At 40.1% G+C, this 119,670-nt stretch overlaps 1 protein-coding gene across 5 annotated transcripts; it reads right to left on the bottom strand.

Annotated features, from left to right (window-relative positions):
• Positions 1-7,319: 7,319 nt before the first annotated feature.
• On the bottom strand, positions 7,320-119,058 carry PTPN13 (protein tyrosine phosphatase non-receptor type 13). Of its 5 annotated transcripts, none has more exons than XM_064711190.1 (48): positions 118,947-119,058; positions 93,723-93,842; positions 85,967-86,136; positions 82,195-82,260; positions 79,359-79,544; positions 76,319-76,412; positions 64,407-64,970; positions 54,821-54,916; positions 53,058-53,157; positions 46,624-46,843; positions 45,580-45,654; positions 45,296-45,470; positions 44,934-45,087; positions 44,662-44,800; positions 44,081-44,233; positions 42,576-42,758; positions 41,416-41,578; positions 37,794-38,217; positions 37,529-37,626; positions 35,651-35,707; positions 34,250-34,342; positions 32,858-32,965; positions 32,036-32,167; positions 31,355-31,809; positions 30,223-30,366; positions 28,416-28,509; positions 27,551-27,636; positions 26,858-27,020; positions 25,159-25,373; positions 24,979-25,077; positions 23,058-23,419; positions 22,685-22,859; positions 21,251-21,409; positions 20,832-21,003; positions 20,519-20,729; positions 19,399-19,469; positions 18,302-18,363; positions 17,467-17,623; positions 16,964-17,140; positions 15,634-15,716; positions 14,370-14,425; positions 13,160-13,263; positions 11,917-12,065; positions 11,255-11,345; positions 10,262-10,599; positions 9,530-9,745; positions 8,712-8,774; positions 7,320-7,691 (listed from the first exon to the last, which is right to left on the bottom strand). In XM_064711190.1, the coding sequence occupies exons 2-48, from the start codon at positions 93,835-93,837 to the stop codon at positions 7,611-7,613; spliced, it is 7,548 nt and encodes a 2,515-aa protein (XP_064567260.1). In that variant the 5' UTR covers positions 93,838-93,842; positions 118,947-119,058; the 3' UTR covers positions 7,320-7,610. The 5 variants fall into 5 exon arrangements, with proteins under 5 accessions (XP_064567260.1, XP_064567263.1, XP_064567264.1 ...); XM_064711193.1 differs by having other exon boundaries at positions 15,634-15,713; XM_064711194.1 differs by having other exon boundaries at positions 30,238-30,366.
• Between the last annotated feature and the right edge of the window lie 612 nt (positions 119,059-119,670).

Below are 119,670 nucleotides of genomic sequence, written 5' to 3'. Positions count from 1 at the left end.
GCACACATGACTGAACAGGGTGTGGGAAAGCCTGTTCTGCTGCCAACTCATCTTAACACAGCTAGGAAGCATGTGAAAGCCAGCAGTGAAATCTAGATTTCACCAAACAGTCTACAAGTTTGACAAATGCTTTTGACAGAGTCAGGTTTTCCACCACACTGATGCCCCATGGATTTGTTGTTGTGTGGGCATTAGTAACCTGACATATTTCCCCAAGTTACAAATGCTTTTCCCACCAAGTTATGTTTCAATTCCTGGGAGAGTTACTGAGAAGTCCTCCTGAGGCTACCACAAGGAAAATTAGGCAGGTGATTGGGAAAAGCCAGGATGCATTCACCAAGGGCAAATCATGCTTGACAGAGCTGATCACCTTCTATGGCAGAGGAACTGCTCAGTCCAAGTGGGGCTGGTGGTTGGATTGTTTACCTGGATTTCTGCAGGGATTTCCAAATGGTTTTCCACAGCCTTGTCCTGCACAGACAGACACATTATGGTCTAGACAAGTGGTGCTTGCAGTGGGTGGGGAACTGGCTGGCTGGAAGCGCCCAGGAGGTGCTGGGAAACAGCTCCTCTTCAGGCTGGTGACCTGTCACACATGGGGTCCAAACTGTTTAATATCCTCACGAGTGATCGGTGTAATGCGACCAAGGGCACCCTGGGGAGGTTTGGCAAGTGGGAAACAGGCACTTGGGAAGAAAGACTCACCCTGCAGGAAGACCTGGACAGGCTGGAAGAGTGGGTACTATGGGTAACTTGGGCTAACATGAACCCTATGAAGTTCAGCAAGGACAAGTGTAAGGTCACAGAACCTGCTTGAAAGACAAAGGTAAGAGCTAGACAGAGGATGTTTTTAAATATACATTTCACTTTGACTAGACCCTTCGTAATGGCTTCATTAGAATTATGATTGCTCGGCACAATTCCCTTTTGGATTCCACTCCTGGATGTGCTGATTCATACACAGTGAGTGAGGCAACTTTATGTTCCAGAGGAAGGGGAACATTTTGAAATGCCCTTTGTGGAAGTCACCTCTTTCCATTCACCTCTTTCAGCTATGCTGAGCTCCTGTGGACTCTAAGGTGAATTTTTACAAAAATTAACTGGAATTTAACATAATCTACCTCTCCTCATACATAATATGAAAAATTTCTCGTGTCAGGTGCTGATTTGTGCTCTTACCTAGGGTCAAGAACACTGGCGAACCTCAAAAAATTAAGTGAATAAGACAACTGGACAACATGACACAAACTGCACAATAAATTGTGCAAGGGAAGTAAGGAGGTCTTGAATGATAAGGTACCTATGTGTTTCCCTTGGCTGCACTTGTTTTCTGCCCAGTTCCACAACCTTGGAGTGCAAAAGAAAGTTATTGTACCTCCAGGAGCCTCTGATACCATGCCCGAATTCAGAAAACAAGTTCTAAAGATTGCATTATTCCTATGTGCCATAAACCATCAAGTCACTGGTCACCCAAGAGACATGTAAATAATGTCTCTCTCACAAGAGAGTAATGAAAAGAGAAAGAAAAAAGATAAAGTGATTTGGGGGTGAAGAAGGTAAGTGTTCTTGAGGTAAATAAGGCAACCCTCCTTAGTAGTACACCTATGTGGCTGGACACACAAATCCCACTTAGGCAAATATTTATTTCTGTTGAATCCTCTGCTGAGAAAACGCTGATTTCTAAAGCAACTATCAACATGCCAGGGCTACACATCACTGGACAAGGAGTTTATATCCAAAGTCCCAGGACCAAAAGGCCCAAGACAAGTAGCCTGAGCTGCTGGGAGCACAAAGCAGTCATGGTAAGGACTTATCACAGCAGACAGATTTGCTGAATGCTTACAGCAATACAGAGATTTGAAGCAAACAAAACAAAATTTAAGCTCTGCTGGGAAAAAAATGCAGCTGTGCATAAAAAAGCAGGTTACAAAAAGAGGATGAATACAGAATAATTATCGTATGAATGGACAACCTTGCAAGGTTGTCACATAACTCCTGCCTAAATCTAACCTTGTTTGCCAGTGCTTTATGATTCCCTGAGAAAAGCAAAGCAGGTAGCTGTGCTTCAGGGAATTATTTCCAGTATGGGACTGGGTAGCATAAGCAGATTGTGCTGATGGGAAGACTGGCAGTGCCCTACGAACACTACCATGGAGGAAACACCTCCTGACAACCTGTTATCTGTAGCATCAGCATGATTATCTTTTCATAGAAGAACTGGGAACACAGCCTTTGTGTCATTATACCAAAATTCAGCTTTAGGAGGAGCCAGGCAGTGTCACCTCTGCTTCAGTGCATTCAGCACCTGTTAAAGATATTGAGGGGATAAATAGAATTGACCTTACTTTATAATTTCATTTAGTGTAAATGAACATTTTTTTCCTGGATGCATCAAGATGACCCAGACCAGTTATTTTAATTACCAGGTCAGAGGTCACTGTTCTTTGAGACATTACTATTCCTTGTTAGAAAACTAACTTTAAAAAAGCTTTGTTACTTTCTAAGACTGTACTGAACACTGCAGAATCTCAGGACAGATTTGAACACAGGAAACCCACAACTGTGGGACCATGCCTTATGGGACGTGTTCATTCTCTATCCAGCAGTAGGTTACACGCAGGAGATACAAGGAAAGTTCTGCTGCACTACCCAGCACATCACCACTCAAGGCCAGGGTATTTTTAAACCCACAAATGTTTGACAAGTGAAAATTTATTTCCTTGACAAGTGCTAAAGGAGCTGTGGAGAAAGTGACCCCATTCTACAGTGCATGGCCAAGAACTCTCTTGCTTTATTTTCTAACCCTGTCCAGCTTCCAGAAGGCTTCTGCAGACTTGCTCAGCACATCAAATTTGGCTTACCCACCTCAAGGAGACAGAGATGTTACACACCAAATACTCAGCACTCTCCAATTTCAGTGGGCTTGGTCTGAAAGCAATGTTAGAGGTGGAACCAAAATCAAGTTCCTTTACTGAAGCTTTGAGTTCCACCTCTGACAAGGCTTCAAGGAAAGGGAGTTTTAATTGGATATCCCCATGTATCTGTTTTTGAGGACAGTGCAGGAATATCTGGCTTTAATAGAGCTGAGAAGGCAAAACAGACCATACAAGCTCCTTGTTACTGAATACCAGGATACATCTGTGACCAAGTAAACTTGTTTAGAGATAATTTGGGAATCTGGCTATTGTACAGTCAGAGCCCTACCACAGAAAATTTTTGACTATGGAGGTCATCACAGTACAAGGAAGATGAAATTCATTTCCTAGAACCCACTTGAGGAAATTAGCAATTAAATCGACTCCCAGTCCAGTGATTTATCCTTCAAGTCACATTCTCATAGCCAGCAAGATCTTTCCAGCACTTCAATAAAACAAAACCAACCACCCTTTTCCTAACATCTCATTAAGAAGCAAAGCTCCCTGCAGAGCCCACTGGGCTAGCCAACACAAAACACTAGGAATTAAGCCCAAGAAGCAATGCTCAAACTGAGGTCTGAATGTCAGCCACAGGATGTGATGTTCTGCTTTTTTTTGTTGTTTATTTACCCAAAGCAGCAGTGGAAATTCAGTCATCATGTCCACAGCAATACAAGATTTTCTTTCCATGATGGCTATTATTAATTTTATCAGAAGCTGACACGAACTGGATGGACCAAGATGGGTATTAGCAAGAGATCTATATAGGCCAAAATTTCAGACACAAATGGTCATTTTATCTTCACTCGCTCATGGGAGAGGCTGGTGTGAAATATCCCACTCCACAAATTCTCCAATGCCCAGAGGATGTGATAGATTCACCACTGTCAAATATAACACCTTCATCAGTCAAAACTCCACTGGACAGGCTACTTGAAATTGAATAGGAACTCCAGAAGGAATTTTCCAAAAGACAGAATCCAGAAGAAGTTCAGTTTACCTCCAATTCCAACCCAGTGGCTGTGCTCCAGTTTGCAGCAATCACTGCTCAGAACCACGTGCCATGGGAGCTTGTAATCTCATCATGTATGTGTAAGTCTGCCCTTCATTTCTTTTCAGTATATCCAATACAGCATTAATTTGTATCAGCCCCTTTTTGTCAGCATTTTCTTTCCCAGTGTTGAATTGGCCTTTTCTTCTCTGCTGGCTTGTTCATTCATTTATTTGCCACTTTGCCCAGCCAGGAGAATGTCATTCTCTGAATGAATATTCGGTGAATGAACACTCTTAATATTCAGAGCCCTTGCTATACAGCCCTCTTGAAGCTGCTTAAATGCTGAGTAACATTTCCCTCATGTTTACTCCTGAGATTTCCCTCACAGTTTACTCCTGAGATCAGCTGCACTGAGAAGGCAGCACAGGACAGGTTCTCCCCTTCAGCTGTGCCAATATCCACATGCCACTTGATGTTTGCCCCAAGTCATTGCCCCGATGACTTATGTAGCAGCGGATATCACAAATTCAAACTTCCCCCCCAGATGATGGTTCTTTTATTCCCCACACAGGTAGTTTTAGAAGGACTTCAGTTGTAAGGAAAGAAGCTGTTCAGAAGCATTCAAGTAACAAAAGCAATGAACCCTCAAAACAGTTTCCAAGGAGCAACTGGAATCCCTCCTTTGTTGCCCTTCTCTTGCAGGCAAAGACCAGCAAGGAAAACTAGGATATGATAAACTACTAATGGCACAGGGCTGCTTGTGTGGCAAAGCTTCTGTCAGCTAATTCTGGCTGGAAAAACAAAAGGATTCTTTCTCTCTTGGGTTAATACACAGGGTCAGTTCTTTAATTAGAACTATAATGGATTAAATGTCAGTTTTTTCCCTAGTCTGGTACACTTCCTGCTAAAAATCAGATACCTATATAAAGGAAAATCCCTTTCAGCTGGAGCATGTCCTGGATGCTTACTCAGCAAGGCATCCCAGTTCCAAACAAAAAAAAAGCCTCTCAAGATTTTTTGCCCCTGCAAATCATATAGTCAGCATAGTAAGAAAGCCCACAGCAATCTTCCCTTCAAGGAACTAGGCTGCTTAATAATTTTACTTCTCATTTCTTCAAAGAGGGCATAAGGATTTTAAGTAATCTAATCATTTGAAGAATAAGATGAACATATTTCCAACCAGATTTTCCACAGAAACCAAGTTTAAGCCATCCCACAGCATAAGCACATCCATTTTTTTATAATGAGTTTTGAGCTGTGGGGTCTGTTTCAACCAAAGTGACCACACTAGGTGTCACAGAGGAGAAGTTCCACCTGCTTACCAGAAAACAGACAACCTTCCAGTGTCCTCAGCAAGTGTCAGACTAGAGAGCATTCAATCTTTATTCAATATTCTATACCTCATCACTGAGACAAAAACCCAAGGAAATTCAGAGCACTTCTCAAAAGAGGCCAAATGCCACCTTTCACCATACATGCATGATTTCTCAGCAACACCTGAATACTTTGTGTGTCCATGGGTTTATTTTATTTTTTTTTTGTGCAGATCTCTGCTTTCTTTGTTTCTCTGTATGTGTGTTTGTCCTTTATTTGAGGAAGGGGAGATTAGGTCAAGTTAGTTATCCTCTGCTTTTTTGTGTGTCCACCATTTAAAGGAAGTTGGGTATAATGCACCATACCACAGCTCATCACATATCAGTGAGGACAAGCAGCAAAATCTGGAGTTGTTTACTGATCTGTGTTTCCCATAAGCTGTAATCTGAAGCAAGCTGTTTGTGCTGTACCTGCAGCATGTTATACAATATCTGTTCCTGTTTCTACATTGTTTGGCATGTACCTGAAAACATTTAAAAGAATTTAACTGCCTTAACCATGCTGTCTGGTTACCATAACACTTTCTTTTGTTTCTAAAACCCAGACATGCCCAAACCCTCTGAACTCACTATTTATGTTAAAGCAGCTGCAGTGCATTAACTAGCTGTGTTTACTTACTTTGCCTGTATATAACTGTTGTCTTGAAAATCTTCTGTACTCAATTTATAGCTCCTTCACATAGGTATACTGCCAACATGGCTAATCAATTTACCTCTGCTTCTATCTACACAGAATTGATCTTCCTTCCTCAAACTATGGTGCTCTGTAAGACGCACAATTTGGCTGTTATGCTGGAGGGAATAAAATACAGAGTATTACTGAAAAGTGAAAAAGGCTCTTTCCTTTTTAAGTAATGGTCTTCCAAAGCAGTGGTCACCTCAGTTTTGGGACACTGGAACACTGCAGGCTACTACTTTAAAGAGTCAAAACCTTGAATAATAACCAGTCTCTGAACTTACTTCCACCACTTCAATGCAGAATGCTGTTAAATTAGCACTCTTACACCCTTCCTGACAGCACAAAAGTTTCAGTTCTGTCAAGGATTGCTGGGACAGGAATATTGCCTGAGCCCTCAAATGACCACTCAAGGCTGATGGCATTTATTCACCATCCAAGGCTCCCACAGAGCTTAAAATGAAAATTTTCTATCAGAATAGTTTTGACTGTTTACAGTACCACTAAACCACAGAGCTACTTAGAATCTGGTATCTTGCCTCCAACCTCAAGCCTGAGAGCAGAATAAGCAGAGCAGGTTACACTGTTGTCAGAACCCTGCTGTAGCAGGGCAAACACATCCTCTAAAAAAGTGATGTGGTCTCACTGCCCAGGTGGGCTGAAAAACAAGGAGGGAGGGAAAAGAAACCTTTCACCATAGTGTGGAAAGTCTCCAGGAATGAGCCCACAGATTCTGCCAGATTTTTCAAACAGGTACTGGAGAACAGAAGGACACTGAAAAATTAAAGTGTGAACTTTATGTCTTAGGGGCAGCAAACACAAAGAATAATGCCATGGAAGGCCAAGAAGAATCAGTCACAAGGACACAAAAACACCCAGACCCACTGATCAGTGTACATTAGGTATATTTTTATTTACAGAGTAGAGATGCCTAATCAATTATAAGGTTAGACACCCAATAATTCAGCTTTTTTTTTGTGTAAAAGTATATAAATATATACATAAAATTCTATGAAGTAAACATTATTAACTGTGATACAGTTAACATTCACTACTATCCTTATGCTAACAGGCATCTCTTAAAGCTTAAATGCTGATTTCAAGATACCCTCTATAAAATAGCTCTAATTGTACTAGAAGGACAAAAATTCTGTGCCATGAACAAGCTTTCAAAAGAGACTAGTAAAAGGTCTTTGTAATAAAGTTTACAAGATAAAAATACTGCTTCATCCCTCCCACTTCCCCACCCTGAAAGAAAAAAATACCCCAAAACAGTTGCAGAACTGCAGGAAGTAATATAGGATTACTTTTTTCTTCTTCTTAATTTTTCTTTTTAAATTAAAATATTTTTATTTCTGTCTTTCATGACATATTAAGCAAGCTGCAAAAAAAATGCAGCTTTATTAAATATTGTTATACAAAAATCTCACATGTGCATCCATGGGGCTGAAGATAATAGTGGTATTGTATGAGCTATCCCTTTTCCTTAAAACTATGTACCTTATTAGGAATGATGGAGAGACTTCATAGAAAAGGCATTGGACAGCAACTGAAGAAAGGGATTATAAAACTATTGGCAAGACAAATAAAATGCTCCAAAGCCTCTCAATCTCCTTGCTTCCTTATTTTAAATGCACTTCTGCTTCAGTATTTTATTTGTCTCTCTGTTTTTCTTCATCCTGGAGTTTGTTCAGGACATAAAGGACAACTTGATAGCAGAAAATGTACTGATCCTGTAAGAAAAAGGAAATTACAGAACATGTGAAAAATGCCTGCACACCTAAGCGCTCCCACTTGCACTTCACAGTTGTACAGCACTTTAAATACTAGTTATACTCTTAAATAAAACCACCATCACCAAATCCCAAAGAAAACAAAAGACCCCAAAAAACAAAACAAAACAAAAAAAAATCTCCAAACAAACAAAAAGGCCACAGTGGAAAAAGATGCAACCTCAACTTAAAGCAAATACAGACACTCTTCTGCCACTATCTTTCATAAGGGACATTTATCTATCTTTCACACCAAAAGCACCTAAAGAAGACTAGGCACTTTATTTAAGCAGAAATTAAGACAGCAAGTGAATTTCAAGGACTTGCATCAATAATACTTGCCAACTAATACAGAACTCAGAGGACAGTGGAACTTCTTTCCTTAATCTGAGTGATGGAGGTGTGGGCGCTGGTAGATGTTTTGGGGTGTGAGGTGGGGATGGGGCTGATAGTTTGCTTATTTGATTTCAGGTTTGTTTTTTTTGTAAACTATGACTTCACATTTCCTTCCCATTCAAAGAAAAAGTGCAGATTTTAACAAGACCTTGTGATGACCATGTCTAAAGTTAATTAGCTCTAGATCCAGATTATTTCTAAAAGATTGAACTTCTGGATGAGTATATCACCAAAAGAGATCTCAAGACATGTCATTGATTCACAGCAGCTATAGTTAGGGCTTCTCTTCAGTTTATAATGCAACTTGAAACCAAAAAAGCTTAGCTGACCTCCTCTATGAACACATGCTTTTGAAGATGAAAACTCACTTTTTTTTTTTTTTTTAACACAGATCAAATCAATACAGCATGTTAAAAACAGCTTGTGTTTATAAATGTTAAATACAACCTGCTACTCATCTGATTTAATTCCTGTGACACAAATGTGTCACAAGAATTACAGTGCACAAAGACAATTGCTATGTGCATCACAAAGCTCTCTGGCACTTCGGGTGGTTCAGTGAGTGCCTGGGGAATGCAGACCCACCTCTGTCTGAACCATTCCGTGTCTCTGCAGGCGCATGGTGCGCACCAGGTCCGAGATGTCGAACTGCCAAAACAAACAGCAAGTTAAACACTCAAAAAAGACAGACATGCAGAACAAAGGGACATCCCCAGCATCAAACCAGGGAACAGAATTAGGTACATCAGTAATGAAACAAATAATTCACTACAGCCTATGTTTGTCTAGTAGGTAACCAGCATGTGCTGTCTCTGGGCAATCTGGATGTGGTCCTACATCAGACAAGCCCTCCTTTTCTTGTGTTCTTTCTGGATGCAGCCTGTCTTGCTTACTCTGAGGTAAGCACGCAGAAAAGAGTTTCAGACATTCAGAGGGAGCTTAGAAACTCTATTGAGCTAAGCTAAGATAAGCTTAACATAGTTTATCTTCCTTGGAAATTCAGCACAGTTTTGCTACCCCAGGCTGCTGAAGGACAAACATAAGGAAGCTAGCACCCTCCTGTGGATCACCCTAGAAAGCAATCCCTGGTTGTGCTGGAAAAGTCAATTCACACACCCCTTCCACCAATTGCCCAAGCAACCATGGCAACACCATTTTTCCCATGGCACGTGCCAGAAGTCCACTATGGTAGAAGATGACCTTCCAACCTGAAGTGGCACCTGGCTGCTGAGGTTCCCTGAGCTAACCCACTGGATATCAGAGCTCTCCCCACCTGGGATCACCAGCAAAGAACCACAGTACTGCCAACAGCACAGCACACTCATGAAGAGATTGCATGGATTCAGTGGCACACACTTCCTGCAGGTCAGGAGCACCCCTGGGCCGCCCCCTGGGATACTCACATCGAGGTCTCTGCTGATGAGCCCCAGGACCACGTCTATGCAGATGAGGGTGCCCGACCTGCCGATGCCTGCGCTGCAGTGGGTGATGATGGGTCCTGCCTTGTGCACGTGCCTCATGTACGAGATGAAGGTGAGCAGATCGTCCGGCTGCGAGGGCGTGTCGTGGTCAGGCCAGGCCACGAAGTTCAGGTGGGAAATGTGCCGCACTTCACCCGTCTGAGGGACAAAAACAACACCACTGTTTGGCACATGGCAAGAATGAAAAGAAAGAAATGGAGTTCCCAAAGAAAAGTTTCAGAACAGAGGGAGACTGTGAAGGTGCTTTGTAATTCAATACAGCAAGAGCTAAACTGGAAATAACTAGTAAGTAATTTAAAAGTGCAAGGTTCACTCTGTGCAGACTGAGCTGATCACACAGAGGAGTCAACCAGCCAGGCTGAATTATTAGTGAATTAATATCCCTACATATGTTTCTGTGGCCAATGGGGACCAAAATTTAGAGTCTTATTAGTGTAATTAAATCATAGCCTGGCCCAAATACTGTAAAGGTCACAAAGCAGCACAAGCTGCCATGAGGAACAGCTGCCCAGTAATGATCACTGGGCAAAGAGGAGAAGCCCTGGGTTGCCTCTTGACGTAGCCAATGCAAGTGAAAGCAGAAAAGGCAGAAGTACAAAGGTAAATATGGCAACACAGAAAATACTCTAAGCATGCAGAATTAGATTCACTCACCTGAATCTCTTCGAGCTCCAGCACCCTGATGATGAAGCCCTTCAGCTGCTGCAGTCTCACAAGAGCGAGGCGCAGTCTGTCATTGATCATGGTGGTTTTATTGAGCACATCTGGCCAGTAACGCTGACACTTTATCTTTTCTCCCTCAACCTCCTGAGTCATCATGGCAATCACAGTACAGTTTTGCTCCCAAACCATTTGCCAGAAATCTGCCACAGTAGTAGGAAGAGGTCCTTGGCAGGCAATGTAAACGAACTCCTCACTCCCCACGGGCATGCGAATGAAGCTGGCATTGATGTATCCACCTTCCACCCCGAGAGGGACTCTGGTGGTGTCATCTGTCACCCCCACAAACAGAGAGACCTCATGTTAGCTGTGCACATCATCTCACCCTCACACAGTACAGGCTGAGCCTTACACACTCACACAGCACTTACGTCCACTGATGCTTCCACAGCTTGCTTTAGCATAAATAAATCACTTAAATAATTTAGGACACTAATCAGTGCTTTTAATAAAGAAAAAATGTCTACAGGAGAAATATAAATCAGCAGACAGGTGGGATAAGCAATTTGAACTGCAGCAACTCTGAAAAACAGAATTTTTCCTCACATAGAACTAACCTCTGTCAGTTCTTACTTCTCAACACCTAACAAGCAGAATTTTATGGCGGACAATTTACTGACAATAGAACGTGTCTGTTTTTCCAGTTCTGCATGGGTAAAACTGAAAAAAACCTTGTCTGGTTTCACATGTATACATCATTTAAGACATGGGACTTGTTAAAACAACTGATAAGTCTGTGAACATCCATCCCTATCTACTACAGCACAGTAGTATATTCACTGATCTTAAACTGCTTTATAAATGTTTGCTTTATTTTCACCCTTACTAGGATTAGGAATCAAACCATGCCACCTCTGATCCAATCCATCTGACCATACAGGTGGTGACAGAATGTCAACTGTGAATTTCAAATGAGTTAGGACTTACAAGGAAGTATGTTTTTATATCTGTTCTTTCTCCTGTTCTCCTTTGCTTGTCCAATCAAACACTGATCCAGAGGTTTTAACTCCTGGAGGTTCTGAAAAGAAGCAATTATGTGCATTAGGAAACACTGGTTGGTAATAATAGCAAGAGTGGTTATGTTATCAAGTCATTAACAAACAGAATAATTAAAAATCAAATCCTAACATGGACATGCAAAATAATGCAGTCACAGGAAGGAATCTTTTACACAGCCAAGAAAATGAAATTAACAAAAAAAAAAAAAAATCTATAACTATCAATAAATATTTAATGTCATTCTCTCAAAAAAGAAAAAAATCATGTAACATGGCTGACTTAAGACTTTGAAAAAACTGATTTCACATTCAGTAGCTGGACTTTACAGTCCTCGTCTATGCCTGTTTACATTATATTCACTTGGTAATTTACCAGAAACAAGAATGATGCAAAAAGCACTTATGAACAGAATTCAAACTGATCTCATCTCTCAGCAGCTTGTGGGAGAAAGAAGTCTTTGGTGTCAAGTCTTTTTATCTCTTTTGAGCTTCCAATTAAAGAGCTATGGAATTCAAGGCAGTGATGATCCAGCCATTCTATTTTTGTTTCATACTGGGAGAAAGGACTTTAGAGGACAAATAGTTACTCACTTCAATCTCTTTAGAAGGGACTCCCTGTTCCAGCAATCCACGCAACATCCTGATCACTGACTTCAATTTGGCTCCTGAATATTTGCCTCCAGGGAGCACATTCACAGTAGGGAGTGCAGAGATCTCTTCATGTGTCACTAGGGGGAAATCTAGCAGAAGATATAAAATATAAATAAATAGCTAAAACCAGGGAAACATAAACTGAAGCTCACAGTTGGATTTGCATGTTGCTGTTTTCTCCTGAATGCCCCCATACACAGAGAGAACACGGCTCTCCTCTTAGTTTGGCAGGCAAAAGCAAATTAACTAGCAAAACCATAAGACACAAAATCAGCTCTGATAAATCCAGTAACTAAAGGGAGTATTTTCCTGAACTTCCAATAAGTACATTGAAACAAACTTCAAGTGCATTTTAAATGTAAGTTCTTCACACAATAACCTACAAAAATGGATGGACATGTACAGGGATAATTCAGAACTCTCCACATTACAGGCTGTGACTTGTTTTTAGCACTAATACTCAACACGTATACGGCACATTTTACAATTGTCTCTTGGAAGGACATTTTTTTTCCAATACATCTTGCCTCCCATCAGGCCTTCAGTGCTTCTCTGAAGCACAACAAAAATTCATAAACCAAGAATCTCTCTGGTACTGCAATTAGAAGTGTCTTAAACATACTGACTTAGTCTGAAGTGTCACATGGATTATCCTTTCTTCTTCAAACGAATGCAAAGGACTGCTGCATATGAACTTCAGGAACTAACATTTCTAATGCCAGCTGCCAAACACATCAAACTGTACAGATGCCACTCTGCCACACTAAGCAGCACTGGAAGAATGACAGGCGAGATAAAAAAGTAGTGCCTGATCTGAGCATGGGGTAGCTGGTATGTGTGAAACACATGATGTATCAATCTAATCACAGTCAAACATATATTTATTGTTACAGCTGAGTGAGCTGATACTGATAGTGAGACAGATACTGAGGAAGGAAGTATTGCAGCTAGTCCCAGCTTTCTACAACTACAGACACAACATTGCCAATATTTGTTCCTATTAACTCTCACACACTTACTACATAAAAATGTAGAGATCCTTCCCAGTGCATTGCTGAGCTGTTTGAATCCCCCTTATACCCACCCTGACACACTCAAAACATACCCAGGACATCTCAAAATTCACTTCTGTTTCTATAAAGTGACCCTGAAGTTTCCCAGTGATTATGTAAAATGTCCTTGCCTTTATTCACTCTCTCCTGGCTGACTGATTCGATCGGCAGCTCGTCGCTTCCCCACGTGATCTCCTCTTCATCTGCCTGGCTCAGGGAAGGCTGTGGAGGGGATCTATGAGAGGACAAGGTATGGAAGTAAGAAATAACACCTAGAACCAACACATTTGCCACCTAGTTAAAAAAAAACAAACAAACAAGCCCCACCAGAAAGTAATTTATAGCTACAATTATTTCTGGACTGGACCCCTACACCAGTGATCTCAAAAACCCAACTTTTTTCCTCCTTGGTTTTCTTTTTTACATCCCCAAAGGGGATCTTAAAAATATAACAGTGGAAAAAGAGCCAGGAATATACAAATCTAGTAATAACTACCACTGCAATTATTTTTCAAAGGCTAAGCAATTAAATAGCATCCAATAGCAGATTTGTACCACTCACACAATTCACTACACTTGAGTATCTATTTTCAATTGTAATTTTTCTAGCTTTGTTGAAGATACTGATGAATAGATTAAGTATCTTAGGTCATAACGCAACCAAGTCTCAATCCCAAACTTCTCACAAGCTTAACAACATAAAACCATATACATTTTCATTGAAATTTCACTTGGACTAAAATTATTTCACCAAGAAAAACAACCTTGGGAATATATAAAGTTCAAAGTGGCTCAAAGGGACAACTAGCTAGTAACTTGGTCAGTCATATGCTTCATGCTCCACGGAAAAAACAGTAAGCCCCAGGCACCCAAATGGGAGCTGATGGAGCAGAGGAACTCTACATTTGAGTTGCAGTAGTCTAAAACCAGAATATGTAACACTAATAAAGGTTGTATGGATTTAAACTGAAGACAGCATTGATTGAGTGTTTTCTTCACATCCAAATACCCAGTTGTTAGCACAATGCAAATTATGTTATTTGGAGACATCTGAACACAGTCCAGCTGCTTGCTACAACAACATATGAAAGGAACAGATAAAAGTAGGGTGTAGTAAACCACATAAAGCTGACTAGTATTCAGGAAAATTACAACTTTTAAAGTAAGGAACAGACCAAGAGAACAATTCAACAAGCCATTGCACAGATATTTTACTGGGTTTGTTTTGGGGGTGGTTTCTTGGTTTTTTTGTTGTTGTTTTTTCTCATTCCAACATATTACACTTCAGACTTCCAGACTTCATGGGTTTGCTTTCAACCAACACTAGAAAAGAAATTTTACCTTTCTGGCACAGCTTTTACTTCACAATAGTCTTCACAGCCATTTACATGTGTTGCCTAGAAGAAGATGCATTTCAAAACACATTAAAAGACATAGTTACAACATTCACATGCTGCAAGTTTTAAACAATTAACAATTACTGAGAATATTTCTGAAGGGTACTAAGTTCAAAGCAGCACATAATGGAAGACTTTCCTCTTTTAGACATCTCATTAACCCAAAATAACAGAGGACGAGAACACTGAGCACTTGGAAAGAAACTCTACTGTAACAAGGCCAAAAAGCTATATTAAAATCACTCCTGACTCTCAGCAGCAGCAGAGTCACCTAAGTTTTCCCCAGCTGGCTTTTTTTGTTTCTAATACTTAGAAACCCTTTATGAGCTAAGCTTGACAGTGAAAACTTCTGCCTCAGAGCTGTCAAGCCACAGTTCCTATAGTGTGGATATGGAACACAGCTCGAAATGACACAAACTCCTATTCACACCTTCCTCAGCAGACAATGAAGACTCAGCAGCGCAAAGGAAGGCATTTCCATCCTTCTTTCAAGAACAACTCGACAAAATAATTTCTACATTTTAGGCCAACTTGCTTTTCCACTGCCATACTGGGACAATTTTACTCATGGCTCTCCCTAGAGCACATTGACACAGAGCCAGATTCCTAATTTGATTTTCAGCTCTACTAACTGGACAGAAAGCTGCAAGAGGCAGGATGTGCTGGAGAGACAGAGTTCTGCTGATTTAAAACAAGAGACAAAACCCAGGCTTCCAGTGACTGATGTAAACCAGGACACACAATACCATAGAGTAAACCACATATAGAAGTTATTCAAGCTAATGAACTTATCCTAGCAAAAAGCAGCAGGAGAAGAAATTTTAAATCCATATTTTCACATTTTGGACAGTAAGGTCTACATGGCATTAATTTTCACTGTGACCACTTCCCTTCTTTGAGCAGGAATCACTGAAATCTTTTAGATTAAAAAGCTGAAGTACCATTAATAAAGTAGTTTTATTACCACTCTTTTTGAAAAAAAAAAGCTGATGGACTTCATATGATAGTGTAAAATAACTTTAAGCTTTGTCCTCTTACATAGGTAATTTATAATTATAGGCTATTTAAAAATAAATGTTTGCACATCATTTAAAGCTACTACCTACAGTGATGTTATCATTTAAAGGACATATCATGTTATTACCACCAATTCTATGCCAATAAGGAAAAAAACTGAAAGATCACTTGCCAGCTTCTTGCCATCCTACCTCTGAAAAATCTTCAGGTAAAGATGACCCATCACAGTCTGTGTCCTCAGACTTATCTTCTGTCACCCTTCCATTCATCTCTGCTGAAAAGGAAAAATCAGGGGATACACCATAAACACACCAGAAAATGCCCAGGAGCCACCCTCTCATAGATGTGAATCCTGTTCCACCTGTCTGGCACCAGACAGGGAATACAGATGCCAGAATAACCAAGAAACACATTTTGAGGCTCTTTGCTACCAGAGTGTTGAAAAGAGTTCTTACTGTATAGGATAAACAGACTTTAGGTTTCTTTATTTGATAACTGGCATAGCTGCCATGCTATGTGAGGTTGTTTGCACAGAATATCTGTGTCACAGCACAACTGATGGACAGGCTGCAGCTACTGAGGTATCACATTATCCCTGCCAGTGGTTATTCTGCAATTCAGTTGGACTTAGACCAGCAGTAGGTCCAAACCAGGACTCTACTCTTTGCATAACAAAATGTAATTAGGACATGCCAGATAAAATCTGACTTGTATTTGTCTGCTGTGGCAGCACCCTGCTGCTATACCCTATGGATTCAATTCATCTTCAGTCACAAAGGACAGCCTACAGGAAACTGGGAGTACTGGAGCTCCAATGATATTCCTCAGCTGAGATTCTGGCACAGCCAGAACCTCAGTGATCCCTGACTTCTAATGCAATGACCAATGACAATAACCCAATGAGCTTGTAGTCATGACCTGAAATAATTACAACTTTGAAAGGTGTATATTGAGTTTTAGAAGGAATCTCTACAGAAGCAGCAAGCATCTTGCTTGGATTTTTGGAGCATGCATACCACAAAGGAACTACAAATCCTACTCCTCACTACATCTGAGTTAATGACAAGTAAAACTGAGGAGATGGAATGAAGCAAGAAAAATGTGTACAGTCAGAATGAGGTACTGAAAAAGAGCCAATCTTTCTAAAATAGACAAAAGTTGGTGAATTGCTTGGTTTTGAGAGATTTCAACACATTTCCAAGTTGTGCAAGCTGAAGTCAATGAAATGCTGAAATGCTTCAGCACACCAACATGACTGCATCTGCAGGACCAGGTATCCAAACAATAGTAATTTCACTCAAGAGACAACTCTAGAATAGGAATAATTTTCCCAGATTACTTAAAGCAAAATTCAGATTTTTTCAAACCAGAACCTCACTTATTACATTGCATCTTGAATTCACGGTAATCAGCAACTATTTGTCTGTGTTCAACTCCCCCTGTTGACAAATCAGCTGCTTACTTGGCACCTTGTTTCAGTGTTTTGCTGTCTGTGATTTTTTTTTTAATGGCTCACGTTACCTGGCAGGTGATTTTCTGATGCAGCCTTCTTGAGATGCAGAAGACTCTGAGCCTCTGAAGTTGCATTATTCTGATTTAAGAGATTCTGGGCTTCCTCATCTACAACATCCAACAGATACTGGACAACTTCATTGTGGTCATCTTCATCATAATACTCATCATCTGGAACCTCTGCTCCTGAAGGCAAACAGTGCAAAATGACAAGTTTTCCCAGTACAGCATGGTTTGCAAAAACTAATTTAAAGGGGCAGACACAAGGCATTATTTCTAGCTGTTACCATGGCCTTCCTTTATTTCTCTCTAACAGAAAATCCAATTTCTATAAATCCACTTTCAACATCAACTAACTCCCATAAAGCAATGCACAAGACTTGGAAATGATCTTCTAAAAGAGACTGCCAGCCTAACATTTGCTTATTTCAGCATATTCAACCATGCCATGATTCTTTTGCACTGGTACAATAAAGACAGAATGACACAGTGCCCATCTCATCCCCTCTTACCTGATTTGTCAATGTGTTTAGGAAAATCTGACATCTGGTTGGTAAATCCAAGGGAAGGTGCATCTTCTGCCCCTGAGAAGTTCATTAGTGCTTTTGTGTGATGGATGTTGTTTTCTGTATTTCCCTGAGAAGGTCCCAGGATGCCATTGCCATTGACCTGAGGAAGCAAACAACAATCAACAAATTGCTACAAATTAACTCTTAAAGAGCCTGGCAGTTTGTTGAAGCAGCAAACAACCACTAAAAAGTTTTCACCTCTCCTCAGCAACAAATGAAAACCTCTATTCATATCATCTGAGATATCTGGGTGATGGATGAGAAGTTTCATGTGACAAACAAATAAAACAAAATCAAGGAAATAAGAAAAAAATTCACATGCTGATGAAGCAGCAGCTTTTACAATAGAACATGTGGTAGTACTTAACATTACTTTAATCCCTATAAAATGTATACAAGATTCAGTATTTTTGGTCCCACTACAACAGCATTTCTATGGAAAAACTAAGGGGGGGAAAAAGAAAGAAAATCACCTAGCAAATATAATATGAAAGCATCTGCAGAAACTATGGGCTGAATGGAGTATCCTGGATGATAGCCTAACATCCTTTTCATAAGACAATTTCTCTTTCAACAAAGTAGTGCCAAAAGAAAGAGCAGATCAATTTAAAAAACTTGCATTTTTATTATGATCACTGCTTATTCATGTCAATTGATAATAGTGGGTTTGTATACTTTGATCACTAGATTGTTTCCTTCATGTATTTAGTTTTAGAAGTGTTTGAAGCAGATCCTTTTCTCTGGTTAATGGTAACAGGCACAAGAGAGGAGCATTTACCTTGGGCCCATAAGCATCAGTTGACTTCTCTGTTTTATCACAGGGATCGCCACAGGAAAAACCTAAAAAAAAGTGGGAAAAACAACTACTTTTTCTCTGAAATTAAATTAGCCCCCAGTGATTATTTTTATAAAATAAGCAAGTATTATTTAATACATTACAGCATGAGTAGCATTTCTGCCTGGTTTCTGTGCATTGCCAAACTTCTGTCTGAATGACTACGCTTCATATAATGGCTTTTTGAATGTTCTATTTAATGTGATCAGAAAGCATGAATGCTAATACAAGTAACCAACTCAAAGCAAAGAGAAATGTTGATAAAAAGTTTAACAACTTACAGTGGAAACATACATCTTTGAGAACAGTGTTGATTCCCTTTTCCTCAAAAAGTATGAGATACAGCCCCACAAACATCTGTCATTGACTACTTTTGTTCTTTTTAAATATTATCTGACACTTGGGTCCTTCTTCAAAAGAACCCTTCTGCTCTATATTAGAGAATTACTAAACTACACAAGAGATGATATCATAAAAACACTATTGGTGAATCTCTTTTCATGGAGCTTTTAGAGGAAAGATCAAGCAAACTCCTGTTGGAGCTGGTCACAAAAAGCTGGACTAGGATATTCTCTTCTGGTCCATATCAGTTTGTTGGAGAATTTTGCTCAGACATGGCTTGAAGGAAAAAGGGCCATGAAAATATACAGCTGATGGAAAAGTAAAAGGCAGCTGTAAGCAGCTAATTCTCAAGCCTGTTTCTCAGAAACGTCTCTGTAAACAGCAAGAGTTCTCAAGCCCGTCTTCAATAACAAGTAAATATTCTGTCCTTGGCTGGTATGGGAAAGCAAAAATAACAAACCACAGGTATTGAAAACAAAAGGAGGGGTTGGTGTTTAATCTGTAACCAATGATGAGCTCGGGTTTTGCAATATGTATGAACTTAATTAACACGGTTATAAAATGTGCATGCTGGATCAATAAATTGGAGTTCGATGCTGATCAAAGGATGGGTCGTCTCCCTTCGCTTTCCACATCAGTTCCTTTATTTTTATAAACAGGTGAATTTCACTTGCTATGAGTAAGCACAGAAATCTTACCATTAGCTTTCATTGGCCATGGACTTGAGTTCTCTGGGCTTTTGGATTTTGGGAACACTGCATGACCATCTCTGTGGAAAGAAATATTTACAGGAATATTTATTAAAAAAAATAAGTAAATCACGGTAAGCAACAGATATTGAAGTAAGCAGTACTACTGGTAAAACTGCTAATCATTCCCAACCAGCTTGGTGTCACTTGCAAACTGAGGGAGGACATGTCCAATCCCCTCTTCCAAATCCTCAATAAAGAAATGGAACTGGACTGGCCCTAGCACTGAGCCCTGGGGAAACCCCACTAGAACCATTCACCATCACTGTCTCACTCCAGCCAGGTTTCAACCCAGTGAGGAGCATCTCCCCAAGGCATGGGCTGCCAGCTTCTCCAGGAGTGCTGTGGGAGACAGCATCAGAGACTTCACCCAATCCAGCAGACACATCCACACAGCCTTTGCCTTATCCACCAGATGGGGAGCCCATCATGAAATTAGATCAGGTGGGCAAGGCAGGACCTGGCTTTCCTGAATCCCTGCTGGCTGGGCCTGATCCCTTTGTTCTGTACATGCTGTGTGGTCACTCAAGGTAATCTGTTTTATAACCTCCCCTAGCACTGAGGTCAGGCCTATAGGCCTGTAGCTCCCTGCATCCTGCAGATGGGTGTCACACTGCTCACACTGCAGTCACCTGGGACCTCCCTGGTGAGCCAGGACTGATGACAAACGATGGAGAGTGGCTTGGTGAGCTCTCCTGCCAGCTCCTTGCATATCCTTGGATGAATTCCATCCATCCTCACTGACCTGTGAGTGTCCAAGTGCCACAGCAGGTCTCTGACTAATTCCTCCTGGATTGCAAGGGGCCTATTTGAACACTTGTAGTTCATAGCTGGACACAGCCTTGTGCATCCAAGAAGCACAAAGACAGCAAGTATCACATACCCTTGTGCTCCACTGCAGCACAAAAGCTGTGAATTTGCAGACCCTTTCCATAGAGTCAGTCCTCAGTAACATGTGGTGGTTCCTGTCACATCAGGAACAGGTTTTACTCATACACTCTCAGATACACTCACACAACCATGCAAGAAAAACAAAAAGTACGGGGAAGCATCTGCTTCCAGAACACACCTGGTTGCTTTGAGCACCACTGTTGGGAGGCATGTTTCCAGCATTCTTTTGGCTTCTTTCAGAGTCATTCCTTGTGTGCTTACTCCATTAATGTAATGGATAATATCTAGTACATGGAGACTTTCCTCTCTGGCAGCAACTGATTTGGGGAGAATGTCACTAATATACACAGCTTGATAAAGGCTGTCATGGCCTCCTGATAAGGACAAACCTTTGCAGGGAAAGAAGGGAAAAACAATAAAAATCAAGGTTTCTTTGTAACTGAAGGGGGAGGTTTTCCTTCAGGGCAAAAAGCAGATTAATTCTGTGTTACCTAGCTCCTCCTTATGGCACATCAGTGTAATGTCAGGCAGCAAATGAGGCAACACTGGCATCTTTGGTAACTCCAGAACACGCCCCAGCACTAATCTGACAGTCCTGGGGGCAGCTCGCAGGAAGTTGACAGCATCAGTATGGCTCATGTTGGTGACATCAATGTCATTCACCTGCAAGGAACAAAGCAACAGAGGTGTCCTTGTTAGGCCACAAGTAAGACAGCATTACTGAGGAAGAAGGAAGGAACATTGCTGTTCTGAAGTGCCATTGAATCATGTCTCTCAGAAGGTGCTATCTTTACTCTTTAACCACATTTGACTTGGCCTACAACACAGCTCCTTTTTTTTTAATTATTTTTTTGACTCAAAGTTGTCCATTTTGTGCAATCCCCGAACATGAAAAGGTGAATTCTCTCACTTTTATGAGTCGGTCTCCAGGCCGCAGTCTCCCATCGCTTTTGGCAGGATCCTGAACAATGTCATGCACGTAGCAGCCAACACTGTCGTTACCTTTGGTCACTGTGAAACCCAGGCTGCCCTTGTCTGACTTGGTCAGAGTCACTCTGAGCTCCACTTCCTAGGGGGACAAAACAGCACCTTACTAACAGGCAATCAGAAGAAATAAGAACATTTTACTGAATTTAAGACAATGCATTTACCTACTGATTTAAGTGTGACACAAGCCTGGCACAACGTTTCTTATCAGGCTCAGCTTAAATGCTTCAAATAAGCATCTCTAATGAGTTCAAGACAGAACCAAATAATGTTTTACATGGAATTCACATGGGGCCAAAAGTCTATGAATTAAACATAATTTTGAAGGCACACATCAAAACTCACACCTTATTTCACCCTAATGTAGGTGCCATATATAAGAAAGGCTCTGTATTTTTAAATATCTCAACACATCCATAATTATTCAGAACAAAAATAAGTGAGCATATTTTGCTACAGTGGGACACAAAATTATAGAGCTTTCTGGAAACTGAAGACATGCACGTGTTTTGCCCACTTTAATTTGCATTAATTTTGATTTGAAAGATATGGATCTGTCTCATTTGCATTAAAAAAATCACAGAGCACCAGGAAGGATGGAGAAAAACTTCTGAAGAAGGGACTAAGAAAAGTACAGTTTCTTGTCAAAATGGAGTATTGGCTACTTATAACATGGAAGACCCTCACAACTGGGATGTATCAAGACTCAATTTCAATTTTTTTCAGTATTTGAACAGATTACGTGATGATATGGAAGTCCCTTAGATACACAAGACATTTCTGTGGTATCAAAAGCTTTCTCAAAAGAGCCTCAAAAATAGGCTCCATCTTCCAGCACAGCAGAAAATCTTTGGGATTCATATTTATAAATGCAGCAAAGAATAGGGTCTCCTGATGCCCTTGATGCCTCAATTTGTTCTCTGACCTCTGAACAACCACCTAAAACTAAAAGAGCAGAAGCAAGATATCTGCCATTTAAGCTTCCTCTGAGTACATGGTTGAGAGGTGGGTAAATATTTAATGCCAAGGTTTCCAGGATGAAATGACCCATGAAATGGACATACACACATCCACCTATGTACACATGGATGCCTCCACATCCACAGAGGGAAATGTATCAACTCTTCAAGAGCCCACACAGAAAATGCCTGCAGACACTGGTATAAGCAGCTGCCACTGATTACAAATGGCAGTGTATGTGCCATTTAATAGGCACACAACCAGAGTAGTGCAAGTATAGCCTACAGCTATCCCATTTGTAAATTAATGTGCCTACATTCTATCCACTCCCAAAATCACGACTAAAACAACCACAGCAGGACATTTAGGCTCCTGAAAGACAGAAATAGTGTATTACTGGCTCATATTCTTCAGCATTTTTTTCCAGCTGGGTGAGTAATGAATCTATTTCTCCCAGGTGTGAAGTCAGCTCAGAGACAGGAGTTGCATAACAGTCATTTATTAACATGGATGTGGCAACATCAGGTACAGTTCTACAGGTTGGGATCACTGGCAAATCCAAAGGCAGATCACTACAGATAAAGCAGAAAAAAAAAGAAAAACAGGAGTAAGTACAATGTGGCTGTCATTCATAAATTAATATATGAACCAACACTGACTTTATGCAGATGTAAAAAGCAAACCAAGAGAAGCGTTTCTATGAATAGGTCCAATGAACTACTTTTATAAACATTTCTGCAGGATGATGAGGATCATTATCAGCAGCATACCTGTCCTCCAGCTCTGCCTTGCCGGGAGCCTCCTGATCAGGGTACAGGATGGTGCGGACAGCGTCCCTCTGGGCAGGGTGTGCCTCGTACTGAGCCTGAGCCCGTGCCTCAGCTTCCCCTGAGCCCTGGTACAGCGCTGAACTCCAGCCCAGGCCCACCTGGGCCGCTGACTCCATCACCTCCTCATCACCACTTCTGCTGCTGTCGCTGTAGCTGTCTCTTCTGGAGGGAGATTTTAGCCTTTTCTTGCTCAGATCAGTAGCTTCATTTTCATCTGAGCTGTCACCTTGTTCTCTATTTGATGGACCAGAAACTTCTCTGCTGACCTCTGGAAAAACTTGTTGGGGCGAATGGATGGGGGTCTACAAGAGCAAAAGCATTTAATTCACAATAATCCAGTTCTGATGACAAAAGAAAGTTTCAAAGACTGCACAAAATTACCAAAAAACAAGGAGTCAGTGGCTACTGACCCAACTGTTGAAACACATCATAGCAGAGTTCCAAAAAGTTCAATGCAACTTGGCCAAGACAAAGTGTGCAAAAATCTGAAACTTATGTTGTTAAAAACCTTTAAATTAATCTAAGGAAAACAAAAATACTTTAGCTTCAGAAAGCCTACTAACAGATGCCTTTAAACACTCCCCAGCAGTCTTCTATGCAAGTACCATGAAATCCCTTCCAACCAGAAGCTGAGGCTCACAGAGCTACTGAAGTCAAACCAGCCTCACAGAGGAGGGAACCAGAGAAGCTGTCAACCAAACAGCAACAGTAACAGACCACAAAAACTAAGATAATTTATGCAAATGCTGACTGTTAACCAAGTTATTAACCACCAGACTGAATAACAATTTTGCCAATTGTCACATATTCCCAAGCATTATGTCAGCCAGCAGACAGAAAAGATTTAAAAACTTCATTTATGCTTTTATGGTCAGATTCTTGTGTACATGAAAACATCAGTCTGTGATAATGTAAAAAAAAAATTTGGTTTTCCTCTACTTCTAATATGTGCACTGTTTTATTAAAGTTCCTGTTAAAGTTTGATAAAGTTCTATTAAAGTTCCTGCTATTCCACATTACAAACATGTCTATTATAGGAAGAGTTATTTGTGTTATGAGTTTGCTTAGTTGCATCTCTCTCACTCTAATCCTAACTTCACTTAAATTTGTATTTGTCTACTTGGATGACCCACAAGGATCATCCAAGCCTAATTCCTGGCCCTGCACAGGACAGCCTCAAGAATCACACCCGGTTGCCATAAAGCCTTGTCCAAACGCTTCTTGAACTCTGGCAGGCTTAGTGCTGTGATGAATTCCCTGGGGAACTTAAACTGAAGACCTGTCTTCATTAGTTTTACACTTTCCTGTGTATTATGGAAAGCCTAATTTTTGGGCAATTTGTCCTCTACACTCTCTTTTGTTGAAACACATTTCATTTCCACTTCTTCAAGTATCCTAAAATGGCCTTCTGCTCTTTCAATTTATTTACTGAACCATTTTGAAAATATTCTTTGGGACATCTCTAATTTCCAGGAGGTAAATATGAATACATTTTCCCTGTCTTTACATACATCAACACCAAATCGGTGTTTTGCAGAATATCCTTCACAAAAATATCCAATTTCTATCTGATACCAACTTCAAAACATTGGGCTGCAAAGAAATCTCTGCTCCAGAAACACTGTGCTAAACCAATTTCTCATGCCTTAGGTCACAAAATGAAGGAAAAAAGCTTTTGAAGCCATACATTCCTTTAACAGTGCTCTCCTAAGGAATTCATTCCAAGAACCACATTTCTGTGGTTCCGTTATTCCATTTGCATCTTGCATCTTGCAGATGGAATAACGCAGATGGAACTAACCCACCCACCCACCTTAAACAGCAAATAATGTTTAAAAAAATCCCATTCCAGACACCTTACCAGCAACAAAGGGTCAATGTCTGGTAGTATTCCGGATGGTGGCCGGCAAAGGAGAAGAGAGACCTCTGGAGATGTTCCCCTCAGAGCAGAGATGACTTCCTGTGGCCACAGAGGGATTCACTGTGAGATGCAGACTTGCAGGACTATCACAGTACGAGTTTCACTATTATGGGTACAAACCTGCTGGGACAAGCCCTTCAGTGATGCCCCGTTCACTTTCAGGATGACGTCCCCGATCTCAATCTGCCCGCTCTCTGCGGCTGGCTGCCCAGAGAAGAGCTTCTTCACCCGCACAATCGTCGAGCCCAGCTGCTCTGGGGTCAGGCTGTCCTCACGGCAGAAACTGAACCCGAGGCCTGAGCTGTTCTTCAGGAGTTTCACCTCAAATGTGTTCTCTGTAAAAGAAACATGAACTGTGGTGTAGCAGCTTTGGGTTCCTCTGGGTCTGGGTTGAAGACACTTGAGACAGCAGTTCATGCTTGGACTCAAGGGTTTATTATTTCTTATCAGTAAAACAGCTCACTACTGTGAGTTCAGCAGCTTTTTGTGAGAAGGCACAAAATGGCTAACAGTCTCTTGTTACAAGGTCTTTTAAGACTAAACTATCCAATTAAGAGCTGACACATAGATTATTTTCCCTTTTAACCCAATAACTGATCCCCAAAAGCTTGCAATGTGGACTTTTCTGCCCAATTACAAAATGCCACTCAAATCCATGAAGAAGGAGGAAGAAGAAACATGAAGAAGAAACCCAGCATGACACCCTGTGCCCCCCCATCTTGCTTCTTTACTAAAATTCCCAAAATCTAAATTGCTCACCAAGTGATACACCTACACTACTCTCTATAATCTATTTCACACTTTTGTGGATTCTAGTCAACCTTGAAGTCTAGGAAACTTTCTCCGTGAATGAGGGTCAAGGTCAGTGCTCCCCTGGGGGTCAGGACACCCCAGAGCAGACAGAGAAATATTCCTGGTGCCCTGGGTTTCCACAATTAACTTATTATTTCCTATTGCACATGGCCATGGAAAGAGCATCTGGTGCTCATATTCCAGACATGACAATGTGCAATCTCCCCCTCACATGGCTCTTTCACTGAGTTGAACAGAAGTGTTACCCAAAAGATCCCTCCAGGTTAAAGGGGACAAAAAGCTGATCACAACTTCTCAGTCGGCCTGCTTGGCCTGACATCAAAGTGCAGGAGGGCAGAGTGTCTCCAAAGGACTTATTCCCTAGGTAGTCCATTTAGGAACCTTTTAAAGCACAGAGTGACACAACCTTTCCAGCCACTGATTAGTGAGAGCAGCAGCTGGAGCTCCTGGCAGACAGGACAGAGCCCATGCAAGAAGACCCAAAGGTATCTGCAGGGGTTCTGCCATCTGGGTAGGCTTCCCTTCACCTGCACAAATCACCAGCAAGAGAGGCTGAATTATGTCAACCTCTAGTCAGGAGCACAAACCCTTCTATCTTCATCTAGCTCTTGATGTCTTTTCTCTTCTAAGACAGGAGCTGCAGGACCCACAGAAGCACTCATTTATATATAAATATCTAAATTCCCCTTGGCACCCCTTAGCAGCACCAGATACAGCAGCACCCCCTAACTCCAACCTTGCTACAGCCTTGGCATCTAAGATGACACTGGGAAAGAACGTGAAACAGTGAGAGAGCAAAAAGTTAACAGTAGTTAAACAAAGTAACCAAGATGTGAAAGGAAGTGTTAAGAAGAAACACAACGGCACAAAACCAAAGAGACTGCATTATGTGCAAGGGCTTGGTACAGGTTCTAACCCACTCCATTTCCATCCCAAGAAGTAAAGACAATCTTATGAAACTACAGGATGCTTTGACAGTTAAGACAATTGTTCTGTGGGAGCTGACCTGCAGTGACAAAGCTGTAATCTTTGGCATTTGAAGAATCTGTTGCTGGCTTCTCCTGTGGCTCACACTGCCCCATCTGGCATGGGAGCGTGCACTGTGGTGTCACTGGAGCATGAGCCTTGGCCCCTGAAAGCTGACCCTTTTCCAACAGCAGGTGCACCACCTAAAGAGATGAAACATTCTCCAGTTAACTGGCAACAGAGATAGCACAGTCTAGAGTATGTGTTTCCTTCTAACTTCTCAAGGTCCAAACTTTTACAGCAGCAAGTGTTAGAGATACTCCCCTCCCCATATATGTCCTCCAATTACTCCCCTTTTTTTAAGGGCTGTTAAATGACAACCTCCAAAATACACTAATGGACTTGCAAGACATTTGCCAATACAGTAAGAAAGGGTTTTCTTCCTATAAAGTTGTGAGGGTGTTAAGAGGTGTCAAAGATAGTGTCACTTGCACATTTGTAGAGGGAATTAAGTTAAAAACATTTTATAAAGTGAACACAAATAGCAGTTCTCAGCAGTTCTGAATGTGTACACTCATTGACTATTTTCAGGTGTGCCAGGAAGCCATGGAGTCCTAGAAATCAAATCTAAAATAACCACAACAACACTGGGGAGAAGTCCAGTCTTGAGGTTCCTTCACCTCTTTTCTCAACTGGTTCATCACAGACAGGAGTAGAAGCAGCAGCCACTCACCTGGCCTGTGTTTCTCAGGATTTCAACAGCTTGCTTATGGGTAGCTCCTTCCAAACTGATCCCATTGACAGACAGCACACGGTCACCTACATGAATAATTTAAGAAAAAGTAGGCAGAACATCACCTATAAAACATCTATGATGCACAGAAACTTTCAAGTCTGAGCTCACAAGGACAGTTATTTAAGGAAGTTCTCCTTCCCTTCCATGCTCTGAGCCAAGAAGAGAACTTTGCAAATAAACTATATGGTTCAAATCAAAGGTCTTTTCCAATCTAATGATTCTGTGGGATAATCCCATGTCAAAACTAGTATTAACCATCACAGTGAGAGCCTGCCAGAAAGCTCAGACTCTTTATTCAAAACAAATCTTAGTCTACAGCAGGAATGCTCACTTCAGTGAAGAACGTGGCCTGGCTTTCTAACAAGAAGAGCCATAACAATTACAGCATTTTCTGTATTGAGTTGCTGGGCGTGCCAAGCAAGAGGGCCACAAATAACACAAAGCCCTCTCTCTCTGTGCCTGGAACAGAGAAGCATTCTCCATTAACATAGGCTGCTTTAGAGAACAAAAATCCCACAAGCTATCTCCTATTTTTCCCTTCCACAGCCTCAGCATTGCTGGTTCTGCAGTTGATCTACATTAGTTTTTTAATCTTCACCTGCAGAATTAGCTATCAAGGCAATATTTAAAATGACAACTGCAACAGCTTGAAGAAATAGTTCTTCTCAGTGAAAAACGTGCAAGGACAGGAGGCAAACAGAGTGCTAGTTTCCAGGCCACAGGATATTGTCAAGTCCCCCCCAGACAGTCCTCTGCCCTTTTTCCACATTAAGAGTCCCCACTAAAAGAATGGAAATCCTACCTTTTTCTATTCTGCCATCTGCTTCAGCTGCTCCCTTGGGAATGATTGCTTTCACATAAATACCACCATGCCTTATGCTAGTATTTACACCACCCTAAACAGAAAACAAAAATAGGATTGTTAGTCATTTTGCAGTTAGAATACTTAGTAATTAAACACAGTGTGACACAAGGAAAACTGTTCTTAGGAAGCATTTGGGCTACTGGCATGTAGAAAAACCAGAGAAACTATCAAAATCAAAAAATGTTACATCAAGCATGTTCAGTGCAGTCATGCAATTTGCTACGAATGAAGTTGGGGTGGGAAGACTGTGAAAACACAATGCATCACAATGCAAATGCACAAAACACAAACAAATGTCCTTCAGCAGAAATATGTCTGCATTTTGTTGGACTTCACATGCTTGCATGCACACCAAAGCTCAGAGATGTGCAAGAGCACAGCATGCCAAAGCAGGAGATGCACAACCATGCAGTGTCCTACTCCAACACAACTTCTCTGATGTAACAGGAGATATGGGAGTGCTGCTTTCTCTCAGTTCAGACAAGTTTGAAGGTCCAAGCTGCTCAGGCTGAACTGACATTGTTTTTGGAGGGCCTTGGCCTTTCTGCTGATTGCAGAGGGGTAGGACTACATGGTCTTTAATTGTCCCTTCCATCCTAAACCATTGTGTGATTCTGGCTCACTGTGCTCCACAGACTTGGAGGGAAGGGGAAGACCAACAGTGTGTTAATGCTCACTCCCAAAGCACCCAGGTAACTCACAGGGAACTGCATACCTCTCCTCACCACCACTGCACAGCAAAACAATGAAGGGGCAGAATGGGGGCTGGAAAAGCAAAGAGCAGTGAAAACAACACCTGGTCGCCTCTCAAGGGAAATCTCTGCATTGGCTGGCATCTTCTGGCATCTCTACAAAGCCAGTGCATGCAGGTCTGGTGCTACTCAATAACCAACTCCTGCTCCACCACTGTTCCTCCAACTCTCTCAAGCAATGGAACATGGCTTTGAATAGACTTGGATGCCAAAATAACAGAATTTCCTTCTGCTCTTTTTACAGTTCTAGCCATATATATGGAAACAGCACTAGGCTTCCAAATCATTCCTCCACCAAAAATAGCTGAATATTAAAATACACTAAAATGTATATATTTAATACAGGAACAGACGCAGTGGAAAGTGTATGTAAATTATTCTCTTCCCTGAAATGCCACTCTGCAGTATGACAGGCCCTAAATATAAAACTACTTTCAAAATCTTATAGCCTGAAGAGATAGCAGTCTTAAAAAATATGGTTTTGACTCATATCGCAAGAAAGCAGTGTCATCCAGGTCTCATTTGGGTTTATGCAGTTTTTTGCTTTCTGCCTTTTCTCCAGCAGAGGGAGAACACTGAACATGGTGAATGTGACTGAGCGTGCACAGATACCCTTAAATAACAATACTCCTTCCACTGCCCATGGTGCCAGTCTGGGAGGGTCTCCCTTCCTTCCTTGCAAATCTGCCACAAGATTAGGTAGCAAGGGACAAAGACCGTCTTGTCTTTTGTACTCACAAAGCAGCATCTGTGATAAGAGTCTATTAGGGCTTTGGGGCTCCACCATAAAACAAAAAACAAAAATTACTTAAGGGTCAGATGACAAAAAAATGAATATAAATTAATAGTATTACTTTTCAGCTTTGGTAAGATTAACTACACATCAATAAATCTATAAATTAAAGTGATTCCAGAAAATATTTTGCTTCCTTGTAATTTAGTAATTTAATGGGTTGCTGGGAGTAGAGAAAAAAGAGAAAACATCTAAAAACCTTGTCAAACAGTACCGTGACACTTATTCCCAAGCCGTTATCTTTTTTTGCTAGTTCAACCTCAAAGATATCTCCAGGTTTAAGAAGTGTTGTAGAAACCTTTTTAGAATTCACTTTGTTTGCTGTATTCGATGAGGAAGAATCCTTTAGTTACAAAAACAAAAAAAAAAAAAAAGAGAGAGAGAGAGAGAAAGAAACAAACAAAACAAAAAGAGACAATGATTTGCCTTTTGCCTTTGGAACAGATGCTTTTAGCTAAGACCCTAAAGGGTAAGGGGTTTGAGTCAGACACAACCAGGAGGAGTCCACCTGGCAAAGTACCAATTAATAACACTCACTGCTTCAACTCTTTCCATTCCTGCCATTGAACAGGTTTAGCACACAAATATGCTTGACCTTTAGCAGCCAAGTCTTTACAGTCCAAGTGAGCTGGGTACAGAACACCGAAACTGCAGTACCTCAGCAGTACAGCAGCCTAGAGTCTGTTGGATTAATTAGCATGAGCTGCCACAATTTAATTGAATAACCTCCATCAGATGAACAGAGGAATCACTGCAAGTTGGAAACAAATTTTCAGTACTTGTGATTGTGCCCTTTTGGAAAGGTGACACAGCAACTGTGTCTGCACAAGAGCATGACTCACTGCTGAATTTTAATGCACAAGAGCAGTTTTTCAAGGATTAGATCAATCCCAGAAGACAATGAATTCTGCTGCTACCCACTCCAGATGTACCACTTCTACTTTCCTTGAGGAAAAAACTTCATTTATCTGACAAGTGAATAAACTTACCTCTAGGAGTGGTCACTAGGTTATGAACATATTGGACAAAAACACAGAATTGAAAGGAGGTTTCCTACAGCCTCAGGAAGTGCACTGTAAGTTCATCCCAAAGCACAATCTGCCTCTAATAAGACACATCTTGTGACATTGGAAAGCTGGAAAGTTGTTCCAAGTTACAGAAGTGATTTTCTCCATTTATTTTGCACAAAATCACCATGCTATTAGAAATCAGCTACTGGCATTAGCTGCAGGCTAGGCCAGGCTGCTCCTCCCTCACATCCTGACGCCCAGAGACAGCTATCAATCCCACTCTCACACTGATGGGAAATATTCATATGAAAGCCACTATGCCTTTTTAGCTGGCTGCTGCTCCTGACTGCTGGAGTAGGTTGCTTCATCCATGTCAGAATCCCCTCGGTCAGAATACTCCACAGGCTCCACCACCCCGGGCCTTTTACTTTTCGCTCGAGCACTGTCCGACGAGGATCTCCTCTTCTCGAGGGCTTTCGAGGGCCCAGCCTGGGGCTCGCTGTGAAGCTGGACATCCTGCTGGGCTCTGCCACTGGCACGTTTGCCCAAGGTGGGCTGGCCCTGGGACAGGCTGGCGCTCTCGGTCCGGGAATCCTGGGAGCTCACGCTCCCATCCCGCTTGGACAGTGCGGAGAGGCTGCCCGAAACGGGCCTCTGGTGAGCGCGGCACCGGCTGTGCTCCTCGGAAGAGGACTCTGCCTCGGTGTCCTGCACTGAGGAGGGCCTCCTCAAGTAACCCCTGGCTCCATTACTGATCTGAGCAGTGCTAGACGATGCTGCAAAGCAGGAGACAAGACAGCCATCAGCTTATCTGCAGCACGACACCCTTTTCTCAGCTTACAGCCCAGGAAGGTTTCACACACCCAGATATCCCGCAGGAAGCTCGCTGCTCACACTGTACCCCCCAATGGATACCCTCACACACCCCCTCTCTATCCTGTCCCTAAACCATTCCCAGCTACCCGGGGTTGCTCACAGGGGAGACTGCAGATCCCTCCCTACCTTTGGACAGCCTGTCCTTGGGCTGGGAGATGACCAGTGTCACATCCTCAGGAGCATTCTCCAGGATTTCCAAGGCTGCATGCTGGCTGACACCTTCCAAACTCGTGCTGTTTATGGATATGAGGCGGTGCCCTGCACAAAAGGGGCTGTTCAGATACAGTCCAACACCTACGTTTTTACCCATCAGTGACAATGTGGAGTACAGGTCTGACAACTACACAATACACAGATTAAAAATCACTAAACTTCAAGTGATGCTGGAACAGGAAACTCCAATCATGAAAAAAGAAAGCCAAATCCCAAACCACACCACAAAAACTGGTTATATTTCCTATTTTTAAACCTGCCAAATCTTTACATGTTCTGATTTCTACCTTCTCTTTTACTGTAAAAGAAAAAAGAAAAAGAAGAAATCAGAAGTTAAACTGAACTGCATATTGCTCATTTAAGACACAGACTAAGAAGAAAAGGCAAAAAACCCCCATATTTCTCCTCCCCCCCACTACAGTTATGGTTATAGTATATGGTTCCATTTCACTTTTTAAAAAATTACAGTAGGGATACTGAGTTTTAAAAACTTTAAATTAGAATGCATCTGCAAGACAGACTATGGAAAATAAAGCCCTTATCTTTATATATAACTTTAATTTTCTGCTACTTCAAACTTTATCATTTTTACATTGATTTGTATGATTGTTGCTTTTGTATAGTCTTAAGAAAGAAGCATCACTAGTTTTCAGAAACTGTCTGGAAGGTGACTGAAGGTCACTATTGTAAGGACTGTAATACCCAGAGCCATAGATGGAATTTTATGCTATTCACCTGGTTTTAGAGTCCCTTCCAAATCAGCTGGCCCTCCAGGAATAACTGAATGAATAAAAATTCCCAGATCAAGTTTCCCTGTCTTCTCTCCACCAACTATTTGAAAGCCTAGGAAGAAAAGGCCCAAAGCAGGAAAAATGTCAGTGATCACTGTGTAACTTAACACAAGCCCATCTTCTAGAACAAACAAAAACTTAGTCATTCTAATAAATGTAAAGCAAGAAACCCCAGACACCTCAAATCTGCATGGAAACAGACAGCAAAGCTTTTTGATAAAGCTTTATTGCATACTCTTGTTTTAAGCACTGATTTAGACTTTGTCTGTTCAGGACACTTCAGCAAAGGCTACAGAAGACAACTCTGGCAAGAGAAACACACAAATAGGTGACATGAAATGGACATTTGCTGAGCAGACATAATTTGTTTTCTATCACATAAAATTTTCTGGTTTTCTCCATTGTTTGATGTTTCTCATAGAAGTCTGACCCTGGTCTTAAGATCCAAGTTTTCAATGTCTCTGTTTTATTTTGAGGCTTCTAATCTATTTCTGTTCATTCTACCACATAAACCTGGGACAAATGTTCTGGGGGGGGAAAAAAAGTAAAAGATATCAGGTCTTCTCTATTCTAGCTAAAACAGCAAACTACTATAAATTGCATGGGGAAGAAAGAGGAAAAATACTACATTTATTTGAATTTTTTTTTTTTAATTTCTGCTCAACTTATACATTACTGTGCAGTGTAAACACTAAGTATTGCTGTCTTGTAGGCTTTTTTCCCCTCTCAAATTTACACTACAATCTGATTTTGAATGACAGAACAATGTCCTTAAGGACACTTTAGAGAGTCTTCCTAAAGCACAACACTGCCATCAAATCTTTCATTACTCATATAGGAAAAATTAGGTGGGTTTATGCAAAAAAATCAGTGGCAGAGGAAGGAATGTAATGTAAATATCTCATCTCCCAGGCTCCTCAAACATCAAATCAGTGTTCCATCTGATATTATAGGAATAAGCAAAACCCTCCACAATTAGCACATAATGCTTTTATTGTGTCTTTTTTTTTAAAAAAAGCATTCATTTAAAGCATTTGTCACAGCTCAAAGCTGTGACATTCCACAGAGACAAAATTCTATACTTTAAACAGAGATAAACTTAAAAGGCCAACTTCAATGATGACAAGTTCACAATATTAATATTATCCTACACTTACAATATGGAAAAACTAAAAATCAGACTTGCTTAACATCACAGAAACTGCATTTTAAAAGCCTTCACTGCCTGCACTGCTTTACTCAGTTCTACAATAAATGCTTAAACACAGACCAGAAAACTCTATTTTGTGATTGGCTTCTAGAAATACATGTCAACAGCAATTTTAAAGCCACTTACCTAAGCCAAGCTTTTCATCCTTTTTCAAGTTCACTAAAGTGATCTCTCTCTCTGGTGTGGCAACTCTGTTCTGTGTTGTTTGAAGAGAGTCAACTGTAAAGCCAACATTTCATCATCAGACACTACCTCAACACTGCCCTTCAGGTTTACTTTAAAGCTCTTTTCCATTAAAAAATATTACTTCTCTGATAACTTGAAAAGTTGTTTTGATCTAGTTGGTTCAACTTTCATCTTCTAAGCCATGGCTAAACAGAGAAAAAAACCTCTATAACCCTTCTAAGGCACTTCCATCTTCAGCAGTTAAAAATCTTTTACTCCTCCTAAGAAAAGCAGCTGGCACAGTCTAATGGAGGGACAACATAATTGAGTCCTAGAATCTTTAGTTTCATTAGTCTCAATTCAGGAAAATGTTTAGATCTGTGTTTATGTGCTCTACTCATAGGTAGGGAGGATGCAAACACATTGGTAAAATTGAAACTGAGGGTCATATGGAATTACTGAAAGGTAACTCAATGAGTTCTCTTAATGGTGTCTCTTCATTAAAAAGCAACCAAAATTAGAAACAGCTACTAAAACTTCTCTTGCTTCAATTTACTTCCTCATTTGCAACTCCACAGGCTGCTGATTCCACCTCTTCTAAAATTTGAGCATCCTCACAATACAACTCTGACTCCTGAGGCATCCCATCAGGCTGAAGTAGACCCAGGCATTTAAGAGACCCAAGGACAATAATTTTGTGAAGAAAAAACCCCCACTAACAAACACCAACAAAAAAATCCCATCCCCCAAGCAAACAAGACGAAACACAAACAAATAAACAAGCCAAATCTCCTGAAACTTCAGGAAACACCAACATAGTGCAAGTCTGAACTCATGGATTTGCATCCTAGAGAAGACATTCATTTGGTCCAGGAGTGCCTGGGATACTTTTACCCTAAGTGGAAGAGGCAATCCACAGCTGCAGAAATCTAATGAGCTCCACACACTGGTACAAGCACAGAACAAGTGATGCAGGAGAGTGCAGCATACTGCACATCACCCAGAAAAGGAGCTTTTTCTCCCTCAAAAACACATCAAGCCTAAAGAGTGAAAGAAGTAAAAAGAAAGGACAGAAGCAGTAACCTCCTAAATAAGGGAAATGAGCTTTCAAGAGCTTGATTCTGGTAGGAAAGAGCACCCTTTAAGTGCTTCACTCTTTCATATCTGAAAAATATCACATACAGATGTCTAAACCTCCCCCAAGAAGCAATCCAAAATAAATAATAGGAATGAAAATACTAGAAAAAGGCCCTATCTAGCTAACTGGCAGAGGCACTCAAGAACACCAAAGGCACAGGACAGGTGGAACAATGAAGCATTTGCAAGTGACAAACTGACTGAATTAATTACTTATCAACTTACCACTCTCTTTATGTGCTGCTGATGACAGAAGATTTTCTGAAGTATTCATGCTAACACCTGTGACATGCATGGAAGTATTAGACACTGTTATAATTTTTTTTTAATAAAAAAGCTACCAAGAATTGTTTCAGTCTTTACACAGTTCACATGAGCTCATTCACAATAGCAAAATTCTTTTAAAAATGAATAAACATAAAACTAGCTTTGTATTAGCAAATCCAAATTTTTCATGTGCTCTAGTTGTAGTTTAAGATTCAGATAGATGGTAGCTCATGCAAAGGCAATGAATTAAAGGAAGGACAGAGGTTTGGACTTTATGACCATGGTTAACTTCAGATCAAAGTAATGGATCTTGTGCAATGAAGTCAAAGACTAAATTTTCTAACAATATTGGATATTGAATACGCTGAACCTAATAAACCAACACAACAGGACTCTTCTAAGATTTTGTAAAGGAACAAATAAGCTGCTGCTGTAATAAGCAATTTGAACTACTACTTAAAATTGTTTGCTTATAGAATCATGCCTTCTTTGAAATTATCACAGCCAAGCCAATGTGGCCCTACTTTAAAGAGGATAAAATAATACATGTACAAATACATGAAAGTAAATGAGGGAATAAAATTCAAGCTTTTTAATAAAGCAGCCCTGGCCTTCTCCAAACCTATAAACCCATCTGATGTGTTTCACCGTGCAAAGAACCTATGTCCCTCAGCACAGGCAGTGTGATCCAGCAGGACTTTCTGACATGTGGCTAAAACCCTCACCAGAACTGCTGCCCAGAAGATTATGGGCAAGCACATCATCATATTAATCACAAAACTAAAGGCACAGAGTAAATGGCTGCAATCAACAATTACAGAACCTGCACACTTCATCTCACTCCTCAGCATTTATGCTCTCAGCACTGAAAATGCATCATTCCCAAGTCAGTCCTGGTTCCAAATGCACAGGGTGCAGATGTGGGAGGTCACACACTGCTTTGTTTGCTTCTTTTACTTTGTTTATAATGACCCCATCCCCAGAAACTTAACCATCTTCAACTTTTTCTGATGTCCTGTAACTACAGGAAAGCCAACCAGCAGCTAAGGCTGCAAATATTTCAGGCATTATAGTTTCTGTTGTTATAACAGGGAACCTTCTGGAACCAGAAACTGGTAATACAGAGATATTAAACATTCATGTTTAATAACCCAGTGTTAGTTTAAATCTATTTAGCTGCTTTGAATGTTTTTTTTTTTTTTTTTTTAATGTGAGCTCTCTCTTTTAGTTAATAGTAAGACTACTTGTGTGAACTCCAGTCCTTGCCAAGAAAATGGAGTAAGTGCATCTGGCTTACCTCAATACAAAAGTGTTTTTGTAAAACACCCAGTGTATTGCAAAAAATATTTAACTAATTTGTTGTATCTGAAAAAAACCCTCCAAAATAGAAGAAAAAACTCCCAAGTGTGGAGCTACTACTTAGAGGCACTGCCCAATACCCAGCTGATGCCAAACAGTCAAAAAAACACTCCCTACATTCTTTCCACAAAAAACACTAAAAAAGTTCAGCCTTCACAAACAGACTATGAAGATTAGCAAATTACTAAAAGATACATACAACCAAATGGCACCCTGAAGTGATAACCTGGAAGCTGTTTTCTGCTACAGCTTTTACATTACACCTCTGTGCAAAGACTGGTGCTGACCAAAGGAGGATTTTTTGGATTCACTGCAATAATGGCCTGGATTGCTTTCACATGTGATACTCTGCTCCCACTTTTAAATCAGAATATTACCATCAGTTAATAAATATATCAAATATATCAAAGCATTACCCCCAAAGCAATTTTAGAAGTTTGTTAGTAAATACAGTAATATTATTTTTTGCATGCTGACCTACAACATAGGCTTGACCGGTATCTTCAATGGATGATGAGTCTGATTCATTTTTCTTTCTTTCAGGGCTTCTACTTAAACCTGCATGAGATTTTGAACTTAAAGGGGAGAAGGAGAGAAGGGGAACCAGACAGAGGGAAGAGGAAGTTGGGAGAGGGAAGGATCAATGTAATAAAATAATGGCATGAATAATAAATCAAAACTGATGCAAAATGTACATTGACTGTACACAAATATACTGCAGGGTGGTCAGAGAGACTCTTACTTGCTTGGTTTTAATGCTCCCGTTGCTGATCCAGTATCAAATTTTGGCATTTGCTGAAAGACCCTTCCCATGATATCTTCTATTTTTTTGGGGGAAGAGTCGAAAGCAGTAATAACATTTTTCCTCGGGGGGTAAACAGAGATGTGACTCTGGCTCAGATCGTGAAATGACTTGCTCATAACTCTGGGCCTTTCCTCCCACGGACTCTTCTCGTTCTTGTCCCTTGCAGAGCCAGGAAGTGGCTGGAAGAGCGAGAGCTCAGAGCAGGACAGTCTCTTCAGGATCTCTGCCTGGACAGACAGGGGTCGGACAGCGAGTCTGTTCAGAGTGCTGCTGGCCAGGCTGCCAGTGCTGATGGCTCGGCCCATGTTGAAGCCTTTGACAGAGTCTGCATGAAGGTTCAGGCTCCTAAATGAAGCTCTTTCTGTGGAAATTAAAAAAACAACAAACCAACAACACCCAAACAATTAAAGTTATTCAGTACAGCTAGTGTGAACACCTTGTGCAAAGCATGCTTTTCAAACAACTAACTCACACAAAATGTATTTTCTCCAGATGCTTAGCAGAGATATATAATCACCCACCATGGGGTTTGCTCAGGAAGCAAATTTTGGAGCTCATGACACTACACTAGCCCAAAGTCCAAAACCACTGAATATTTATCCTCTTATTAGCATGAAGACTCATATTCCCTGTCAGGCAGCTGTGCCTTAGACAGACACATCATCTCCTTCTGCAAAACAAATAATATCCTCAGGCCAAGTGACCTGGATCACTACATCTTCTTTCAATAAAGGTCTTTTCCAGGATTTGAACAAATAGGTCTCCCCTGTGTGCACACTATTAGATGCTTCCATCCATTGCTTTGTTTTCTTGGTGTGAGCCTCTCCAGATTTACAGCACAGCTGCAAGGCCATGAGGGCTTGGCAGCATCTCTACCCAGATACAGAGCACCAGTGCACTCAGGTGCACTTAAGGACCTCCCTGCTACAAACAGCCTAGCACAAAACAGAAAGGGTTGACTGAGGTTTGCCAGACTTTTGGACTCATTAGCAAGGATTCCCTTAAGCAGCAGTGAGAAACAAGTCTTGGGCTGTAATTAAATTACTGTCAGCTGAGCTGTGGGAAGTGTCTGGGTGGATGTTCTTAGCTGAAAGCAAATTCATGATAATACATCTTAGCCTAAACCCCTCTTAATTCAGAGCAAAGCTGAGCAGGGCTCCTTTCTATTACCCTAACAGCCTCCTAAGGCTAGCAGGCTGTGGCTTGGCTCTCACACAGCAACCTGATAAGCTGTGGCAAGTGGTTGGCTGTTCAGAGACTTTAAAGGAAATCAGGCCACCTGGACCCTTCATAAACTTCACTGATGTCTTGGAGTCAGTTCACAGGGAAGTCTCAGGGAAAGCAATCCTCAACTGCCATATATATTTCTGATGTAGGGTTAACCAGAGGGAGGTTGTAACCCTATATATATGTAGCAAACAAGCTGCTTTAGGAAGCTGCACTGTAAGTCAAAGGGAAAATTATACTTTTTTGGTACACATCACCCATTAGGTTTAATGGTAAATACTGTGGCATTTAGAAAAGAGTGTATTTGACAAATGCAGCCTCAGTCCTGCCATTCCAAAAGACTTTACTGCCTCCAATAGTGCCTCCAAATTCCTCAGGCAGGAATTAACTGCCACGGTAACTCAAGCTTCCTCTGTAACAGACATAGAGATGGTGAAGATTTAGTTGTGGAAGGTGTGTTTTTCTGTCCTTTCATCAGGTGAATTAGCATACAATAACCACTTCCTCATCCACACCAAACACCTTTTCTAGCTACAGCCACCAACCAGATAAGCTACAGAAAAATGATTTTGCCCAATCAGACCAGAAATCCACAAATCCCAATTTCCTGACTCTGACAGAAGGCATCAATGACAGCTGCACTTGCTGTGTTGCCATCATGGGGAAGAGTACCCTAAAAAAGTGAGCTGAGATCTCTTTTATTATTGTATTTACCCTCTGAGAACATCAAACAGAATTTCTATGGATTTCAGATGAATACTTTCACACCATTACCTATATTATATAGATATTAGTAGGCATTAGGCTTTTCAAACCTTCTGCCAATCCTGTAACTGAAAATTCTCATGTGCTCAAAACTCATCATCTCTAAGGCTGACTTAACCCTCATTTCTCTTTTTTGGTTTGTTTTTCCATATGCCCTTTCTGGAATCCAGAATGCCCTTTTCTTTAGTGTTATGTATGTCCTTTTCTTTACTATTTTACTGAGTGCTTCCAATTACCAGTTTGTACTGGCATATTAAGGGTTTGATTTAGATCTAGCAAAGTGATGACAGGAGCATTTTTTTTTGTTTAATTGCTTTTACTTTTAATAATCAGTGTGCTGGAGTTAACCATAATGCTGATTCGTTTGCTTCTGATTACAAGTGATTGGTGGAATCTGGGACCTCTGATTTCCAAATGATCTGCACTGTACAGAAGCAAACTATTGTTTCCCAGACTCCCACAGCACAACACATACGCCATCTGTTAAGAGCAACCAAGTTTGCCAAGCCAAGAAAGCCCTTCCTGTATTGCTTTTCTCTGCAATTCAGGATAAGCAAACTCTAAATCAGAGAATGGTAAAAAGGCTTTAAGTCACTTGGTCTTATTTCTTTGCCTGAAGCTGGCTGAGCCCAACAGAATAGAAGAAAAGCTGGATAGTTGCCACATGCCTTTTCCCACTCCCACCCCTCCTCTTTTCTTTTCTTTTTATTTTAAATTAGAGATCACAATATCCACAGCAATGTGGTCAAACTTCATCCCAGCTACACTGGTGGAAGTCTGGATTAACAGCAATTGGAATGCAGACAGATAACAGGGAACAAAGAGAGCATGAGCAGACAGACTGACCAAGACAGCACTTCCAGACCACACTGAAGGCCAGCCAGCCAAGTGAGCTCTGCTCCAAACAGTGAAGAAATTCATTCAGAGGGGTTTTTTCACTGACTACATTTTCCAATTAATATTTTTTAACTAAAAATAATGCCTTTACATTTTTCTGTTATGCACACAAGTTATGAAGAAAATGGGAACTATGAAGGAAAGATTAGTATGCATGTTGTTCTTTACCAGGTCCACCCAACATTAAGCAAAATAAAGACAGCTGCATCCACAGATCAGAAATGGAGCATCATGGAATGTCCCCTACTTTACTTGCACTCCCATGATCACACCATTAATTCCACTTTATTAAACCAATCCCTTTCACATTAAGCAAAAGGTAAAAGTCCCGTTATTGAAATACTTTCAAGATACTTCTGAAAGAAAAGGCAAAAGCCTTTATTTAATTAAAGAGGAAAGTACTTTTAATGACCTGTTTTTAGATTCCTTTTAGTTTAGAGCAGCTGCTGTGTGCCAGCCTGTGTTCTTCCAACTCCTTTCCCACCCCTTAAACAAAATCTAAACAAGCTTAGCTAGTAGAGTTTCTTCATAGTGGAAACCCTCCAAATGTAGATTTACACACACACACACAGAGTACTCAGAACAATTACTGAAGCTCCAGTTCAGTTTTCTTCCTTACAAAAATACATATAGATTACTAATAAAAACCACATAGCATCACAGTCCTTACCAATGTCCTGAGTGTCTTGGTTGCTCTGTCTGGTTCTCATCTGTAGCTGGAACTTATGCTGGGAAGAGCAGAGATGCAGAAGGTACTGGCAAGTCTTGCTATTGTCAGTCTGAAAGGCATGCTTGATGCCATCTGATGTGTTCTGCAAAGTTATTTTCTTCTTCTACACAATGGAGAAACAAAAAAAGTCAAAGACAAATTATTTCTTTTAGCCTACAAAGAATTCTGTGTTTGCTTGTGCACAGTTACAGCATTCATACTTTCCTGAAGCAAAATGCATGGATGAAAGAGATTTCTATTAAAATAGGAGTCAAAGGTAATGTGAGATTTATAAAGTAGTTCTTTAAAGCTACTTCTGGGCTAGATGAGAAAGTGCTTTATTATTTTATTATTACAGTAATCTGTATCTGTTACTGTTAGTGCTGAGTAATGACAACCAGAACTATTACATTTTGCAAGATGGGGTTTTCAAACGCCCCGAGGAAATCACAAGGGATGCTGCCATTTAAGAAAAAAATAACTAAATGCTGATCTAATTACCAAACCTCTCAGTTAATGTTCCAGGTCTTGAACTTATATTTTCAGTAATCTTTAAACTTGAATTTATCCATTCTAGTTAAAACCATCTCAGAGATGAAATGGGCTGTAGCTTTTCAATAAAGTATCAGACAGAATTAGAAGTCCTGTTTTCAACACCTATATAAAGGTAAGCATTTGAAACCAATGCTTCATTAAAAACTGATACATGATCACCAGATTATGGTGTACCCACTCAAGTTGGCTGGTGTTGTCCAGATCAAGTGTCAGCCTGTTATCTTTTATCATTTAACTTAATTACTCTTGGAAATATAAATTGAAAGCAACATAGGTGCACCTCCTAATTATACTGAGTACTGGCATTTGCCTGCACCCAGTCCTCTAATGCAGGATTCTCATTCTGGTGCTCCTTCACTATGCTTGTCCATGCAAGCTAAGAAAAAAAAAAAAACCTTCAAGACATGAAAACTCCTATTTCAATCCCATAATATGACAGCCATGCAAAACACAGCACTATGCTGTAAAGCAGCAGCTTAATTTGCAAAAATAACCAACAAAAACATCACAGTAACCAGAGACACAAATATAGATGTGCACACACAGAGGAAAAGAGACCAACTCACACTGAAGGATATTTTCTTTGTCTCTCTCCATGGGAAGCGCAGCACAGGTGTTCGGGCACCATTGTGAACTTCAAAAATGACAACTCCTTTGCAGCACACTCCCAGAAGGATTCCTGTTTGGGATTTCTTCTCAGGCAGCACATGATGAAGGTGAACCCCATATTCTGTGAGCCTCTGACACAACTGCACGGATCAATGCAATGAGACTTCTATGAGTACAAATTCAGGGCCATTACAAGTTTCCACAGCACTATATGAATATTATACATCTCTCTATAAATGTTTACATGTGCATATAAATGTACAGATTTTAGCAAAAGAATCCTCTCTGCCTGGTGATTCCACTTACTTACAGTTTAAAGCAGCTGAGGGTTTTAAGACTTGGTGGTACCTCTGACCTGCCAGACTACAGCAAATGAACCCAATGTTTATTAAAATCAAACAGGGAAAGCACAGAGAACACATGCCAGTAATTCAAACTTGCACAAAGCCGTTTTTAGCAAGGAACTGTGACTAGCCAGATGCACTTGCTCTTCACATAGTTTTTAAAGCAGAATTAAATTAACACTGCAATTCTGTGACCATATTAAGGTATCCTATGCAGTGTCACTCACTTTGCACTCCCAGTTATTCACCCCTGTTGTCTCTTCAGTACTGGTGTAAGGGACTGACGGAATGAATCAAACAAGGGAAGCTAACTCCCCCCAACACACCCCCAAGCCAGGCTAGATTTTAGCCAGGATCCTGTCTCCTGCTTTGTTCTCTGTGGCTAAGTAACAAGAACACTTATGTAAAATGAGCAACAGACTTGGAATGGACAAAGCTGAGTGTCTTTTCCATCACCTACTCAGAGATGGTGGAACTGAAGTGTGGCTGTGGAATTACAGTGTAATGATTATTTGGTGTTTCAACAGCAATCCTTCACTCCCTGAACTCATTTTGATCAAGGGAGAACCTGATTATTATCCCACGAGCAAACAACATAATTAGATTTCTCAATGGGTCCTTTTACAATAATCCAAATATATCCATGGATAATGGCTTTCCTATCATCTTACATAGAACCTGCACAAAAAATTCTCCTTGGCAGTACTTCTGGCTTGTTTCATACCAAGAATTACACAGAGTACTAGCTGTAACAAATCTTTTTGTAATTTACAAACTTTTTCCCCTCTACAGAAAGCACAAAAGACATGGGGAATACAGGGTGTGCTGCCTCATAAACACTGCTTCCTTTAGAGCAAACATAGGATCAGCAGTTGCTTTTAGCTAGCTTGAGCTAAGACTACTGATTGGAAAACAGTGAGCGAACTTCCTATCTGTTACAATTTCTTTTGGCTTGTTATGTTGTGTCCTTTGGACAAAATCTTTTCAGCTTTCTTCCTTTCAGTGTCATTCACAGCCTGAGTTGTTTTACTGTGCTTTCACTTGAAGTCCATGCACTCACATTCCAGCAAGGGAATTTTTAAGGCACAGATGAAGGAAGCCAACTGCTGCCCACTTACCTTCAGAAATTCTAACTCTGTCTCTTTTTCAGAGGCACCCACGTAAGTGCTGTGCAGTTTTGGCAGCTCTTCCTTGATGTAGGACAGATCCAGTTTCTCTATCACTCTTGCTGGGACATAGTGTTCTACTCTGAAATAGGACAAGCCGTGCACCTGCAACGCAAAACATTTTTGTGATGGCACCTCCACATACTTCCATGCCCTATGAGCACAACTGAAGCACAAACATTCATTTTTACAAACAACTGTACATTACAACTCAGAGAATCATAAGATTCTGAGTAAGGGGAGGGAATCACAATCTCCATCTTGAAATAGCTTTATTTCATATCAGTTTCTCCATATTCAAGCCTGACTGTAGTTCCACTAAAAAAAAAAGGGTTTAACACCCAGATTGTGCAACTGTGTTAGACTTTAGGAACACCTGCTCACAGTAAAACCTGCCAAGAGCATAGAGCATATCAGCTGAGCTTCCAGTCTGGGCTAGAGCTGCAGAGCACGTGTGGGAGAGCACAGTCCGGTCTTTAATGAAGCAGCAAGATCACAGCTCAACAAGACCAAAGGTGAAATTGATGATGTACCTCTGCCTGGTAATCTCCATACTCAGCTTGGAGAGCTAAGGATGCTAATAACAAAGCTGTCTCATCATCACAATGCATCCTGTCTTCTAGGATGTCCTTCCTCAGCTGCAGGTAGTACTGGTGGCATGTCAGCGTGTGCCTAGAACAGGAATATAAAACAAAACCATGAAAAAAACCCACACACCACCTTTGGTGCTCCAGTACAGATTAATACCCAATTTCTGTCCATAAATTTAGGGCTTAAGAGGCTATAAAAAATTTCATACACTCACTGTATGAGACTGACATCATCCACAAAAAACTTTATGCGAAAAAACAGAGTGAAGTTGACAGGAGGCTTGTTCTTCTTCTTCGGTTCTTCTTTCCAGCCTTCTGGAGCTACTTTACTTAGCTTTATGTCAGGATCCACGAAGAAAAACTCATTGTCTGCACAACATCAAAGAGAAGCACAAGAGTAAAAGCATGAAAACCAAGTATTTGTACCAGATGGAGGATAAAGACCAGATTTATAACTCTGAAACTGGGCATTGAACAGCAAAGTTTTCCATTGACTAACAACAACTTAATAAGCACAATATCTCTTAAAGGGAATACTGAATTAGGGCAGAAGAAATAATTTAGCAGTTATTCTTACCTCTTAAAGTAGCCAATCCAAAGAAGTGATGCTCCACCAAACCAATATGGGCAACAACCATATCAAAGACATCTTTACATATTGTTTTGGTATCACAGGTCAGCTCCAGCTTCTGCCCACTCAGAAGCATCACATTTACTTTCCTCCTGGTGTCATCACTCTTGCCTTTCTTAGTCTGCATTTTGTGAAATGAAATCTCTCAACATTCACACTTGTGATAAAAACACATTTGTTGTTTAAACATAATTCCCCAGCCACAAATGGTTCAACAACCCCTTTCTTACCAGGATAGACTTCGGTAGATCCAAGGAGATGAACGGCTCAATCGTCATCTTCACAAACTCTGGGCCAAAGAAGTTCTGCAAATCACAACAGAGTATGAATGAACACGGTGTTCCTGGGACAACAGGCTGGGGCACAGTTAACTCCCACCCTGCAAATGCAAAAGAGGGACCAAAGGCTAAAGTTTGGCAATTACCTGGTACCTAGTCTGTATTATATGCAAAACATTTTCACAAAAACCTCTTAAGGGTTGGGGGACAGAGAGGGGAACCAACATGATTAGTTAAAGCCTACATGAGCTAACTCATCTTATTGTGATGGACTGGAGGCAGACACAGAAGTTGTTAGCCTGCATTAGGGCAACCAGTGCCTGAGTTTTGCTTGAAGTTTTCCCATCCTTACCTAAAAACAAACTCAAAATATCCAGTTCATGGAAAGCAGCAGCAGAGGGCATCAAGCCATCATCTATTCCACACATCAGACACTCTGTTTACCTCCATAAATATACCTAAATACCTCTGTCTCCCTCTTTGTGTGTAATTCCCTATTTCATCCACATACCAAGACAGCTGGGAAAGCAAAGGGGATTTGCACAGGGTGAACTTATGAGGCAAATGAATGCTCTCTCTCTTCACCTTCCCAACTTGTTCATTTAATAACCTCTGATGCTGGCAGGGCACATCCACATTCCATGAAGAGAAATGCAAATGGAGTGGCTGAAAACACCACAGAACAGAGGAGGAAACCTATGCCTTGCCTTTGTTAGAATGCTATACTGTTTAATTGATGCAATTGTCAAGCCTTGCTGTCTGTTTTAGAATCTCTTGATGCCACTTTAGGCTCTTTAGTCACTAATGCCACAAAATCTCAGAAGTTTTACCCTGCCTTACCCTGTGAAAGTAGGCCAACCCCACACACCTGGTATTTCATCTCCTGATGATTGTTTATTACAGGACCCAGTTTATGAATCCCACATACCAGAGTTTCAGTCAGGACACCGCTGTGTTTCAATGAAAACAAGAGTTCACCTGAGCTCAGTGCATTACCCTCAGTTTCCTTTGTGTCATGGCTGTTTCCAGGGCTATTTCCCTCAGTGGGTCTCTGGTGATGTCAAGCATTGAGGATCTAATTGCATCCCCAGGGTAGAGGTTAGGCCGGGACTGCCTCAGAGCCATCCTGGCTTGCAGTTGCATCATTTCTTCCTCCTGCCGCTTCAGCATCACCTCTTGGCTTATCAGCTTGCCTTCAAATGGTGCTTCGTGCTGCCTGCAGGAGGGTCAGAGGGGGTGACACATCAGCAGCCATGCCTAGGACATTCTGCTGCTTTAAGCACATCCCCAGGTGGGAACACACAGCACAAACACCGGCCAGCAAATGCTACGTTGAAGGCATTTATTTGGCAGCCAGGAGGTTACCTCTGTGCAGCAATCCATCACTGCAGAAACCAACACACCGGCTTTCTGCAGCTGCCTGCAGAACTGCCTCAGTTATTCACATGAAAATAAAGGCTCAGCTGCAGTCTGAAAAAAATACTCAACTACAAACCCAGTGAATCAGTGCAAAATTAGTAGATGCACCAGAAGAAGTATTAATGCTTTGCAAATATCTTAATTTTTGTGTTGATGTGGGGACTGTGAAAAAGGCACGCTCAAAAACATGTCATTAAAGAAAAAACTGACATAATAGTGTACTTTCTCTCAGTAAATATTGCTTCAACACCTTCTGCTTGCATGGGCCTGGTATTTATTCCCTGATTTCTCCTGAGAAGTAGTACAGCTTGAAATATTTATATAAAAATGCTTATGTCATAACATCCTATATACTAAAGTACTCTAAATATCACACACTAATGTTTCCATAATCTTATTTTGCTGATAATAGTTCATTTTTTTTTAAATTCCCAAGAATGGCCTGGCTGATACACAGTCACCCCAATGACTAAATTAGTGTCTAAATTTATAATCTGAAGGGAAAAAATGAGAAAAACAAACAAAAATTGAATCAGTATTTAAAAAAACCACAGCAACATATCTGCAATTTCTTTTCTGCAAGTATTGATCCCAAACATCCCCAAAGTTTTATTCTTTACATAAGGAAAGAAATTCACTAACTGTTTGGGTAAACAAAAGCCATTTTTTACTTGAAAAATAAAATAGCTGGTTAGGAAATGTGAACAACTGAGAAATAAAAAACAAAAAAAACCCAAAACAAACCAGACAAAAAAAAAGGCAAAAAACCACCCCACCAACTTCACTCCCCTTCTCTCTGTCCCACACTTACAGAAAAACACCTTCAAACCCCAAACTAAACAAAACCCAACTGAGCCTTCTGTAGAAATCTTAAACCAAGAAAAAGCAATGTTCTCCCCCTGCTAACATAACTACACAGAGGCAATTCTTAAACAAAAATGGACAGGGGAAACTAAAGTGGTTTTCATGAAAAAAGTCCATTTTTTGGCAATTCTGAACTGAATGTTAAGCATACCACCCAAACTGAGTAATGAATAACATGAAAAAGCATAGAAAATGTTTAGAAGCCTGTGTATCATTGCAGTCAGGTTTAGAAATGTACAAAAATAGAGAGTAATTGTGCACTGAGTGACACAGGGCCCTTTGTAGTAAAGTAACATACAGACTTTTTAAAAATACCTTACATTTACATACCTACTTCCTAGGACAGCCTAAAGATATGTTTGATGAGTGACAAATCTGTTAATAAGCTAAGAGAAAAATGCACTTGTCCCAGACAGTACACTTTCCTACACTTACTAAACTGGATGTGATTTCAAATTTTATTTTCCTCTTTTTACAACATTACTAGCTAATACAAATACTTTTAATACTAAAGTGTCATTGGTTAGCATACAAAACCTGCCTTAAAATAAGAAGAGTTAAATATAAGAGAACAATGCTACATTCCTCGAAGAGAATTTCAGGGGAGACACAGAGTAGTAATGGGACAAATGTATTAATGGAAGTCTTTCCCCATGTAGGACTATCACAACATTTTTTTCCCTTCTCCCTCCTCTGGTTTTTTTTTCCTACAAAAGACTGAATAGCATGCACCTAAAGGGACAAAGAAATGAGGAAAGGCCTCAGACCTGCCAACACATGCGCACATGCTTACAGGAAACTAGTTAGGATGACATATATGGGAATATTGACAAAACCCTAAGTTAAATACACCCACAAGCACCCTTCAGATCAAGGTCTAAGGATGGGCTCTGAAATAAAACAAAAACAAACACTTTCTGAACATAAATATCTATGAATTATCAAAGACATTTGAAAAAGACATGTTGCAACTGGCTCTATCTAAAAACTTGCTACTGTGAAAACACCTACTGCAGAAAAATATCTTGTTTTTTTAAAAACATACAGCCCTGTGCAACAGCAGCAATGAGAAGTTTTTATCACTAGGTTGCTTTTATCATCTCTGTTGACATGTATTAATTTCTCTTAAAATTGGGGTGGGCGTGGGGTGTCCCTGGAGGAAGCTCAAAAACCTAAGGGTTTACAAGTTTCCCTGTCTTAGTACATAAGCACTATCACCAAACATAAATGTGCACATTTCAGCATCCTGGGTCAGTAAAATGAGCTCTGGCTTGGTCAGACTGCCAGTTTTCATGGGGAGGGAGCAACATGATTCAGTCTTTATGTTCCAAGACAAGGAATGCATCTCTCCTACAGAAAAGGAAATACTGCTGAAATGAGGAGAACTCATTCCTGAAGTTCTGAATATGCAAATGTTATTACTGGAAGAAAAAAAAAAAAAAAAAAGAGTCAAGAGTCTAAATTACATTCCTAACAGATAGCATCACAGAAGTGTGTTTTGTGTGGTGCTTCATCAGACAAGTTCTTGGCTGCTACTCTACTCTGTATTTTCACCAGTGTCTGACTGCAAACCAGAACCTCACAGCTGCTTATTAACCTGCAGATGGAAGGGGAGCACAAACCTGGAAGGTTGGCACTTAGGAAAAAAAAAAAGGGAAGTGAATTCTTTCTTCACCTGGTGTACTTACCAAGAAATTAGCAGGTATTGGATCAGAGAAGGAAGTTGGAAGAAGGGAAGCAGGTAGGCATTCCCTAATGATTAGTGCAGTGGGAAGGTCAGGAATAGACTGAGAAAGATGGATGCCTTTTGGTAAGGCAGGAAGGGTATGAAAATGAAATCTACTGGAAGGAAAAGGCAACAGAAGGAAGAGATCCATGTCAGCTGCTGCTCCTAGAGAGAAAAAAGGAAGAAATAGTAAAGGAAGAAAAAGAAAACAGAAGTAAAAAAGGAAAAAACTCAAGGAATATAAGAAGCAGAGAGGAAACAAGACACAAGCCATTGCCACAAGGAATGCATTCCAAGAAGCTTAAAGGATAACAACAGTCACAGAGCACAAGAAGGGTAATTCTGAATGTCTACGGCTCCTGCTAATTTAACATCAGGGCATGCCCACCCAAATAGCACAAACTGCATCTTCTGATGACTCTGAACTCTTTGCTGCTTCTCATAAAAGCAACTTCCCTCAAATCCAAATCCTCCTATTTGCTTTACAACTCAATTTTATCAGGATAATTCTGTGGGTAATTAAACAGACTGGCTCTGAGAATAGGCCACAGGAGCAGTAAAATTAATATGTGCTGAAGGACAGTTGGTGTCTCTTGAATGCAAGAGAGACACTGAAACATGCTCCCCAGTGCTGATGGAATTTAAGTAAAGGATTAAGCTGCATATACTTCCCCAAACTGTGGAATCAAATGGCCAGCCAAAGCATATAAACTCTGAGATCCTGCTCATTGGAACTACTTGTTATCACCAGTTTTACTTTGGGACCTGAGGTTTTTCAATCCATAAAAGCCATGGTGGTTGCAAAACAGGACATCTTAAAGCAACAACATGCAATGTTCTGGATAAAAATATTAAGTTATTTTCTTAGAAGTCCCCCATTTAACTAACTACCATCTTGGATGGAATTCCTTGTGCACTTGTTAGCACTGGAATCTTTTATGAGCTGCTGTAATAAGACAGAGAGAACACACTGTTTTCTATTCAACTCACATTAGTAACAGAGGTATAATCTAAGTATTAGTACAGGACTGAATTCTGCTTGTGGCTGCTGTCCTGTTTCGCAGCAGGTCTGCAAAAAAAGCTAGTAAAACTAGCTGGCAGTCTTTTGTTTTCATCTTGGATACATGTACTCTCTGGTAGTTAGATTAAGAAAAAACCCAAACTTCTTTACCTATAAAAATGGGTGAACAATTATGAAAATCAGTAAATAACTACCTGAGGTACCCCACCATGATATTTTTGTGCAAGTGCAGTGGCATCAGAGTGGAGGTCAAGGATAAGGAGATTTTAAAAAATACTAAAAAATACTGGATAGTTAAATACATGCAAAATTCATTCCATTGCTAAGTACAATAGGTAAGTCTATGCTGTGCTTGCAAAACATATTTTCCTTCTTGATTTCACTCATATACAAATTACATCCATTAAAGGTACCAGTCTTAACAGAGTAATATAAAATAATGTGAAACAAACCATGAGAAACTATGTGCTGCTTCACCTCAGCATTTTCACTTGCATAATAGGCCTGATTCATTTACAACAATGACTCACTTACAATGTGACTCATTTACATACCACATACTACTTTCTGTTTCTGAAATACTTTGCAAATAGAAACAAAAGCTCTCTATCAGCATCCACAAATTACTGCAGGTTTATTTGGAAGCATAACTACGGTGCTGAATGGGCAATTTCCTGGGTTCCAGGCAAAGCAGGAAGGTTGACTTAGCAGTTTTCAACAAAGTAAAAAAAAAAAAAAAAAAAAGGCAAATAAGTTAAGAAATCTATATATTGCTTCTGTGCATAATGTACAGTTCTTTATCAGGGTTACATGGAATATAAACCAGTAACCCTTAGAAGTCTGCCATAAAAGCACATACATTATGTGAAGACAGGCAGGATTCCCATGAGTGCTTGGACACCACTAACACACACAGCATCACACAGATATCTTATTCCTGACAACAAAACTGTGTGGACTCAGTTAGGCTGCACCCAATCACTTCTTCCCTGCCAGAAATGCCAATATACAGGTTTTTAGATGACTCTGCATTTCTCAGGCAAAGTGTAGGTAGTAAGGAAACTAATTCACCAAATGAGGTAACCAAAAGCTGTATGACCTCCAAGGAGCTCTTCTTGTGCTCACCTGCCCTGAGATGCAGTTCTTTTGAGACCCTGCCTTACCCAGATCCACTTTTGGTACACAATATTGTGCAAGGAGCAGACTCACTTATTTTCATCTCCATGTTCACTGCATGGCTCTAAGCCCTATTTACCCTTTTCTTTAAGGACACATTTACCAGCAGTGTCACATTACCCAAGACAGGCCAAATCTTCACACACTTCCAAGTTTCTTTAATAGGATAGAGCAGGATTCTCCTCCAACATATGCCAAAAACATATAAATATCCTAGAATATTGAGCACAGCAGCATTATTTCTGCTGATCTACAGCATACAAAGCAAAAAGCTGCCAAGGGAAGGCTTTGTTGCTGTGATGTGATGAGGGAAGAAGGGAAGAAAGAGATGTGCCTTTATTTTTTACCCCTTGCTCCAAAAATTATCTGCATAATTTTGATGAAATCTTTCAAGGTGATTAGGTATCTGGCAGAGACCAGAGAAACTTTTAAATCCAGAAAGTCAATGTCAGTAAAACTTTTCAAACCTTTAGAGGGGAACCATTCTCAAAATGTAACATATATGGCAAGATATGCTTCTGCTGCATTAAAAAAATGCTGTATCAAAGGTGATGTTCAAAGTTTCGATGAACCTACTTTTTAAAGCTGTACTGGTGAATGGCACTTGGAAAAATGAAACTCATATGGGTGCTGTATTTGGATACACTACTCAGCAAAGTAATTTTCAAAAAGCATAAACTGTTGCTGAATTGGCCTGCTTAGTATGTGCTGAGGTATTAAAAAATGAATCCAAACACAAAAACATGAGCTAAAGATTTTGCCAAAACAACCAAACCAAATGTATTGCTTTTGACGTATTTCAAGGAAATAAGCATGCTTCCATTTTGTTATTAAATGAAAAAAAAACCCACAAATAAATCTGTATTAATATCAGTAGTTTCAAAAACTTTGTTCTGGAAAAGCATGATTTTAAAGTAATTAAATATTTCCAAGCAGAACAGCCTCTGACCTTCTGACAGTTATAACAACCTGAGTTCAACCCAGTCTCCATTAAGCATGGGAACTAAATGTGTGCACCCAACTTATCTCTGCATTACAGAGCATCATGAGACTTTTACTTCAGAGTGCAATATTTAATTCTGAAACACTATTTTCATTCAAGTATTACATGCCTTGTTTTTATAGTCTTAACCAGAAGCAGGGATGGGAGTGAAAAACTTCACCTGCAGATTTAGAATACATTCTTTGATAAAGAAAAAGCCATATTGTTTTCAAAGGGTTTACCTTGTTCTCTGAGAATTAGGTTGACTTGATGTGGAGATATCATCAGCACCTGATAACACACCACTGGCATCATCTCTCTTGAAAACTTCATTTCTTCTCACTAGCAAACCAAAAGACAAATTAATACCTTGGACAACAAAGCACACAGAGTAATCCCATCTAAACCTCAAGGATTTATCAGTCATATGAGATTACTCAGAAGGAATCAAATTTATCTGTTCTGCACAATGGCACCACAGTATGAAACAAATTGACATTATGAAGTTGATTTCAGTTTTCAGAGCTACCTTACAGTTTTACCCCAACAAAAATAGCTGAGGGACCTTTGAAGAAGAATACTAAGGAAAGTCTAAAAGAAAACACAATAAAACTTCACAAAATTTCATAGACCCCTTCCAAGGGAAACATATCTTTTTTGTCAGCCATGAGTTGAGACAAACATGGCAGAGACATCATACAAAACTACTCAGAGCAGAAAGAGAGCAGCTAGTTAACTATGCATCCAATACACAAAAAAGGAGCTAAGAAGGCAGTATCTGAACTTCTAACCATTATCTCTGGAATCTGACTCCTCATTATAATTTATAGGGTTTTTTTTTTCCTTTTGGCAATACATTAACCTGTGATTCTCTTTGTAAAATTACAGCTTTTGCTGGGAGATCGTCCTGTGGCAGCACCTGAGATGCCACATGTTGAGCTTGACTTTGCACAGTACTTCACTTCCCCCTCTTACTGTATCCTCAGCAAACAGAGCTGGCAGGAGAGCTCCTGCAGAACAAACTAAAGCCACATTGATTTAGAAATAGGGGTTTTTTTACAGTCATTTTACTAAGCCCAGATATACTTCTACTAGAAGGCAGCAGAAGGCAGCTCTGTCTTGCCTGTACAAACTTAGGAGTTGTTGACTTTGGACCAGAACACATAAACAGTCCATTCCAAATTGCAAGCAAGCAAAGGGAAATTACAGGAGCCTCAGAACTTGTTACTGCTCCTCAGGCTTCTGGCCCAGTAAGCACAAGGACAGACAATGACAAAGGAGGTTGAGAGAGCAGTGAGTACATGGAGGCTGGGCTGGAATTCTGTGCATACTGAATACATATAGTGCAGCTATATTCCAACTTCCTAACTATTGTTTTCTTTCCTAATTTTCACCAAATGGTTTGTCTCCGTTTTTTATAATGATTCTGCAAAGATGATTCTTCCTGCCATACATCACCAAACAATCTTTCATAACATCTCCTGCTTATTCAAGTGATTGATTTAATATAAACTACTTAAATTTATCTTACTAACAGCCTGTATTGTGTAGTACTTTAGCATTACACTGAAATCCTTGGCATATAAATTATAAACCACTTAACCCTCATAATAAATCCCACTGATATAATTATATTATGGAGGTCCCACATGAAGCTTTTGTAATTCACTGTTACTGTGCACTAACAATAACTCCATCATTTTTCTGCAGCATTTTCTGTTATTTAAAAAAGAACACTTCTAGTAAAAAGTTAATTATTTCCAGCTTTTCCTACCAAGTTCCCTCCCAGAGTGCCTCACGTCAAACTTATTTCTGAACAGACTGTACGTTATGCTGATCTGTACATCATGTAATTTCATCGTCTTAAGAACTTCGTATCAGGACAATTATCAAGACTCCTACTAAAGGCTTTTGTGGTCTGGTTTTCATCTTGAACTTTTTTCTTTAGGTTTTTTGTTTCTTTGGGTTTTTGGTTGGTTGGTTGGTTTTTAAACATAGGTCTTACCTTGCCTGAAATCTGGTTCTGAAGAAATAACAGATGGACTTTCACTCGAAGTACTATAAACATCGCTGTGATAAGATTTGTACCTTCTCAAAGGCTCTGAAAGTTTAAACCAAGGTGTCAGACGGTAGAAGAACACAACAGTTATAATGTAAAAATCAAACACAAACATTTGAATTTTTAAAAAATATTTTCAAACCATTTTAAAATGCCTGTGGCTATGGAGTCTAAAAGCAAACACCCAGGGGATGCTGGGCAGTCCCATTCTGTTCCCATGGCCTGTGGGTTCTGTGGTCAGCCTGGCTGCTCTGACTATCCCAATGCAGCCACCTCCTCTGAATTTCCCTCAACATCACTTCCAAGTTAAAACTGGTATTGAAAATACCCTTTGAGACCCAAGACAAAAACAGATCCCTCCTGCACAAACAAACCAGGTGCAAGTGTTTGGTGTGCACCTCTTGCATGTAAAAAGCAATCACCAAACTCAGTCCCTGGCTCCTTTATGATGTGAAAAGAAAAATATCTAGAGAGATAAAGCAAGCACTGGAAAATTATAATTCAGCTCATCTCTGACATCCACAAAATATGATTAACAATCAATTAGTAAGCCCCTAGAGGATATTTAATTAATCAGAACAGCTAAACTGATGTGATGAGAAATCAATACAGCAGTCTCAGTTCCTACTCTCAGGGGATTACATAAATAACATACAGGAGCAAAGGACTCCACAGAAGGGGGTATGTACTTGACATTTGCAAGCATCTCCCAGAACTCTCCTAAGCACAAGCCAGCAACCATACACAGAATGTGCATTAAAGCAGAACAAATAGACACAAAAAGATTCTCTACATCTTGGGAATACCAATGCTTCACTGTCAAAATGAGACAAAAAACCTCAGGTGTCCTCATTTGCAGAAGGCTGTTTCTGGTCTGACTATATTAATGTTTTTGAAAACAAAAGCAGTGATATAGAGAAAGCACATGTAACTACTGTGAAAACAAGTGCCAGTCACTACAGCAAGGAACATGCAATGCAAGAATAAAAATGGGGAACACATGAGCAGATGCTTCTGGAGGCCGCAGCAAGGAAATCAGAAGTTCTAACTTTTCACACCCAGAAAACAAAATGTGGTGAAAAATTCTGAGGGACCAATAAACCTGCTGCTTAACTTCTGTTGGGTCAGATGACAGGTTATTCAACAACACTACTCATACAGAATTCCTACAGAAGTAGGAAAAATTCCAAATAGGAAAGACGCACAAAAAGAAGTAAGATAATGCAGTACTCTAAGAACTAAAGTTTTTCATGTTCACTTTGGACTGTTTCCAAAACCTTCCTCTTTAAAAGCCTTTATTCCCCCCATTTTTACCCAGCTCACTTGAGCTGTGTAGGGAATCTTTACGAAAACTGGGAAAGGTAAGCAAAGCTACAAATCAACTCATGAAACCAACAGGTCTCACCAGCCCATCACATTTGCACAGTTTAGCAGAAAAAACCCCCAATTTATCCAAAGAACATTTTGCCATTTAAGTCTCAGAAAGGAACAGTATGGGCCTACAGCAAGATGAAAAGAATCCACTAGGGCTGTGTGGGAGCAGTGAGATTGCTTCAATCTTTCACAATGGCTACTTTCAATGTTGTGGATTTTACAACAAAGAAATCTGCCCCCAGTCTAGCAATTACTTGCCTACCATGGGAAATAAAAACCAAATTCAGCGGGTAGCTTTTGGAGATGTGTTTTCAAAATGCTCCTAGCCCTTAAGTGAGGCATCAATCCACACACAACACTGGAGCTGCAGTACTGAAGTGTTTAACTAAAACCAGATCTCTTGTTTCCCAGTAGTTTTATTAGCTGTAGGTTTTTCAAGTCTGCTGAACTGACTTTGAAGCAAGATGATGGAGAGGGAACAATAAAAAATGACGTGAGATTTTAAACAGACTTATTTTTTTCCACTTAGTCAGCAGCCAGGGCTTCTCAAATTGCACACAAATTATGGCTCCATTCTGGTTCTTTGAGACATTGAATTTTGAAAACACCAAACCCATGATAAAACAGAAATATGCAGTTAAACCACGAGACAAGTGTTTGTAGGCGGTGGCATGCTATGGGACTCTGCAGGGTGTTTGATTTCTCCTGACTCATCCTGTTAGCAGGGGCTGGTGCCATGGTGTAGGCCAAGAAGTCCACGAACCAAGAAACAAAAAGCAAAATTTCCACACAGTGTTTATCTCAATGTTGTCACAGATCCTCACATAAGGCCCAACAAGGCTCAAACCTACTCACAAGTAGAGCTGGAGAGAGGACCACACTCCTGTCTTGCCACATCCTTCTCCCTAATCAAGACCACACAACTTAACGCAAGAACACAAGCAAATGTATTATTTTCATCTGCTGGAAGCATTCAAGAGCCTTTCCATGCTGGGCTATCAGGCAAAGTTTCAAGGCAATTAAGAAGCTACATCCTGAAATTTCATGTAAATCCTCTAGATTTATATCCATTTTGCTCAGTTTAGAGAAAACACATACAGATATGGAACTGTTTGCTGCTGGGGCATCTTCCTTCCAGTTCTCTGCTGGCCTACACAAACATCTGTGTACACCCCCTAACATCCCCCCAGCACTGCACCCCCTCTTAATCAAGTGCCTTCCTTCCAGGGCACAGGCAGAATATGCACTGCAGACCTGCAAATACTCCATTAAAATGTAAATATTGAGAATATTCTATCTATATGCTTGCATAGTCATCCAAATAATTTATGCTCTCTCCTCCAGCAAGTTCTCCTCAATTCTAATGTATCATATTAGGATTTAACTTCAAAGAAGGTACTTGGATCATGTCCAAGCTAAGCTTCTAATTAAGAATTGCCTTCCAAAGGTCACAAGTCCCAGTTCTGGGATCAAATTAAAGTTTAGCTTTTCATACAGAAGTTCCAAAAGTAAAGACAAACCTCTAGACAAACTGTCTGGCTGGGAAGGAGCTGAAAAATGACAACAAAGGCTAGAGACTACAATAAAACAACTTATCTCCCACATTTACAATTTTCCCTGGGAATTCTGAATGGCCTTGGTTTGCTGTCTTAGTTTCTTGGGGTTTTTGGTTTGTTTTTTTAAAAAATTTTGGTGACTGAAGAGAGACTTCAGAACTGATTTCACTTCTATAAACACCAAGCAAAAACAATTGTATCAGTTACCTTCCTTAACATTTCGCTGTTTAGATTACATCTTTTACCAGAACACTTTGAACGATTTCATTCCTTAATAGAAAAAAACCATGAGTTTAAGCACGTTTTAAGAGTTTGTAACTAAAATGAATATACAGAATTTGTACTAACAAGTGAAATAAGCATGATGCAAAGGTAGATGATGCATTACAAGTTGGAGAGTCTGTCTTTGTGCTTTTTCAAGTTCCCTATCAAAACCAGCAGAGCACAACCTCCCAGGCACATCGTGCAGCATGAAATAACAAAACACGCTATTTACGCAAGGTGAGACCCGCAAGCCCAGACAAGTCACTAACAGAGAGCCTCACCTCAGCCAACTTCAACAGAAATCAGAGAACCACATTCAGCTTGGAATTTCATTATCCTGAACACCAGTCACATCAGATACCCAGGTTTTCAAATACACATCATTACAGAATTATTTCTGGTGGCACAGAGAAGGCGGCAGAATTAAACCGACTGCTTTGTGTCAGGGAGAGAGCTCTTGTTTGCCCTTTGAAGTTTGCTGGTGGGTGCCTATTACAGGAGAGTGGTACTATAACACCACTTAAAACACATTAACTGTCCTTCAGGAGAAGCTGGGACTCACTCCTTTCCCATGAGTTAAATCAATAAATGAACTTCATGTTTGCTTTTCCTTTTTCTCTTTTCATCTAAGAAAATTTGAACTATCTTATTCAAGCCAGTATAGGTTTAACAGGAAGGACATCGAGATCCATTTCAAATTCCTGGTAGGGATCCACATCCAACAACTGACAAAGGAAGCTATCCCATTCAGCTTCCAGGGGGCAGGCTCATTCTAACTTGCAAGGTTTCCACCACTCACATTCCACATGAGAAAGCTGTACTGCACGTGCAGTCCAAGTCAGCAGCTATCCAGGCATCCCCCAGGGAGCTCCATCTGGTGCCGAGGGCCTGGCAGGACCTAATGTACCTTAGATTAGATGTAATCTAATGTAGAAAAATGTAGCCTTGGAAAACTGCAGAGAACTCACATCTCTAGTGAGCTAGGCTGGAAAGGAAAACAGAGAGATTAACAATAACAGCGCGAGGGTCTGGTAGGAACTCAAGAGTCCTGTATTTAGAGAGACACCCCTGTTTTCTGGATCTGGATCGTGCCATCTGGGATAAGGTATGTAAACTAACACAGGCCCAGACAGAGTTTGTCTAACAAAGTTGTTTGCCTGTTTTAATTTAAATGTTTTATCCAGCTGAGAATGCAATGTATTGACCAGAAATTGACAATCTCAGATTGTGTGAGCTGCTGAAAGCTCAATAGATGAGATAAAGCAGATGCCATTCTGCTGTGCAATTGTGCAATTGTTAGAGCTGGTTTACTACTCAATGTTAAGCTGTGAAACTCAGAACAAAGTAATAGCTGCTGATGCCATACTACTTGTATTTTACAGATATCCCACAAATACTTTCTTCCTTGAAAAGCCAGCATCTCTTGTCCGAGTAAAATCAACTGCTGGAGTTCTCTAACCAAAATAGCATCAGTCCATTATCCTACCTCTCAGATTCATTACAATTATTTCTGAATATTATTCTACTGGACACACCAACCACATGAGAATCTATTTTGTCACAAATGAATTTAAATCACACTGCAGCACCACCGAGACATGTGCAAACTGCCCCTTCCTTTGCCTTCACACGCAAACAGATGTGCCATTGTGCATGACTGGAATGGCCCACAGTGAACTCAGAAACCCAGAACACAGAACTCAAGAGAAAAAGGAAGTATGTGCACTTCAATGGATTCACAGTGCTAAGTTTGTAAAGCAACTATTAACTTTTTTCCCCCTAAATCAAATCTCCCATTTAACCCACTTCTACAGAAATTCCCAAATTCAAACTTCTGGGGCTTAATCTACTGGGATACATTGGCTACCAACAGCTACCTGATTACCTGCAGAAATTTTCCCTTATTCAAAAATGCACCTTTAAACTAAGAGAGTGCCTAAAATTCAGGCCTTTAGAGTATCCGTAACTGTAATCTTTAACTGCAACCTTCCCAGCTAAACGCAGGCTGTCATAAACATGGAAATTTCATAAATGGGGTCCAAATGAGTCTTCAAGGTGGCTAATGAGAAGTTTCATGAGCTAAACACATGGAAGAAGACTTAGGAGGAAAATACTCTTCTCTAGAAATATAGACTATTACTGCCACTTCCTGCTGACTCTATGAAGCAAGAACAATAATTGGACAAAAACCATAAAATCTGAGGACTTAATAATCTGAGTTTTCTGTTGGAAAAAAAATAAAGGTAGAAATAGAGAGGAATAAACAGCTTCTGGGTCTGGAATTCACATGGTTCCCAACTGCAAAAACATTTAGCAAAGGCTTGAGAATATTCCTAAACCAAGCCCATTTCTCCACCCCTGGATTCAGCATTCCAGAACTACAGCAAGATCAACTTTTTCAGTATCCTCCCATCTTTTATTGCCCTGTATGCTATTTCAACCCACAGCCAGCTATATTACTACTCTGGTTCTGTTCTCCTGTATTCCACAAGGGCACAGGCAAGCTTTATGCTCCCTCATGTATCTCACAACATCCTCATAAACAGCACTGTGTTTAAAAAAAAGTAAAAAGGGATACTCATTCACTCAAGTAACACATAAATCCTTTCACTTTGAATTATGCATTCACTCAAAACAAAGAGTGGGGGCAGGAGCTGCCTAAGCAAAAGGAGAGGTTCAGACAAGGCTACCATTACCCTTTCACAGCCTTGTGCTTTGCTACTGAGCCATTGCCAGGCAGGCCTAGGATAGGAAAACTTGAGTGTGTGTACACTTGACAAGTGTCAGGAGATACAGTTTGGTGGGAGAGAAGGCAAAAAAACCTGGAGCATGGGGGAACAGATGACACCTTCACACTCTTGAGCTGCAATGCAAGCTTGCAAAATGTAAAAGATTGTTATTTTCTCTCTGAAAGAAATAGGACACTATCAGCAGGTGCCAGGCAACAATTTCTAAGTTTCAAAAGAACACTAAAAACAAATCCTGCTCTCTGGGTACAGGTAAGATGTTTGCGTTTAACACCTAACAACTTCTTAACTCTAAGAAGTTCTAAGGTCACAAAACCTCCATAACAAAACAAGAATGAAGAAAAGGGCAAAGGCGAAGAACTTACTGTCTTGGTAAAATTAACACATACTTTTAGAGTCTCTTATTAGTGATCAGAATTGGCTACACCATAAGTCAAATAGCAGACACTTGGCCTTGCCCCATCTGGCTAAATGGCACCTAAACAATCATCTTCAGTATAGAAGAGATAAACAACCTCAACCCTGAAACTGTACAGCAGATTAACATAAACCAGCAAGTTCAAGAGCAAGGCAGTCACAAGGACACGGTCCTTGGAAGCCTTTTGAGGCTAAATCTGAAATGTTGTAACAGTATATTATAGTGCAATTTAGATGGTCTGCAGCTCACTACAAAGTACCACAGCACAGCTGTAATTAAAGCTCTGTCATTCTTTCCACTATAAACTCTGCTTTTCATGAGTTTATAATTTAGATTGTAAAAATCTGTTCTGAGTGAAAGCTTGGCAAACCAGAGCCTGTGCATAAGAACATGTTCTTTTTCCAAGGCAGTCAGCTCCTTAAGGTTTTATGAAAAGCAGAAAACTTTTCCAGCTTAACCCAAAGTAAGGCAAAGAAAAATAAGCCATATGTCACTTAAATTCCTTTGTAGTTTGAGGAGGGAAGTTTTATCTTGCCAAGTTCAACTGACAGAGAGTCCAATGTCACTTCACAATTCAAAAATGGGAAAACAATGCATACAGCCAAAAGCAGAGGCTTAATACAATTTACACAGGCTTAGCTGTAACCTAGACCTGGGCTCAACTGATCTGAAAATATCTCCAGACCTACCAAAGAGAAGGCAGATTGTGTCTCCTCTGCTACCCAACCATAACCCTGTTTCCCGTGATTCCTTGCCCATTCCTCCCCCTCCAAAATGAACTGAACTCTTATTCCAAAGTGCATGAACTTTTGAAGTAAGTAATTCTCCTTCTCTGTTTTTCACTCATGCCTCTCAGCTGCTCTGGTCAGAAGAGTAATTCCACACACACTTGACACTTGATAGTGTTGGATGTGGAAATATCTGTCGACCTACTAAGTACTTCAAAATTACATACAACAGTAACACACAAAAACTCAAGACTGTATTTTTCATTTCTTTGACAGATGAAACTGGCAATAGACTTTTAACAAAAGATCTCAAGAGACATGTCTCATGTAAAAAAATGTAAGATGAGGATCAGTATGGAAAAAAAAATGAAAAAGAGAAAGAAGTCTTAACAGACCAGCAGACTTTATGTATTAAGACTTTAGTGAATCTGCTTGCTAAGGCAGAATAGATACTTCCAGTCTGGCTTCTCAAGCCCTAAAAGACATAACCGCAGCTAACTCCTATAGGAAAAAGCATTCATCATCCATCTTACTAGAATACTCCTTTAAACTGGCTCATTAAAAATTCAGATTCACAACTAGTTCCTGGTCCAAAAGATCTTCTTTAAGTAGTTAACTGACCAAAGAAATTGAACAATTGAGAGTCTAAAATATAACAGTAAAGTACACATGCCCACCTTCAAGAGTGAAACAAACCCTCCTTGAAAACAGAAAAGTCCGAAACTCAGCTACCTGTTGAGAAAGTGTCTTTACTTTTTTCCTAGCAAGTAATTCAGAAGGGTGGGCAGTGAGTCATTGGCTATTGCCTCAGTCTTCCTGTACAAGTTTGTCACTCAGCCTCTGAGACTACTGAGGCCCAGTCCCCAGTTTACTTTGACTGCACTTTCACCCATTCCCCTTATGAATTGAGTAGTTTCACACATCTGCCTGCAAGGCATGGGCATGTTTTGTTTTCTGCCATCTCCCAGTCTGCCCAAATGAGAATGATATAGCCATTGCTCATCAATGGGTTTGGCCATGCTTTTGGTTTTGCTCTTATGCAACACAAACCTGCACAAAGCTGCACTCCTGAACAACAAGGCTATTGAGCTTTCCCAATGCTGGGAGTGGCCTCCTCTTAAACTCTGTCAGCTGCCTATCCCCAGCGATCCCAATTGACTCATAAACTTGAGATGGACCCTGTTGATTTCAGACTCTTAAACCAAAAGCCAACCAAGCTTCCCTCATCAGACATCCTGGTAGATAACAACAGATAATAAACTTCTATAAAGATAAACAATGGTAACTCTACAGTGTTGCTTTCATCTGTGTTCATCTCTTCAGTGATAACGTGACCCTCATCTCCTCATTGGAAGATGCTGATCTGATAGCACAGGAGAACTCCAGCTGTACAGAAATCACAGCAGCTTTTTAACCTGCCTATGCCATTTCAGTATCACTCCTCCTTTCTGGAACAAAAGGCTCACATGCACAGGAGAGGATCAGCTTCCCGTGCTAATTGCAATATAAGCATGTCCCAAGTTGGCTACAAAGGGCATGAGCAGGCATTTTCAGAAATTGAACCTTGACAAAAGGCTTTATCCTGTCTCCTTAACATGGAGGTGTTTACATCTCAGGCAGAAGAAGGAAGTCAAGGTAGGGTGTGTTTTCCCAGTTACTCCTGTCACACAACAGGCAGGCTAACTCACCAGTCTTTGAGTGCCCCTGAGTAAATGCCTGAGCCAGCTCTATACCTACAGCTCTTGCAGCATACACCTTGGATGACCAAGTGAGGCTTTCTGGCCCAGCACAAGCAGGATCCAGCTCTGCTCTCAGTTTCTATCCAACTGTCTCAAACTTACAGTCCCTGAAAATCACCCGACAAAACCAAAGAAAATAAAACATGTAGTTCCAGTTCCAGAGGGTTCTGCATCAAGGTAATTTTATAACTTTCCCCACAACAATTACGAAGACTTGTTCTTCCCCCATGCATTTTTTAATAAACTGATAGAACTTGTGTGAAGTGCTCCCACTGAAGTGAAGATCTGAACACAAGGCCAAAAATAATTCATATTTAAGGGCTTAAGTCCAGAGTTATACGGCACAAAAACAGAGATCTAGAGATGAAATTCTGCCTTTCCTCAGGGGCATAAATGCATCTCTAATAGCTGGAGAGGAGAATCTTCCTTTAAGGAAATTTGCTTGACAATTGGCTGTTACCAGCTTTTTTTTTTCTAATTGTAATTGATGAGCTTGATACTGGTTAGAGATCAACTATTCTGAGTGAGCAATCTGGACAACCAATTTATCTTCATTGACAACAGATTATTGATTTCACTTCATGTAAAAAAAAGATGAAGCAAAGCCCTCAGCTGTTTCAAGAGCTGCTACAAGAGAACTCAACTTTATAATAATGAGAAATCTTTGTTGAACGAGTGGAACACAGAAAATCAAAGCTTCACTAACCTTCTACATTCATAGCTTCCCTCAGAAGCTGCAACTTCTTCTGTCTCTCTCTTATCCTGTCAAAGGCACTTGATATTGCTGCAGAGGTTGATGTCTCAGGCATGTGGCGTGTTTGGTCCAGTTTCTGTGGTCCGAAGACGTCCAGTGCTATGCTCCCATCAGAGTACCTTGCTTCCTTGTTCCTGGCAGCAGTAGAAGTCCTCACTGTAAATGTTTCACCCTGATGGCTGTGCCTGTGAGGGCCTCCAGCATGGTCCCTCTCAGCTGCCTTGTCATTAGTGCAAAGCAAATCTGTGGAAGAAGCCCATATTTTCCGTTTGGGAGGGACGTCTGTGTGAAGGTGACCTTTTTTCTCAAGCTCACTGGTTTTACACCTATGAGGACAGAAAACATCTTCCTGACCCGAACTGTAATCTGCAGAAATGCTCTGGAAAAACTCTTCCTCGTCTCGTGTTCCTCTAATGGACAGAAATCCCATAGACTTGCTAAGTCCTTTGTTAAGGGTGGTCTGGTGAGAGAAGTGAGCTCTGTGTCCATCAGGCGCATCAACCGTCAGTGGTTTTCCTGGAATGAGGAGACATTTCATACATGTAATTTTCTACCTAATACACAGGAGTCCAACACAAGTTAGTCAGAGTGTATGATGAACACATGCTTGGGCATTGGTTTTACCACACAAAGCATTGAAAAGGCTGCTCCCTCAGTCAACAAAATCAGAAATACAAATGCTTCATACATGATGATAATTTTATTTCTTTTATTTCTAAAATGCTCAAGAAAAAAAAATAAGGCCTACCCTAATTCTGTATTAACAGTAAAAACCCCCAAACTATCACATACTTGCTGAAAGTTGTTTTCTCATTAGTTTCGCTTTCAAAATAGCCTGGACTATCACCAAAAATACTACTTAATAATCAATCTGAAATCAGCCATTCCTCTCACACCCAAATACACCGCCTACAGGTTTTAATAACAAGTCCAGGTCTGTTCTACAGATTTACAGATGCCCTGCAATAGAGTCAGCAGTAAAAAAAGAATGACTGTGTACTTTGGAATTATAAAAATCCTGGATCTTCCTCTAATGACTATTTTTGGTGACTACAGTATCTCCTGGTAAATACTCTGAAACCAACAAAGATTCCAGGGTTAAAATGATTCTATGAGTCTGCACCCTTTGAGTTTCACTAATAGATAGATCTGCCAATACTTCACTTCTCCTTCTCCCTTCTCATGAAGTTACTTCCAGAATAAAAGAAACTGCCAGAGGTGGAACCATATCAATGAAATATGTGGTCTCTGAAGAATATCATATCATGGTAACCAAGAAGTTTTTTCCCAGGTGGAGTCAGCATGGCCTGTGACTGACGCCTTCCTTAGAGCTAGCTCCATCTTTATGGTGATATTCCCATGTACATTCTTTAAGAAGGAGCAGCCTTAAAGATTTCACTGCAAAAGCAAGCAGTCATGAGTTCAAAGTAATCCCTGTGCTGTATCTACTACTCTTAAAGAATGCTACACAATCCTGCCTGCATCGATTGAAATTAACTGCCCCACTTGCACAGCAGGCTCCTGTGATGATCTTTATCTAGAGTGTTATCCTTCCAAACAGAATTTCACAGAATGCTTTAGGGATGTTTGGAAATGTAGTCACTAATGCTTTAAAAGCTTATGGCTTTTAAAGGTGTAAACGTCTTTCAACTCTGATATACTTCTTCAAGAAGGGCTGTGCTTTTAGTTTGTAGTTTTTATTTCTGTGATATTTAACTAACAATCAAAACCAGCAAGACTTAAGCCAAATGCAGCCAAGTAGTCCCTTGTTTCCTATCACCATGCAAACACATGATGATAAAATGTTAGGGTTTGGATTGTCTAAAGGTGTCCTGTAAGAAATCACACACAATTCCCACATGCTCTAGCCAAGAAAATAAAAAACACTTTTGCCAGTGAGAACACACTAATCTTCTAAAAGGATCTGATGCCTCATTTTGTATTTTACAAAGATAGCTTTAATATTAAACTAAACATAATTATCTTTGTGGTCAAGTAAATATTACATTATTACCTTATTCTCAGACTATATATCATCCTAAGGCTGGTGAACTACGTATAATTCACACACAAAAAAGCCTTTTAAAAATAAGTGTTCATTGTGGAGTTCCCACTACCCATCTAAAGCAGTGGGATGGTACCCACTCTGCAAACATGTACTTCACATTCATGTACATGCACCAAGGACAAACATTCCTGAACAGGATTTTAACTCAGTCATTTGTGAGACAAAAAACTAAACACTGCAGTTGGCTTTTTAAGAAGGCCAACAGGAACACAAATCAAAAGGAGCTCTGAGAATCCTTCCCAGTAATGAGAGTTCGAGTATAATTTTAGGCCAGAAAAACCAAAACAACCTCCTCTACACACTGTAAAAAAAACCCCAAATACTCACTTCTTTAACACTGAAAGCATTTACATCCAGGGTCCTTACTGAACAAAACAAAGGCAAACAAAGCAGAAAAAACCAGGAGAAGCAGGCAGCTGCAACTCCTATGCACTACCACAGCTATGCACACAGGATTACTTGCTACAGCATCAGTCATGACTCAGAAGAACATTCCTGCTTCAAAAGATCATTTATGTCTCTGCACACTGATCCTGTTGCAGGATCGAATGCAGAGTCACAAGGTACTTTCAGCACCTGTGGGTATCCTCACCACAGCACTCCAGAGACACAACCTTCTCTTGCTGTGGGCTGGTGAGAACTGCAGCTACAGAGCCCTGTCAGTGAAAAAGAGTGCTGGGGGCAAGGAGCATCCTCCTCACCAAAGCTGTGCACTTGGATATATCAGAAGCTTTTTCCTGTCTGCACAGAAGCACCGAAGACCCAAGCTCCTTTGCCTGAGCACACCAGAGATGCTCTCTACTCCCCACCCACTGGGCCTCCCCTAACAAGAAAAGTGAAGGCCTACAAGCACTGTCTCATGGGCAGTGGCCAGGGAAGTGCTCATGGCCACAGCTTTGCCCCTCAGCCAGCCAAGGGCATCATGAGACAGGAGATGAGCTGTCCTGCCAGGAAGTAGTGCAGGAGGTGTTCCACTTCCACACTGCTCTTCCACTCTACAGGTCTAACTCAGATCCACATGACTTCTGCAGTCAGTAAGAGATTTCTACATAATACCAAAATGAATGTACAGCTGGCCTCAGTATTCAGGCTTGAGACTGTAAAATTCTCTTGGAAGTCTTTCATCTGTCCTTTACTACTCTCCCCATTCCCACTTCTGCTTTTTATCAGCCTTGCCAATTCTTCTCACCTCTGCAAAACCCATCCCTCTCTACATGACGTTGTTTCAACAAGCTCTGCCCAAACTGACTGACAGTGCCAACATGAGCTGGTTAAAAATCATCCTCAGAGAAGTGGAAAAAATGAGACTTTAGGGCAAGGAGTGCACAGCCTGGGTATCTTGAGATGGCAAACTGAAACAAAGCAGCAATAGAGAACTTTGAGACCTATACTTTATCCCAGCCAAAACTGCATGCTGCCTTTAGCACCAGAGCACAGAGGGATCAAGGGCAAGACTTCTCAACACAGAAGTAACTCAAGTGCAAATACCAGTAGTAAAATTGGATTAGGCAATCAGTCCAAGCCAATATTTCTGTTTTTAATAAGGTAAATCTGTCCTCATCCCTTCTTCCTTTTTTGAAGTACTATTATAGACTTTGCAAGTCACATGATCAACTGTTAAGGTATTTTCACTTTTTTAATCCTGGACTTCCTCCACTACCTCAGCACTATATGGATCAAGAGTCCTAAATGACTGCAGGAAGTCTCTTTCAGCACAAGGCTCATGTATCCAGATTCAAAAAAACAGTACACCTCCAAAACAGAGCAGACTGGAATAATATTCCTTCTTAAACACGTGGATTTTCAGTTGAATGGCACACTCAAGTCCAAATTTGTAAGTCAATATGTGGTTTATTCTTCAGTTTTCCCTTCCCCTCCCCAGGTTTTATAATCAAACGTGTGGAAAAGGGAAAGAAAGCATCACTAGCAAAAATCCATATATAAGGAATAAATATCTAACTAATGATCAACAGGAACCCGCATAAGGGAACTTGTATGTCTTTATAATGCAAGACACATTCTATGACCTTCCCTTTTAAAAAAAAAGTTTGTATTTGTAGTGAAAACTCTGGAGACCTATCCCAAGTATCTTGGCTCGACTGGAGACATTAATTACACCACCTGAGACCACACAGAGATACTCCAGGCTTCAGTTACCCAGGTGTGCAACAGGACAGAGCAGTGCTTCCCTGTTTGTCAGTGAGGGTGACAGAACAAGCCATTGGCAATTAAGATATTAAGATGCTGCAGCATGTAAGCAACTTCAAAAGGAACACTTTCCCCTTCCCCAGTTCCTTCTCTGTTGCACTAGACTCTCCTTGCTCATCTGAAGAGTGTATGGGTTCTTGATTCCTCATATCGCCCTCGGGTGTTTATCCTCCACTTGATGTTACATTAGTGCAATTATTTATAATTACTGTAAATAATTCAAATGCAATTACAGTAACTGTATGATTCCAGTGTATAATATATAGTGAGGGAATACATACAATAAAAATAGCAATTAATCACCAGGAGTTCACGATTAAATTCCCTTGTGGTGCTAAAATGAAACTCTAGTTTTCCACACACACCTTCAACTGCCAGATGTTACATTCGCTAAATAACCATAGATCTACTTCCTTCTTCCTTTGGTGTTTCCAGCTATGAATGCATCTACACCCTTTTACACCAGTGTCATTCACAGACCATCTTTCACTCAGGCTGACAGTAATCTGGTTGATTTTCCTCTGAGAGAGAGCTGTTGTCTAACTAAATCCAGTCTGTCTGCTATTGCTTGTGTACCAGCCTGATCATACAGGCAATTAATTCAATATTAAGTAAGCACAAATACTGTTGGTACTATCACACACTGTGTATCTGTTTTTGCTGCCTAAACTCAACTCAATTTTCTTTAAAGTCTTTCTGCCTGTCCCTTCCTTTAGTTTGCACAAAACAGAACTACTCTGTTATGGATTTTGACTTGTGGATGTACGTAGATGCACACAAATGGGAGTGGGGGGTGGTTAGGAAAAGGAGCAGGGAAAGACTGCCCACATGTGCATGAGAACAGACACCATCAATGCCGGACTGGAAGGTCTCAAGAGAGGAAATTATTATACAGGAGTTTAAAAAACATCTCCCACGCCATCTTTGTGCAGAAAACAAAGTAATAGAAAAAACCTCTTTCTCCCCAGACAATGTGGTTAGTTTCTAAAATATGAGTGGGTAGCTGATGGAGGAGTTGGGTTTGCAATCCCTTTGGGGCAGGCTAAAAGCCAAACAGAAGACAACAGAGCCAGATGTGGCCTGTGGGTTGACTGCTAGGAATGGCAGCCCCTCTTTTCCTTTCTAAATTGTTGAGAAAAATCCAAGTTTCAGACGGAAATATTCCTAAACAATGTATTCTCTGTGAAGGAAGAATTGAACTGGACACAAGGATTGTTGAAAGCACTATATGTAATTGCCAAATTATAAATCCTATAGAAAAATTTGCATTCTGCTTTGGACTGACAGCTCTTCTATCAAAAAACACCAAAGAGCTTAAAAGACCAGGAATCTTTTTCAGAACAGTGGTAGTGAGCTTTGCCAAGCAGCACTTCATATTTCATGAATGGAACATTTCACCTCTTCTCTTCCTAGGCACCTCTGCAAGAAAAGGCAACCATTGCTCTTTCCCACTCAGCTTTATGGGTCACGTTTTTTGTGGTACATTTCTCAACCAAGTAGGCAAAAGATCCACCTAGCTACTCCCTTCCTGGACTTTTGTGTATCCCAGGAAAAGCTCAGTGATTGATACAGCTGCTTTTCGCACAGAGACAGCATTTGGCATCTCTAGATTGGTTTCCTCAGTGATCCTTGTGTCTGCTCTTGTTTTGGCTTCAAAGTTCTGAGTTTGTCCTCAGCACTGCTCTGGAAACATTTCCAATACCACCAGGCTGAAAGCTCCCTATACCTGGAGAAATTATACCTAAATTTAAAGATCTCCACCAATGTCAACCACCAGTACTATTAGACGAAAACAGAAACACTTATTGGAAGAAAATAGGCATGGCTTTAGAAGTGAAAAAGAATAAAATCTTTTTTTTTTTTTCCTTTCAACAAGAAATCTTCATCTGGCTTTCATTTGGTTTTGCTGAACTCTGGATATTATTCTCCACCTACTCAGTTCTTTTTTTCTGGAACTGAGGAGCCAGGGGAAAGAAAAAAGTAAAAATAGTATATTTAACAGATTTACAGATGACAGACTTTCAAGCAAATGGAAAGAAGTTTGTGCTGCAGTTTTTGATAATTTAAGTCTGTGTGTTTGCATTTATCAAGATAATGTTTAAGCTACTTCAATTTGCACATGTAGGTAATCACCATCAAGTGTTTATTTATAGACCAAAAGTTGTATTTTCACCCAGATCAGGAACTAAAACATAATGCGCAGTCAGCTACCTTGGATCAAGAGCAAAAAGGGTACATTTTCATTTATTTGAGTTTTTTGTTGATATTATAGAGAGTACTAATCAAACAGTTAAATATTGTTAAAATTAAAAGCAGTTGCACTGAGCATTTTTCATTCAGTTTACAACACCTACCATTTTTGTTACACCTGATAGTGCATACAGTCTAATTCAACGGGGAGTTGACCAACATCCACAATTTTAATCACTATTTCCAAATATTTCCTATTGTGTACAGTTAAGGTGAATCAAAATGATATTCAAGCCTTCATTCATGTGGCACATATTTTTGGCAGAGAAAAAGGTCAGAATACAACTGTAATAATATAATATATGAATTGGACTTGTGACAGTTTACCACATTGTAAAAGTCAAGTTAAAATCAGGGATCCTCATGGCAGGAAAGCCAAAACACCTGTTAGCTGCATCCCTTTAGAAGATGAAATATCTCCAGCAAAGATCTGCCCTTGGTGGTCATGGATCATCAACTTAAATTAGAACTTTGCAAACAAACACACAAGGTGCACAATTTCAGGTATTTGATGGCTGGGACGCAGGTTTCCAGGCAAGTACAAGTTAGGGAGATTTCAAGTGAGCATTAAATAGCCATAACATTTATCTTTGAAACATCCTTTTCAAAGATAAATTGTGGCAAAGAGTAACAGAGTGAATTAATTCTTGCTTTATGTTTGGAAGAGTTTGACAGCTATTAAATATTTTGTCACACCAAAAGAACTTTATGAAGCCAATTAAGTAACTTTCACATATAATTCTTGATGTAAGAACTCTTTTGAGGTCTAAGGCGTTTTTAAGTACAAAAATTAAGTAACTCATTGGTTCAGATGACTCATGACAGGTCTTACTGCTTTTATTTCTGCTGGCTCAGTCAGTTCTTAAACACTGTGTTCCAAATATGACTTGACTAAAACCAAATATTCTGTAATATTAATTTACAATAAATTACTTCTGCAGCCAAGCCTGCTGTAAAACTCATTCACCAAGATAGCCACAGAAAGTGAGTCATGAAAGAGACCAAAAAAAAAATTTAACTGGGGAGAATATTAACACAAAGCTGTTTATTAATTTAATAATTATCTTGAAGACAAAGAGATGGAAATGAATAGCTGAAAATATCGAAGCTGGTTACATAAGGTGAGCAAAATATTTGATTTAAACATGTGAGGTGAAAATATTGTTGACTTAGGATAAATGTTTTGAAATTAAGTCCTGGCAATTATAATTGTGGATTAACATGGTATAGAAAACTGATCCTAATAATAATGAAATTCAAATAAAGGAAAAATCTTATTTTACAAAGACTGCAAGTATCTAAGACATTAGTTGGCTACTCTCCAATGAGAAGCACATCTCCCTTACTGAGCCATCTCTTGTGTTCATGAACTTAGCATGACTTAGCAGCACGATTTATTTTAAGTTACATGCTCCAAGTAACTTTCTAATAACTCTAAAGTTCAAAAGAAATGGCATTCCCCTTATGCTGCTTTTTTCTCCATATGACAGCTATTCTATTCAACGTGAATTCTAAGATTTTCACAACAACTCAAGAGAACTTCACCTCAGTGAACATCAGACAAGTCCTCTGTCCTTTCCAGCAAAGATTGCTGCTCACTGTATTTACTTGACTTATAATACACTAGAGAAATGACTAGGAAAGTTATACATATTCTCATGTGCACCAACCTCGCTCCCTCCAATCATCCCAGTGCTAAACTTGACCCAAAATGTGTTCTCAGAGGCAGTTAAACCAGAGAAAAGGATAAAAGACGACTCACAGAACTTCTAACTCATTAGAAAGATGAAGGTTCAAAACTGTAATTGTCTCTTAGTAGCTTACTAACCTATTAAATGTTTGCCAATTTGCAACTGGAGTAATAGGCATTTATTTCAGCTACAAACAGCAGCAGAACAGCACAGTGACAAATCAGGGAAAAAGAGCTTTGTGCCTTCCTGAGCTGTTCTGGTTTTGTTGGCTTTTTTTTTTTTAATGTAACATTTTTCTAAAACCTTCATCTGGCCTTCTACTTATGGCTCCTCAATTTATGAGATTATGAGATTATATTTAATCAGCACTACATTCTGTAGCTCACTTTTCCTGAAATTTACAGCTGTGCTCCCAGGGCAGCTGCACTGTGCTGTTATTGACTGAATTTGCACCAGCAAACCAGCACAGCATTGCAGAAAAAGAAATAACAAGCACTGAATCTCCCTGAATCAAATGCAAGCTGTTGCCCATTAGTATCAGACATCCATTTCACTGGGTCCTCACTAACTTCCAAATACATGACTCAGTGTACTTAACATCAGTGTAAAAACAGAACTGACAACAGCAAGAACTGGTTTGGTTATTTGAGGGGTTCTGGTTTGTATATTACAATTCCCTGAGGTCTCAGCAAAATGAAGATCAAGCAATGGATCAAAGATTAAAATAAAGAGAAGATGGTGCCATTAAGGCATACTAGGAAAACTGACTGATAACAGAAGCAGAATTGGGAAAGGTTTTGGAGAAGCTAAGAAGGTAGTAAAGCTTCTAAGGAAAAGGAGAAAAATTAGTTCCACAAATAAATAATACAGTGATACAGAGAAATTTGAAACGCTGGAGTGGAAGCAGGTCAGGCAACACATAAAACACATGAATGAGTGATTTCCATTTTTTAAAATGAAAATAGAGACTCAAATATCAGAAAACCTGAAAAATATTTTCTGCTTCTAGGGATGGGGGGAAGACAGAACCATAACATCAAAATATCATAAAGCCTACAAGGTAAGTGGAAAGCAGTTGTGCTTATTGACAGCTCATCTTGAAAATAATAGAAAAAAATCAAGTATTCAAGAGCATCTCATTAATAACTTGTACCTTTTAGACCAAGCTTGGAATTATGCAGATAATATAATGTTTGCACTGGAAGAGTGAAGCACAAACATTTATTCCCTGGGCTGCCACATTTTCTGTAACACTCTACACATGCAAGCACTTTCAATGAGCTTCACAGGAACAGGTGTTAAGGGACGAGGACTATTCAGCCAACTTTGTAGTCTGGGTGTTGTCAGGTTCCCTCATTTCACAAATATTATTTGAGTAAAGATCCTTTTAAATTAGAACTATTCAGATAGTATGAAGTTCCCTAAAAAGAGAACGTTTCTTTCAGAAAGTAACTTTGACAGAGGTTGCTTAAAACTCTCTGTTAAACTTACTGGTTGATAGCAGCTGAGCCAAGTGGACTCAGTCTCCAGGAATAAGAGGAAAAAACATTCTACCCATGACATTTTTTTCAAGTTAGAGAATATGGTAAAAAAACCAGCAATTGGATCATCTAGTCTACTTCCTCTGAGTTAAAGACAGAGTCCTCAGAGGAAGTTTCAGACATTACATCTTATTCACCCTGATGCTGACCCAGAAAGCCACGAAGATATTGGCTGGAGCTAATAGAACAATCTCCAAAATTTAATAGAACCTAAAACAAAAGGTTTTTTGTTAAGATATAATGAAGACACTGGGGACAAGCATTACTTCAGGAAAAAGAAAAATCTGCTAAAAAGTTTAAATGCAGTTGGGGTAGGAAAACAAATGGACAGAGAAACAAAACTCCTCAAACCACAAACATTTAAAAAGAGTTAAAGATTTTCTATGAAAATGAATAACAAAACAACAAAAGATTGGTCAGTTGTATTAGAGAAAAGAAAACTAGAAACAACTAAGAAAAGAATAATCATAGTTTGCTAATGCAGACTTTAAAGAACCCTGCTATGTCCCCAAAACTTTACAAATATTTTGATCATTACCAAAACATAGTTAACTATGGTTACAGAATAAATAGCAGAATAGGGGACAGAAAGAGGGTATAGAAATGAAAAATTTGAGGTACTAAGGCATTATGCTTAAATAAAGTTCTTGAAAAAAATATGAAACAGGGTACTACTGAACGGGGAAGCATAGAGTTAAAGAATAAACAAATTAACAACCAGAAAAATAAGATTCTGATTCAAACCTTAAAATTAGTGGGAACCAGGGAAAGAATTATTTATTTTAAGAAAGCTCTTAAGAAATTCAGAAAAGGCAGACATTACACAGTTTATGGATCCAGTCAACTAGACTGATCCAGTCCCAAACTCTGTATTTCTAAAAGATCTCCCTATTGCTACAGAAATATTCTGGAAAAAAAAAAGAGAAGAACTAGTAAGAAAACAAAGCCCCTGAGAAAGCTGTCAGAACAGTGAATTTGTGCCAGGAAATAAGAAACAGCTTGTACCAGAAACTGCTCCTAAACACACAGTGCTGTAAGGGAAGGGCTGACAACCACTGCCATGTTTTATATGAAACAGTAGCATAATCTAGCCTCATCTTTAAAAAAAATTATATTGATATCTCAATAAATGAAGAACACCAATCCCTTGCCAGACTCGTGTCTAATTTCTTCAGTTCATATGGTCAGTGACAACTTCATGGGTTATTTCAGTTCCTGCTTTTCACTGCATTGTTGCTTGACACAAAGCCAAAGAACAGAGGAGCAACTTGAGCACATCAGCAACATATCTTTGTTGCAATGACTTAGACTGATCCAAGCTGATGCCTTATAAAATGTTCCTGCTCAGCTCCACAATTCTTCCAGAAAAAATAGAGACCAGCCTTTTGGAAGAATACATCCTCTTGCCTGAAAAGCCTAGCACAGAGCTGATGCTGCTGATGCTGCCAGTGACCTTAAACAACATCTTAAACAACAAAAAGTCATGGCAAACATCAGCATTCAACCTGCATCACTTTATCCTTTTTCCTCCAGAGTGGCAGCAGCAACCATCTGTCTCTTCCCTGGTCTCCCAGTTTCCTTGTTCCTTACTTCCCTGAAGTAAAGTACAACCCTACCTGGCCTCCATATCTACCTCACACTGTCAAAGCATAGCAGAACTGTGATAGAATATATACCATTTTTCTTAAGGAAAAAAAATAAAAGGCAGCAAAAGAGCTTTGTGTGCAGGGAGAAGAATCCAGGGCTCCTTGGGATGCAGAAAGAGATGTTTTGTGCAATTAGAGCTACGATGAGAGCAGAGTCCACAGAAAAGAGGGAACAAGGCAAAGTTGCTTCCTGTTCCTCTAGCTGACCAACCTCCTGGTCAGTTAAAAATCTCCTTTCTCCAGAAACAAAACATTTGGCTGAGAACCTTTCAAACCTGTTCCTACCATAAGGATTGAAATGAAAAAAGACAAATATTTTCTTGAAGCCATCACCAGCTTTTAGCTAGACACTGAACCATCAGAGTTCTGTGAATGTAAGCAAGTCCTCCTCTACTTGATTTCTTTGTTTGCAAAATCTCCCCAGACCTGGTCTTCTCCAGGGCTGCAATGAAGAACTTACCTGTGGGAAGCCCTTTTCCCCTCAGCCTCTCCCGAATAGCCTGGCTCCGGTCTGGCTGCAATTTTCTATCTCCATTACAAGACAGCTGATCCATCTGCAAAAAAAGGCAGTAACAAAGTCAAAAGGTAGAAAGAGCTCATATTAGTATGAAACAAGCATGGTTTTTATGTAAATGCACAATATTAGTCAGTGTCAAACAGTTAAGTGCAGAATGGGAGTTCAAACTTTTTAATAAAGAACTGATTCATCAGTGAGACATCCCCTCGAATTATCCATATTTGAACAGTGTGTGCTTTATTTAACTACACATTTGGTCTACCTTTTTTCCACTAAGAATAAATTAAGTTCACAATTTGAACACATTCCACCCCTACAGCAAACTGAAGGGACAGCAGCACTCAAAAACCATCTTCCATGATTACAGCATGACTAGAACTTGCCTAGTTCTACTGAGAAGTTTTCTGCATAACAGGAAGAACTGTCTTGTACCCTCACAGGACTGACTGCACATGCCAGATCACATGCACCCATTTGTGAGCAGCCTCTTCAGCCCCTCAGGCACATTCCTTTCACGTGTCATTCCTTTTACTCCCACTAACTTTTCACTTAACTTTATTTTTTTTATATCACTACTTCCCTAGGAAAAGGTTTCACATCTACAATCATTCAAAGAAGAGTTTATTTGCTACAACAAAATATTCTTAGTGAGATCCTTCCATATAGTGGGAGTATAACCTGGACAGCAGGAGGGAAGGAGAAATCAAGCAGACTTCACAGTTACAATTCAACGCAGTTAACTTGAAACAGACTGAATCAGCCTGGGGCTATATTGCCCTTTACAAAGCATATTAACATGGCAAATGAAAACATTCAAATGGAACCTCTCAGCTGTGCTTCAAATGACCAGTTACAGAGAGATAAGACCCCAGGAGCATTTGATGAGGCCCATCAAGATTAGAGCATGCCAACCTTGGAATAATAAGTTGCACTCTGCAACTTATTTATACAATTTATACAATTTTCTTGTTAACTTACAAAATTCCAACACACATACAGAGCACTGAACATTAAAACCAGCAGGGCTGGCTGGATAAGGTGCACAAAAACCTAGCAGCACAGCTATGCTGTCATTGCTCTGTTAACTCTTGGTTCTGTTCAGCTAGGTTTTTTCCTTGTCTTCTTGCAAAGCCAGTGCAGTGACACATTCAGAATTAAAAAGGTCACTGGCAGAGGAAATAAGCAAAGGTTCAGCACTGGATGACTGCTAGTCCCACTCCTTCATTAACAGCATGGACAGGAGACTGGGAGCACACTTGCTGGATTCAGCTCTGCACTGGATTTCAGAACAAGTACTTGGGAGCACTGTTACTGTCTTGGGCAGGCTGGTCTAGATCAGTCTGCCACACTACCCCAGACTCCCTGGAAGCCTGCTGACAAGAACAAGAGGAAGGAAAGCAGAAAACTTGCTACCCTGAAATGGCCATCAACAACTTGGAGAATAATGACTCAAGAGTGGCTGTTTCTATAGCTTGTGGCCTGATTTAAAATTTGGATCTTTATTTTAACAGCACCACTGCTGAAGGCCCTGTAGCCTTTTATTTCACTGAACCACAGACTTGGCAACTACACAAGACTTCAGACACTACAGTGAGGAGCTGGACTGACAGACATACCTCACAGACTAGACAATGCTTTGTGGAGCTCAGGCTCAGCACTATTTCTGGAGGCCTGGCATAATCAGCTGCTGTCAAATGTTAGACAAATGCAGGGACCTCTTGCTTTTTGCAAGCATTTCCGAATAAGATATATGAAGAAACTATCTAACAATTAGATCATACCTTTTTATTAAAAAAATGTGAGGGAAGCATCAGCAAATAAACATTTTTCAAGAATTTCAGTGCTGTCTCCCTAAACAGCAATTTTTAATTTACATGGACCTGCTGCAAAGAATTCAGAGAAAGGACACTAAGTTGATTAGAGGGATGGAGCACCTCTCCTATGAGGAAAGACTGAGGGAATTGGGGTTGTTCAGGCTGGAGAAGAAAAGGCTTGGTGTGACCAGATTGTGACCTTCCAGTACCTGAAGGGACCCTACAAGAAAGACAGAAAGCAACTATTTACAAGGGCATGTAGTGACAGGGCAAAGGAAAATGGCTTCAAACTGAGAGTAGATTTAGATTAGCTATTAGGAAGAAGTTCTTTACTGTGAGGGTGGTGAGGCACTGGCACAGGTTGCCCAAGGAAGTTGTGGATGCCCTTTCCCTGGAAGTGTTCAAGGCCAGGCTGGATGGAGCTCTGAGCAATCTGGTCTTGCAAAAGGTATCCCTGACCATGGCAGGGAGGTTGCATCTAGCTTTAAGGTCTCTTTTAACCAAAACCATTCTATGATTCTATGACAATTTATGGTCTTCCTTGATTTACTTAAAATTATTTAACTATTCTGAAGTTATGCTGTAATGGTTTAGTGAAGAGAGAAGTTGCCCATCAGGAATAGTAACTTTGCAAGATGAGCTCATGCAATTTCTTTCACTTCTAAAAACAGTTTGGTCATTATTAGACAATAAAATCCTCCACAAGTCTCATATTCAAGAGCTGAGCAGAAGTGCAAGAGAATTGGCACACTGCCTAAAGAGTCCTCCTTTCTGTTAATAAGAAACTCTCCAAAAGTCAAGCATAACTTCAAGTTAAAGTAAACTTACAGCAATCATTTCTGAAGCATTTCAAGTAGCAACAAGTCTAAGCCTTGCCCTACAGTTCATCACCTTGGTCTCCTGTTTCTCCCTACTTTTTTTTTTCAATGAAGACAGTTCACGAAATGACCTCCTGAGAAACTCATGAATGCATGTTCCAGGAGGAACTGTCAAGTGCACAAACTGCTACATGGGGACAGAAGCTGTTCTCTCCTTTCATCACTCACCCTTGTCAAAATTGCAACATACCAAAACAAGAGGAAGAAAGACTGCAGAGTGACTCTGAATTAGCACTTTTGCTCTCTTCCTGCTCACCTCTATTGTTTCCTCAGATGCTGACACAGACTTACCCCAGACAGGCTTCCCAGAACCAGCCTGACCAACTGCTTCACATAGGAGAAGGAAGGGGCACAGTTGCTGTTCCTTATGTGGGCACTGCAGGCATCCAGGACAGTCCGTACAGACACGCGGGCGTAAATGACATCCTCACACATGCCCAGCAGGATGCTGTTCAGGTGGTCTCCAAGCTTGATGGGCTAGTGACAAACAGCAACAGGGGAGACAGGAGAATCAGTTTTAACAGTGACCTGGGGGACTTTCAGAAACAAAAGACACTCAACAAAGCACATTAACTATTCATGAGACTTGCTGCCTACATTATCTGAGCGCCAGTTTGAAAGTCACCATCTGGGAGGTGAAAAAATAGTGGCTGTAGAACAGGAGAGAGGCATTCAGCCTCTGGATTCAACCCCTACTCCACAACAACCTGGCCTAAACAAGCTGCCTGATCTGCAAGGTCAGTACTTCAAAAGACTTTCTCAAACATTTAATGAATAAGTGAAAATAAAGTAAAAGGGAAAAGGTTCAGAGGAAGTTTTAATCCTTAATTTTGACCATTCTGCCACTCACAAATATAAAATTCAAACCTCATAACAATAATTTTGTACAATCCTCTGTGGTCATTTTCTGCAGTTCCTCACCTCACCAATATTTTGCAGCAGATGTGCTAGCAAATTCCCAAAATCCAGTGATATCACCAAACAGCATCAACAAAAAAGGAATAATATTATCAAGCCACTGGTTAACAAAGCAGAGCTTCATGACTGCAGGACAACGCCCATACAATCTAAAAAAAATAAATCCAGATGTCTTTCTGCTCTCCCTGTTGTTCAGTGAATGCAGCACCCTGAAGGTGGAATATCCCTCCCCAGGGTATGCAGCAGTCAGTGATAACACTTGTTCTCAGGTGCCACAGGCGCTTGGGACCTGAGCTTTCTGATCTGCAGCTCTCCCAAAGTGGGTGGTTACCCACAAAGTACAAACACTGTCAGGCTTTTTGCATCACAGAGTGCTTCCAACAATTGCAATCTTTCAATCTTCCCTGTGTGAGCACTCTTAAGGTGAACCATAAAAAAGGCATTCTGGACCACCCCGATTTAATTAATGTAGGCTTTTCCCATCTATCTGTTTATCACTGCTAACTAATAATAAAAATCATGTATGTGAATACGATATGAATCTCCTGTTCAGCCACACTCCCAGCAGAGAAGCAGCTCATTAACCAGCACAGGCAGACAAATACAGAAAACATATTTAAAAAAAAAAGGGAAAATCTGCACATGCAAATTAACACACAAAAGTAATGCCATACACAAGATTGTCCTTTTGCCAACACTAACTCCACAGGACACAGGATCCACATGACAGTGTCCCAAAGGTAAATTCCTTCCAGGCATACCCTCACCACATTGTCTTTGGGGAAATACTGTTTCATTAGCAGAGCATGCCTTCCCACTACATTACTGAGAAACTGCTGCCACACTCTTGACACCAAAGAAAGAAACAAAGAAAACAGGGACTAAAACTTACGCCTACATTCCTCTCAACACCTCCCTTCTTTAAGTCACCTACTTTAAGGCACTCTCCTTCTACTGTTGAATACTGCTCCTTTCATCTCCTACTGTACAGGAGAGCAAAGAAAGAGAAAAGCCCTGGTATCTAAGAAAACTCTAGGGATTTCGGGACAAGCACAGTAGGCATTATGACCAGGTACCCTAAATAGCCAGAGCTCCAAAGTTTTCTACCTCACTTAGCTGCATTCAGGCAACTACTTCCAGATAAGTACAACTGAGATCCCAACTACCACTCTGTTAAAGAAAATATTAGGAACTAAATGCCTAAAATGCTGAAGTCTTTCAAAATTTTCTTCCTTAGTCTTACATATAGCATCAACTAGTAGGAACAAACCTAAATCCAAACCACAAATTGCTTCATTTATAGCTGCAAGTGCATCATTAAATGCTTTTTTCAGAAGCATTTCACCTTATTTTCACTATTCTAGATATTAACTTCTTACAGTTTAATTGGGGGCAAGGAAGGAGCACTGAGGAAGATAATGAATCACATTCATCTTCAGTCAGTTTTGTCAGGACAGTCGAAGAGTTCTGCTGGGTGTGTAAAATAACTACATTGAGCAATAACACTCAGCTCTAAGCAGTCTGCAACTGTGTCTGCACTGACTGACAAATCAATAGCAAGAGTCTACTCCCTGTTCCACACAATTCATACCCTTTCTTGGCCATTGTGAAAGGTAAGTATGTATATGTGCCAAATCCAGACTCTCAGAATCTACAGCAGTGTGGAGAACAAGTTTATTATGTGTAAAGCAACATTATTACTTCAATACTTATTTTTATATGAGCCTAAACCAAAACAACTTATTTTCTCCTTTGTCAGCAGCTTAAACCACTGTCTTTCAGCCTGTGGCATTACAGGATAGACCAGCCCAGATGTATCTTCATGGAAACTAACACAAACGTGCTATCAGCACCCTCTCCCTGCAAGACAACACCAGACTTCACAAGAAAAAGCTCCAAGTATGGGAAAGGAAACTTCTGTACTGTGCAGTGACTGGAACAGGCTGCCCAGAGAAGCTGTGGAGCCTCCCTCACTGAACCATCTGGATGCAATCCTGTGCCATGTGCTCTGGGGTGACCCTGCTTGGGCAGGGAGGTTGGACCCACTGTGGTCCTCTCCAACCAGATCCATTCTGTAAAATTCTGGGAAAGGCATCTTAGTCCTTAGTGTCTCAGTATGACACCCTGCCATGCAAACTCAAATGCAGAGTCAGTCAAACAACATCAAGTCTGAAGTTGCAATATTAAAGAAAACCAAATCTAAACTTACCTGACTTTGAGGAACTTCGTGGTCAGCTCCCCAGAAGAGTGCCATACCAAGAGAATAGATATGGACCTGCCACAAGACACAGGATATCTGTCAACTCATGGAACAAGATTGGAAATGCAAAGCAGACTTCTTAAAGGAGAGCAACTAACTTAACATCACTTTGCTTAGAAATACATTTCTAGTATTTAAGCTCAGCTGTCTTTCACATCCCACTTCTCCTTTACATAAGGTTAAGAGGAGCAAATCCTAGTGCTACAAAACATTCAGCATCCAACCAGTGCCCCCATCTTCTCTGCTCAGTTTTAAGCTTTCATCTCACACAGAAGCCAGAAACTCATGTAATCTATACAATCAGCCTAGTGTGGGGTAAACACTGCATGGTTGTGTCCAAGGATCCTTAAAACCTGTATCTGAAGGCAAGGCAGACTTAGCACGACTCAAGCAGGGATCACAAAGATTGAGATCAAAGGAAAAAGAAGGAATGAACAAAAGAATATAAACATTGAAAGCAGTACCTTAACGAATAACTGATATTTGAAGGTAAAAATAAATTAACCATTACACATATAATTAACAATTAACATATCTTCAACATAATACAACCAACAGTACAGGGAATAAACCCTTTAAATACTGCAGAATTAAGAGCACACCTAAAGAGCCAGCATGTGCTTGACTGTCAAAACAAAACAGGTAAGTGTAGAAAGAAAGCAGTTTTAGTTTTTCTAAACTGTGTAAATAATATACACTAGTCATGGCTCTTTATACCATATTATTAGTATTATTTATGGTACTTAAAGCAACAAATATATTGAATAATTCTGAAGACAATGAACAACAATTACAAGGACAGCAATAAATTAAAAGCTCACATAAGCTTCTTCAGCCTCTTTACCAACTAAAAGCAAAACATCTTACTTAAATTCTAGATATATAAATTGACAAAAATCTGAACAGATTAGGACAGTAGTCAGAAAAATGCATCAAGAGTTCTAAGTCAATACCACTGCCCTATCCAATCAGAAACATTCTTTTTCAAATACTGAGAAAATTGCTTTCTATCTGTTTTATTTTCCATTAGTGTTTCAACTGAAAAGCTACAAAGCGTTCCTTACATATCAAGATATACCACAGCTACACAGAAAAAGGTGAATATGCTTTCATGGCAATAATGAATGCAAAAAAACCTTTTCAGAAAAAGCCAACAAAACACAAAAGACACAAAACCAATCCAGAAAAAGCCCCAACTAAGCAAAAACGGAAGTTCTCCAACTCTTTCAGTCCCCCAATAATGCAAGAACAGCAATTAAAAAGACTATTATAAAATTAGTTAATTCTAATTAGAGACACTGTCATAGTCCTAAGCCTGTCAGTATTCAAGAAAAATTAGGACAACAGTCAGATACATTTCTGGGTTACCCTCTTTGGAATGTGGAGTTGGATTTGATGATCCCTGAGGAGCCCTTGCAATTCAGCGTATTCCATCATTCTATGATTCTGAGCTTCAAAATACCCAAAGATATTTCAAAAATGAGATGTGCAATCAGTCCTCTTAACTAAAACTTGCGACTCTACCAATCCCCCTGAAAACAGCTTTCAAAACAAAAACATTTATTCAAAAATTCTAATTAATGTTTGTACTGTACTTAAAATATGTTCCCCAATACATAAATCAACATGAAATTAATTTCCCAAATCAATCTCCATTCTAATTTTGAATGGTTTGGTTACTCTATTTCCAATAAGCTTGCAGTTACTTCAGACATATTTTGGATTCAAATTGACTGTGTCTTGGAATAAAAGGGGTATTGATTTACTGACTATAATTTATTTTTAGTATTTCTCCTTGAATACACTGTTAATTTGTTTTAGCAAGTACAATCATAACTGAAAAGGCAAAGGTAAGCCTGTCACTGTCTGACACAAAGCCTTAAAAAACAAAGTGTTTTTCTGCCTTCAGCAGCTTTTAGTAGAACAATCTAAAAGGAAAACACCAACTATTTCCAGTAAATTAATTCAGTGAATTACAGCCAGTTCTGACAGAAGAAAAAAACCGTTTAACATGTCAAAAGTTACCACAGTCAGCAAAGCAAGATCTGATGCTGTGATCTAAGAAGCACAAAGTCAACATATTCCTTACAAAGAACCAGGGTACACCTGACACAGAGTTTAACAGGAATGCAAAGGGAAGCAGTGAAGAAAAGAGGGGTGCACATATAAGCTATTTATCACCCTCACCAACCTCAACTAATAAAGCCATAAAGGGACACCAGTTTTTGTACAAAGCTATGTTTCAGGGAGCTTCCTTCTTCCACATCAGCAGCTAAGCGGATCACCTTCCATCCAGCAAGCAGGGTTATGCTGACACCAGGGCAGAAATTCACACAGCCCAAACGAGCAAGGATTAATCAGCCCTGCGCATGTACAGAGTGCCAGCATTTGCTCATGGCCTATTGACACACTCTGTGCTGGCATTTACAGGCCACAGAGGTCCCTCTGAGTGCTTCCCTCCTAAAGATTAAGAAACATCACAGCATGGCTTTTCATAGTAACAGTCCTCCATTTATTTCAACAAGAGAAAAAGTAGCATATTGAATACTGGCAGAGAACAAAGAATGCAATCAGCTCTGACCAAGGGCACAAGCTTGTCACTTCAGAACAATTTTTTCTGCCAGTTTTAAAGGCCAGTTTTGTACATTAATGTACATTTTGTACACGCAGAGTTGGCACTAGAGGTAACGTTACTGTCTTCAAAAGTGTTGTCCCTCTTAAAAGCAAATAAACAACTCCAACAGTATGACTACAGGATTTGGCAGCTGCATCCTACTTAACTGAACTTAAGTCTCCATTGATGTCAGTGTTATTTTTTACTTCTCCATTAACTTTCAGCCTAGGATTCTAATTGTTTATAGTTTTGCCATAGACAAAACTGTAAACATATTTTATTATATCATTAATTTTGACAATATGCAGGGCAAGAAGGATGTCTAACAGGCTTGGGAGTACTGTGGATATTCAGTAAGTGTTCAGTGATATAGCCCTGAAGAAAACGGACTATATATAAAAAGCTGCTGAAACAAAATATTCAACACAGAAACACATGTTTTAATAGTCCTTGTGCACACAACAGCAACTCATGCCAATACCACTTTCCTCTGAAGTAAGAGCTGTTTCTTCCTGGAGGAACACTGCCAAGTGTCATAATTGTTCCCAGATTACAGCACTGTCTGTGACGAGCTCCCCTCTAAGGATTATTGACCCAGGGAAGCCAAGGAGATAGAAATAGCTCAGCTTCCTTTTCACTCCCACCACTAAATATCTTTGGCTAAGCCAAAGGAATGATTTCCAGAGGAAAGTGTTACCATTCACGACAAATTCTTGTCGAGAAGACAGCTGAGAAGATAATCATTTTGACTGTACCTGTCTCCTCCAGTGACCTGGAGGAGACCACATATACAAACCTTACCTGTCTGAATATTTACTCTTGTGAAAGAGTTTAATGTGAAAAATGGAAATTCTGTGCAGCCATTGCCCAAGTATGTATGTGGCCAGGGCTTGTACAGACTCTTCAACTTCTCACAACTGCATACAACTATAATCACTATTCCACTTTAACCAGAAAAAACAAAGTAGGAGGATCCCTCTCCCACCTCACAAAAGAAATTACATGAATCACAAACCATGGGGAGACAAAAAGGGCAGTTTAAAGCTATTTTGTGAAGGGATCAACAACAAAACACCATAGCTGTCTGCCAAGGAAGAGGCACTGTACCTTTTCAAGGTCTGACAGGGATGACAGCGAGTGGTTCTGCAGCAGCTCCGGTGCTGTGAACGCTCGCAGGTCTTGTTGGGACACATTCTCATCAGTAAATGACACACTGCCAGATGGAAGCAACAGGAGAGACCATGGAGAAATGATGAATCCCAAAGCAGCAGGATCAGCTGTAATTGAAAAGGGAAAAAAAACAAAAACCACCCTGAAAATGAAGCAATGTTGTTTGATGCCATTGCTGGATGTTAGTTTATTATCAGCCTACATACTTAGTGGAATAGATTCATGCTTCCTTTTCCACCTGTGGTGTTTCATAACCACAACAACCACCTCAATTTTAATCACACTGGGGAGTAACACCTATCTTTTATGACTATTCTTCACTATTACTCATAACAGCAAGCTTAGGAAGAGCCTGCTAAAATACTCACAATCCCCTGTCCTGACGTTATTTCATTTATGTTACAGCTGACATACAAAATGTTCCCTTTCAGCAGTGCACATGTCATTAAGGCTAATTCCTACAACAGGAATTCCATCCCAAACTCCATTCCTACAATGGGGTTTGCTCCTATTCTAACATAACACTACTGCAGCAGCAATTGCGTGGAAGAGAGTAGACAAAGTTAGTGGGGAAGGAAAATACTCATTAGAGTGGCTAACAGAAGGGGACAAAACAAAAGAGTTTTGGGGCACAGAAGTCCTTTTTAGCCTAAAGTAAAAAAATATTACAAATACCTGAACATTTCAAAGTAAGCACTGAAATTGCAGAACGAAAAGTAACCAAGATATGCAATTTGCCAGCTAGGTTTTTGATGTCTGATGATACTGCTGTCAAACTAACTAAAAAAAAAAACCAAAACAACAACAACAACAAAAAACCAACCAAAAAACAAAACAATACAGAAAAAAGAAGACCATTTCCTTAAGTCAAAATATTTTACATGAATCAACTCAGTTTCAGTGAAGGAGGCATGAGGTTTCACTAAGTAAAACTAAAAGTTGACTTTTACTTTTTCACAGGCAAAAAGGCAACACCTCTGCCTTCTGCTACACCATATACCAAAGACCTGAGGAAACACACATTTGAACAATATATCCTTTTCCCTTGATACAGTAAGCAAAACCAGCAGGATAATAATTTCCTCCATTAACACCACCACTAACATTTTCCATTCTCCAGCTCAGGATATTCCTACAGTGCTGGTTCCTAGACAGATGAACTATCTTGTAATCTAGATTATTTCTAATCTCCTAGGAAATGTATTAAATTACTGCTTGCAGGTATCAGGTGTAAAAGGATCTCCCAAGTAAGTCCTTCCATTTTCTAACCCCACTTCCTCTGAAACTAAGAGAGTAAGTGCTGGTTGCTGCTGTGGCAGCAAGTTCAGATGTCAAAAAAAAGAAACAAAAAAGGACAGGCCATATGTAACAAGAAAATAGCACACCATAGAGCAAAGCTTCCAAAAACATTTTCAGGAAGACTATCTTAGTTGGCCTTAGACGTTCAAAAATTGTCCTGTGGGTAACTACTGGATTCTGCACCCCTTCTGTGTGTATCCACCACTGGCATAAAAACCCCAAACAACCAACATCTTATGATATTTTAAGATTTTGCCTTGTGAGTCCCAAATCAGGAACTTTAAGAAATGTAGAGGCTTTAATCTTATTTTAACATTTTATATAACAAGCACTTGAAATACATAAAAACTCTTCATATTCTGAAACATACTAAGACAAAAAATTTATTTAGCTTTGAGAATTAGCCCCCCTAAATTACTCTTAAGTCTTCCCAATACTAATTTCAACAAACTTTAGAGCATTTGTCCCCTTTAGATATAGAGTCTGAATGTAAAATTAATGTGATAAATAGGAACTTTAAAAAAGGACTGATTTTGCCAGGCTCATTTTACTGACACTTTCTCAACTTCCTCCTACAGTAGCTTATAACTATTGTAGCAGACCATAGTGCCTACATCCCAACACCAGGAAATCTCATCTATTGTTATGAAGGATGAGGATAAAACAATTAATTCTCCAGTTTCTTCCTTAAGGCATGCATCATAAACCAAAATTACGATCTCAAAGCTCCAACCAGGTAGCAATATCTAAGGAAATACATTTTACTAACACTACTCTAATGTGTTTGCACCATGGATAAAAAAGTAGCAAAGATGCAATGCATCAAACAGCCAGCAACTGTAGGAAAACAAAAGAACTTTTTTTCCAGTGATAATATTAATGTCATCTTCTGTTTAGGCTTTCAGAATCATTTACAGGAGCAGTAAGGGCAACATACTCCTGAAAGTACTGAGGAAAATGACCAAAAAAAACCCCAAGGATTTCAACCCCCTTTTTTAAAGGCACTGGATTTCAGGATATGGCTCCTGGACAATTTTCTATCCATTGGGCTTTCAACTGTGCTAGAGCTGCCAGCCTTATGAGTTAACTCCAGAACTATGCAAGTGGGTAACAAAACACTTGTGAGAGCACAGCATTTCAAGCAGTGCCAAGACAGAGATAAATAGCATGGTCTTACTTAAAGGGAGAGAGTGAACTGGCTTTAAACACAATAAAAACAGAAATAATCTTCAGCTACAGAGCATCTGCCAAACAAATGAGAGAGAGCAAAAGAATCCTTTATGTGCTTTAACAGCATACAAATAGCCTCAGAAAGACCCACCACATTCCAAGAAACATGAAGACAAATATTTGAAATGGATCTATTTTACATTATTGATGCCAGGTAATTTTGAATTCCCAAGCCACAGTCAAGTCAGTCCTTCAGGATCTTTTTCCCTCACTTCTCTCTTAGGCTACAGCCATTAGCACAGAACACACAGAGACACACACAAATCTCTGAAAAGCACAGAGCAACACAAAAATATACACAAGGCTTTCAACACACATCTTTGTTTCCCTCCATAGCCCTCACTGAGACAAGTAATCTGAACATTTGTACGCTCAGGCCAGGCTGGAGGCAGCCAGAGCAGTGACTCCCCTGCAGCCTGGCCAGGAATGCTGCAGGATGATGCCAGCAGCCAGGACCACTTGTGCTGGAAATGCTCTCGTCCTTGGGCTGGTGCAGCGTGTCCCTGCACGCCTGCTGCGCGGGGCAGGCAGCGCTGCAGCGTCTCTGCTCCCTCTGGCACACAGGGATAGGAGAGCTCTGATGGGACACTGAGCCCCTTGGAAAACTGAAATGCACTCTTTCCTGAGGGTACTGGCGAAAGAAACAGCGTGAACAATTCATTTCTGAGATCAGTTTCTGCTCCTGAGCTGCCGCACAGTCAAACACCACACTGCACTTCACTGTGGTGCTGACCACATCAGCAGAGCTCTGCCAAGAGTGCAGAGTCCCTGAGCCTCCGTGCTGGGAGTAGGGTGGGTGGAGGTGGAGGAGCAGATGAGGAATAGAAACTAAAAATTTTTTAAAACCCCAATAAAATTACAAAAGCCCAATCTCTCTCCTTCTCAGCAACTGAAAGAACAAATGTCACCAGATTATGAAAAAAGGAAAATCATTCTCCAAAAGCTACTGGGAAAGGGGAAAAGTCATTTATCACAAGGACGAGCTGGGAAATGAGGATTTGGGTTTTTACCCCTTCCTATTGCATTTTTCTTCTTGTCAACCAAACCAATCCATTTCCTGCTCCATCCCAACTAGGTCTGTGATTACTCTGGACTCACCACTAGTCCCCATCAACTCATTTCACACTTTGCCTTCTTTCCTTTCATTACAGTTACTCAAGCAAAGCAGCTCCAGGAGTTTGACTGTCAACGAGATTTACAGGTCCCTGAAAACCATAATCTTCCTTCTTCACATCCACTTTCAGATGATATAACTTTTCTTTACATAAATAATTTCTCATAAGCAAATTTGCAAGACATTCAACTTGCAAAGACTTTCCTTCTTTGCTCAACCTGTCTTTTTAATATCAGACTCACTTTTCCCCTTCTCTTCCCCTTCCTTTAGATACATGTCTTCAAGCTTAAGGTCCAATTATTTTCAGAATCCTCAACACACACTTTAGAACAGGAGTGGCCCAAGTGACATATGAATGCTTTTCCAGTTTCCAGTTTAGATAAATCTTTTCCAGTTAAACCCAGCAAATTAGAGGGACGCCTGTTTTATAATTCTCAGCAGCAGCGAGCACAGCATTCTCCTTATGCTTATACACTCACATTTGAGATTACTTCAAAGACTTGTTTCTTTGACCTCATGGAGTTCTGAGTGCAAGATAGAGCACGTCTGAGACAGCTGATACACCCTTTCAACAACAAAATAGTTATTGCAGATAATTAAACAGATGTAAGAGAAGGGCAGGTCTGGTATCGGCCTTTTCAAATCTCCAGATTAATCTCAACATTGCCAGTGCAACTGATGTCAGGTCTGCAACTGAGTCCCAGATTGCCTTTCTCCTTCATTTAACAGCTTATAACCTGCTGACAAGACAGCTACCAGAGCTGATCTTCTAAATTGCTGATTACCAACTGGGCACTTAAGCTTTCATTTTTTATAATGCTAGAAATAAACATGTGAAGTATCTTTAAGGAGTTTAGATCCATCTGTTAGAACTGTAAATAAAAAGAGGGATAAAAACATGCACATTTCTGAGTCTGTTGCTGAATAAGGTATGATGTGATATGCAGTTAACCATGAAGACAATGGATCTTCATCCTGTGCTCCTCTTATTCAGTGCTTTGATGGATAAGAAGATAGACTCACTGAAAGACATGCACAACTTCTATATATTGAGAAGTCCTCAAATCTGTAACAAAAGCTTGTTCTGGACTTTTTTTCTAATTTCCAGAAACTAGTTAAAGTAAGAAATTAATTGAAAAACAGGTTCTCAGTTGACTGAGGGATAGCTAGATTCCCAACTTGAAACAAACTACCAAAACTCTACCAGGATCACATATATAAATGATTACTTGGGCTGGTAACTCCTTTAAGTGTCTCTGGTTCCTGGGCTGGTGTGAGGAGGCTGCCAACAGATGGCAACTTAAAAGTTGGCTATTCCCTCATTTCAAAACAGCTGGTGCACACACCATTGAACATTATGCCTAATTTAATTTTTTTTAATAAAAAATTTACAGAAGACTCAGCAAAGCTTATCTTTTGTTACAGAGCAGCGTGTTCAGGGACTCCAGGACTCTGCACAGGGAGGAAGAGCACTTTTGAGAGCTGGTCAAAGCTGAACACGCTGTCATCTTGCAGAAGCCAAAAGCTTGCCCTATCTCCCTCTGCCCAGGAGTGATCAGTCAGTTCTGAAGAATTCTGGGAACTCACCCTCTGCCATAAAATAGCTCTTCCACACCAAATGCATGGAAGAAATGGGCCTGAAATTTGACCAAGGAAAACAAGATTTCTTTAGAATCCCCTGTTTGGTACAAAGAGCAAAACTGAGTCAGACAAGCCTAGAGGAGCCACCACATTTTCTATTCCTGCATGTCAACACCACCTTCATAAGCCAGCATGGAAATTGATATTCAAGATGACAAAAAAAGTTTCTAGATTGCTTCCTGAGAAAAGACAACCTTCATTAAAGACTGTCTGGTTATCCAGCTCTTGCTGGGAGGAATTAGATTACCTTTATCACCCTTAGCTACACAGAAAAGCTCTTTCATTTGAGTGTCTCCTGAAGTGCATTTTACCAAAGGCTATATCCCAGGCTAATTAATAGCATGCAACTGAAAATGGTTTGCTGAACTAGCAGAAAAACAACTCAATAAAACAGCTTCATCTCCAAAAAAGAGACAGATTCTTCTGGCACTGATTTTATCTGAATTTGTGTTTTGGTCTTCATGGATAGGAAGTAAGATCAGAAGCTTCTGCCACCTTAGCCAGTCTTGGCTGGCAAACATTCCCCTGCCTTAAAAACACATATCAGAAGTCCTGGGGCAGATTTCTGGTTTGTGCTCTCATCTTTCAGTACTTGCTCTTCTGAAGGAGGGCTGACTGTGTTCTCACTGTCCATGCTTGCATCAGTCTTCATGGACATTATGGTAACTTTTCTGCACTACTCTCAGGACAAGAAGGGGTGAGCTCTCATTTCCAGTGGAGATGCCCTTCTAGAAAAACATTTAGACCTAGGATAAAGTTTTAAGTGGAGAATTAGTAGTGAAACCACTACTATGTGCCCATACAACTGTGATCTTGCAGGTGGATTAGAAGATGGAGTTCCATGTGTCAATTCCTGTAAAGTTTACAAGAGCAAACCTCTAACCACTCAAGATTCCTTTTAAGTCAAGGTCTTAACAATCTGCCCTTTTAAAAGAAATAATTTTCCTGTCTCTAAGAGACAACAAAAAGTGAAAGAGAGGAAAGCAGATGCCAGCTTTCCTTTTCTTGAAGTATGAGAAGCAGCAGGACAGGTCAGTTGCTCAAACTGCAACAATAAACTCAGCATTCCTAATCAGGAAAGCTTTTTACTACACATAGGCTGTGAGAACACTGGTAAAGGGAAGAAGGTAAATTTGAATGGGATATCAAAATTACCTATAATTCACCTGACATAAAATATGTTGGAGAAGTTGATAAAATTCCTATTTGTAGAGCTGAGTGAAGTGTGATCAGAGATCAAGCACCATATGGCAGCTTCTGCCCACATCTGCCTTCTCTGGAGCCTGTGAAGCATCCAACAGGGACCACTCTCAGAGGCTGTGCAATGCCTAACACAGAGGCAGTGTCTGATTCAATAGATTGTCTAAACCAAATCTTAAAAAAACCAGCCCAAAACAACTTCTATGTTGAATCTTGATAAAATTCTAAATCAAATACTTGCAAAAAATACAAAATATTTTGTCCCAAATAATAAAGATTTTCCCCTTGAATATTAATGTGGCAAAACAATGTTTATTTCCAAAGTGTGAGCCTTTAATTTTTCATTGATAAAACTGAATAAGATAACATATGCATGTTTAGATATAAGGAGATGACCTCTCCCATAAAGGTGCTGAAGTACTAGGATGCATCATGAGAACATATACTTTATTTGAGAACAAGTTAGAGATGTTACTGAAGTTCAATATGTGGGTTAAGCATTTATTGCTATTAAAAAAGAAAGAAAGAGAGGGAAGGGCCTTAAGGACTTGCAGATTTTAAAGAAAAGAAAGGAAAACATAAGTTAGGGGAAAAGTTCCTTATTCAGACCTAGTGCTAAAATGTGTATTATTAGCAGTGTTGCAGGTGCTGAGCTTGGAGCCTACTGAGGTGGGAGAGGGGAGGGAGAGGAAATACTTCTACTCCTTTGAAGACAAGACAGCATGACATTCCTTCAGCAAATAGGTAGGTGCTGCCACTTGCATTTTGGGGAATCATACCTAGCCCTCTGGTGAAGTTTTCTGTTTTTCACCTTGGAGAGCAAATCTCTTCAGAACACACTGGTCATGACTGCACAGTTCTGTACCCATTTCCATGTCTCTTTCAGTACCAAAGTGTTCCAGTGGTCTCAGAATTATTTATCACTTTTTTCCTATGTTTCCATCTCACTCCAATGGGTCTAAAATAATTGAGGTTACTACCACAGGAACTAGGATGTGCCACAGGTTCTGGCAGAACATGAAGTGCAGGTTGAAAGCAACCTTTGGGCTGTGGTGCAGAAAGGCACTTACCCAGATACAACCCAGGAGCAAGGTAATATTTGGGTTTAGAGCCTAGGAAGGACAAGGCAGTCCTTAATATATTATATTAATTAATATAACCAAGATGTTTCCAGTTAGATTGCATTTATCAGTCTTAAACAATGCTTACCTTTTCTGAATAGTTCTTGAAGGCTCTCTGCACTTTGATTTAAAATAGCCCATATTTCCTCTTCTTGCAGTGGTCCCCCCCGAACCTCCAGAGCCTCTGCTAGTGACACATGCATGTTACCTGGGAAATAAACACACTGATGTGAGACTAAATAACATCTTTTCTTCTCCATGCATGCAGCATTTGAGTAGTAATAACCCATGCGCAACCCTCAGTCACAAAAATTCTCCAGCATTAGCAGAACCCATCAAATATCAATAATACAAAATGTTCCCTATGACAATAAAGAATTTTGAACACCCACTCCAGAAAAACTCAGGTTAAGAAAATAATGATCTATATTAATATCAGAGGCTCTACATCCATAAATTTAACAAGCTAGCATTAATCCACATACTATAGGCAAGAGCTTGCTGTTTATAAATATGACATATCCATCAGTAGTTGCAGGTTTATTAAAATAAATCAGCTATTAACAAGATTTTGACAGGTTTAAGTCATGGAAGAGCTTCCTTTTCTAACAACAGCTTCATGACTTAAACCTGTCCAAATCTTGTTAATAACTGATTGATAGCATCTCATAACCATATTATGAGACCACTGCCAGCAAATATGCACACAAGCAAAATAGCTATGGAACTGATAGGTAGCTATGGAAAAGCTTCTCCTTGCAGTTAAAAACCAAAATAAAACTGTTAGCAGCACTCTACATGTTACATCCCCAGAAAACAAACAAAGATTTCTTCCCCCAGATAAATGAGGTTATGCTTCATTATTTTTCGAAAGAGCTGAACTATTTTCACCACACTACAATATAATATTCTGTTGTCCAAAACCATCTGAAAACTGAAGACTGCATCCCTAAATATTGTGGCAAAGCAAAGCTTCATCCATTCAATAAGCTCAGGAGCAAATACACCATGTGTCTGCTTAATTATTCCAGCTTTCTATGGAATGTTCTCAGATTGAGCACTCATGCCAATTTATATTTCTTATTAGAATGCACTGGCTTCTCTGTGTGCTTCTCTCCAAAGCCCAGAGAATAAAATCTTGAGGCAGTGAGATGCAATAAGAGCCTAAGGTGTACTGTCACTCATCACTGGTAAGTTTGTCATATGTCTCCAAGGCTCCAAAGTTGTTGCTGGAAATGGAAAATAGAGTTCCACAAGCAATGCTTATGGTCTGGAGCCCAGTAGCTGATACCAACAGATTCAGATGACCCAATGGTACCGCTGCAAACTCCTGCCCCAGAGTCTCCCCACCACACCATACAATCCTGGCTCAGGTGTAGGATTTTAACCTAACAGATTTAAAGAGGAACAGGCTTACAGGCTATATTTAATTGCCCAACTGTCTGGGCAGCTTTATACCTTCCATGTGTTTTTAACTACAGATAACCAACCTAAACATATATAATGGCAACATAAAAGGCTGCATATCCTGCAGTTTCTAACTGAAAACATGGGATTTGATAATACTTGCTAAAATACTAGCCTTTTCACCTAGAATTCCATCCCACTACTGAAAAATTACATATTGCTAGCTGCTTTTCAGCATAGCTTATTTTTCCTTATTTCACAACTTGCCAGTTTGTAGCATTCAATTACTGTGCATACTTACTAAGCCAGATATATTTTCAGGAACTAATATTCAAAACTTGTCATCAAAAGACAGTGGAAGGGAAAGCAGACTCAGATCACATTTAAAAGAAAGATTAAATCTGAATTCCCAAGGAGAAAAAGAAACAAACCATGAAAAATGGCAAGGTAGGGGCCAACTGCAATAAATGGATGGAAAACCAGAGAAAATTGTGCTTCCAGTCAGCATGAGAGACACATACACCAGGCACAGAGTGAGTGTCTGGTCTCACTGTTCCAGGAAATTCTGTGATTTCATGCCACTGTCTCAAATTTCAGTAGGTACATCTAGAATCAATCTATCTGGATTATTCAGATTAAAAGACCTCATCTTCTCCTAGGGACTAAAAATATATGAACTCCAAACGAAAACTTTCTGTGACAAATATTCAAAAGGAGAATGCCAAGCATAAGAACAACAATCCCCTCTCCCTCACCCCAAATCCTTCTCTGCCACTCCCCTTCTCCCCATTCTGCAAAACACTGCATCCTTTCAGCTGTGATTAAATAGTGTGGATTGTTCTGTAGCAGATATAAACCAATTCCCTATTTAACAACACAACAGAGACCATGAGCATGTCTGCTCAAACTCCCAAACACATTACATCAACAGTAAAAGAATCCTACAGCAAAAAATGCCTTGATCATAGTAGGAAGCAGCATGAATATACACACCCAGCCATCCAGGCCTCTGCTGCAGCAGGGCAAGCAACAAGATCTGCTTGCATTTTACACACAGTAGGAGCTTGACAAATGAAAATCAAACACAACACAAAAAAACCAAACTATTTCAAACTGATTTTGAAAGCCCAAGTAAAATCTGTCACAAAATCAGTCATTACAAGCATAGCCACATGCAAAATGCCAAAAAGCTGGGATTTGAGTGGGATTCTCATTGAAGCAGATCTGTTTCACTAACATTTTGGTAACTTCCTCCATGACTTTTCTTCCTCCAAGTTATCTTTAAGCTGCAGTGCTTGTCTGTCTCAACAATGGGCAGAGCAACACACTGATTATGAGGATTAAAGAACATCCCACAAAATGGTTCCCTAGCACCAAGGAACTGGCTGAGGGGAGCTGGGGTGAGGCTGCTGGCAGAAAAATGCAAGGCCAGGTTTCTCCACCTGGCATCAGCCAGCACCCATTTGGAGCTGACAGTGGAAGTGCCTGGCTCAATACATATTTCTCCCCCAGCAGTTTGTCTGTCTCAGATGTTTTTCACAGGAAGATATTTGTAGGAATACTGATGATTGCAATGCACAACTCCAAATTTGCTGTCTCCTTAGATTCTGTGAACCCTCAATAGTGTGTGGTCCTTTGTGACTACAGAAACCTAAATGCTCGATTCATACATAAGCTTTTGGTTCTACGCAATATCCAAACATTATGATAAATTGCAATATAAGGATTCTATTGAGTAAGTTTTCTAAGAGAAAAGCATTTAAAGTTTTTGTAGAATACCATATCAAAACAATGCTCCTGGCAGTCCCTGTGTTTTAAGTGTTCCAGGCTGACCAGCCAAGAAATCTAGATGCACTGGTAAAGCTCTCTGTGGACTCATTGTTCACGTCAAGCCATTTTTTTGCTACAAGTCCTCTACCTGTCTCCTCTTTATCCAAGGAAAAGCCTGTGCCCTGTTCCTTTTACTACTTGTAATAAGGAATGGACAGACTAAAGAACATGGAAAGGTGCAGTTCACTTCCCCTTTTCTTGGGACAGAATTATGATGGCACCTTAATATGAGGCCACAGGGAGATGGGATTGGAGCAGGCAAGTCTCAGGGTTAAGTGCATGAACTTTACAGGAACTGCTAGGGCATGGAGTACTCATACACCCAAAATTCACATGAGATCACAGCCACAGGACATCTCTCCAAACAGGAAGATTCACACAGTAGAGAGCACAGCACAGTGTTGGAAGGCAGTGGACAAATTAAACCAGTTAGCACTGGAGGTGCATAGACAGGAACCTGACAGACTGCCTGTTCTGGGGCAGAATTTACTTCCAGACCACACAGGAATACTATTTCCACAGGAAGGGAGTTGCATTGTATGGAGGCAACTTTGATGCTCCAGGACAAGAGAGTAAATTCAGGTGTAAATCATTTGTATTAACAAGCTCTGAGTGCAAATTTCTTGGCACCATTCAGCCCTAAGCCATGCAGGCAACACAGTCACGGGGAAAAACGTTGCCTAAGCCAGAGGCCTCTCCCATATTTCAGACAGTTTTTGAAAAGAGCCTGCCTACCTCATGAGGAGCAGCTGCCAGCTCCTCCCTCTAGACAGACAGCTCTCACTCCCCAGTGAGTGGGATGGGGCTCTGCCTCTTGCCTCAAAACAAGCTCAGTGTCCTCCTGGCTTAAAAAAGTCTCATTTTAAAGTCCCAGCAACCCATGTTAAGAGCACACCACTTATGGAACATCCAGCCAGAGCCAACCCCATGAGGCAGCCTTCCACCTGCTCTGTCCCAAGGAAGACAGAAAGCACAACAGGAGCAGCCCCTGACACTGAGTAATTCTGTCACATTGACTGTTTGCAGGCTATACACTTTTATCCCTACCATTTTCAAAGTCTTCACTTTTTAATTGCTAATGTATGCAGAAGTTAAACACTCAGAATTCTCATTTACCCCAACCACCACCATTTCTCCTCACGTTTTAAATTTGAAATTTGAAATTGAAGGTTTCCAACAGCAGTGAAGAATTTGGAAAATTTTAAAGTCCTACTCTCGCCAAATTTTATTGAATTGTCACCAGCCAAAATATTAAGAAGTTTTTGCCATAACAGTGATTATTAAAGACTGCAATACAGTAATTTTAGTCCAAAAGTTCCTAGGAACCGACTAAAAGTCAGAAGGCTAAATTGCATCAACTTAACTGGTGCTTGATACTTGGTGTTTTGGCTTTAGTAACATATCCCTTGCTTGTTTCCTTAGCTTGTGCATCAACATTTTTCCCCGATGTTGTAACTTCAGAATAAAAACTTTAAGTCAAAAGCTGTGCTTTAACATCAGCTAACTGAAATGCCCGCACTACCTCACACTTGATATTTCATAGGAATATGATGAAAAGAAACATGAAAAACAGCTGCTCTGGCATACACTATGCAGGTGTTTTTAGATGTGCAAGAAACAGTGAAAAGATCTAGAATACCAAAATCTGTTGGAATTTCTCAATGATCACATAAAATATTCTGGTACTAATTTTTTATCATTTGATAAAATTAAAAAAAAAGGAAGAGAGACAGGAAGGCTCTATATACATACAAAATACTTTCTGTAGAGAAAAAACCCACCTTATTTGTCCCACTGTTAGCTGACCTTAACTGGCCTGAATATGACAATATTGCCCCCTTGCTCCACAGGGACACTTGGGCAAAAGGTGGCAGGTTCTGAGGAGACTTTTCTCTCAGCAGATGAGCCAAGAGCTCCTTCTTGGAGAGGGCTTCTTCCTCTGGAGATAAAAATGCCTGGAGGTAGAAGTACATTTAACAAGGCAATTCTATCCAAGACAACCTCTTAAAATTCACCTTTCTCATGCCATGATTAGCTGCCTGAAAATAAAACATTGACACTTCCATTCAGCACTCACTAAGCACGAAGTGCTTTGTAAAAGCACTGGAGAGGCACAAGTCTCAGTGACACTGAACTGGGGCTAGACCTGGACACTTTCCAGAGTCTGGTCTCTCCCATTTCAGAACCCGAGCACCTTGAGCCATTACCATGCCCTGTAATTTCAGAATCCTGGCATCTATGCTATTTATTTACATTGGCCCACATCTTACACCCCCAAACAAGATCTGAACTACATATACCAATTAGTTTATCCCCAATAATACTGTTGCTGAAACTGGGCTGAAGTGCAGAACCCTGGAGCCAAGATAGAAAGCTTGCACTTCAGTAGTCTTTGAAACCTTATTTTCAAATCCACACATAAAATGTGGTTTTCCTATAGCTGCAGGTCCAATTTGCATAGGCTATCCAGAAAATAAGGCATTATTTGCAAATAGTCAAGTCAAGCATGCAATCAAGTCAAACACACAAGCTAATCAAGTCAACTGTGCTTAAAGAGTTTTTTTTCTTTTAGAGTCCTGCTCTCAAGTTAATTACTGCACATTATTCTCAATTATTGTCTTGAAGGATAAGGAAACAAACCCTTGTGTCACATCCACTTTTTTCATTTCTCCTACAGATACAAAGAGGGGGGACACATCCCCACAAGATCCAACTACCATTTCCCCCTCTTTTTAGAAGTATTTAAAGAGCTGCCAGAAATCAAAGGTTTTGGGAAAAAATCCCACAGTCCCATGGTGCTTTTCATTCAGCCTGTGACCTGATAACAGCACTATTACTTCTCTTTCATTTTAGAGAGGCCAGCAGAGATTCGTATTACCACCCAAGTATTTCTCCCCTCTTCCTGTTATGGAATATATTAGTTTCTTCCACTCACATATTTTCTTTCCATGTTCTCCTCTTTCTCTCCCACAGCAGACAGGATGAAATGTCAGCAAAACAAAAATCTCATGCTCCTGGGCAAATCCTCAACCTATACCAAGAAAATTTCTTTGAAACTGCATTTCCTTTTCAAACTGATAGCTTGCTGCTTGAGCTCAGACCTCCTAAGTAATGAACAGAAACTAGCTCCAATTTGTGAGAAAACACAATATGGAAACACTCCCAGAAGTATAAATCTTGGCCTTTTATGTGAGCATACACAGATTAACAGATGAGATGTTAGCATTTCTCCTCCCAAAGCCTTAAATCAGTATTCTATTCCCAGATTTGGAAGACAGAAAAATGTGAGATACTGAGAATCTTGGCTCACACCTCCAGGACAAACAGTGTTTATTTGACTCAAAAAGTGCTTGCTTTCTTTCCTGGAAGGTGGAAAGAAATCAGCTTTTGGCATTGGCCTGAACACACAATGGAAGACAAGCTAGGGTTAGTGTTGACTCCCTCCTTTGCTCTCCTGTCTCCATCACCAGAACCAGATAAACTTGTTTATCTGAAGCTTCGTGTTAGGCAAACTAGTAAAGCCAGTCCAAATTGCATATAATGATCATGAAAGTCATGTTTTCTAGGCAACTGCAGAATGCTTTTTTATACATGAGGGTAGCTGATGTTTCACATTTGATATTAAAATTTTATTCAGGAGAGCATATAATTATCACTACAAAGTAAGCTTAATCCACATAAATCGTTGCATGATTCTTGTATCCCTCTCTTTGTTTAATTGTCAGTGTAAGATTCTTGGGCAACTCCCTTATTTTGCTGTTGATCTGCTCCACCTCGGAGAGGGCACATCTCCTTGATGCATTTCTCATACTTGAAACTTTCATTTTAATTGCTAAGTAGCAGCAGAAGACCTGTGACTAAGGCAAGCTTTAGAAAAAAAAAAAAAAAAAAAAGAAAGAAATTTCAGGACTACAAAGCAGCTTGGCTATAGTGACACTTTTTAAACAGCACATGAGCCAGTAACACCCTCATTCACACATAACAAATTAAACCCTTCTAATGACCTGAAATAACCAGAAGCAAAAAGGCATCTTGCTACAGGATGGAGAGATGATGTGCTGTCTATCAGACAAAAGGCACTAAGAATGGCACCTCCAGCTTCAGTCCAGCAGTTATTCCATTGTTGCATTCCAGAGCCACACATTCCTCACATACTGGGAAAAGGTCATGACTGAAGTCTGTCCTTACTCACTCAGCTCTCAGCACAGCTGAAGAGGGAATGAAAGCTTTTGTCAGGGGAGCAGAAATAGTAGCAGGCACCTGATTTAAATGTCATGGAGCTACTAGAAAGCATTATTCTAAGTCTGTAAGTAGTGCTTCCCACCATCTGTGACATTCTAAAGCTGCCTCCAAATTAAACACTGGGGCTCTGGTGAGCAAGGGAAGGAAGCAGTGGTAATTACTTAGTACAGTAACTGCTTTTTCATTCAGTACATTATTTATAACTATATTATAGTATTATTCATAATCAGTTCCCAATGTTTGAGAAGAGTAATGCTCAAATATTTAACACCAAGATATAAATTGCCACAGACAAGAAATTCAGTAACTCCACCAATAAGTTTCACTAATGGATCAACTTACTTTAGAGCAGATTTTTAAAAGCTTAGCTTAAGGCCTCTCCATGATAATGAAGTGATAACTTTTACTACATCAGACAAATTCTCTAGTTCCAAAAGGCTCAGATTCTGTCAGAATCCTTTCAGTCTCAGTAACAGAGAATGGTATCTTCCTTTAAACATGCCTCTTCTTGGTAAGGCTGTCCCCTTGCAGTAATGCTATAATCAGAGTCACAAAGGCAGCACAACTGGATCAGCAAAAAATTAAGCCAAGTGACCAAGAGTTCTCTATTTTCCTGGATGCGGCACTTGAAAGTCCTTCAGACAGGTACAAAAATAATCAGTTAATGGGCTACAATACTGGGGGGGAGAAAGGAAGCATTAGCACCCACCAACCTTAGTCATAAAGAAAAGTGCTAGGTTTGCAGCATATTGGTAAATAACATAGAAGTCAACATACTCTTAAGAAGTGTAAAGATTGACCCTGCCATATGTTATTTCGAAGCCTGACTTTAATTCTATATATTCACATCCAGTCCTTCCACAAATAGCCTTTTAGGCTGTTGAGTAAACTGCACAGTTCACTTGGGTTTTGAGATTTCTTCCTTTCATGGGAGAAATATGGATCTGAGCAAAACAATCTTTGTCAGCCTCATATATTTGACTTTCAGACAATTTGGAAAAAGAAATTAGCACAAAAGATATTCCACTATGGCATACCAAAGCAGTTTTTCCATAGTTAAAAATGACCTCATGTATGGTACTAGTAAAGAATGCAGTGGATTCAGAAATAAGGTTTGTGTTCTTCATTTGAGAGCAGCACCCTTACACATGCACAAGAAGAAAGAGAGCTGCTGACCTGTGTACTCAACCCGAAAAAACCCCTGCTATTCAGATAACAATTCATACTAACAGCTACCTCATGTCCTGCCTGGAAAGGAAATAATATTCAACAATAGAGATAAAACTGGCTGAATAACAGAATGAAGTTTGAATGACTTCTACCTGCATCTGATTCCTCCAGCAGTGCTTCTCCTCAGGTGTGTACAGGTAAAGAAGCTGCACTGCTAAAACACCAGGAGTTTTTTGTTAAAGCACACATTCAGTTTGAGAGCTGACAAACTCCCACATGGATCACACCACTTACCACATTTCTACCAAACTGCACTTGCGTGTTTGTGTGGGTTTTGCCATGAAAATTAAAAAAAAAAATCCAACCAATTGAAAAGTTACTACCCAGCCAGCATCCTCTGCAGCTGCTTGGTTCTTACTAAAACTCCAATATTTGTAATAGCTCCCAATGACTTTCCTACCCAATGCCCTAAGCTGAACTACTTCCTCACACATGTTTTTTTCTGCCTGTGACTTGGTGAAAATAGTTGATGAGTCCAAATAATTACTGCTGGAGAAAGATCATCTGCTGAGAAAGATTGTCTACTATGCACCAAGTCTTCAGTCTTTGATGCTCAAAGAAGTAATATTCTCAGCTCCTGGAAAATTTAGATTTCCTTAAGAAATTACATATGCTCTACAATGCAGAAGTTGCAGCAGAAAAAAAAAAAAAAGTTGTGTTGCCTTCTCAGATAGTTATGATTTCTTAGGTTCATTTCTGGGAGAAAAAAAAAAAAAGAAAAGGGAGATATGGCATAAGGAACAGAACATTACAAGGTCTGCAGATAGATAACACCATGGATATCTTATCTGTGAACTCACCTGTCTGGCAGTAAAGCTATTATTCATACAAGTGATGACTAATTATTATTGTGAAAGTCTGAATTTCTAGACTGAAAAACAGACAAGATGGAACAAAGGCCTACATTTCAGCTGTGAAGAACTGTACACACAAAAAAATCTGTGTTTCTAGGACCAGAGCAGAAGCTGAGAGATTCTTGCTCAGCTTTCCTGTAAGTTGAAATAAATGGTAATTCAAACACAATAGCAAATATCAAGTCTCATTCAAAGATTACTGCATTTTTTTCACTGGTCTGTAACAGAAGAAAAAAGTAATTTTGCTCTCAGACAAAGAGCTTCTCTATTCAGGCATGGTGGTACAAGGTGTGAGATTTTTCACTTTTTCATATGCATGAAAATACAGTTTTAAATACCTGTGATATGTTATCTCCCTATTAGGTGTGAAAACCTTTACAAAGATTTAAGCAGGGGGAATCAGTGACTAATCTTATAAAGCAGCTTCATACACTTCCAGTTGGGAAGCATAACTGACAATGCCCTGGTGCCTCATCAGGAAATATGAACACTCCAAGGGAATGGCAGAGACACTGAAGAGGCAGCTGGCTGGATTTGACTTGTCCATGCTGCCTCAAATGAAGGAAAGATGATTCCAAGGAAATGAGAAGCACTGGCAAATGCCACTACACACCTGGCTCACAGCACTTTATGTCTGTCAGCCCTCAGGAAGGATGTGCTTTTGACAGTGCCCACTCATGCTGAGAAAAAGTGTGTGCATGTCCCCACACATGTATGTGTTCCCCACTATCTATATAAAATGTGTGGGTGCATGGATATATTCCATATGGACCAAATATTTCACTTTTGGTTTATGTTTCTGCTGAAGGACAGGAGAAAAGCCCTGAAGGACAAAGAGAGCTACAAATGGGCAGGAACACTGATCTATTTTGAGAATCAGCATGAACTACCTGAAAGCCTTGTTAGAGGGTCCCTAAAGCCTATTTAAGGTTTTGGCCAAGGCAGATTTAAATAAGATTCTGTAAGCATTTGGAAAAACAGATTTGATACCAGCAGATGGGCTACAACTCTAGTAAGAGGCCTCCATCTGTCCAGAAACTAGCTCTTCACTCTATACACACACACAGACACACAGTATTGCAAGAGCAGCACCAACCATGTCCTGCAAAGAACTTCAAAAGCACCCACCATTTTTAAAAATCCCTGTCCTCATAAGAGACTTCACAGCACTTGCTTTTCTCCATAAGCAACTCATTTTCCAGAGGAAAAAATAATCTAGTCAACTGCTATTTCTTGAAAGCACTTAATTGCAGTTCAAGTGATAGGAAAGGTACTTCTCTTTCAGTGATACTTCTCTTCCAGTGATGCTGAGCTGAAAAGCAGACTGTTGGAAATTGCCTTGAACAGGATACATCTCAGTTTTTCCCCCAGTAACTGAGAATCTGTCTGTGTAATGTCATTTAGGTGACCTACCAATAAGGTCCAACACGCCCTACATGAAACAGTATTGGGTTAAACCATAATACAGAAGACACCAGACCTCTGAGTTAAATGCACACTGTGCAAACATGGAGATCTCTTCTTCTGCCTAATACCTGCTTGTCCCACAGAAACTGTTTCCACATCACAAGTTGATAATTTCTCTTCTCAGACTGCAGATCCCTTCTTTCTCCACTTCCTTCCATATCCAAGCATACAGAAATGAATCTAAGACTAAAGCTGTGCTTGGTCTCTGCATATACACTCCCAACCAGTAACCAATTTACAGGGCACTTAGAAATCTGAGAGTGAGAAGAAAATATGCTGTGTACTCTTCCATGCTAGGAAACAGACCCACTGCCCAGAAAATGGAAGACAAGCTTTACATTAGGATATTATTCCCTATGGGTTCATTATAGGATTTCCCTAAATTCTCAATTTCCTGCTGATGATTTCATATTTCAGCATTTCCAAAGTGCTTTGACTTCTCTGTTAAATCTATTATTAGCAGAGTCTTTGAGCATATTATCCACAGCCATCTTGCAAATACTGAAAAAAAATATTTTAAAGACAGATTTTCTTTATCCAACCATCCAAGCAATGGCTGATCCATTTCCTGCAAATGACAGCATACATCAAATTTTACCTATTTTTCACCCACTCAACTCTTTAGGTGTGGTATACACCCACTCAACTCTTTAGGTGTGGTATACACCAAGTACTGAGAACAGTATGGTCTGTGTGACAACTATTTAGCAGCATGTCTAGAGACAGCCATCAGTTCAAAGATTCCACATAAAACGTGAAGATTTTTGGTCATGGAAACTTGCTTTTTAAATGAGCTCTTTATGGAGGCCAAAACCTTCCTGAGCAGCTTATACTGTCTAGTTTAAATCCTGCAATTAGGAGGTTTTAGCTCCAGATTAATTAGTAGACAAAGCCACTTGAAGACTTGGAATGCCTATGGTTAGGAAATCATGATCTTCCTTCAAAACATGAGTTGACACAGCACATATGGCTTTGTGCCAAAATCATATGAGTTAATCAGAACCTGACCAGTTAACTTGAGTCCCTCAGCCTGCCACTCTGCTCCCCACACTTCAGAAAAATATATAATTATATACTGCATGATTCAGTATGCGTTTACAACTGAACAATTGTTAAATTGACTATACTGCCCCTTGAACAAATTTCTAACACACACCCAATTTATGATTCATCTTAAATTCAGTGGTTACGCATGAGTTATTCAGTCCTACAGCCATGATATTCTCCATGGTTTAACTGCCCTCAAAGGTGGTGTGATATTAGTCCTTCTCCTGTTAGGTGGGAAAACTTGGCATTTCTCTTTCACAAGAGAGTCACCTACTTGCCATTTCTGCCCAGCTTCAAATGCTTACCAAGTTTATGGTTTCTGAGCCAAGAAAGCGAATGGGATTTGGAATGTAGAGAAAGATCCTCACCACAAAGAACATAAGTCTCAGTATCATTTGACAGCAGCATGAAAATCTGCCAGAGTGATTTCTATAACTCCTCAGCACACCTTCCACACAAAACAGACTGCCTGAACTATGGCAAAGACAGATATCGAGTAATGTAACATTTGATTTAGCTTCACACACCAGAATGGACAAAGAACTCCATCTGATCACTATCTGCGCTCCATAATGTTTTGGTACTTGGACAGATTACAGGACAGAACAAGCTACAGAAGATGGCATTGCCAAAAAAACCAGGAAAAACAAGACAGCAGCAACTCCTCCAATGATATAATATGAAGCCTGCTATCACCAAAAAGAAATGAAGAGTTCTGGGAAGTTTTACTTTGTCTGGATGATAAACATTCATATTAAAAGGACAAAATTCCATATTACACCCTTGGGCTGCATAACAAAGGCACACTAGCAGAAACTTTTCCTCTACAGGCCTAGAAACTGAGAGGGAAGTGATTCAGAGCATCATCCTTCTTTCCTTTTCTTTGAAGAAGATTCCTACAAATAGCAATGGAAAGTTAGTCAGACTGAGGACATACACAGGTACTGCCCATGTACAAATTACATTTACTGTATTGGAACGGAACCAAGCAGAAGGTCACATTAATCTCTGAAGCCATTGCCCAGAGAGGGATTAAGTGAAAGGAGAATAGAAGGATAATGTAACAGCAATCCTTGAATCTTTTATTCATACAATTGGCCCAAAGGGAATTAGACCAGTTAAATGCACCAAACCTTGCTGCCTTCACAATCAATTTGATGATACTGTGTACCACAGCTTAATAACTCTGTAACTGTTACTGCATGCAAACCCAAGGAAACAGTAAGTACAACCACCTAAAATGGACACAAAAACCTGATGCTTAAAAAAAAAGTACCCTCCCTTCAAAACTTCAAGTCTTAAATAATCTAGTCTGCATACAATATTTTCATCCTTAGACAACAATCCAAATTTTCTTCCAGTCCTGAATTTAGTATTTCAAATTTATTCTTGCAAATTGAAAAAAATGGGTATATTATTTAAAAAGTATTACTTACATTTTCAGTATACAAATGGCACTAGCTCCTAGGGGAAAATTCAGCTTTGATGAAAAAATGTTCACAAATGTATAAAAAAAAACATAGGCTGAATCTCTTCAACTCCCATTTCTATCTTTTATTGCTAGCTAAACACTTTGGAGATTATTCATTGATACATCACATAGAAAATTAATAAATGTAACACTTAAAAAACACCACGTGGAGAGTAGTTTGAAACAGATTTCAAAACTTTCAAATGTTTCAATAGTTTCAAAACATCCTCCCATAAACTTTGCTTACAAAATACTGAATTTGAATGAGAGTTTATCAAACTGGACCAGTTGTACTGGTTTACTTCAAGTTGCATACACACTTCACCTGAGAAAAAGCAGTAGCAGCAATCAATGAGGACACCAGGTGTTCACCGCTTACAGAAAAACCCAATTTGGTATTAGTGTAAAGAGGCAAGAGGAAATAAAAAAAGGAGGGATGGAACAAAATTTTACAGTCTTGAGATGGAAATCTTTGAGACAGGAAAATGTATTATCCTAGTCTACAGTGGGAAGTTATCCATGGGTTCTCACTGTGCACAAAAGCTGGAACCAAGACTTCATCAGAGAGCTGAGAGAAAAGAACAGAGAGTGTGCCTGCACTAAAGCACACATAGGCTGTGTTAGCCAAGGAAGAAAAACAGACAAAGGAGCAGTCAGGAACATGAGAAACTTTCACACAAGAAAAATAAAATTGAGAAATCATTATAGATACCAAGCCTTGCTGGCAAAATTATGGGAATCAGTGGATCATTACTAATCAATTCCAGAAGAAAAGTACTTTTTCCTCCAAAAACTGCTTTACTGCTTGGTTTTACACTAGTGGCCCTTTTTCATCCATGCACCTAGACACTGAATATTAACCCAGTTATTCAGGGGAAATAAATGTATAGAACCATTCACAGCCTGCATTTTAGAAGATATAGATTAAAATTTTGAGCTTTGACAAAAAATTTAACTGAAGACAGCTGACATTAACCAAGATTTTGCTTCCTACCATGCTGATGAGTGACTTCTCCCATTTTCTAAGGATCTTTTATAATAATTACTTGTATAGAGGTTGCTGTAAGGCTTCACCCTTGATTTTACACCATCAGATAATAAAAAACCCTAATTTGTCCCATTGGCAGATGGGAGTGGGGAAAAAAGGAAGGTGAAGGAAGGAAGGAAGGAAACCCAAACTTTCCCAACCCAGTCACACACACTTTACAGCTGCTTTATTTACCCAGGCACCTGCTGGTGACTAATTAGAGCTTTTTTCACACAGCAAAATCTGAATTCCACAAATTCTTAGAAAAGAGCTGGAAGACTTTATACTTTGAGGTTCCAAAACTATTGTAAAAAGCAATCACGCTTTTTAGATGCATATTACTTCTTGGCACAAAAGTTTTTGTTGGTTGTTGCTAGTTCTTTTCTAACTGGCATTCATAGCCTATCACTGAAAATACATCATAAGCCTTGAAATGAATGCTGTCTACATAAAATTATATATATATATATATATATATATATATAAAACCTATTAAAGTCTAGACAGGCAATAGTTTCTCTTCCATTTCTCCAAAACCACTGAAGAGGGAAGCAGAACATGCTGATTTTGCATCAGCCGCAGACTTCCCAACCAGCAGTTCATATTACAGTGAAAAGTTAAATTCTGTGATCTTCAGCTCTTTAATATTCTCAAAGCAAAGACAATGGGTGGGACAGAATCAGTGATAATTAATGTGTATATCAAAGAGTTCAGTTAATGTCAAGTACAAAAATATTTTCTAAAACATTGCAAACTATATTCTGCACTGTGCAAGCACCAGGGACATTGCCAAACATCAGGTTACATTCAATTTGCTGATTCTGTTCTGCTCTCTGACTAGTTGAAGATACAAATTCCTTCAGTGTCTGACAATATCACAAAACTAAGGGTTCTGTATTGAAAAATGTTCTGTTCAACTACTCTGTGCAAGGCCAAAGAGCACACACAGCACACATGGCAGTATCAAGAGCAAAAGAATTTGATGTTGAGGGAAGCAAGAACAAAAAATGCTTCATACACAGCATGTCCTTCCCTTCTTAAGTAATGTTTCTCATCCATAAAAGGAACCCAAATATTTGTGTCTCCACAAGTTGGTTTTGGTTGTACTTTTCATGTGATGCCATTTAAAATGACAGTATACTTAAATGTTTTACCATTTTACCATTTTCACTTTCCTGTTCAACAACTAAAAGTACAACCTTAACCAATCACCAAAGTGTTCCTGTCTTTTTCTCCTTTCTTCCTGAGCAGCTATTTCTACTCTAGAGTCACATGCATGAAAATTAATTCCCCTGATAACTTGACCATCCATCATTTATTCCCTCCTTAAGCAACCTGAACAAAAGGGAATACAGATTCCAAGGGACAAAGGATGAAAACTCCAGGAAGGAATTACAGCTGGAACCAGACAGCTGTTCTTCTCTGAACACCAAGTCTAGCCCATGTGGTCACACATGAGCTTCAGAGGCAGATCACAAAAGATTTATTATTAAGCTTTTGGGTTGATTTTTTTTTTTTTAGGGTTTAAAGAAGTTCTTATTTTGGAAGAGCTTCCCATTTCTGTGGTTTCAGAAACTTCAGCAATGTTTAATACAAGAAGTACTAAACTGGATCAGGCCAGCTCTCCCATCCCCTTTCCTGGCAATCACCAGTTTATTGAGTTCCTGAGCTCAAGCTGCACAGTCAAATCTAATAGTCACTAATGGTCTCTGTTCTGTTAACTTCTCTAATCCCCTTCTGAGCACATTTACACTTTCCCCCCACATGACATTTTGTTCCAGTAACACAGCTGCAATTAAGCAGTTCACAAAGAGTATTTTCTTTTGTTTGCTGTAAGACAGCAACTTACTTCTCAAATTTCACTAGAAAAGAACATGCTAAAGGTCTTGAAGGACCCAGTCATGCCTCAAAGTTGCCTGACTTTTACTAAACACCAATAATTGTTTGCAGCTATCAAAAAGAACAGAAAATGGTTGCTTCCAACAAAAGCAATAAATCTTCCAGCATACTAAATATTTTCTCTTCTTAAGGCATTGCATGGATATAAAATTTCAAAGTTATTATAAAACAACTTTTAGGATTTTCCTTAGTATTTTGTGACAAAACAACAAAAACCCAGCTTAAAATTTTCTTCCTTTACACACTATATTCCTCAAATACACAGAGGATAGAACTGGATCAGGGATTAAGGAAAACCAGAAAAATTATTCTTACCAAAACTGTTTGGCAATAGATTGAAACAAACTAACATGATAAAATAATATCAGAAAACCTCTAAAAATAAGAGTAATTTTAAAAAAAAATACTATTTTTATAATGCACCACACTTCTGAAACACCCAAGTCTTGTGCCAATCATGGTGAGCACACACATTTTAAATTGACATAAAGAGCTTTGCATAGCTATTTCAGTAATTCAGTGCTACGTGTTAGCCCATGTGCTTAAAGCTCCAGGCTGATTTGGCTGCTCAACACATGTGATAACCTAACTGCAAAGCCACTCAATAAATGAGTCTATATTTGTGATGAAACAAACTTTCAGCACTGCCAGCTAGCAAATCTTTTATAATCAGATAATCTTAAAATTTTTTATTAAGGTCATTCAAGGGATTCAATGACAGAGCATACTAAAAAAAGAAGCTGTTCAAAATTTAAGGTTCTTTACTATTAGCTTGATTGCTAAGCATTGTCAGATTATAGCATCAGAAGAAACCTCTTGCAGGAAATGTAAGTCTAAAGTTTTGGAGTCCCTGAGAAACTTATAGCATATATTTCTTGCAAATCTTATTAAATAGATCACTGTAACAAGACTTCCCAAACTTCTAATTTTCAGAGTCTGAACAACCTTACAAATAAAAAGGGGTAAGTGGATAAATAGTTCTAAAAAACCTACAAAAAAACCAAGAGAACAAACAAAGAAAAAAACCACAAGATAGGAATCAGCTAATTATTAACCCCTGAAGACCTTAAACATTACCACTAAGCTAGGAACACCAAAAGTACTTGCAGCTACGAAGGCCTGAAAACTCATCCCGATCTTTATGAGGAAGAAACCTCAGCTCGCAGAAGCCTCCACCACAGCACATGAGATAAGGACATTTTTGCAAAGCCCATAGATCTGAACTAGAGGGAATTGAAGGTGTCCCAGCCCATCTTGAACGAGCCCAATTCTTTCTTTCCCCCCTACTTCTTTACCCCACCTTTCTTTTGTTCCAGACTGTGTGCTCCTCCAAAAAATAATGGTTTTCTAACAGTTTTCACAAGCTAGACCTTCTAGGTGAAAATTTTCCAGGTGCTGTACAGGTATTCTTGCTACCTTGCAAAATAATTTCTTCCTTTTTCAGATACAAGCCATTTGACAGCCCTCAACTGCCCGTCTTGTACAGAGCACTGTTAATTTAGGGACATACAGATATATACTGCACTGTCTACTGCAATGCTATGTATCAATAAGGATGTCAATAGCATTTGCACTCCACTTTCATCCCACTCAAATGTCCAGTGAAGTTAGTAGGGAGAGCCTCATTGCTCTTCAGGGTCTATCAATTCAGACACCAACCATAAATGTCGAGTTATTTTTATGGAAAAATATAATAAAAATTGAAGTTTTCCCTAGACTGCAACATATTTTTTTAATATTTCAGTGGATTCATTAGCTGCACCATTCTTTTTTGCTGCTACTTTCTGTACAGTTTTCTAATTAATAAGCTGAATGTTTGTTCAGGTGTTTCTGAAGCTCTGTTTCTAATGGTTAAGAGGGAAGCCCTTCAGGTGCAAGGCACTGGTCTAAGAACACAAAACATTATTGAAGATGCATTAAAAAATCTAAAATACAGAGTCTGTGAAGGCTGGACAGAATCCTTTCCTTCTAGAAACCTACCCAAGATAAATCCTTTACCAAAAAGCGCACAGGAAGCTTATTAACAAATAAATCTCTGCACAATGCATGCATACAGGCAGTACTCTCTTTTTTCCTTAATGTCAAATGAATGTGAAGAAGTCCAATCTCAAGAGTTACAGAAGCTGAAAGCAAACTGGCTTCAGAAGAACAAACAGAAAATGCATCTCAATCATTGAAAAATGGTGACATACAATGAAAAAATGGCGACGGACAAAAATGAAAGACATACCATCACAAATCCTCTGAAGGAGAAACCAGTACTTATCACCTGTTGAAGCATCCCATTTAAGAAAGTTCCACACAGTCTTTAATTAGGCTGCTGGAAGGATAGCTCCACACAAACTTAACCACAAAATTGACACACACTACAGAGATGTCAGTGACACACACTACAGAGATGTCTCTCCAAGCACTGCCATTAAAAGCAAAGCATAAAAGCAGCACTTGGACCATCCTATGGAGCATTTGCTTGCCTGGGATCCAAACTCCCAAGTTAATTCATTGAAGGCAAATACAGCTTTTGCACTGACTTGAGAAAAGATCTATTATTCCACTGGTCATAATCCTAAGCACTAGCAGGGGATTTTCTGACTTTACAGTAAAGGTATTAAAAGGCAAAACTTCTGCTCCATTTCCCTTCTCTATCTTTTCTCTGCTGAAACACTAAATTCTGTGAAGGGAGAAATGGGTAAAATCAGTAATAACATAATGCTGGCCCTTGATGAAAATTCAGCAAGATATTTTACAGCACTGATACTCTGATAAGCAAACTAGGTAGAAAAGTTAGACTATCTATGTATGACATGGTTAAATATCCACATGCTTCATTTTTTTCATCCCTCGTTTGCTTAAGGCAATATCCAAGTCCAAATCTATCACCATTTAAACCAGGCATGACTTTACCAGGAAGCATAACTATTTCTAACAACTGAAGTTTCAGACTTTAATTTAGCTGTCTTTAGTAATTTATTTCATTTTTTAAAATTACAATATATAGAAGTGGTTAGCAGAAAAGTCAACAGTCCCAACAAGAAAGATGGCACACATTTCAACACTAAATAAGGCTGCTGCTCACAAGTTTGAAATTTTGTAGTTAATATTTCAACAAGAAAGTTCCACAGGGTAGAACAGACAAGGTTTTATGAGTCAAGTCCGATTACCTTTCCCTGGTGACCCTAAGAAAGCCCTGGAACCATGTGCGTCACAGGTTTATCAGGGTGGGTTTTTATGCCCTCCATGTAGCCATTCACGTCTATCTGAGAACTGGAAAAAACACAGTGCAATATGCCCATGCTATTGAGATGCTGAAGAAATTAATATTAAAAGGGAAAAATCCTTATCTGAAGCATAAAATTAATCACTGGGAACCAATTCCCCTGTGCAAACAAGGAGCTGCAAACAAGAGTGTCTATACCCCTAGAGATCATGAGATAAACCCTGCTCTGTCTGTACTCAGCAATTACTTAGAAAACCTTTGCACTCAGTTCCTTGGGTTTTTTCTCTAACCTTTTAACAGGTTTTCTAAACCTTCTTTCTTTCTAAACCTTCTCTAACAGGTTTTGAGGGCCTGCCCACTACGTGGCTAGAACACTGGCTGTGACATGAATAAAGACATTATAGAACATAGATGAGACTCAGAGACCCTTCCATCTCCAAGCATGCAACTTTACACAAAAATTATTTACATTAACAAATCTTTATGCCTTTCAATGCTAATTCTGAAACAGCATTTAAGTCAACAAAAAATGCAACTATTTCAACAACATTGTTGCAATTGTGCTACTGCAACGAACGAGTGTTCATTGTCAGTTTCATACAGCACACAGCATGGTGCTAGGATTCCAACACACAAAGGATATCCTGGAGTGTGCCTGGAAGATTGTCATCTGCCTGCTAGAGAACATCAGCTGCCCCTCTATACATATACAGATGTAGCCAAAAAAGCTTTAACAGCTGCTGTCAAACTGGATGTGAAACACACAAGAACCTGGTATTTCCACTCATTTATCCAGCTTTCACTATGATGAAAAGCACATCAAAAAATCAGGCATTTGTATGCTCTAACATTTTTCTCCCCTCAACAAACAAAACTGGCTTGCAAGGAAAAGTTTGATAGGAAAAAGCCTCTTCTTATTTTCTTTTACTTAAGACATAAACAAGGGTGTTTCCTAACAAGCTCAGCATCAATTCCAAGCTTACAGCACAAATATAAGTCACCTGCAACAGCGTTGCTCAAGAAAAGTCACCCCTAAACACTTCCAGATCTACTTTTCTAAATAAGCCAGACTTCAGCTACACCATATCCAATGTACCTCTCTGCACATACCTGAGTACCCACAATACATACAAGTACTCAGAGATGTCACCACCACATGAAAGCCATCTTCAGATTCACTTTTAAAAATTTCAGCCATCTCTAAAGAATGCTCCCACCCATATTTCTCCCACAGATACAGACAAATGCTCTTTAGGAAGACAACCTCCAAGACACACACACACAAAAATTTAGCCAGAGTTGGATAAAGAAACTGTGATACCCCAGAAAACCATGTCCTTCTGCTGACAAGGCAGAAACAGACAGAAGTTAAAAGTCTCAAAGTCTGCTAAAAAAGCATGATGTTTTTGACAGTATCGGATTAGTTTATTAAGAGGTTTGTGTTCAGTTCAAACTTCTGCACCTAAATTTTCATCATTTTTAGGTCAATCAGTTCTTCTCCCTGAGCTTTAATTTTAGCTGCAAAACAGGAGATAAAGTTTTTGTCCATTTTCCAAGTGCCCCATCTCACCAAATTTAACAACCCGAAGCAGAAATCTGGAGCTAACACAGCACCTAGTCCTAAATCTGACATTAATTACCTTACCACCTTCATAAATCCTTAATAATACTCAACATCCTGCAAAACTACAGTATTCCCCATAAATACCAGCAATCAAAAATCAGCAGTTTTCATACCAGGTCTCCTGTAATTCTTGACACAATACTTGCAGACATTTCTGTGGCACGTGAAATTTACCCATGAAAGATAAAGGACAGATGAAACCCTGAGAACAAAGCCTTCCCACGTCTGTTATTCTTTCTACAGTGTCACAACTGGAGCAGATCTCTATCCTAACCAATTGGACTTCAAATTCACAGGGCATATCATTGTCCCAAGGCAACCTACTCAATTAATTGCCTTTTATGAAAGCATTTGAATAGATAATGATGCACAAAGAATATGCCTGGTTCCTCACCAGGTATTTAAGTGGCAGAGGACAAAGAGAAGCCCAGATGAAATAAAAACGGCACCAAAGAGTCGTCTTGTGCCCTTCCCATTTGTAAATGCCAGCTTCCTTCTCTGTTCTTCAGGAGGAGGTGGGGCTGGGAAACACTTCTTTCTGAAGTTCCACCCTTCTTTACAGATGCACAGATTTCATTAATAGTTAACTGGCGACATCCAACATTAACTTACCCTGCTATTCACAGCTTTCCATCCACACTCGTCCCATGTAAGCGACAGCTTGGGGCAACTGCTTACCAATCTTTTCTGCACCATGACACCCTACACCATGACTTGCTTTTCAATCCTTTAGTCTCACTGACTAGCTCACTTTGAAACAGTAAAATTCCAGTCAATTTTTTCTGTAAGCAGAGGGACAAAAAGTGAAAGAGTGTTGAGCTGATAACCAATACTCCTTCCAAAAATGCAACAATACTTAATGTTCTCAGGTTTAACAAAATCTTGCAAAATCACTTTGAGTTTCACCATCAGTGGACTAAAAGTTCTAGGCTTATCACGCAAGTAAACTGGAAAGCCCTTCCAAGGAAAATCATTCCTCTTAAAGAGCTGACCTTACTCTTGTTCAGGTTAATAAGTCTTCACAGGTGCTCTGGAACAACCACTACAGAGGCTCTTGAGTACAAGGTGTCCTTCACTGTGAAGAACTTTGAACAAGAGAATATCAATATTAACAAGGCCCTTTGGGCCATAATGTCATGTATTCCAACATACAAGTATTTGAAGCCATTTAAGTATGGCAGCATCCAGAGACCTCAGTGATAAAGAAGAGCTTTGTGAAACTGACAAGCGCTTCAACAATAAACTCCATTTAAGAGTCTGCCCAGTCTCATTTTATCTAATTACTTACCTCCCTTGCAGGAATAGCATGCTATTAAGCTTTGCTGATTAAGATTTGAAGGCACTTTGAAGATTTATTGTACCATACAACCACTAATTATTATTGTTCATACCTGCATTTGGTTGGGAGAAAAATAGTTATGTGCCAAATAATTTCTGTTCCAGATTTAAAAATAAAAATATTTGCCCTGCTGTGCTCTTGAAGAAGTGAACAGCTAAAAGACTGCCTTTTTACTTTCAGGCCTTCTCTGTGATAGTCAGTCTGTATGAACCATATGGCTGAAAAAAATCCCACCATGAAGGAAAAAAAAAAAGCAAAGACACTACAATTTCCTGCCACCTGAACAGGTAACATTTATGCCCTGGTAGCTTCCCACTCTCAGGAATGGAATCCCCTCCCTTTCCTAGACTTCTTCAGTGCTTCCCTTCAAGGCACTGAAAACGCCAATGCTTCGCACAAGTTACAGTGCTATGCTCAGGTTATCACTGGTCATGATGAGCAGTCACAGTGGTTATTTGCCAATCATCCACACAGTCCATTTTTACTTTCAAAGGCCTCTGAAGCTGTAAATAAACTATTGGGTCACATCCTTTCACCAGGCTCTGTTATCCTGGTGAAAATAATCGCAGTGTACTCACTAATGCTTCAACACTCAGCCCAATCTTTTCACACAGACACTTCCTCGCTCTTCCATCCACTCAAATATCCTTGAGCCCAGGGTTCTCACAGTCTTCAATTCCAACAACAGTCTTGGAATTAAGAGGGTTTTTTTTAATTAAGCTGTTAGAACAACACCCTGTGATACAGTCTGTCTCCTTTTACATCTGGTATATTTGAAAGTGTTTACTTTGACTGTACCTTCAACTTAAAAAAAAACCCCAAACCACCACACTCTGATTAGGAAAAAAATCAATATAAAAACCCTGATCTAAATAAGGTTCTTTTTTTTTTTATCATGCAGAGCAAAAGGAAAAAAAATAGTCCTATTATAGAAGAACTACATTATGTGCCTTTCCACTCACCAACAGGGTGGTTAGGTTAAAAATGAGTCATAAAGTATCTTTAAAAGTTAGGCTGTATATTTTTCTCTTTCTTGCTGTCATTCTCTTCTTTCCTTAAATTACTGCTTAAACTCTAGAACTGTTCATGGAAAGACATGCTTGTTGGCAGGTAAAAAAAAGACACTCCAATTGAAACACATCTGCTGCATGTGAAACTGAACAATGTCCAATTGATAGCACTAGGAGTGGTAGCAAATTCTGTTGTAACTGCACCACCAAAAGATCCTCTGAGTAGATGTACTCTTTCCTCATCAGTATTTCTTGCACAAGACCCAAACTGTTTGTTTTCTCATTTGTACCTCTATCATGGCTGATTCTAACTCTTACAGGAATGTCTTTAGATCCTATTTCTGGCCATCCAAAGACCAACTGGCACAGGTGAGGTTCAGTCAGAGGCCTGATGCTCTGATGTGAACAGTGACAGCAGTCCTGCTCTGGAATGGGCACTAAATGTCACAATTTCACCAACCTGAGCCCAAACTAATGACCTGGGAGTCACGACACCTCGGAATGTATATATTCAATATACAGCTTTCTCACACAAGGTTCTACCCTCAGGAAAATGCCTGTGCATTGTGACCCAGTTTCACTGTACAGTTTCACAAAACACGTCCTCTTCCCTGAAAAGGTTTCAGGAACTGATCACGGTTACTGCCCCAGCTAGTTCCACATGCAAAAGCTTTCATATTCCCTTCTCCAAAACTCACACCTTAATAAGATGGCTAGACACAGATTACCTGCAACCAACCTTACAGTTTCCATGTCCTACATTTACTTCTGATCCTACCTACAAAACCAAACCGGTTCCCAAATGTTTCCCCAGTAAACAGGAGGGGTACGGAACAGCTCCTGGCGGTTCCCTATGAAGTCACTGCCTTTGTTGTTTTAAACATGCAATTTAAAGAGAATGACACAATCTAGAATATGAGGGAGATTATCCTGCGGTCTGCGGAGGTGTCGATTGCTAGGAGATAAAAAGCCAATGAAACCTACGCTATTTCTCATCACCGGCCAACAGATTTATCCTTCATTTCTGCTCCTCCAAAAACGTTAATGAGGAAAAAGTTTCCTGTCTGTTAACAAGTCCGAGGGCCGCGGGGGCTGCTTTGTTTGGCCGGCGCAGGCAAACCCGAGTCCTTCTGGGCCGGCAGAGCGTGTCCCGCTGCTGCCGAGCGCCCAGCCCGACCCCACGGCACGGGGGCTGCAAGTCCCGCTGGGAGCACCAAGACCCCCGCCGCTGCGCGCGGCCTTTGCGCACCTCTCCCTCGCCCCGCCGCCAGCCCCGCCGCGATCCGAGAGCCAAGGCCGGGCGCTCCCACGCCCACCGGCGGCCATCCCTCCGGGAGAGTCCCCATCCCTCCGGGAGAGCCGCCGCCGGGATGGCTGCCCCGCACCTACCGCCGCCCTGGAGCCGCCGTCCGCGCTCGCAGGGCGGCTACGGAGCCGAGCAGCGCGGAGCTTCGCCCGGAGCGGCCGCGCAGGGCTGCGCTGGGAGCGCGGAGCAGCATCTCCTCCCCGCCGGCCGCCAGAGCCGGCGCGGAGAGGGCGGGAGCGGCGGCGCTCCCCGCCCCGCGGCTCCCTCCTTCCCTCCGCATTCCCTCCCTCCCTCCTGCCGCGCACGGCCGGCCAGCAGCCGCCCCTGCCGGTGCCCCGGTACCTGCGGGTTCGCACCGCGGCCGCCCGGCCCCGCCGGCCCGGCGCTCCCGCTGCCCGCTCCGCTCCTCCGGTCGCTGCCCCTCAGGGCCGCCAGCAGCAGCGCGGGGAGGCGGCGCGCACCGCCCTCCGCCCCCGAGCGCCGCGCCTTCCTCCCCTCCCTCGCTCTGTCTCTCCCTTCTCTCTCTCTCTCTCTCTCTCGCCCTCTCTCTCTCCCTCCCGCCCCCGGGGCGGCGGGGAAGATGCCGACACACGCCCGGCCCCGCCCGCTCCCTCCGCACCCCGACCGGCCCCGGCCCCGGCCCCTTCCCGCCCTCAGGGTCCGGCCGCAGCTCCGCAGCCACTTGAGGATTGACTCGGGACTTGGCTCTCCTGGGGGCGAACTCAGCCCCGTTCTTGGCCCCAAAGGCGGTTTTTTGCTTTTGTTTCCGTTTTTGTTTTTTTTTTTTTTTCCCCTCCGGGATGATCTGGCTGCTCCCAGACCTTGGCGCTTCAGCTGGAAGTCTTGGTCCGCAAACTTGAACAAAAGCCTTAACGCCAAAACTTTCAAACACCGATTGTTCATAGCTGTCAGACAAACTTTGGTGAGGGGAAGGTCCCCTTCATGAGGTGAAAAATTGGGGTGGGTTGCCCTTTTTTTTTTCTTTTTTTTTTTCTTTTTTAAGACTTCTTTTTCCAATTTGAATGTGAAATGCACTGTGGGAACCCAGTGCCCACTTGTGCAGTGG

Source organism: Zonotrichia leucophrys, chromosome 4 (genome assembly GCF_028769735.1).
Source record: "Zonotrichia leucophrys gambelii isolate GWCS_2022_RI chromosome 4, RI_Zleu_2.0, whole genome shotgun sequence".
Classification (NCBI taxonomy): domain Eukaryota; kingdom Metazoa; phylum Chordata; class Aves; order Passeriformes; family Passerellidae; genus Zonotrichia; species Zonotrichia leucophrys.
Note: the sequence above shows the minus strand (reverse complement) of the source record. Positions and strands in the feature narration are given on the sequence as shown.

What these genes read in the sequence shown, in the direction of transcription:
- PTPN13 (XM_064711190.1), bottom strand. Translation starts at nt 93,837, where the DNA reads ATGCATGTGTCACTAGCAGAGGCTCTGGAGGTTCGGGGGGGACCACTG. An exon ending in TCACGGTACTGTTTGACAAG is followed by an intron (nt 28,510 to 30,222) that starts GTTTTTAGATGT and finishes TTTTCTGTTTAG; the next exon opens with GGTGGTGTAAATACTAGCAT. An exon ending in ATCAGAAAATCACCTGCCAG is followed by an intron (nt 15,717 to 16,963) that starts GTAACGTGAGCC and finishes TTTCCTTTTCAG; the next exon opens with CAGAGATGAATGGAAGGGTG.